Below are 138483 nucleotides of genomic sequence, written 5' to 3'. Positions count from 1 at the left end.
AAGCAAATTAAAATCACAATGAAATCTCTACACAATTGTGAAAATAAACAAAATTTTAAAAACTTGACAATACCAAATAGTAGGACATAAGGTAATTAGAACTCACATGTTGTTGGTTCAAAAAAATACCTGTACCCCTATGTTTATTGCAGCACTATTTATAATAGGTAAAACCTGGAAACAACCTAAATGTCACAGTGTAAAGGCAGGACTAGACACGGAGCAGGTTTTCCGATCCAGCAGACCGGGCAAAGGAGGAGTCAGAGTCCTAGGGCCCTCAGCGGGTTTTCAGGCTTTTATTGGGGTTCACCAGGCATATGGCAGTCAGGGGTGCTGGGGGGCCGGGAGACTGGCAGTCCTCCCAGCCCCCAGGAAGTCCTCACTCTGTCTGGGCTCTCTGGCTTCTTTTCTTCTCTCGGCTTCTTGGCTTCTCTTTCAGCTTCTCTTGGCTTCTCTCCTTCTCTTTCTGCTTCTGCTGGCGTCCCCGTGATGCCCTTAAAAGCCCAGTCTTAGCCCAGTTGAATCCTATCTACCTATGCTCACACCCTACTGCAGGTGCCCGCCATCAGGCATGCATTCAGGACAAGGATCCATCATCTATCCTGATGGCGGGAGGGCAGAAAAGCCTGACATTTTTCCTTACCCTACACACAGAATAGATGATTGTAACAAGAAAATGTGGTACATAAACACAATAGAATACTATTCAGCAATCAAAAAAGATAAACTCATACCATTCACAGCAACATGGATGGAGCTAGAAGGAATTATGCTCAATGAAATAAGTCAGAATGAAAAAGCAGCTATTTCTATAAAAGGCTATAGAACTGACACGTGAAGTATGGAGCCTTGAAATACTATTTAGGAAATATTCAGTTTGAAGAACTTAATTCTGAGAACTCTAGAAGACCAAATAAAGGCAGTTCAACTAGTTTCTACAAAATAGGCATTTGTTCAATTAATACTGATGTGTTAAATATCCCGTAAGAGCTCTCTATATAGAGGCTGCTTTTGGCACATAACATTTATATGCACATAAAATTTATATGTCCATGTGTATATGTCCATAGAAGAAAGTGAAGATAACTTCTCCAGGATAATGAATAATATAGCATGTCACTGTGAAATAATAAAACATTATTTGACTTCTAAAACTGCCTAAAAAACTACTAAGAACTCAGGTCAAAATCTTTCTCTTGATTTGTGGAGGTAAAATGAGATAATCTCTTACATCTGGCATTGGTGACATAGCCTGTTCCTGCCCTTTGTGACTGCTCATCAGCTCCAAAGTGTGAACTCTTGGGTGTGGTCTGCAGTGCCCTGAAGGAGTAGTCGTGCCAACCTCTCCAGCTTTATCTGGATTTGCCCTCCCCTTGCCCTCTGCTTACGCACAATGCCCTCCTCACTGTTCCTGGAACATTCTAAACTCATAGTCCACAAGCCATTCCCTCTTGGGGCCTTTGTAATAAGTTTTTCCTTTGTCTTAAAAGCTCTTTCTGTTAATCACTTCAGCGAAGTGGGTAAGAGATGGAAAAGGAGAACAAAATTAACTTGGGAAGAATGTTAGATTGTGTATCATCTTTTCAGTCACACCCATCCATTGAGATGGCAATCACAATCCTTGTCAGATGCAGAAACAACAAAAAGCCATTTGTAATGAGGATTTAACAAAACAACTAGAAATAGAAACTAGGTGGTTGTTTTTTGAAGTAAGGAGGTTTTTTTTTCCTCCTGCATATTTCAATTCTGAAACTGGCAATCCAGCCTCCTGTCAGGTTAATGTTAACTGATGATAATTATATGTATTTTAATCTGTTTTAAAGGATAGAAAATCCATAAGGAGGATCAGCTTATTAAATCATGTACATGTGTTTAATTTAAAATGTAAAACATATCTACAGATCCATGAAAAATTTCTGTAGACATTTTTTCAAAAATACAGATAAAATACAAAATATCTAAAGACCCATGAACAGTGTAGAAACAGACAGACACTCAATTTATACTCTGGCAGATTTGACCAACCTGGATTGTCTATAAATTGATCAAGTGAGAGTCTCCCCCAGTATAATACAGCATATTGTTGAGAAAACAGGCCTCAGATCAAAAAAGCAAATATAAGGGTCTAAGCCCACCAGTTCCTAGCATGTTACATTAAGCCTCAGCTTCCTTACCTATAATAGCTGTTTAAAAGTACTTCCCTAAGGAGGTTTTTGTAAAGATTATATGAAAGCAAGTATGCACCATGCTTAGCATATTTCCTGGGATAGAATACGTACAAAGTAATTTTTTAGCATGGGTGAAACAGGTAAAGGGAGTGAATTGTATGGTGGTGGATGAAATTTAGACTTGCTAATGGTGAAGTTTACACACATGTTAAATTGTAAGGCTGTACACTTAAAACATGTCATAAAACATTATCTCAGTAAGTATCTACATAAAGTCATCCCTTGAAATATTATATCTCAGTAATTAACTTGAAAGTTGAAAACAACTGTTCATAGTGAGACAGAAGCAAGCTCCATCCAGGAACTACTATATGCATCCAAGAGGAAGGAGGACCAACAACAGCAAATATCAAGGGCCTTATCACCTTGCTGAGGTTCAAGCAGAGGAACCCCAGAACTTCAGGAAGAGACAAAGCCAAAATGAGAAAAGCCACAGCATTAGCTCAGGCTTGTGCACTGGAGCCCAGAGGACAAGAAAAATCTGGGAGCTGAGGAGTAAGCCAGAGATCCACTGAGCATAGCAGGAGAATTCCATTTCCTCCACATCTTGGCCAACACTTGTGCTCCTAGTTCTCAGACCTTCAGATCCAGGCTGCAATCCATTCATTGACTTTGCTGGGACCCCAGCTTATTGACAACAGACCTTGGGACTTCTCAACCTCCATAAATCATCAGCACACTTAAAGACTCCAAAGATGAGGGGAAATGTATTTAAAGCAATTGATACACTTTCCTATACAAAAACATAAAAACCCAAGACAATACTAATCACATAAAAGGAATCTAACTTCACATGTCTAATATTCAACTAAAGGATGAAGAAAAGCCATATTAGACACTGAAAGGCTAAATAAATAAGTAGTGATATGAAAAATAATAAAAATACCAAACAAGAAATGTTTATGTAACTTTCAAGTAAACACAATAGAAAAGAATCATCATAAATATTCAAGCACGTTTGTGTTATCACTTATTCCCTAAAGTAATGTGCCTTATGCCTTGACTGCCCTTTTTAAAAACAGAAAACATTTCTTAAACTTCATTATTTGCCTTTTACAAATGTCAACATGGAAATAGAACTGAAAATGAACTTCTAGTTTAGAGATGGTAAATTAATCAGATGCATTAGCTACTCCTCCCTTTCAAAATCCATTAAAATAAATGAATTGTTTAACGATTAAAAATCAACAAGATAGGGCCTCCCCTGGTGGCACAGCAGTTGAGCGCTGGGCTGCAAAGCTGCCGGCAGCCTCTGCAGCACCGGTTCAATCTCCGGCCGCTGGCAAGGGTCCCACCTGGTGCTCAGACATCTCCTGCAGTGCCCGCTTCTCCCCTCAGCAGTGTATTTCGTCAGTCTGCCTGTTCTGTTCCCCGCTCTGGCTCTGGTGAGTTCTCTCACCCTCCTGCGCTTCTGACTGTACCCAGTGCTTGTATAAATAAACTTAAAATAAATGAATGAATAAATAAAATAAACAAGATAAAGAAAGTGGGAGAAAAGACAGAAACCAAAAAAATTTAGAAGCTGGAAAATGGTTGGGCCAGAGTTACCTGATAAAGTAGGCACAGAAATAGCACCACTAATCAACTGGTGGGACAGGGAGGGGTGGAATACACATTGCAGAATCTCTAAAACATTGTAAATTAGTGACTCCTTGTACCTCTGGAAGAGGAGATAAGATGGAATTAAAATTAAGCAGAGTAGTTGAAAGTACATTTAAAAACATGTTAGACAAAATGAGATGCCATTTACACACACACAAGAACATCTATAATGAGAAAAATCGGATGATAACAAGAATTGTCTAGGATGTAGAGAACTGGAGCACTGGTACACTGCTGGTAGCAATGTAAATAAATGATACAATCACTTTGGAGAACAGACCCACAGTTCTGCAAAAGGTTAAATAGAGTTACTATACGACCTAGGAATTCTATATATACACAAGAAAAATGAAAACATGTTCACACAAAATCTAGTACATGTGTGTACTAGCCAGAAATAGCTACAGCAAAGGTAGACTTTGAAAACACATGCTAAGTGACAGAATCCAGTCATATTGTATGGATCCATTTAGTGGTTGTCTAGGTCTAGGGTAGGGAGTGGTGGAAGATGAAGGAGATGGTTGGGTGGGTGACTGCTAAGGACTAGGGGCTTTCTTGAAGGGATGAAAATTTCTAAAATTGATAAGGTAATTGTTGCGCAACTCTGTGAATTTACTAAAAACCACTGACTTATACACCGAGGTGATAGTATCAGACGACACCTACTACCAAAGCACAAATCAACCCCCTCCCTGCCAGAATCCATGGGTCCCTTGATTGGATGAATTCTATGGTATGTGGATTATGTCTTGATATAGCTACTCTCAAAAAACAACAGTTAGATCCTTGAGTCATTGCTTATACCACAGACAGTGGAGCAACCATAACTTTTATACCACATGGAAGACTAGGGGTGGGGGTTTCAGGGGTGACTTTGCTCTGGAGGAGTTGTGGTATGAACAAACATCTCTGGTACCCAAGTTCTATATTATTTCTATCCACATGGCTTGGTTCATTTACAAATGAGGACCTGAAGTCAGGAGAGGGTCTATTACACAGTATTTATGAAAGAGTTAATTCTTTCCTGTTCTGAATTCTCTAAAAACACAGAATAACAGAATCCAAAATGTAAACAGAACACAAGTTAACAGGCTCTGTCAAACAGAAACAGGAGTTGAAAGCAGAGAAACAGTTTAGTGAAGAAGAGGTTTCTATTTGCTTTGTGTTGAATTTGAATTGCTGCTAGATTAGTTTTGTAATTCCAAGGTATAATTTTCAAAATTTTCTCCAAATTGTGGGAACAATTATTTGGAGTTTGGGAAGATCTCAGCAACTACATGTAAGTTTTTTTTAATATCAAAGATTGTTTTTTTCCTCCATTTATGCAACCAAGTTGTGAATCACTCCTATTGACAGTTAGGTATTAGGTTTGTGCATTTCCTCGGTTCTATAGTTTGAATTATCCTCTAATCATTACCCTCTTTGAAGATTTAGACTTAAAAGAAGAGACACAGCACTTCTTAGTCACATTCCCACGCTGGGAGATATGCCTGGTCTGTACCTTCACCCTTTCTCTTCAGTTCAGTGGAAACCTGATAAAGAACAGACCCAGAGTTTGTCCAAACCTAGAACTGATGAAGAAAGACAAAGCCAATGCTGCTGCAAGAGAGCATTAAATCTCCTGCCCCAACTATTCCCAGGAATTGAGGAATTGAGGAAGAATCTTTCTCTTTTCACAAACACTACCCACTTAATTTGAGTTATATTTTTAAAAATAATAAAAGTCTGTGTAGTTCTTTAAAAAGATAACTAATTTTTCAGTAAAATACTTGTAAATATTTTCCAGAACACTCTCATATTAAGCACAATTGTGATTCAAGAAGCAAGAAAACAAAATTGTTAAGAAATTAAGGTGGTATTGTCATTACCTACTTTGTCAATACACTGAGAAAATGAGCTCTGTAAGAATTCTAGACAAACATACTGAAAAATACATATTTTCATGATAAATGGGACATATTTGTAGGAAAGTTTGATTTATTCTTGAGCTAACTTTGAAATTTTATATCCACTCTTTTCACATTTCATTTCCATGTTGTCTTTTTCAGTTTACTTGATTGAATTAATTTGACCCTTCCGGTGATATTCAGGGGAGAGGTCTTATAGTTGTGAATTTGCCAGTTTGAAGTCTCTTTATAGCCAACTTTCATCTTTTCTCATATTTTCAAAGTAAACGTGCAAATACGTCATTCTCTCCTATTATATATTTATTATGCAATGGATTTCCTTATGGAAATCACTAATGGAGAAACTTTTTAAAATGCTGACTAGTCGCTGTTATTATTCTTCCTATTATCAAACTGGTCTGATAATTTTTCTTTCTTGAGATAATGTTGGTTTACGCTACTATATATGTTGAGGGGAATAGGTTTATGCCTCTTCCACACCACACACCCCACCAAAGCACCCACAGTCCTTTACCATAAACTATTGGGCCCCTTTCCCCTCTGCTCCCACTCCTATCCTCTCTCGCCTGATAAATTTGTTTTATGAACATTTTTTTCATTCCAAATTGTAAATCATGACATTTTACTCTGCTCCCTATAAAGGTGCACTGTAAACTTAGTGAACTGCACAAAATAACTATAAGACTTCTTTAAGCACTTGTTGAAGTACATGAAAGCATTATCTCTCCTTTTACAGGACAGTCCTTGCTCTTAGGACTCTTTCTTTCTTCTTCTACTACTCATTAGCACCGAAAATTAATGAAAAACATTTCAGTGGTACGTACTAGCATGCTGTACATCACAAAATATTTAGCCAGAAGAATGAGTCAATGAACTTGCAAGAAAAAGTGTGTAACAGCTACATGGCTGTGTATTACCAGGATGTTCAGACATCCTGTTTTAAGACAGCACACTTAAGGAGGGGAAAGTCACCTATTGATGAAAGTAAACTTGGAAAGAGTTCTATTTACGTATCCTTTCTTCTTCAAGTCCCCAGCTCCCTGCCTCCATCCCCTACCCAGTTCCACTTCCCAATTACAGTAATTAGAAAGAAGGACATATCCCAATGGAATGCATCTTTATTTGGAACTTCCTTACCAGAAACTTATTGTTCTTTTATCTTTTGAAGGTGTCACACTTATTGCTACATAACTGTTATGTATAAGTGGCATTTTTCTGTAAAAGTGACAAAACATGAGAATTTTATTTCATCAATATCTATTAAAATTGAGAATATACGTATTTCTCAACCTAGCAATCCAAGGAAACAAACACATCAGTAGATAAAAACATATAGGATGTTTGTTGCAGCATTATTTTTAGTGCCAAAAAAAGGAAACAAAATGAATGTTCAACAATTGGGGTACTACTGAATAGGTAATGCTACATCTAAATCATAGAGTATTGTGCTGCCATTAAAATACAAATTCATGCTATACTCAAATGAATTGGAGGTACTTCCTCTAGGTATTGTTGGGTGAGAAAACCAACATATTTTAGAATGCAGCCCCATTGTTTAAATTAATGATCAAAAAACCTGCATGTTCATAGCTATATAAATATGTGTGAATAAGTTCTGCTCTGAATTATATAAATTGAGAAAAAAATTGATGAGTACATATTAGGCTATTAACCCGGGTTCCCAAGGGAATGGGATATTAAGGAGGCTAAAGTGGGAGGGGAGAGAGAGGAAACTAAAAATCTTTCCTCTGAAAACATGTATACAATCACACTCATGCATTATCTAAAATTATACATTTAAATATGTAAATGTATCAATGAAGAACATTTTAAAAATAAAAGGCTTATACAAGAATACTTGAAAATTGTACATATCTATTAGAATTCATCAACGGAGAGTCAAGATATGAAATAGATCACCTGAGGCAATTTGTTCTTAACATGAAAAAAAAAAATCCTTAGTACAATACAGCCAGATTGCAAAATTAAAATCCCATTAAAGTTTTAAATCTTTATATTTCCATTACATAATATCTGGGAATATAGAGTAACTTCCATTTAATAGTATTAATTGCTATTACTTATTGAGCACTCCGGTGGTAGGTGCTGTGCAGGTACATTACTGCATTAGTTAATTTCATCTAATTAAATTAATGAGGGAGACATTACTTCCTTACTTTGTAGTTACTAAATTGAAAATTAGAGAAGGTAGACGAGAGAGGTTGCCTAACTAACAAGTAGCAGACCTAGAATTAAAACCCAGATCTCTCTGACTCCAGAACCCATGTTCTCAGCCACTATTTTATCTGTTCGCCACTTTTATGAAACCAGATATCCTCTTTATTGTAACTCTTTCTTCTCCTGGAAAGGTAGTGATATCACAATCTTGTTAGCCAATGTAGGACTAACTACCGGGCTTTTGTGATATCTCTAGGAAGAAGGAAACCCATGAAGAAAGTTCTATATAGAATGAATGATAGTGGAAGACTATGGGTGCATTTGTGGCAGGTGTGATAACTTGCATCTAATGAGGTGTGATACTATGCCGCTGAATCATGTTGTAAAGCAGTATTACTTCAACAACAAAAAAAAGAAAAACTGTATGTGTGATGCTTGTCTAGTTTTAGTTATTATCCCACAATTTCCTTTGATTATCCAACACTGAGCATGCTTCTTAATTCAGAACTTTATGACAATAACAAAATTAATCACTTGCTTATTAAACTGTAGTTGTCGTTATCATATACAAAGCACTATTCCAGGAATCATTGATAAACATTGGTCCACTTTCAGTTACATATTAAAATATACTATAAGCTATACCAGATTTATGGTATGGTTATTGATTTCATTTTTATTAACAAAATCTTAGATTCCTATTATAATTGTTCAAGATAGAACATCTCTCTTGTGTTATAAGCTCAAATTCTAGTGCGGTCAAGGATGAGAGCAGACATTAATAAAAAATTTAAGAAGTAGAAAGAGATTAAGAAAATACGTAAGTACTATGAATAGGATAAAATAGATTGATGTCAACAGTATGTTGGCGATGGGGGTTAGATTAGGTGGTCAGGAAAGGTTTCTAGACTTGTGGGTCAAGGCAATTTTGGATTTTCAAAGGGATACTTGTCTTAATTTTCCGGAATCAGTCACTACTTCCATTTACCAAGAAAAGTATCATCACAAGAAACTGCATTATTTGTTTATTGTCTGTCTCCTCCATTACAATGTAACCTTCATCTGGACAGGAATTTTGGTTTTGGTACTTCTTTATTCAATATGTATAAGTGTAATTAATTTGGTAAATGGAAATAGGTAGCTTTACTTGCTGGTATAGTTGCCCTTATATGTATAGATATGTTTTGCTTCACAATGGTGAACTTCATACCATTAATTTCCATTATTGACAATGAAATTAGGATGAGTAAGTATATGGATGGAAACTATAGTTGGTAAAAAATTAACTACTGAGAGTTGAGGTATATGTTGCATATATCATTACTATAAATAAATTTCCACAAATTTTGTAGTTTACAGCAACTCAAATTTATTATCTAAGAGGTCTTAGGCTAAAATTCTTCTGGAGGTTCTAGGGGATAGTCCTTTCCCAACTTCTAGAAGCCGCCTGCATTTCTTGGCTGAGGGTCCCTTCCTCTAAGTATAAAGTATAACATTTCAACATTTGCTTCTAATCCTCACATTTTAAGTGTCTAACTTGAACCCGCTCCCCCCACCCCCGCCCAGTCTCTTTTTAAATGAATCTTTATGATTACATTGGGTCCACCCAGATAATCCAGAATAATCTTCCCATCTCAACATCCTTAACTTAATAATAAATTTACAATGTCTCTTTTGTCATGTAAGGTTCTGAAGATGAGTATGTAAACATCTTTGGGAGCCATTAATCTGTATACCACAGCTATTTAAAAATCTCATTGCCTTGAAGTTCTCATCTTTGCTCCTTCACTATGCTGTTGTTCTGGTGTAAAAAAAAATAAATAAATTTAAAAGGTACACATCAGAGTCCCACTTCAAGTCATTAAAATGTAAAATTTCTTTCTTTTTTTTTAAAAAAAAGATTTATTTATTTATGCATACAAGAACGGGGTATGGGCCAGATGCGTGGAGGGTGAGAGGATTCACCAGAGACAGAGCAGGGAGCAGAACAGGCAGACTGACTGAAATACACTGCTGAGGGGAGCATTGGGCGAGACAGGAGAGGTCTGCTTTGCTGTGTGGGTTGCTCCCTGACTGGCCGGGGATTGAACTCCTGCTGCAGAGGCTGCAGATTGCTTCATAGTGTGGTGCTTAACCTGTTGCGCTACTGGGGAGGCCCTGGAAAATTTATTTTTATCTCAACTAAGAGATCCTAACTATCTTTTCATAAAAGATGGGAGCATTAAAAGAAGTAGGATGCTAAATTGACTGTTTCAAGATCATGAAATTATAAACAATGACTTTGAAGGAGTAAGACTGATCCTCACGTCACCCTCCTTCCTCAACTTCCAAACATTGAAATCAGCTTTTCAGTTACATTCAAAGGTGGGGTGGGTATCAAGGTAGCAAAATTGGTAGGGCAGGCTCTTAGCTCAAGGTTATGGCCTCTGTTCTAAATATTTTTATAGCTTCTTTTTTGGAATTGTCTTTAGAGACAGTTCACCAGACACACAGGAAAACACGGCTCGTTATTTTAAGGTCACAGGGTACTTTGCCTACTCTGTCTTCTTCCCTTCCCCATTGTTTAATCCAGTTGCCTTCATCCCCACTCCTTCCTCTGCTGATATTAGTGCCAGAGATCTGTGAGGCTGAGAGGAAGGCCTGGGGAGCAGAGTGTGTCTGGAGGGGGCAGGGAGAGCTTCATGCAGAGCTGCAGAGGTAGCAGACTGCAATGTAAGTTTATTTGTGTGATCCAGCTCACATTAAATACTGTTAAACAATATTGGATAATTTGCAAAGTCTCAAAAAAATCATGTTAAAATAAATCCTTATTGAAAATTGTAACTTCACCTAAACTTCTATTAGTTACCCCATGTAAATATTAATTTTATTCTTTAATAATTTAATTTTATTTAAATATTATTTTAAATAAAAAAAGTGATCTTAGTGAAACAGATTTTTTTCAGTGTATTATTTTTTTGACAGGGGAAGTGGGGGCATTGGAGGGAAGACTAGAAACTGTGCCCTGTACTGATTCTTCCAAGGTGGGTATCAGTTTAAAGGTTATCTTAGAAAAGTTTCATAATTCAAAGTTTTTCAATTTCAACTCTGGCAATTAAGGTTTACTCTTTAGGTACATGGATAAAATGAAGAAATATTATTGATAATGGCATCATACAAAATACACCATATAACATGGATTGCAAAACATTTTTGAACGCTAGAGTTAATAGCATAAGCAAAATGCACCAACCCTCTGATATTTTTAGAGAGTGAAGTTACAGAAGATTTGGCCAGATTCTTTCAGAGAGCTCACTAAGAAGAAAGCACCTAAAATAATCCTAACAAATACACATATTATTTTTTCTTCATCAGACAAATTAACATTGCTCTTCAATGAAATGTGTCTATAACTTAAGAGTAATCAGAGGAAATGCATAATGTCCTACTTTAGATTATAATCTCACACAGGAAAGTTTCTTTACTCCTTATGAAACAGTCTTCCTCCTTTTAACAAAACTGCCATTTGGCTTCCTCTGGCAGTTCAGCCCTTCCTATATCAGAATAAAAGTTTGTAAAATCTAAATCTATACTGTTCAACTTGTAGCTGCTATGGGTTGCAATTCACTACTTGAAACATGGCTAATCTAAATTAAGACCAACTATAATGGTAAAATACACAGGATCTCTAAGATACACAGAATGAAAGAAAGGAAAGAATATATCTTAACAATTTCTCTATTAATGAAATTTGAAATATTTGGCTATCTTAGGTCAAAATATTATTAAACTAATTTTGTTTACTTTTACTTTTTAATATAAGTACTATAAATTAAAAATTCACACATTTGACTCACATTATATACTTCTACTAGACAACACTGACCCTAAATCATCAGAGAAGTACTTCCTCCTGTAGGATCAGATAGCTTCATTCCTGATTAGACATGTTTGAGTTATAATATACTCACACGTTAAAATATATCTTTAATTCAACATTTTGAAGCATCTATTTACTACCACTGTCTAAAAAACGAGTTAGTCATATGCCCCATTTTTTAAATAGTTACAAAGAGGTTTAAATGACTGACAATTGTACAAGGTATATAGGTACTCAAGTTTGTAACCAGACTAAGTTAGAAGGCTTTCACGTCTACTTTTTGTTGTATACATTCCTACAGAAGGAACGCTCATTTTATTAAGAAAAAATGTTGCCTAGAAATAATCAAATGATTGACCATATGCAAAGGCTAGCAAATGGGAGCTTAGATGACAAATCTCAACAGGCGTACTTCAACCACAGTAAAAAATAGGATTGAATCAACCATAGCAGCTGTCAAAAATATAATAGACGGCTGCCCTGGTGGCACAGGGGTTAAGTCTCAGCTCTAGCACCACTGAGGCTAGAGTTCCATCACTGACCAGGTTGCTAACCCACATATATTATTTAATATATGTCTGGAGTAGCAGACCTCTCTTGTCTGGCCCACTGCTCCCCTCAGCAGTGTATTTCAGTAGATCTGCCAGTTCTGCTCCCCACTCTCTCTGGTGAATTCTCTCACCCCCACACCTCTGGCCTTCACCCCAATTCTATGCATAAATAAATAAAAAAATAAATCTTCAAAAAATCGTAATAGAAAAACTATAAAAGTTCTTACCAATTCTAATATTCCATCTCAAAGAACTCTCTGAATTATATTTATAAAAACACAAGTTTGTATATATTTGCTTTTCCCCCCAACAAGTGTAATCATCCATCCATCGTTCTTCCATCCATCCATCCATCCATCCACCCATCCATCCATCCACCCATCCTCCCACAAACCCACCCACCTGCCTGCCTACTTACTGACCTACCTAAACATCCCCAGAGGAACAGAAACTTTGCCTATCTTTGCATAAGTTTCAAAATGGCCCCCTTGAATTACCGTCGTGGTGCTAAACTCTTCTGCTAGTGATGCTAGACATTTCTGTTCTTAGCAGAATTGGAGAGAATGATCAAAGGGTTCTTGCACAACTTCCTCACCCTCTTCTTTATCTAAAAAATAATTAGTAATTTTATTCTCTTCCACATTAATCAGAATTTTAATCTAGAATTACATTTCCTTTAACTGTTAGAGTTTTTTTTAAATAATATATTTTAAGTGAGATATAATTCATTCATCAAAATATACATTCACGGCCTCCCCAGTGGCGCAGCAGTTAAGTGCTGGGCTGCAAAGCTGCCCTCAGCCTCTGCAGCGCTCCCCGGCTGCCGGCGGGGGTCCCACATGGCGCGCAGACCTCTCCTGCCGCCCGCTGCTCCCCTCAGCAGTGTACTTCATCAGTCTGCCTGTTCTGCTCCCCCACTCTGGCTCTGGTGAATTCTCTCCCCCTCCCGTGCTTCTGACTGTACCCAGTGCTTGTATAAATAAATAAATCTTTAAAATATATATATATATATATACATTCAAGTGTATAATTCATTTTTTCTAGTATTCAGAGTTGTGCAAATATCACTTCAATTAATTTTAGAACCTTTTCATTACTCCAAAATAAACATGTACCCTTCAACTTTCTCCCTTCTCATCACTGAGCTACCACTAATATACTTTCTGTCTCTGAATTCGTCTGACCTGGGCATTCCTATGAAGAGAATCATACAGTATGGAGCCTCCTTTATTGACTGGTTTCTTTTATCATGCTTTCACGATTTACTCATGTTATAGCATATATTAGTATTTCACTCATTTTTATGGCCGAATAATGTTCCTTTGTGTACATATATTTATAAAATACCGTGTTTTATTTATCCATTCATCAGCTGATGGATATTTGGGTTGTTTCCACTTTTAGACCATTGTGAATATTGCTGTTATGAACATTTGTGGTACAAGCTTTTGTGTGAATGTTTTCAACTTTTTCATGTACATACCTATATGAATGGAATTATATCTTAACTCAATTTTTACCTTTTTAAAGAACTTTGAAGCTGCTTTCCAAAGTGGTTCCCCTGCCTTTTTAGTTTATGTCACCCAAACAAATTCGATTCAATAAACATTCACTGTGAGATCGGAGGAGAAGACACATCACTGACCTTAGGGAGCTCACAGACTGGTGGAAGACCTCATACTTTAATGGAAATGAGTGGAGTTCTTTTAACCACTTGACACCTGCCTCAATGAGGGAGAAAGAAAATGTTTGTAGTACTTGATGGAAATAAAATGCTCAAATGACCCTGGTACTTTACCGTTTAGTAAATGGCATCCAGGGCATATTTATTAATGATTTTTGTGGGTTTTTTATTGTTACCACTGAGGCTTTCATAGCTTTAGAAAAGACTTAAACTGAACTCATGTTAACTGTTGTTAGACATTATAACCACTTATGCTTTTGAAATCTCTGGAAAATAAGTAGTCATGATCCATTTTTTCATTATATAGTTATACAAATCACAAAATCACTATCATAGAATGAAGTTAGCCTCATGCATAGGGATCTCTGGAATCATTCCAATAGCCAAAAGAAAAGAATTTACTTAATTTGGCAAGCTAAAATCCACTAATCTCTTGTAGAAGCAGAACAATGAGATGTCTAGGGGAAAATAATGAAGAGTGGACAAAAAGTTAAGAGAATTAAGAGAATTAATTTCTTTGCATATCATAAATGCAAAAGAAAAAGTTATCTCAAAGAGGAAGTAGTTAACAATGTTAAGCCTTACAAAGAAATTATATTGAAATAAAAGTTTAAAGTTTAATAATTTTAACATTTAAGATATCTCTGGTCATGTTCACAAAAGCAATTTCGGGGGAGAAGAGGGAGCAGTGTTTGGAAAGAAAATTGGGATGTGAAATAGACTAATCTTTTAAAATGAAAGTAATGGAAGAACTTTTAATCTGAAAGTAATGGAAGAAAGATTAATGCGTTTCTATATAAAGAGGAAAAAAATCAATGAAAAAAAGCTAAAACCATAGGAGAAACTGTCGGACAGTTAGAGGGTGTGGAAGATTCATGTCCAATATGGAATATATATAAGGACCAGTGGTAGAACTAGCCTTGGACAGAAGGGATTTCTTTTAGAGGGACACAGACACTATGCTTCTAAGACATACGCAACTGAGAAAGGAAGATTTGGGTACTGATCATAGATGTTGTGTGCAGGTAATGGTGATGAGAACAAGTTAAGGAAACAAGTTAAGGAACAAGTGAAGGAAACAAGTTAAGGAACAAGTTAAGGAAATACGGTAACTACAACTTTTTTTTTTTAAAGATTTATTTATTTATGCATACAAGAGCTGGGGTACAGTCAGAGGTGCGGGAGGGTGAGAATTCACCAGAGCCAGAGCGGGGAACAGAACACGCAGATGGACCAAAATACACTGCTGAGGGGAGCAGCGGGCGGCAGGGGAGGTCTGCGCGCCATGTGGGACCCTCGAACTGGCACTGCAGAGGCACTGCAGAGGCAGCTTCGCAGCCCAGCGCTCAACGGCTAGGCCACCAGGGGAGGCCCGGTAACTACAACTTTATATAGCACTGTATACATTAAAGCAATTTTGCACACATTGGATACATTCTTAATAGCTTGGGAAACAGGGTTTATAAAACAGAAATAATCTCTCAGGGAGAATAAGTCAGGACCCTGAAGACCTTCAAGTAGTAAGCCAGCTTCAGAGCTGGTTCTTCAAACTCAAAGCACTATTCCTTTCAGTTAAGTAACATTCCTCAATAATTATGTATAAGTCAAGAAGGTGGTGGTGAAGAAAAGAATGATGGGAAGTGTGTGGCTAGTTTAAGTAATATAAAAAGGCACATCCCTCCCAGCAAGTGAAGAAATCTTTGCAGAGATTAAAGAAATGTGTATTGTATCTGTGTGACTGATGCTTTTATCACAATGGTCCAATAGGGACAAAACCAGATTATTAGGAGACAGAACAAAGGGTCTGACCACATGGAAGTTTTCTTCCTGGGTGCAATGTGTTAAAAGTTAATTTTCCTATCCAGTCTTCATCTGGAAGTCTTCATTTTGTTTACATTACAATTTGTTTATTTTACAATTTCTTAAGCTACAACCATACAATGTCAAAACATTGACTTGGAATTTCAGATAATCTGATATACTTGAAAAAATCATTTTCAGGGCCTCCCTGGTGGCACAAAGGGTTGAGATGCGGCCTATGGGGCTGTCCGCAGACACTGCAGCACGAGTTCGATCCCCTGGGCCAGCCAGAGAGCAATGGACATGGCGTGGCAGACCTCTCCTGGCTCGCCCGCTGCTCCCCTCAGCAGTGTGTTTCAGTCAGTCTGCCTGTTCTGTTCCCCACTCTGTCTCTGGTGGGTCCTCTCCCCCACACTTCTGGCCTGTGCCCTGGCTCTTGTATGCATAAATAGATAAATCTTTAAAAAAATCATTTTCATTATTTCACATGCTAATTCTTACTGAGAACATAATTAAGAAAAATACCTACTCCTGTCATGCATGTTGAGGTTATTGTTGAGGGAGGGAGATAGCAGTGTATAGTGAGGTGATGAGGTATTGTAGGAATCAAAAATCTGATAAGTCAGATTATGATTTGAATATAGCCCAATTTGTATTATGAAGCCAATCGATGCTGAATGAAGATACTGACTACAGAAACTTTGGATGGATGATTACTTTGGGGGAGGGACCATTTTTTGGTTTAGGTGGGAATACCTTAGAGATAAAACAGTGGTGAGTAATTTTGAAAAAAAAAAAAAAGGCTTATTTCTTATTACCTGAAATTCCTTTTAATTAGCTGTCTCCTAGGTCTCTTAGGAATACCTCTTATGATCTAAACTGCTATCTCAAGTATGCCCTAGGAAAAGGAAACAAAGCAACTGGATTTTTATAGTTTATTCAGACTTTTCTCTACTTTTCTCTGACTTTGACATTTCTAGTGAGATACAGAGAACAGCTTCAAGGGTACAGACCCAAGGAGGAGAGGGCTATTTGGTAGTAATTGTCCATTTAGCCTTCTGAAAACCACTATAACCAAGGCACAGGGTTTACATGAAATTGTAAAGGGCAGAACTCCAATACACTGCAGGGACTCAGGCTTCATTCATCCATCTACTGATCTACTGTGGCATTTTTGTTATTTCCTCCCAAGGGATGCCTGCTTTTCTCTGTGGGTTACATGGGAAGTTACAGAAGCTGGAAAAGCAATTTTCTTTTCCTTTCCTTCTTAGCCATTTCCCCTAATCCTGAGACACAAGGTCCATGCTTTTTCCTTAGCAGGGGGGATGGGATTGGACCGGTCAACCTCTAAGGCATCCCTCCCTACTCCAGTAAACTAAGGCAAAGTTTATTTTAACAAAAGATAATTAAAGACTAAGCAAGGCTTTTAAAAATGAACTATAGTTTACTTTGATAAAGAAATATTCACATTGTGCTTTTGAACTGTATCAAATATTTTCACCTTCATGTCAATCTGGACTTCCTCTAATAAGAAGTTTATCTTTGCAAATGATAACAGAAAATGAGATAGTATTTTAGCTTGGTTTGTAGTAGGTCTTTCTTGAACATATGCCAAAGTTATTTCAACTAATTAAGTATGCCTTTCATCCATGGCATTACCAGGTTGTTAGTGAACATACTGTTTCGTGGTTTTGAAATAAAAATGAAGTTAAATTCAAAAATCTCATTTTAGTTTTTATACTTGTTTTGTGAATGGCTTATCTAATATGTCTAAGCCTCTTTCAGATAGATGACCAATCCACTTCTTCGACTCAGCTTCTTCCGAACTCTCTTATATATTATACTCTCCCAAGGGTGTATTTTCTCTCCTGTGAAACAATTTCTCCTTATATGCAATCACTTTGATTTGTAGGAGAAGAGAAAAAATGAGCAAGTACAACAGCCCTCATAATCCAGTGGGTTATTCCTATACAGGTATTCCCCTTAAGGTTATGCAGTCAGGGTTTCTGAGCAGCAATTCATTATGATATATTATGAGAAAAGACATGAAAGCAGCAAAGAACAATCTAAAATCTTCTAAAAGTTAGCAGTAAGTGTTAAGCTTTTATTACAAAGATATAATAAATATTTAAAAATAGAATTTGTAAAATCATATTTTCTTTTTAAGTATGAAAATATAACTGCAAATTCTTATTTAAAATGTAGTTTCTAACTATAATAAAAAAAAAGACAAACATAAATGACATAGTGAATTGTTAACCTGGTTAGCACTAGTGTTAATGAGTATGCAAGGAAACAAGCAAATTTCCATTGTTGTGTCTGAGAGTCATTTGTGTCCAAAGTCTTAGATTCTGCATTCCTTCCAGCACAATCCTATGAGTTAAGCACTACCATCTCGTTTTATAGGTGAAGAAACTGATATTCAGAGAGACTAAGTAGCTTCCTTAAATCATATAACAAGTTAATAGTGGCGCTGCAATTCAAACCTGGTTACCTAACCCAAACCTTAAACTTAACCCTTATACTATAAACCTCATTCAATAACAAGGGGTTTGGCTTTAAAAACTATTATTATAATAAAATAAAATATAGCAATGAAACATGTTATTCTCTAAAAATACCTAATTATATGGATAAATATTGGAGATGTATTAACAGCAAAAATAGGTTTAAGAAACAGATAATCTTAATAAATTATGTGACAGATATATAGATGCACATCTACAGACACTGGCGATATCACAAGTAATTTATTCATTTTGCCTCCCTAAATTTTCTACCTTTATATTAAAAATTATCTTTTTAAATATGTCCAATCTCAGTTTTCAAACTGTGAGTCTGCAATTTTAAGATATAACCTATATTTATTTAAGGAGGCACATGGTAAAATGAAGGATGGAGTATTAATTTTAAAACAATAATCATTCTCTAATAGTTTCTCTTGATTTCATCTTACTTTTGAGTCTAAACATTCTAATTTACTAAGGTTGTGGAGGCTGGAATCATCACAGAGCTGCAGAGAGACTGGGCAGGGGGACAGTAAGAACTGCTGCGGCTCCTGGTAACTTTCATCTCTAGTGAATGACACTACTCCATGACTCACCCTCTAACCCTGCCCTGAATTTTGTACCCTAATCTGAGTCCAGAATATGGTCCAAATGAGGGACACCCCAGTTAATGAAAAAGTATCAAGAACTTATGCTTATTAATAAAGTATAATGATGGGGGGAAAAAAGCCTTGCTAACTTTCCTGTGTTGATCTTCATTAGTAAACTACTCAGCATGTTTGTTCAGTCTGTGCTTCTTTCCATATAACTTACAAGGTGTTATTTTAACATGAATGGAACTCACTGAGCAATGTGACTGAGGAAGAGCCGGTTCATGTAGATAGTAGCTTCCAGTCCTATCCTAGCAGAGAGAATACTCTTGCTTTATTCGCTGAAAAGCTTCGAGAGGAAGGAAGAGACATTAGGGAAAATTTCCCTCAGATAACATGTTTTAAAGAGATCCTGCTTGATTATGTTCCCTAAGTATATATGAGAAATTTAGAACAAAAGTTGGAACTGCTTTTTCAAAGAAATTTTGAATTTTTTTCTTGCCAATCTTCCCATTGTTATAGTACCAACACATTGTTGGCAAGGCCAACATTCTTATTTTCTTAATGGGTGAAAAGTGATTCGGTTCCAATTATAACAAAGACTACAGAATTATTTTACTACTATATCTCCTTTCTACAACATAAAGCACTCACTGTATACAGGACCTTATTTTAATTTTTATTGCATTTCTAAGTAGCAAAAAGTTAGAAAAAGATTAAAACATCTATAATCCCACCATTTAAGGAAAAAACCCAGTATTACTGTATTCTTTTTTTTTAAATCTTTTTCTTTTTTAAAAAATTTTATTTTTATATTCCCCATACAATTGCAACCCCCTTATTTTGACCCCAATCCCTCCCCTCCCTGCACCCCACCCCCCATAGAGTGTCTCTGGTTCATAGTTGTTTGTTGATTTTGATTTTCACTTTCTTACAGTTATTCTTTTTCCTGGTCCCTTATTTAAGTTTTCTAGATTACTGCTATGAGTGAGACCATCCAGTATTTTTCTTTTTCTTTCTGGCTTATTTCGCTGAGCATGATCCCTTCCAGCGCCATCCATGTTGCTGCAAATTGCACGTGTTTATCTTTTTTGAATGCTGAGTAATATTCCATGGTGTATATGTACCACATCTTCTTAATCCAGTCATCTATTTTTGGGCATTTGGGCTGTTTCCAAAGCTTAGCTATTGTAAATAGTGCTGCTATAAACATAGGGGTGCAGGTGCACTTTGGATTTGATGTTTCTGTGTCCTTTGGGTAAATACCTAGGAGTGGAATTGCTGGTTCATATGGAAGCTCTATGTTTAGTAGGTCCAGAAATCTCCACACAGCTCTCCATAGTGGTTGGACCAGTTTGCACTCCCACCAACAGTGCAGGAGAGTTCCTTTTTCTCCACACCCTCGCCAACATTTGTTGTTGTTAGTTTTTTTAATATGTACCATTCTCACTGGTGTAAGATGGTATCTCATGGTAGTTTTGATTTGCATTTCCCTGATGACAAGTGATGTTGAACATTTTTTCATATGTCTGTTGGCCATTTGCATTTCCTCTTCAGAGAAGTTTCTTTTTAGCTCTTCTGCCCATTTTTTGACTGGATTAATTTTGTTTTTGTTGAGTCTCTATTACTGTATTCTTGAACTTAATGTATACTAAGGGTTCTGAGAAATCCAGAAGAAAACAATTTACCTTTCTTTCAAATGATATTTCCCAATCTTCTCTGATGACAAATCCTTTGGTGATATAACACATGTAAATTGACTAAGGAACTCAGGATCTAGGGAATACATTTTAGGAATGCACCTTAAAGAATGTATCACTGTCCAGGATCTTCAGACACATTAGTAATCCAGAGTTAACTAAACTGTACAATGCTTATCCCTCTACTTACAATCACACACACTAAAGTTGAATAATTTACAACGATAAACATACACTTCAAGAAAATACACACAGCTCATTTTAGGGTGTGTAAATTATATTGGAAGTTTTTTCCCCCAAAGAAACAAATATATTTGTGTTTCAGGAACATTGAGATATAGGGTAACTTGGTCAATATGTGATCAGAGAAAAGGAAGATAGTTTTAAGGGCTATTTTTTGCTGAATGACTTGCTTCTGCCCCACCAGAAAGGGTACATCTTTAGTTACTACAAGATTTTCCAGATTTATATTACACAATTCTACCTCTTCATTTGGAAACATTTGTTTCCAAGTGTTCTTGCTAATGCTTATAAATTAATTTGCTTCCATCCTCTTACAATACAAAAAAGCAAATGCATACAGCAGGGCAGAATGACCAGGAGCAGTCACAGTTCAAAATGGCCCATCGTAAGAACAGCACTTTTAAACAACATGTTTTTTCCTGGCATATACATGAAAGAAAATAAGAATGCAAAGGTTAAAAGTTTTTTAATTCCAGGGGCCATCCTAGTGGCGCAGGGGTTAAGCATCAGCACTATGCAGCTATCCCCAGCCACTGCAGCACGAGTTCGATCCCTGGCCAGGGAGGTGACCCACATGGCACAGCAGACTTCTGCCTCGCCCGCTTCTCCCCTCAGCAGTGTATTTCAGTCAATGCACCTGTTCTGTTCCCCACTCTGTCTCTGGTGAATCCTCTCACCCTCCACACCTCTGGCCTGTACCCTAGTTCTTGTATGCGTATATGAATAAACCTTTAAAAAAAGTTTTTTAATTCCACATCTTTATTAGTAACTGATACATGACTCATATTTACTGTAACTTTATGTGCCTTACAATGTATCAAATATGCCCTATTTGAGAAGTAAAGCTCAAAGCAAAACATTTTCCTTCTATTTTTACTTTTTCTAGAAGCAAAAATTGATAAGGTTGACTGAAGTGCTAAATCAGAATCACTCTCCTGCGTGCAGTTCTCCTTGAGTTGACATGTGAAAAGATGACTTCATTTGTTAAGTTAGATGGATTATGCAGACTACAGGATTCTCAATGGTCACTTTTAGTTTTTCTCTGGATTCTTTGAGGCATTTTTATTACCAACACAAATACAAATATCACAAAAGAAGAAACTTTTGCACGTGCGAACTTCTTTGACTACTGACTGCTATGCTATATCACTCTTCAAAGAGTTCACAAAAATGACACCATAATAAATTTTACATAAAATTCTTGAAGGGTGAATTTTCTTTTTTCTCTCAACTTGAATAAAACTTAGCAAAAAGATGATACTTTTATAGACTCCCACTTGGTTCAGACTCAGTTTCTGCTTGTGCTATGTAGAGCATCCACGATAGTTTTATTGTACTCTGCAATCTGCTTGGTCACATTCTTCATAATTGGTCGGTAATCACTCTCTTGACTCTTGGTTGCTATGACTAATAATATGAATTAAGGGGAAACACTTAATAAAAATAGTAGTTTAAATGTGGCTCAGAAAAAAACCAAATTATATTGCTACTTTTTTTTTAACTGAAAATTGAAGATTGCATAGAAAAAGCACAACTGGAATATTTTAAGTAAGAGGATTTTAACAAATTACATATCAATTATAACCTAAAAGGTCAAACAAAACTTGTTTTTAAAATAGTTGTCCTGGGGCCTCCCTGGTGGTGCAGGGGTTAAAATCTCAGTGCTATCAAGCTCTTGACCTAGAATAGGTCAAAGAGAGCTACAAAACACTTTTGGTGAAATATTCCTTGCAACTCCATGATACCTGTTCTCAGCATCTGCTTTCTTCTATGATCACACAAGAAGGAAAACAAAGGAATATAAATGCCATCTTGTCAGAAATCAGATGAAATTGAATTCGCTGCAACACAGATGAAGGTCAAATTTCTCATGACCTTAGTTTATCTGCATGTGCCATCTAGATATCCAAGGTCATGCATTATAAACAACAACAAACAACTATATATATACTTACATGTATACATATGGTTACATGTAATTCCCCCAACAACTCTATGGAAGAAAACATTAACTGTTTTTGAGATGATAAAACTGAGGCTTAAATAAATTACATATATTGTACAAAGTCCACAACCTATATGTAATAGAGTCAACATTTAAAATTAGAAAGATCTCCCGATTGCAAAACCTGTACACTTACTATGCCACACTACAATTTCATGGATTCTGCTTTCTATTAGTTACTTGGGTACACACACATGTACACACAGTGCACATGTTTGGCTCAGTGTTTTGCAGATATTAGGTATTTGGGAGTGTGCATTGAATTAAATTTTATTTTAATCATTAAATTTTGAAAAAAATTCCTAGAAAAAAAAATCACTTGGTCAAGTTCACTTGCAGCTTTTTAAAGGATACATTCTTTCATCACAAAATTATTTTGCTCATGGTGTTGCCACTTCCTCTCCAAATTTGTAAGCTAAAAACACAAAAGAAAAATGTCAACCAGTGCCCATATTAAAAACAATTATGCACCCTTTTAAGAGGATAAGGGAAAAAAACACTCAATTTTAAATCTTATCAACTCCTTGCATTTTACTGATACAAAGCCATGTAGACAAAAAAAAAATTAGGAAAGATTAAACAATAGTAAATACATTAATAAATACAATGCTGACTTCAACAATAGGTTTTATTTTATATGTCTACTTTATCTGGAAAATATTTTAAATGTTATGCCCACGAACATGCCAACTGAAAGAGAATATATGATTTTTCCCTTTCCTAAAAAAATTTAGAAAAGAAGCTTGGGACATGATGGGAATCTCTCCTTGAAATCTGGGTATGTAACACCACAAATATAATATATAGACTAACACTGTCAAAGGTTCAGCTATAGAGGAGAAACTTCCTTATTTCCAGGGCTAAATTTCCTGTCTAATTCCACAAGCTGTGATAAGAACAGAGCTGCAGTGTGAAGATTATAAGCAGGCTGGTAAAAAGCTGGCACTGTTACAATAATTTCTGCATCAACAGGAAGCTAATGTGGATATTATATTGATGGTTGCTTCCTCAGAAGACAATTTTACTGTTATAGAATTAAACTGTTTTTCTGATTTAATTAACCTTGTAACTCTGGGTTACGGTCTTTCTTTTTTAAGATGCACATAGTTTTTTCCCTAAACATAGGACTGTCTGATGAACGAAACATTAAAGTAATGTTTTGCTGTACATTTCTTAAAAATAACAATTGTTTTTACAATCTAACAATTGAATCAGCATTAACACTTCTTTTTACTTTCACGTTAAACTTCTTTTCAGGGCATAGGTTCAGTCTTAATGTTGCATCTATCCCATTGTTTCCTTCAAAGAGATAAATCTAGATATTAAGATGAATTGTAATGAATTAATTATGTGAACTGTATGTGCTATGAGTTAACACTACTAAATCAGATCTAGCTCTCCCAGATAGGACCTTGAAGTAATGATGAACTCAAGGAAACAGTCAGCATTTTTTGACAATAAATCTCTAATAACCTTTTACAAAGTCAAGTACCAAACTTTTCCCCCTTTGTTTCATACAAAGAAGCAGCCTTCTTATAATGCAATAGACCTCTCAAGTGCTACATGAATAATGCTATAAAGGCAACACCAGATCAGATGGTCAAATTCTCTCCATAATATGTCTATATTAGTGACTTGCTGAGGATATCATGAAGCGTAATTTCATTTTTGAAAACCTGTTTCTTCCTACAGATTACTTAAAAAGTGAGTTCTTTATATATTTTGGATATTAACCCCTTATCAGATATATGATTTATAAATATTGTCTCCCATTCTGTAGGTTGTCTTTCCATATTATTGATTGCTTCTTCTACAGAAGTCTTTTATTTTAACCTAGGTCTGCTTATCTCCCTTTGCCCTTTGTTGTTTATGCTTTTTGTGCCATATCCAAAAATTGCTGCCAAGCCCAAAGTCAAGAAGCTTTATCCTTATATTTTCTTCTAGGAATTTTACAGTTTGTTCCAATGTCAATATGTTTAAATGATTTCAGATAATTAACAGCTATTCATTTAGAAAAATCTGTCATGGAAAATGATTTACAGATATCAAAAACCAGTTTTCAAGAAAAAGGATGAAAAACAGAAAAATCAGGATTTGATTTATCATTTGGAAAAAATAAAAGGCAACAAATACTACAGAGAAAAACAGTACATTGTGGCTTATGCTACAAATTCAGCATATATTTATATATATGGTTCAGAAAATGATTAGCACTTCCTATGGCAATAAATTAAGAAAACCACCAGCCGACTCTAAGAAACTGTTAAATGTTTTCTTTAGGGGCCTTCCTGGTGGCACAAGGGGTTAAGGACGCAGCACTGTGAAGCTATCCACAGCCATTGCAGCACTAGTTCGATCCCTGGCCAGGGAGGTGAGCCACATGGCGCAGAAGACCTCTCCTGTCTCACCTGCAGCTTCACTCAGCAGAGTATTTCAGTCAATCTGCCTGTTCTATTCCCTACTCTGTCTCTGGTACATCCTTTCACCACCCCACCCACACCTCTGGCCTGTACCCCAGTACTTACATGCATAAATAAATAAATCTTTTAAAAAATGTTTTCTTCGAGTTTTCTATTCGGTAGGAGAGTCAGTATTACATTAAAAAATCAGTTTTTCCCTAAGAATCATTTAAGAAGTATCTTCATAAACTTTTTCTTAGGTTTCTTCTCCAGCACCTATTTCATCTCTAAACATCTAAAGATAATTTTGCCACTTATTTAGATTTGTATGTTATGAAGTAGCAACAGAATGACTGATAATTTTGAATTATGTAAATTAGTGATTTCTTTTTTTTTTTCTTTTTTAAAGATTTATTTATTTATTTATACAAGCACTGGATACAGTCAGAAGCGCGGGAGGGTGAGAGAATTCACCAGAGCCAGAGCAGGGAGCAGAACAGGCAGAGTGACGAAGTACACTGCTAAGGGGAGCAGCGGGCAGCAGGAGAGGTCTGCGTGCCATGTGGGACCCCTTCCCGGCGGCCAGGGATTGAACCAGCGCTGCAGAGGCTGCGGGCAGCTTTGCAACCCGGCGCTCAACCGCTGCGCCACCAGGGAGGCCCTAAATTAGTGATTTCTAAGCTATTAGTAGTTGTGGCAAACTGGTAAGACTCTACCACTTTTAAGAAAAAGATAACCAATCTTTATCTTGTACATCTTTATTTTGTACATGACACATATGTTGCTTCATTTAATCCTCCAACAAATATTTATTGAACACCTATTGACAATTACTAGCTCACAATTACTAGCTAGGGAAAAAGTGAACAAGAAATAGACTTCATCTCTACTGTCTGGGACAGAACTGTCAATCTAGAACACCTCAGACATTATCAGTAGGATCAGTGAGATGCTTGGCTTTGCACCCTGTGTAAATAATCAGAGAAATGAATTAAGAAATTCAGACAGGGCCTCCCCGGTAGCATGGCGGGTTGAGCACAGAGCTATGAAGCTGTCTGCAGCCTCTACAGTGCCGGTTCGATGCCCGGCCAATGAGGGAGATTCCCACATGGCGTGCAGACCTCTCCTGTCTCCCCCGCTGTTCCCCTCAGCAGTATACTTCGGTCTTTCTGCCTGTTCTGCTCCAATCCCTGCTCCGACTCTGATGAATTCTCTCACCCTCCAGCGGCTCTGGCCTATACCCCAGTGCTTGTATAACTAAATAAATCTTTAAAAAAAAAAATTCAGACAGAACTATTCTTTATAGCATTACTTGAACAATTTTAAAACTAGAAATACCTAAATGTCTAACAATAGGGAAATAGTTCAGTAAATTATGCTATATCCATGTAGTCAAATATTATTAGAATTAATTAAAAATATTTGACATTTTATCAAATATTTGTCAATATTTATTGATAAGTATGATTTATAGTCAATAATGAAAAACAAGCTTCTAACATAATATGCCATTTCTATAAATATATAATAATAAATGTGTACTTATGTATTTGTATAAAGTATATATAGATATATATATAAAAAATATGTAGATGGACTGGAAGAACCCTCACCAAAATGGTAAGAATAATCTCTTCTGGGTGGGATATTGGTCATTAGTGTTTATTCTCTTTCTTTCTGGCTTTCCTGGTTTAGCAAACTCTATATTAAAAATGCTTTACTTTGGAAAAAAGTTAAGGTTATCATCATGATGGCTGTGCCCAGAACAGTGCCCAGTACAGTGTAGGCAACAGGCTTGTAAGAGGTAATAAACAGGAGTAAAATTCATTCTTGGTGAAGAGTGTACAGAATGTGGCTATCTTCACAGCCAGAGAATCTGGAAGGTAAATAAATAAAGCAGGTTAAAAAAAAAAAAAGGAAAGGATTGTTTTGGGGTAAAAATAATAGATTAAGAATACAGAATAGAAAGACTAAAAATAGGAATGAATTTCAGAGTCTTTTTTTTTTTTTTACCTGAGAATGTGTCTCATTTTCTTGCAATTGTGTTTTTAGTGTCTCATAGTCTACGTTTAGCTTCTCCATTATTTTCTTAAAAGCATTTCTGTGGGTTGATAATACTGCTCTCTCCTGATGTAATTTCTAGATAGATCCAAACAAAAGTAAATAACAGGGCATAGCAAATATCTGGTAAGCCAAATAAATTATAATTGATGTAAATAATTTCAGAGATATTTTGATCAAATTCTACCAAGGTTATATATACTCTAATATCTGTGAAGCAATCCTTTGGACTATAATAAGCTGTTAGTTTTAGCTGCATTAAAAACACTATTAATGCTGCCATATCTGTTATTATCCCACCAGATTTATTTTAAATTAATGACAATGAAAAACCTCTCACAAGTCATAAATAGGTCCTAATCAAATCTGCACTTAGGAAATGTCATATTTGTTGCAATGCGCTATTCCTTGTTTTTCAATGTTTGCCTTTTGAAATTCAAGCCTAAATTCCTACTAAATTGTAGGAATGTTACTAAAATGTAAACATCTTAACTTTTTTCTTAACTTAAATATCAAATAACCAAATAAAAATAATAAACTCAATAAACTATATATTAAATTTGATCAAGAAAAAGCAAATTCAATTGTAATTTTTTAAGATATTGTTAGTACTTACTTTTTTCTTTTCTTCACCTGATAATTTTAAACCTGGCAAATCACTGTATGTCTCCAAATCAGTCGTCATTTGCTTAATTTTGCTTTTTAAAGACTGTTGTTCCTCAGTCATTTTACTTTCCAAAAGCTCCATTTTCTGTAGATCCAATTGCAGACGTTGACTATCTAAACACAGGAATAGCCAAGGCATTAGTCAAAACTTCATTCCTTTCACATAGGGAAATGCAAAATAGTCATTAAAAGTCATGTCTTAAAAGTCTTTTGTAGAGTATCTGCAAAAGAAATATATGTTCCTTGTAACCAGTGAAAGACTACAAAGATATATTAAAAAAAAAATACTCATTCCCCCAGGGAATCAATATATAACTGATGTATATTAGCCACACCTGTCTCCATGCTCATGCAATATATAAGTACATACATAATTTTTTCTTAATTACATAACATCTGATACTGTTATTATTAAACACCTATTATTTGTATATATGTATGGTACATATACAGTTATATGGGGGGAAGCAAGTTAATGACATGTATTATATATTTGTATTTGACAAAATTATATTTATATTTATATATATTTACAAATACAGTCAGTTCTCATAATTTTTATAAAGTTACTGTGAACACTAAGTTAGCAAATACTGAACTATTGCTCCTAGGGGAATCTCAAGGGTTGGGGATCCTGTGAACCTCTGGTAAGAATATTTTCATCTACTAACACACAGTCCTGCTTATGTGTTTCTATTTAAAGACACTTTATTAAAAAAAATAAATAAAGACACTTTATTTAATAGGTACTGCTGATTTGTTAACACTGAACTAATGGCCAACAGCAATGTAAGTTATGCCTGATTGAAACTCATCTAGCAAATTTTTACTCCCTAAGGCACATCACAGCCTTCTTGAGATTAGGGCTTCAGCACACTCTTTGGGGACCATATTAAAATACCAAAATCATCAACATAAAATGCAAAAATTCAGAAAAAAATGGCACCAAAGTAAGCATTTACAATGAATTACGTAACTGCTATAAAAAGAGTAATGCAGGATGCCACAGAAGATGTAGTATTAGTCAAGAGAACTCTATATAAAAACATGTATTCTGAGGCTTAGAATTAGGAATTAGCCAAACAAAGGAGAAAGTAAAAGTGTTTTAGGAAAACAGCAACATGTGTAAAGTCTAGAGGTGAGAAAGCCTGGCATCTTTGAGCAAATAATAGACACTTATATGACTACAACCCAAAGTTCAAGAGATAAAATATTGGAAGGATTTCAATTCAGGAAGACTCTTCTAAGTCAAGATATGGAGTTCGGATTTTATTCTAGGGGCTACAGCAAGTTACCAGTGAATTTTATTTATTTATTTGTTTGTAAATTTATTTTTAAAGAGATTTATTTATTTATGCATACAAGAACTGGGGTACAGGCCAGAGATGTAGGGGTTGAGAGGATTCACCAGAGACAGAGAGGGGAACCGAACAGGCAGACTGACTGAAATACACTGTGGAGGGGAGCAGCAGGTGAGTCAGGAGAGGTCTGTTGCACCATGTGGGTAGTTCCCTGGCCTGGGATCGAACTTGTGCTGCAGTGGCTGTGAATAGCTTCATAGGTTGCATCTTAACCCCTTGCACCACCAGTGAGGCCCAGGCAATCTCTTTTCTGGAGGGACTAGAAAGATACTAGGGATTTGGTAGTGCAACTGGGTACAGTGACTGAGTGAAAAGGAGTTAATGCAGAATCCCATTTCCATCTTGAGTAAATGAGAAAATAGTAGAATACTCAGAGACAAACTTTTGTTTGTGGGAGGGAATGAGATAATGGGCTGAAGTTAGTTTAGAGTATATTGAGTTTGAGACACCTCAGACTAATCCAGATAAATTTAATAAAGATGTTCAAATATAGATACATGGCTGTGAAGTACAGAGAGAAAATGTGAGGTCTGAAGTTACAGCATACTCATGGCAAGTGAAACTATAGGATGATTGAAATGGATTTGTGACAGAACTCAAGTTTTAAAAATAAAAATGACATTAAGTATCCTATAAAGGATGTATCCAAAAGAGACCAGGAAATAAGGGAAAAGTCAGTCCTTTATTTCAAGAATAAAGGAATGGTTTATACTGCAAAATACACTTGGGGAGTAATAAAAAAAAAAAAGACAGCAAAATATTGGATTTACTGACCAGGAGGCTCTGAATGTATCTGTTAAGAGTACATTTTTTTTCTGTGAATGTAGAATGCATGATTTAAAAGCATGTTTTTAAGAATTTGGCTATGAAAGCTTTGAAAGGGAGGAATGATAGCTGGCAGCGAAAACTCAGTAAAAGTGTTTTTTGTTTTCAAAATGGGATAAAATATAGAAAAAAAGACTAGAATGATAAATACCAAATTTTAATAGTAGTAAGCTCTTGTTAGTAGGATTTTCTTATTTACACATTTTTTAAAATATCCCCCAAATCCTCTACAACAACTCAGATTACATTTATAATTAGAAAACAATTTTTAGGGCCTCCCTGGTGGCGCAAGAGGTTAATAAGACACAACCTATGAAGCTATCCTCAGTCACTGCAGCAAGAGTTCAATCCCTGGCCAGGGAGCTACCCACATGGTGCAGCAGACCTCTCCTGACTTGCCCTCTGCTCCCTTCAGCAGTGTATTTCAGACAGTCTGCCTGTTCTGCTCCCCGCTCTGTCTCTGGTGAATCCTCTCACCACCCCCACCTCTGGCCTGTACCCCAGTTCTTGTACACATAAATAAATCTTAAAAAAAAACTTTAAAAAAAACCCAATTTTTAAAAATTCCTTTCACACACACCTCCCCACAATACTACCTATCTTTTCTATTTTAGAGACTTTGTGATTCTGATTTTGAAATGTGTCTTTTTTTAAGGGAGAGAAAGATAAAAGAGGGAACCAATCTTATTGAGTATGTATAATTTATGTTATTTGATTTACTTTTCATAACCACCCTAGGAGGTAAATGCTGTATGAGGAAACTAAACATTAGAAAGGAAATTTACCCAAGGTTATATACTGTGAGAGGATTTCCAAGGCTCCTGGTTTGGTGGTGCAGCGTCGCAGCCCCCCTTTAGCAACCGGGTGCAGCAGAGTATGCCTGGCTCAACTGTACCCACTGTGCCCGCTGCCACACAAGATGTGAGGTAGCTGATTCCAGCACAGGTAGGGTTTCACACAACAGTGGGGTTTGGATTTTGAGACCCCAGTCAGTTTTGACAAAAATGAGGTTTGAAAGCCACACCTGTTGCTATCAACAAGAAGAACTAAGGAACCCTGAAAGCCATAATGGCTGGGGCAGCAGACAGATCTGGGGACTCTCTCCTGGGAAGCCCAGGTGCTCCTGTGTTCAGATCTCCAACTCATTTAACACTCTTGTCTTGAACAACCTTCACTTTTGATCTCCAACTCTTTGCTTCAGATTGTCAACTGTCACTGCTCCTGCCTCTAGCATGACTGGCACCACCTCCTGATGGCCACTCCTGTCTCAGGCACCCTTGGCGCAGTCTTTAAGAGCTGATTGCTTCTGTCTGATCCTCTGGCATCACCTACTGATCCTTGCCATAGGCTTGTTCCGTCTTTAAGAGGCGTCTGCAGCTGCCTGATCCATGTTGCTGGCCTGTGCCCATGCCACCAAAGAGCTGTCTCCTGTTGCTGATGCCTCCAGTGCTGCCTGGCCTGGTCCAGCCTCCAGGATTGCTGGTGCTGGCTGCTGTGATTACTTCCAGCTGCCACCATGAGTTGGGTCCTGGCCCACAGCTTCTCGGTATGCCACTAGCTCCAGGTTCTCAATAGAGTGACAACGCCGTCATTCATAGGTAGGTTTTGGTTTAGGCTACTTGACACAGGACACTACCTGGAGTAGGATGGATGGCCATTTGTGATCTTAGAAACTCTTTCCTTTTTTTAATCTCCCCCTTGTAAATTAACACTGTTGTTATTCTCTGTGTTTGAGTCAAACTGTAATATTCCCCAGGTTTACATGGTTTCAAAACGAGTCAGGCTTTGGTGCTAAGTGGCATTAACATCAGCATTATAAAAAATTCATTTTTAAGATAGCAAATATTACTTTATGTCCAAAATAATGCCTCTATAAGCAACAGTGGGCTGGGGGAAAAGGAACAGTAACAATTGCCCGATTTTGCTACTTCAGGTTCTTTTCCCAGGAATCATCCATGGGTTTGCTTTCCTTAAAGTAAAATTTTGTAAGTAAAATGCAGTTAGAGAAAACTAAAACAGGCAGTAAAGTGGAAATGAAATACATATCCTACATATCCAGATGAAGGAATCTGAACTCAAATTGCCTTGGCCAATTTCTCCTCTGTGGCCCAAGGGTTGGGCATGGCAATAATCTCACACATTCTATAGCGACTTATATGTGGATAAGAGACATAGAGAACAAAAGATTTCCATTTCACAACATTGTTGCCTTCACTTTCCCTCCGTTTTAAGGCAGAGAAACAAGCATTTCTGTAATCAAAAGCCAAACATGAACATTTTCCTTTTATAACTTAAGGGATTCAGGTGTAAATGGGTTTTTTTAAATATTAAAATAACATTTTGTGTGAAATACAAAATTCAAATTAATTTTTATGACGAAAGTTCACCTTATAGTGGGATTGTGTTCCCTATATATATATATATTATTTTATTCTGGTTCCTTTCATTATTTTCTCTCCATTATTGTATTTTGGCATTTTGACTATGATGTGCTGAGGTGTGGGATTTTTATATTAACCCTGTTGGGATTCAGTGGACTTCTTGGATCTGTAAAACTAAGTTTTTAATCAAAATTTGGAATTTCTAGTCATTATTCCTTAAACTATCACTCCCACCCCCCCTCATTCTTTGTTCCTTTCTCTTTCTAACATGAACATTAGACTGCATGAAATTATCTATTGGGTGATTCAGGCTCTGTTCTTTTTTAGTTATTGTATATTTTTCTATGACCTGAGCATAAGAATAAGTTATTTTATTTTTCCATTCTTTTGAAAAATTGAGGTAACACAGGTTTAGAACATTGTGTTCTACAGATATAAGATCTCTCCCTAGGTGCTGTTACCGTATCAAACCAACCACCAAAGCACCTAATGTCCACTCCCATGGTCCACTGTGCTCTCTCCCCACTCTGCTCTCATTTCTCATCTCGCAGCCTCAGTCCCATAGTCAGATTTCTAGGGTTTATCAATTTGGCTTTATCCGACCCTTTGTTTTTTCTTTTCCATATGTTACACACGTGACACCACCCAGTATTTTTTCTTCTGATTTATTTTGCTTAACATAATCCCCTCCAGCTCTATCCATGTTGTCACTCCCTTATGCCAAGAATTTATCTTTAAAACCTGAGTAATATTCCAAAGTGTATATAGACCACAGCTTCCTGATCCACTCATTTGTTTCTGTGTATTTTTATTTCTTATTCTGATTGGATAATTTCTATTGCTCAATCTTTAGGTTCACTGTTTTTTTTCTCCCCTTTTTTCTGTTTCAACCTACTAATAAGGTCACTCAGTGAATCTTTCTTTTTTTTGTTTTAAGGATTTATTTATTTATGCATACAAGAGCTAGGGTACAGGCTAGGGGTGTGGGGGTGAGAGGATTCAACAGAGACGGAGTGGGGAGCAGAACAGGCAGATCTACTGAAATACACTGCTGAGGGGAGCAGAGGGTAGGACAGGAGAGGTCTGCTGTACCATGTGGGTTCGCTCCCTAGCTGGGGAATAGAACTCAGGCCACAGCAGTGATAGAACTAAGATTTTAACCCCTTTGCCACCAGGGAGGCTCAAATTTTTCATTTTCGTGACACTTTTCAACACTAAAAATTATACTTGGTTCTTTTTTGTAATTTCCATTTCTCTATGGGATTTTATATATGTTTATATATGACTTTTTTTTCCTTTAAGCCTTGAAATGTTTGTAAACATTTAAGTCCATTTAATTTCAACATCTGGATATTCTCAGGTTGACTATAGCGAATGCTTTTCCCCTTGAGTCACTTTTTCCTATTCATATCTTATAAATTATTATAGTATAATGGATTTTTAATGATATTTTATAGAGATTTTAGATTCTGCTGTGTTCCTTTGAAGAGTGTTGCTATATGTTACTAATGAGCGATAAACTTTGCTGAACTAAAGCTATAAACTTTTCTCCTCTAGAGTGGCAACTGACATAAACTCTATACACAGTTCTTTTAACTTCTAACTGCTGTTTTTTTCTGGGTCCCCTGAACTCTACCTAATTTATATACAGTTCAGCAGTCAAATTAGGATTTGAGTAGAATTTATACATAGATATTGGCACTCTGTCTCCCTCACACCTGGATGTCTCCCTAATACGTACACATGCAATGAGTAAATAAGTTGGTTTCTTCATATATCATTTAGCAAAATTAACTGGGAATTAAGTTTTATTATCTGTACAAATTATCTAATAGAAAATTACATACAAAGATACTATTAAACTTTCTCTTCTACCTATAAAGATTTCTGGACAGGTTACACCTGGATGGTGACATCATAATAAAAATTTCATGTTCAAGAAATGAATAGATCTCTACTCATAAATAAAACAATTATATGGAGTATAAAATATTAAATAGTAAAAACAACAGTGCTTCAAAATTGATTGATTTAAAAGTTTATCAATCAGAATTTTTAGATGTTGGTATATAAACTAGTATTCCTTGAATATTCCCTTTGTATCCCTTTAAAAGTCATAAGACTCACTCATATTGGCATATTATTTTAAAACATACTTAAATGTTATTGAGGCAATTTTGTTTTGTTAGATCCGTATCTCCAGTAGAATTGAAAACAGTTAAGAATCAAAGTGCTAAACAAGTCACTGAGATTTTATGTGTTCCAACTGTCTAAGAGGGAAATGTATATTTTGACTGGTAAAAACAGTTACATAAGTCTAACTATAACTTTAGTTGCAAGATATATTAGGGAAACATATTAGGAGCTATACAAATGCTTCTCCTAGAGAGAAGGAGAAAATTGTTGGTGGGTATAGGGTAAAGTTTATCTTTCTTTAACAGCAGGTCCATATGAAAAGGTACAAGTTTCTCCAAGGGAAGAGACAGGAAGAGGATGCAGACTAGTTCCTTCTGATATGCTATGAAGTTGCAAAGTTTACCAAGCAGTGTGTACATAGTAGCAAAATCTCAGAAGGAACCACTTTGACCTAGGGAAATGCTTTTGAAATATTCTGCCATCAGCGCATTTGTTTATTCCCTAGAGTTTCCTTTCCAAAAATATAAATAAAAACTATTGCTGACAGATTCCTTGCTGTTTTACTAAGCAGTACACCAGTTTCTCAAACTCTTTTATTTTCTTATTGTCTCCCTTAGGAGGCTTTTGTAGACCATTTTTTTTTTTCCCCAATTGCCTCCCTCCCATGAAGTTTTTATATTACAGCTTTAATGTGTGTCTATGTACATTGACCCTTTGGAAGATCATGAATCATAATATCTAAGAATTTTACCCTCCCCAAGAAGTAATTTTACCACCTTAAGAAACAGAGCACACTAAGAAAATCTGATAGCTTCTAATATATAGCCCCAAGGACAATAAAGGGAGGCATTTCACAAAAGGTAAATGTAAAATTCACTCTCTGAATGTTTAAATAAGAATATTATATAAACCTCTTATCATGATTTCTAGATACAAAAAATTTCTTGTGGGGATGTTGTTAGGAAAGAGGAAAAATAATTTATATGCTTGGTTTAAATTAATTCTTAGAAATAATTGAGTAAATGAAATTAATTGTAGGGATCAGACAATTTAAACCTTAATAAGGAAATTTTTCAGTAAGATATAGATCATAGTAATAAACTGAAATTTCAGCTCCACTAAAGCCAGTTTTCATTCTTTATCAACTCTACAACTCTGCGGAAAACATAGTGTTTAAAAGGAAACGTAAACCCAAAGTATAAAAGTCTGAAAGGAATATAAAGTCCTGATTATTGAATTCACTTGCCTTTAAAGAATATGTTTTTTGACATTTATGAAAAGATGCCCTAAAAGAGGCAAAACTTGTTGAATTAATACTGATCTTAGACAAATTAAAAACTTAAACAGGGGGCTCCCTGATGGCACAAGGGGTTAAGATACAGCCTATGAAGCTATACACAGTCACTGCAGCAAGAGTTCGAGCCCCCACCAGGGGGCTACCCACATGGCTCAGCAGACCTCTCCTGACTTGCCCGCTGTTCCCCTCAGCAGTGTCTTTCAGTCAATCTGCCTGTTCTGTTCCCCACTCTGTCTCTGGTGAATCCTCTCACCATCACCCCCACTTCTGGCCTTTACCCTAGTTCTTTTATGCATAAATAAATCAATCTGTAAAAAAAAAAATAAAAAGTTAAACACAAAACAGAAGTTTCCTAGATGGGCTAATTAAAGTTTTTTCGCGCATATATATATATTTTTAAAAAATGTAAAAGTCCCCAGTCTTATATATCTACAAGAATTGAAAATAGGATCTTAAAAAAAGATAATTGTATACTCATATGTACTGCAGCATTATTCACAATAGCTGAAAAGGAAAAACAACCTAAATGTCCACCAACAAATAAATTATCATATGTAAATAAAATGGAATATTATTCAGTATTAACAAAGGAAACCTGGTCCTTTTATGACACAGATGAACTCTGAAAACAATATAAGTGAAATAAACCATTCACAAAAAGACAAATATTACATGATTCCATTTATAAGACATATCTGAAGTACTCAGACTCACAAAAACAGAAAGTAGGATGCAGTTACCAAAGACTTAGTGACATGACATAGGGAGCTGTTGTTCAGTGGGGTATACATTTTAGTTTTGTAAGATGAAAGTTACAGAGATCTGTTGCACAACAACGTGCATTTAATGAACATTACTATACTATACACTAAAAAATAAGATGGTAAATTTTATGTTGTTTTTTAATCACAATTTAAAAATACTCATAATCAGGGTCTCCCTGGTGGTGCAAGGGGTTAAGCACAGCACTACGAAGCTATCCATAGCCACTGCAACGAGTTCGACCCTGGCCAGGAAGGTGACCCACGTGGTACAGCAGACCTCTCCTGTCTCATCTGCTGCTCCCCTCAATAGTGTATTTCAGTGGCCGCCTGTTCTGCTCCCCTGTCTGTCTCTGGTGAATCTTCTCACTCCCCGCACCTCTGGCCTATACCCCAGTTCTTAGATGCATAAATAAAATATAAATCTTAAAAAAAATAAAAATACTCATCATCAAACCAATAATAGGTTTATAAATCAAATTAACAATATATCTCCCTTAGTTGCTTGGCATATAATTCAGGTAGACAGGTAAAACTATGAAAACAAACTTAAAAAATCTGGGCAGACAAATATGCTTAAATACATAGAATGAAAATTATCCACCTATATCATAATTTAAATCCAATTGTATATTAATAGCATACTCTATGAATTTATGAGGTTATAACGCTTACCAAAAACTTCCAGGCAGTTGTTCTAGAATGCAGAGATTCTCTGGATTTTAGCAAATTATATATAATATATAGTGCATATATTGTTTATTACAAATCCCTAGAGCAATGTCTGAAGCAGCACTTCTCATCAGTACATTAATATTTCTACAGAAATCATATGAACAGTCGTACTAAGTGGGATTATTAAAAACTTTAAATAACCTCCTGTCATTTCAGGTCAGACTAGGTTTTACTGCCAAGGGCTTGTTTACATTTCAGGATTCCAGATAAAGTATTGTAGATTCATTATATTATTTCAAGAATCCCGCACCATTTTAAGGTTAGCAAACATTAAATCTTCATTCTCCATGATTTTCTAACTCCCAGAGTAATTCCAAGTAGATAGCTAATTCCTTTTTTATATACTTTCTTTTTTTTTTTTAAGATTTATTTTTTTATTTATACAAGAACTGGGGTACAGGCCAGATGTGCAGGAGGGTGCGAGGATTCACCAGAGACAGAGCGGGGAACAGAACAGGCAGACTGACGAAATACACTGCTGAGGGGCGCGACAGGAGAGGTCTGCCGCGCCACGTGGGATTCTCACCTGTCGGCCGGGACCAAACCATCACTGCAGAGGCTGCAGACAGCTTCACAGCACAGCACTCAACTGCCTGTGCCACCAGGGGAGGCCCTAGATAGCTAATTCTTAACAGCTAATTCAAAGTCACCACACATCAGCATAAAGAACACCCATAATTAGAATCCATCAGCACAAAAATCAAAGGTTCCATAGAAAATTTTACATGACTTTATCCTAGGTTGCTGAAGTTTGATTTTGTATGTTTGCTTCTAATCTTTATGTGCACTACCAAATGGCAACCATTAGTGACCTACGACTTTAGAACACTTGAATGTGTCTAGTCCAAATTGAGAATGGTTGTAAGCGTAAAATATGTCACTAATTATTTTATTTTAATTATATCTTGAGATATTATTTTCGATATTATTATTTCGGGCCAAACAATATATTGAATTTCAACTGTTTTTTTTTTTTTTGTCTTTTTTTAAAACATGTCTCTTAGAAAATTATGTGGCTGGCATTATCTTTCCATTGGGCAGTTCTGCTCTAATAACATACTAGTCATCATGCCTGAGACTAATTATGAATAGCGCTACCTTCTCTGAGGCATCTCTCCTAATTTCCCAAGATTAGGGTAGATATGAGCCCTCCATAATTTCAATTACCCTTTATGCTTTTATTACAGCACTTCCATTGTATTTTACTTGTTTATCATTCCACCAGGCTGAAAGTTCCTTGAGAAAAAAAGCTGAATGTAGTTTTTAAGTCTCTGTTTACTGAAGCTATAGCACAGGCATGGAACAAGCAATAGAAAAAGCACACAGAATTATTTCAATCAATCTTAAAAATTCTAATTTAGAATAGGAAAAAAAAAGGCTATTGAAACCTCAGTTGTTTCCTCACCAGATGTCAAATTCCTAGCTGTACTTTGTGATTTCTGCATTTCAGTAGATTTAAAGTTGAGGTCATCCTGCATCATTTTCAGCTCCTGATTGGTGATAGAGGATATCTGTTTCATGCGATTTAAATTCTGTATTTGTATAAAATAAAAATGGAAAAAAATTCCATGAATTTGACTCTCCAATAAAACTTTTGTAATACACTGTTAAAGGATGGGAAGCTTTGAATAGGTATTCTTATTTTGAAATATGTCATTCATTGTAGGATACAGTGAGATTCAAAGTTAGGTTTTCTCAAAAGGAGAGGTTAAATTAAAATTCAGAACTTTTTTTTTAATTTGCTTTTATTTCACCATAGAAAAAAATCAACTACATTATTTTTAGTAATGACTGGAGTCTTAAAACTCGTTGAGTATTGAAAGGATATCTAGTTTTTTTGTTTTTTTTTTTTACATACAGTACACCAAATATTAGTAGCTCAAAAAATAATATTTGGTGAATCAAGACACTTATTAGTTATTTATCCTCTACTCTTACAGATTCTTACAAGAATCTCCTTCATGTACAAATTACAGGGTGAAAGTATGTTAACATTTTTCTAATATAACATATGTATTTTGAAGTTATCTGTGCAGATGTTACTACTATCAGTTTAGTTTAATAATGGAATAAAATTTTAATTGAAAAAACTGTGAAAAAATTCCTCATTTAGTGCTGAATATTGTTATTCTATTGCTCATCCTTTTCCTAATTGTCCTAATTAGCTGAATTTTGCTGAAAGATAAAAATAAATAGCTTAAACAAAATAAGGAAAGGAATTTAAAGGAAAAACATTAAATGAGCAGACACAATAGGGAATCATATTTTCAAAGTTTTGTTTATAAAGGTAATCACAGTAAAAATAATAAGAAACCCACCCCCTTCCCAGGACAGACACATGGTTCTTACTCGACTACAATGCTCCAAAAGTGAAACAATGCTGGCTTCTATCTGTGCCTTCCTTTCCAGTTCCTGATTCTTAGTTTCCTCAAAAGTCTCAATAAAAGCTGCAAATTGAAAAATATAATGAGAGACTATTGTTGATAAAGTTAATACCACACAAACTCTGATTCTTAGGGTTTAAAGATACTTTTTAGAAAATTAAAGTGAAATTTAAACTACCACTGCTTTTTATTAATATGAGAGAATTATTCAATAAATACATTTCCATTCTTTGAAATTTTGCAGCCTATAATGACCTAAACATAAGTAAACTTAAATTTTGTAAGTATGGGCTCAGAAGTAACAGTTGTTAAAATGGAAATTAAAAAAATAAGAATGTATTTTACACAGTACCTCCTTGATATATCTATAAATATTAGTATCTATAATTAGCCAAGCTTCTGTAAATATTACTAAGTAGCTATTTTATCTAAAAATGAGTATTTTACTTATAATACTTCTTCAGTCTCAACTAAATTAGTTTATTTATTCATATTATAAAAAGATATTCGAAGAAGTCATTCTTTTTCTTGTTCAATATAGAACTCAGCACATACATTGCTCTTATTTACATTCTTAAAAGTATTTCCATGGATTTTCCAAAAATAAAAACTCACAGTTAAGTATAATTAAACCATTAGCGTGGAACAATTAACTGATAACCTTTAGTACTTGTTTCTATGGAGGATAACAATTAACACCAGACCTAAGAAACTTCAGATTCTAATGAAATGACATTTAAGAAGGAAACCAGTAGTAGATAATATTTGTCAATTTTGAAAGATTTCTAAATGTACAACATATGAAGTAAAGATCTATCTACAAAATCAAGTTAAGATTTTTTTAAAAAGTGATTGTGAAGCTGCAACCTTCGGAAGCTACTAAAGTACAGTTAGTGATAGAACCAAGTAACAGGATGGGATATAGTAGTAAGTACTATGAAAAGCTAAAAAGGGGGGGAAGATACTTAAGGTGAACACAGTGAAGCATCTCAATGAGAACATTCAATCAATAACTGTTGTACAGACATTCTACTCAGACTATGAACATAAATACAAACATACAAACACTAATATGCACATACACATATACAAGACATTTTTACAGTTCTCTACACATCCCTAAACTATGATGGCTACTCAGTAATTCTTCAAGGCAAATGCTTTGAATGTCCACACTTAGCATTTATTGTTAGCCATACACCTTCCCTACATGAGATCTCTGATTTGGTATAAATGAACAGTTTATATCTATGATTACTTACTGTCCATGTTTTCCTCCCTTTTTTTCAGCTCCTTATACTTTTGATTCATTTCACCTGTAAGAGACACAAAGCATAACATTAATTTTAATAACACCAGAAATAATGCTCTAAATTAGAAATATCTCTTTGCAACTATGTATAGTGATGGACATTATAACCAGACTTATTGTGGTGATCATTTTACTTGTATACAAATATTGAGTCATTGTGTTGTATACCTGAAACTATAACAATGTCAACTTATAGCTAAATAAAAGAAAATAATAAATTAGGAATATTTCTTAGGTTCTTACATGCCATTAATCATTGAATATTCAATTATTTTAAATTAGGTAAAATTCTTGTAGTTATTGAGTCTTTTGAAAGTTCTATATATAGATATATGTACATATAGGTATATATGTGTGTATATATGTGTGCATATATATACATATATGTGTGTGTATATGTGTGTGTGTATGTGTATTTATATTTGACTATTTGGGGGGAAATTTCCTTATTGGAAAGAGGACTTAACACTTTCCAATGATTCCCTATTCAGTTCCACATAGTTAAGCTACATATGAATACTACTGGCAACGACCAACATAAGTTTCCATCAATGTTCATTCTATTCTTGAAAAGCTCAAAACAGCAATCAAGATAGTAGGGTTACTTCCTTCACAGAGTTTAAAACCTAAGGATTTAAAAAATACTTAAAATTAATGTACTAAGTGTAGTGCACGTGAGCTTTCAGGGGAAAAGGTGAGCCGATCTGACAAAAATAGTGGCTATTGTCCCTCACAGTCCCCACCCTAAAATTTTCTTTCGAGGCTGAGGGCTGCCCACTTCCAGTCAGTTCTATATGCTATGCCATACAGCCAGATAACTTTGATTCTACTCTCTTCAGTCCCTGTCTGCCCTGGTGTTGTTGCTGCTATTACAGTTGAGTCCATCTTCCAGAGCCACCAGTCAGGCATGACAAGTAATCAGAAATTGTAAAATGGATTGGCGACCAAGAGGGTGAGAGAGGAGGTTCCATACTTTACTCCTGAGACCATCATCTAACAGGTTACCACAGGGACAGTACACCCCGCGGGGCCTGTGGCTCGGGTGAAAGAGGAATATCCCATGGATTTCAGAGACCAACAGACTGCGAAATAAAAGAGTCACATTTCATTGTACATGAGGTTGCAGTCTGAGGAGGGGATGGGTATATAGACAGTAAGGCTCTTGGCTCAGGCAGGGGCCCCAGGGAGGGGAGAGCTGAATGGTGCAGAGGCACAGACCAGACTAAGTGAAACACCTGCTAAAAACTAGTGAAACTACTAAAAACAACAAAGACAGTACAGAGAACTGCCCTTCTCCCTTTCCTCACCCCTCAGGACTCAAATTGATCTCTGATGGGCATACAGTGTACAAATTGTACACTCACAGGTACATCTGGAACTTCAGAGAGAAAAGACATTCACAGAGAAAGAAACCTCTACCCCAGCACATTTGCATTCAGAGTTGAATCCCTGGAGGTTCCTCCCTACATGCTGGCTCAGCAACTGCAAAATTAGGTCTCAGTATCTACAGAAGTCAGCAAAGGTCAAAACACTAAAAGCAAATAAAATGACAGCACCATCTGCTGGAAAAGCAAAAGTAGCTCAACTCTAATTTATTGCTATAGATGTTTTTAAAAAAAAACAAACATAAATGTTAAAATACCTTTCCAGCAAAATGGGAAGACAAAAAATAAGATAAAACATGGAAACCTGAGTCCTCAAAGTAATATAATATCATAAGAGAATAATTCCCTAGAATCCAACTATAAAAACAAGGAATATTAACTTCAAAATTGCTCTAGGGGCCTCCCTGGTGGCGCAGGGGTTAAAGACAGCACTATCAAGCTATCGCCAGCCACTGCAGCATGAGTTCGATCCCTGGCCAGCCAAGGAGCAACACACATGGCTCAGCAGACCTCTCCTGACTCGCCTGGTGCTCCCCTCAGCAGTGTATTTCAGCAGATCTACCTGTTCTGCTCCACACTCTCTTTGGTGGATCCTCTCACCCCTCACACCTCTGGCTTACATCCCAGTTCTTGCATGCATAAATAAATAAATCTTTAAAAAAACAAAACCAAAATTGCTCTAAAAAAGAAAATAAAAATGATAGAAGAAAAAACAGAAAGGCAAATTACAGTGATAAAAGAAAACCTAACCAAAGAGATACAATAAAATTCAGAAAAGCAAATGAATGACCTAAAGAATAAAATTAATGAACAGAAATAGAAACTGAGCCTTTAATAATAACAGATTCTGAATGTAAAAGAAAAAACTCAATAGATGAAATAAAAATAATTCTAGAGAAAGCTATGGAAACAGAATAGATCAAATGGAGGATCGAATTAGTGTCCATGGTAATGCACAAAACAACCAGGTAGAAGAGACAAAGTAAAAAGAAAAAAAAGGATAAAATAAGAAATATTTCAAGAACTATCAGAACTACATAGAAGGGGAAGATACCGTGTATCTGGCCAGTACCCCGTTTCTTGTATAAATAAATAAATCTTTAAAAAAAAAAAAGAAAGAAGGGGAAGATAGAAAACAGAAAGCTTATTCAAAAAAATAGAGGAAAATGTACCAAACCTAGGGAAGGAACTATATATTCAAGTCCATGAAGCTAACATCTAAATGCAATGAGACCTACCCCAAGATATATTATTTTAAAGAAGGAATATTTAAGCTTAATTATAGGGAAAAAATGAAAAGCAAGTCCAGGTCAAAATTCAGAAAAAACATGTTCAAAATCAAAGCATTACAAACACAAATATTTGAAGTGAGAATGACTATCTCACAAGGAAATGAACAAGTGGTATTGTTGAGGTCGGGAATATGAGGTGAAAAAGAGGCATAAAGATAAAACAGGTTATAAAGGACCTTATAAGACACGTTACAAAAAATTTGGAGTTTTTCCTAAGGGTAATGGTAAAAATACTAAAGAATTTTAAAAAGGGGAATAAAACAATCCATTTGCAACTTTTGAAAGACATTTCTAATCCAGAGAAGAAAAACAAAAGACTAGAAACTGTCACAGAAATCTGGGTGAAAGATGAAGGAAGGATGCCTGCAGCACAGTGGTGGCAATTAGGAAGAAAGACAGTTTTTGTTTGAGACATTTGAGGATCAGAGTGAATGAACAGGAGCAGGTTGAAGAAGTTTTTTACAGGACTCCTAGACATGTTACACTTAATAATATGTGAAAAATTGGGGCCTCCCTGGTGGTGCAAGGGGTTAAGCATCAGCACTATGAAGCTATGCGCAGCTACTGCAACACAAGTTTGATCCCCGGCCAGGGAGGTGACCCACATGGCACAAGACCTCTCCTGTCTTGCCTCCTGCTCCCCTCAGCAGTGCATTTCAGTCAATCTGCCTGTTCTGCTCCCCACTCTGTCTCTGGTGAATCCTCTCACCCTCCCATGCCTCTGACCTGTACCCTCGCTCGTGTATGCATAAATAAATAAATCTTAAAAAAAAAATAAAAAGGGGCCTCCCCGGTGGCGCAGCGGTTGAGCGCTGGGTTGCGAAGCTGCCGGCGACCTCTGCAGCGCAGCGGTTCGATCCCCAGCTGCTCCCCGGCCACCGGAGGAGGGTCCCACATGGCGCGCAGACCTCTCCTGCCGCCCGCTGCTCCCCTCAGCAGTGTACTTCGGTCCTTCTGCCTGCTCTGCTCCCCGCTCTGGCTCTGGTGAATTCTCTCGCCCTCCCGCGCTTCTGACTGTACCCAGTGCACGTATAAACAAAACAAACAAACAAATAAATAAATAAATAAATAAATAAATAAATAAATAAATAAAAAAATAAAAAAAAATAAAAAGAAGAGGCATGAATAGCTACTACACCTGCATACTGGGAACCTCCTCCCTTCAGGATGTTTCTCTGGCTTATCTTGTTCTCAGATTACTCCTCTTTTGTCTTCTCGTCATAGCTTTCTCTCCTTTTAAATTCTGGGTTTTGTTCTTAGTTGACTTCTAATGCTACATTATGTCCAAGGAAATCCCATCCATACCTGTGGTTTAGGAACAATCCAATTTGACCTATCCCCTAATTTTCAGATTGTTTTATTCGGTTGTTCACTAGATCTATTTCTGTGACTATCTTTCAGGATATCTTAATACTCAGTATATCCATAATTAAATTCATCAGTCTTCCCCCTCAAAGTCTGCATTCCATTATGTTTCCTACTATGTTTCGTAGTCCTTCACACACACCATTTAAGTTAGAAACCTGTGAGACTCCTCCCTTCTGCTCCCCTTAAGTCCATATTCCTCGCTGCCAAATATGGAGGACATATTTCGTCAATGGCTCCAGCTGCACAGCTGAATTAGATAGAAAAGAGCTCCCACTATTTCAGCAAATTCCCAAGTTTCATAAAAACTCCTCCCGTATCACTCATGTTAAGGAGAGAGGTCAGAGCATAAGAGAACTCCTCTATTTTATGACTTCTCAGTTAGAGGATTATATCTGAGCTCCCCATGAAAGGCACTGTACACATGGAGGTCATTCTAAATAGGGTAAAATACAGGGGTTACCAAATCTATCCTTAGATTTATTGTCATAGGAGAGGACAAGCTCATAGACAGGAGGAGTTAACAAGTCTGTCACATTCAGGATGCAAAGCAGGCAAGCAAAAGGGTTTAATGTAGGAAGATCAAGAAGGGAAAGACCAAAGAAGAGGCGGAGGGCATGCTGATAAGAGGGTGATGTGGAGCTAGCCTCAAATTGTGAGAATTTAATGTGGTAAGTTCTTTATAATTTTTGAATTCCAAATTTACTGAGTGTCTGTCATATCCTAGATATTATAATAGGCACTAGTGATGTCAAAATGAACAAGACAGTTACCCTCTATCCTAGAAGGGTTTACAATCTATTAAATGTACACAAAAATTATAACAGAACAGAAATGATGTAACTGAGGTGTATATATAGATAGGTGGGTATATATACATTTTATTTAATATATACTTAATAAATATATTAAGTATGCTGATAACTAGATGGGTAAAAAGGATTCAGGAGATTTTTACACAGAAAGTACATATTGGCAAGCTACTTCAGCAAGTGGTGTAGGTCATATAGAGAAGGTATTTTCCCTCAAGAAATTTACAGTCTACTAAGTACTCAAAAATATGCACTATAAATTCAAGTCTTTTTTTTTAAACTCACAGAAGGGAAAGAAGAAATGGATATAAACTCTTAGAAAAGACCTGGGACATTTTAAAAGGGATACTGCAGCTTTTTGATGCTCTCTGCGATGGCCAGTCATTGGAGTAAGGCAGATATGCTCGTCTTGTGTTACTAAGGACTAAGTACCACCTTAACCACCTCTTCCTCATGCCAGGAAGTTTGTCTCTTTTACTTCACTGGTGTCAAATGATGTTCTCTGACTCAGAGGTTTCCTTGTGATTACCTTGCCATTTATACTCTGAGAAATTGTTCCTGAAATCATGGTCAGAAAACTGTTTTGCAAAGATAAAAACCTGTTTCACAAGGAATGGTCTAAGTCTACTCATTGTCCCCCTCTTTGTATTTATCTCCCACCCCTCCTTTTTTCACAACCTTTTACCTAACTTGTTTTTGCAAAGTCAGTAGAGCCTGGTCAGCAGAAAATGGTAAAAACAGGTTCTAGAACGTTACCCAGCAGCTCTGTTCCGGGGCATACATGTGACCCCCTAGAAGAAAGAATGCCAAATCTGCTGTGAAGCATAAGCTAAGAGCCTTCCTCCTGGATTAACATGTTGCTCAAGAAGAGCCATGAGGGGCCTCCCTGGTGGCGCAAGGGTTAAGACGCAACCTATGAAACTATCTGCACCCACTGCAGCATGAGTTCGATTCCCGACCAGGGAGCTACCCACATGGCGCAACAGACCTCTCCTGACTCGCCCGTTGCTCCCTTCAGCAGTGCGTTTCTGTCGATCTGCCTGTTCTGTTCCCTACTCTGTCTCTGGTGAATCTTCGCACCCTCCCATGCCTCTGGCCTGTACCCCAGCTCTTGTATGCATAAACAAATAAATCTTTTTTTTTTTTTTAAGTAGAGGCATGAATAGCCACTACACCTGCATACTGGAACCCCCTCCCTTCTTCCTAACCTATCCAGGTGTCTGTGCCCTCCACTCACCTTTTAAAGGTGAGAGTGAAAATCCTATAAGGGGCAGGGACACAGATTTGAATCAGTTCCCACTTCCATATGTGACTGGTCAAGTAATAATATAAAGCTTTTCCCTGCTGTAAAAACCATTGTCACAGGTTCAGCTGTCTCGGCACAACAGGCCAAGGACCCATGTTGATTCCAGTTACATTTTGACTCTGGAGAAGGTCTGATTATCACTTTCCAGAACAGGTAACTACCCCACTCTTTTCTCCTTATCAATATACAAGGCATATGTGTCAATGATTTCCCTGGCCTAATGGCCTCCAGCTCAGCAGGTCTACTGACTTATATTGGATGTTTCAGACAGCAGAAAGCAAATCGGTTGGAGGTGGGGCAAGAATAAATCTCAAAAGACTTCTGCACAGACAGACTCTGCTTTCTGCACTAGAAGCCCTTCTGAGGCAAGCTAAGTCTCCTTTGTACCTCTGAGTATTTCTTAGGTGATAAGGTTTCTGTTTCGTCACCTTTCTCTTCATTACACTTTTTGTGAGTGCCGGTTCTTGTCTCTTCTAATGTATGATGCCTACAAACTCAGGGTTCCATTTTCCAGAACAGGCTTCCATAGACTATACATCATCTCTTTGTTAATGTAATCTAGGATTACAGCTGTTGGGGGGAGGTTATTTTTCATTTAACTAATTCAAACTAGATTATCTACATCCCTGCTATTATTTTCACGTATTTCACTAAGCCAGGACACTTTCTTCTCCCCTTTTCAATTTTAATTAGTTTTGTACAGCTATTAAATTCCATTTTTTACAGTCAGTCTCTTATTTTTCACGTATCATTACAGCAGTAAATAAAATCGAGAATATTAAATATATACTACTAAACTGGTATATTGAAATGAGTACAGATAAGTTTAATGTTTTAAACTACATTTTGACTTTAGGCTTCACCCAACTTACTAATCATATATTCTCTGAAAATGTTTTAAATTTTGGCAGGAAAGTTTCTTTGTAGACATGCAGACAAGATTAGATAACTCTCTTTTTTTTTTTTTTTGTGGGACCCTCGCCAGTGGCTGGGGATCGAACTGGCGCTGCAGCACTGGGCAGCTGCACAACCCAGTGCTCAACCGCTGAGCCACCAGGGGAGGCCCAAGATTTGATAACTCTTATCTCCAGCCATTGGTGGTACTTAAAAATATACATCAATATGTATATATATGTGTATATATATATATATACACACACATACATGTATACTCACATATATATGTACACATACACACACAACAAAAAACCTCTAAATTGGTAAAAGTTAAATTATTGCTAAAAGCTCCATCATTTCTAAAGATGAGGATGACTATGTAGAAGTTTATTTCAACAGAACAATGTTGATAAATTCTGATGGTATAATTAGTAGTCTTTGGCATGTAGTAAAAAACAACAGAAGTTCTTCATTATTTCCCAAAGTGGTGATGATCAGACTTTAGCATGCATCAAAATCATCAAGAAGGTTTGCTTAAACACAAAATGCTGAGCTCTATCCCCAGGGTTTTATATTCAGTAAGTCTGGAGTGAAGTCCAAGAATTCTTGTTCCTAACAAGCTGCAGATGTTTCTGATGAGCCTGATCTAAAGATGATACCACCATTCTAATGAAAGACACAAAGTGTAACTTAACCAATCTTCCAACTGAACAATAAGCTATGACTCATTCTTCATTGCGTGTATACTGAGAAACTAGAATGCAATATACAGATATCATTTGAAATCTCAGATACCAATTTGAAATTGAATAGATTATTTTGTATATCCTGGGGAAAATATTTTCAAAAAGGTGTTTCAGGGAATCTCCAGAAAAGTTAAGTTTCAGTTTATAAATGAATAGCATCAATAAAAATTGCCAACAACTTACACTTATGAGCACCTTGACACTGTGTGCAACTCTTGGTCACATACATACACATTACATTCATCTAACTCTCAGAATAACCCTAACAAGTAGGTAGATACTGTTATTATTTCCATTTTAAAGGTGAGAAAACTGGTACATAAAGGTCAAGTAAGCCATATCCATGATCATCCAGTAAAATGTCACGTTTCAGATGTGAATCTAGGTATTCTGCTTTCAGAAACTGCTCTAAAACAAAACTCTTCTTTTTTTTAAATTCTGTTTTACCTTACACAGCCAGAATAAAAATGCCTAACTTAGGCATTGGAACCCTGAATATGAAGTATCTTACAAACCAATTAAGGTAAAATGTTGTTTCATATTTTTAATCTTTTGGAAAAAGCAAATGGATTATAAAATAAACTGTGGGGAGTTAATTCACAGTTTAAAAGTTATCAAATAATCCTACAGAATTTTATGTATGCTGCTATTATGATACATACTTATAACACTAGGAGTTAAATATTAAATTTGTGATATGATGTTTTACAATCTATTAAACCTTTGGGAAAAAACCATATTCTAAAAATAAAGGAATAATTTTTAGTGCATTATAACACTCAAAAATGTCTCTTGGAGAGGTAACAGTACTTTGTCAAGTGTAGTTTATGAGGATGACTAGAAAATTAGCGCCATCTTGTGGATCATGCTAGTAGTACAAATTCAGGCCTTAGAGGCTAGAAAACTGTCAGAAAAGTATATTCTGACTGGAAAAACTAAGAAATTTATATTAATTAGCATTAGTGAGGAATAACTTTCACATATCTCTTCTCTTGTATAAATTTTAAAAAATTTAAAAAAATACTGTGGTATTTCCAGACAAAGGACTATTTCTCAGTGAGAAAGAAAAGTATCATCAAGCCATGAAAAGACATGGAAGAAGCTTGAATGTATGCTACTCAGTGAAAGAAATCAATCTGAAAAGGATAAATACTATATGATTTCAACTATATGACAATATGGTAAGGGCAAAAACTATAGAGAACAGTAAAAAGTTCAGTGATTGCCAGGGGTTAGAGGCAAGGAAGGAATGAATAGGCAGAGCACAGAGGAATTTTAGGTCAGAGAATCTGCCGTGTATGTTAGTGTAATGACAAATACATGCCATCACACATGTGTCCAAATCCACAGAATGCACAGCATCAACAGTGAACCCTACTGTAAACTCTGGACTTAAATGATGATGTGTCCAGTGCAGGTTTATCACTAGTGTAACACATGCACCACGCTGGTGGGAGATGCTGATAATGGGGGAGGCTGTGAATGTGCAGAGGCAGAAGGCATATGGGAAATTGTTGGACTTTTCCCTCAATTTTGCTATAAAACCTAAAGCTACTCTTAAAAAATAAAGTCTTAAAAAAGTTATTTCAAGCTTATACTGCTATTATAAAATATATATCATCATAAAGAATTCATAAATCCCTGGTAAATAGTCCCCAAGGCTCTAGTTAGTACTGTACCAATAATGATATAGATCTATTAATCTACATTATAAAAATACAAAAAAATTACCTTGGTGTTCTTCTAAATCCATGTCAAGTTGTCTAATTTCTTCATTAAACTGATTAATTTTTTCCTTTATATCTGTCAATCTGTTGAAATATTATTTAATGAATTCATGACTGATAATTTAGACATTCAGTAAAAATATTTAGATAATTTTAGGAAATATTAAATCTTTTCTAAGTTGCATAAAAATATCTAGAAGTAATATGATCTATTCTGAGGCTAGTAATACAAATTTATATGAAAAAGTTTTCTAAATACTTTTTATGATTCATATTATGCATACAGTAAATTCTAAGAATGTTAAGTTGTCTACTTTTTCAGCAGGCCATTCCCCAGACATTAAGCCGGACTTGTGATGTTAAGTGAAAATTTTTAGCAGCCGATTTTTTGTAGGTTTATATAAACTGAACTAAACTGGCAAATTAGTCTCAAAAATCAGAAAATTTACCATAAAGAAGATTATATCAGTTAAAACTGTAACAAAAGTAGTTATAACAAAGCAATCATAATCAAGACATTGTGATATTGCAATAAGGACAGGCTTATATAGCCATGGAATAGAACTATGAGTCCAGAAATAAGACCATGTCTCTGTATACAACTGATTTTTCACAAAGTTGACAAACAATTAAATGAGGAAAGAATATTAAATAATGTTTGTTGAAAGACTATTTCAATAAATGGTGCTGGGCCTCCCCTGGTGGCACAACAGTTGAGCGCTGGGCTGTGAAGCTGCCCGCAGCCTCTGCAGTGCTGGTTTGATCCCCGGCAGCCAGCGAGGGTCCCACATGGCGCTCAGACCTCTCCTGCCATCCCCGCTGCTCCCCTCAGCAGTGTATTTCGCCGGTCTGCCTGTTTTGTTCCCTGCTCTGGCTCTGGTGAATTCTCTCACCCTCCGTGCTTCTGACTGTACCCAATGCTTGTATAAATAAATAAATCTTTTATAAAAAAAAAAAACAACAAAACAACAAATGGTGCTAGGATAACTGGATATACACAAGCAAAAGAAAAAAAAAAACTGGATACCTACCTCACAACATATACAAAAGAATGATTTAAATATAATAACTGAACTATAAAACTCACAGAATGAAATACAGGCATAAATCTTTGTGACCCTAGATTAGGCAGTATTTTCTTAGCTAGGACACCAAAGACACAAGTAACAAAAAAAAAAAAAAAGAATAAGCTGAGTCTTATCAAAAATTTAAATTTCTGTGCCTCAAAGGACAACATCAAAAAGTGAAAATACAACTCACAGAATGGGAGGAAATTTTGGTAAAGCTTTTATCTAAGAGACTTGCATCTAGGGCATATATAAAACTCTTATAATTCAATAATAAAATGATGAACAATCCAATTAAAAAACTGGCAAAGGATCTGACCAGAAATTTCTCCAATGAACATAGCTGAAGAGGTGTGAACATATACTTTTGAATCATATACAGTGTTATAAGCCAATGCTACTTCAATTAAAAAAAAACTCACAATATTAAAAGACAACAACAACAAAAGAAGATATACCTGTGGCCACAAGCACAGGAAAAGAAACTCAATATCATTAGTCTTCAGGGAAATCCAAATCACAACCATAATGAGACACTACTTCACACCCACTTGGATGGGTATAATAAAGAAAAGACAGATAATAAAAGAGTTGGTGAAGATCTGGAGAAAATTAAAACTCTCACATAATTTTGGTGAAAATAAAACATGGTGCAGTTGTTTTAGAAAAGAGTCTGGTAGTTTCAGCAAATATAGAGTTACTATATGAGCCATCGATTTTCCTTCTAGGTATCTACCCAAGAGAAGTGAAAGCATATATTTACATAAAAGCTTGTATATGGCATCGGGATCCATCAGAGCAAAAAAAAAAAAAAAGCAAACAATTCAAATGTCTATCAACTGATGAATTACCCACACAATGGACCACTGCTTGGCAACAAAAATAAATGAAATACCGATTCATGCTACAACACAGATGAAAGTTAAAAGATTATATTAAGTGAATAAGTGAATGAACCCTTACATGAATACATGGGACCATATATTGTATGATTCCATTTTTATGAAGCATTCAGAATAGACAAATCTACAGAGACATAAAGTAGATAAGTGGTTGCATAGGCTTGGGGGGAGTAGGAGGAAATGAGAGGGGTGATGGTTAAATAGTGTAGGGTCTTTTTTTAAAGATTTATTTATTTATGCATACAAGAGGTCAGAGGTGCAAGGGGTGAGAGAATTCACCAGAGACAGAGTGGGGAGTAGAACAGGCAGATTGACTGAAATACACTTGAGGGGAGCAGTGGGCAAGTCAGGAGAGGCCTACTGTGTCATATGTGGGTCAGCTCCCTGGCTGGAGATCAAACTCATGCTGCAGTAGTTGGCTTGATAGTGCTGAGACTTCAACCCCCTACACTACCAGGGAGGCCTGGTAGTAGCATCAACATTATAAATGTGAACTACTTGAAAAAAATTCAACAATGTGCAACTCTTATACATTTAGAAAGTAATTTAAAAGATGAGAAATGGATTTAAAAAAATCTTAGCATAATTGAGTGTAACTGTACTTACTGTCGTTCCATACTGGCTATTTCCTGATTATCTTCTTTAACCTACAAAGTCATAAAAAGACAACAGTATTTAAAAAAAAAAAAACAACTCACTGTCAAACTATTTTTTTTAAGATTTTATTTTTCATATTTTTTAACTTTCTAAACCATTTTTATTAATTTATTTTTTATTTATATCGTTTACATCATTGTGTACTCCCCATAAAATTCCCATCACCAACTCACCTGTGAACTATCACCATAGTCCCTTGTACTTTAGCTATCCATACAAGAGTTGGGGTGTAGGCCAGAGGTATGTAGGGGACAGTGAGAGGATTCTCCAGAGACAGAGTAGGGAGCAGAACAGATGGATTGACTGAAATACACTGCTGAGGGGAGTAGTGGGGAGATAGAAGAGGTCTGCTGCACCATGTGGGTTAGCTCCCTGGCTGGGGATTGAACTCGTGACAACTTCATAGTGTTGAGACTTAACCTCTTGTACCAGCAGGGAGGCCCCTGCCAAACTTTCTTAAAGAGAATTTACTTCCTTCTAAAGTATGTTATACTAAAATGTCAAATATAGTCTCTTCTTTCTTCAAACTTAAGTTCTCCAACTTATTTAGTAAAATACAATCTCAAAAGTTAAAAAGATCATCAAGGAGCTATTCATAGATTTTTTTCCTTTCTCTACATAGCAGCAGGAAATTAACAAATCTTCAGGCCTGAATCAGTTTATATAAACATCTAGGATTTCTGAGACTGTCTCCTTTATTCCCTCTAAGCTAGGTTCACAAATTTAGCAATCCCTATTACATCTGAATGTCAGATAAACAATAAAAAAATTTAGGGTACAGGCCCTACCTAGTGGCGCAAGGGGTTAAGACGTAACCTATGAAGCTATCCACAGCCACGGCAGCTCGAGTTAGATCCCCAGCCGGGGAGCTACCCACATGGCACAGCAGACCTCTCCTGACTCGCCAGCTGCTCCCCTCAGCAGTGTACTTCAGTCTATCTGCCTGTTCTGTTCCCCACTCTGTCTCTGGTGAATCCTCTCAACCCCCACACCTGTGGCCTGTACCCCTGTTCTTATATGCATAAATAAAATAAATCTTTAAAAAACAAATAAATAAATAAATTTAGGGTACATACAGATAATGTAATACTTGGGATATACTCACCATTCTTACATCACACACACACACACACGCATATACACACACATACTTATTTTATTTTTTTAAAAAGATTGTTCACTGTTTATTTGAAATTCAAATTTAAGTAGTTGTTATGTATTTTATTTGGCAATCTTATCCTGAAATCTCTCTCCTCCCCTGCTTTTAATGATTTCTTTACAAGAAACTCCAGAGTTTCTGCATTTTATACCTCTCTGGAATGATACTAATAAATAGTTTGTGAGTTGATACCCAAAGTTCTTCTAAACCCAATAGGTTTAATCTAAGACTACAGCAGGCATTCCATTTTTAAGTCTCTAACTGGAGTCATCCCCAAATATGTATGCAGTTCTTCTAAGGGCTTATACAAGTGCCTCAGGATAAATAACAGGCTAATTATAACTTAGTGTGAGATTAAAACTAGCCTTTGGAGCCTCGCTGGTGGTGCCGGGGTTAAAGTCTCAGCACTATCAAGCAATCGCCAACCACTGAAGCATGAGTTCGATCCCTGGCCAGGGAACTAACCCACATGGCGCAGCAGACCTCTCCTGTCTCACTTGCTGCTCTCCTCAGCAGTGTATTTCAGTGGATCCGCCTGTTTTGTTCCCTACTCTGTTTCTGGTAAATACTCTCACCTCACAGCACCTCTTGCCTACACCCTAGCTCTTGTATGCATAAATAAATAAATAAATCTTTAATATAAATAAATAAATGAAATCAGCCTTGGGGTATTAACAAAGTATTGAGCTCAAGGGACATGACCTTGTGACATAGTATGATTTCATAGGTCACTTTAATTCCTTTCACTTTATGGAGGCACTGATTGTAATAATCACAAAAAGTTACTAGCCTTGGGGCCCTTTATTTTCTAAATATGAAACCCAAAGCAAATAATGAAATATATCTCAATAAGATTATATAATTATTTACTGACCAATAAAGAAGTTTCAACTTTTTCCTTTTTTTCAAAAGGTTTATTTATTTATGCATACAAGAACTGGGGTATAGGCCAGAGGCATGGGTGGGGGGGAGATGAATAGATTCACCAGAGACAGAGTGGGGAACAGAACAGGCAGACTGACTGAAATACACTGCTGAGGGGAGCAGCGGGTGAGTTAGAAGGGGTTTGCTCCGCCCTGTGGGTTGCTCCCTGCTGGCCGGGGATCGAACTCGTGCTGCAGTGGCTGCGGATAACTTCATAGGTTATGTCTTAACCCCTTGAGCCATCAGGGAGGCCCTCAACTTTTTCTTAACAGGGCACAAAACATGAAAAATAAATGGCCAAACCATTCATGAAGACCTAATACAGAATTAGGATGTAATTAAAAAAAAAAGTTTATGCAAAAAATAACTTTTTCCTATATTGTCTTGGTGAAGTGGTCCCTGTTAGTTTAGGTGAAGCTTACTTTTCACTTATTAACAAACTTACTGACATTTAATTCATATATTTTAAATAAATCAATGCATTTTCCAAATCCTGATATGTTAAAATAAAAGTTTTTTTGTGTCAATTTCTTTTTTTTGTTTTTTTAGTTATTCATTTTTTAAATTTTCTCTTTATTTATATAATTTTTACATCATTGTTCATTTTTAAACAATGTTTGCTTCCCCCCCACCAGCTGTAGACCCCAAAGGATTTCCTTTACCTGCTTAAGTAATCTCTCTCTTTCTTCCATTGGAGATCCCATGCTTTTGTCTTCTGCAATCATTTGATCTCGATGGGACTCTAACTCGTAAAGTTTTTCGTGCAGTAATACGGCCTCCTGTTTTACCTGGGAGTGTGCTATTTCCTGAAAGGAACCAAAAATTAGTATTTTATCAAAACTATTTGCAAATAGGTTTTAGTTTATAAGAATATGGGCAAATTTAAACTAGCAGCATCTTTACACAGATATCAGATATCTATCATACTCAATAATGCTAAAAATCATATTTCTAAGATGAAATAAAAATATGTATATTTTCATAAGTTATTGTCAGTCTAAGAGTCACAAGAGGATGGTAGGCTTACTTTATTTTCTAAATATAATATTTAAACAGCGATAGAACATCTCTACCAATGGTAAGATAGTAAAAAAAAGTCACACTGTATGTGCAAATTTAACCACAATATCCAATTCAAAGTCCAAAGAGCCTATTTCTAGAGGAGAGATATTTTTCCTTGAAACAGATTATATATAATATATATATATAATTATATATATAATATATATATAATTATATATATATAATTTCCCACAATATTAGGGTTGAATTGTGTCTTCTCCAAAGATATACAGGATCCTAATATCTAGTACCTGTGATTGTGACTTAATTTAGAAATGGCGTTTTTGCAGATTTAGACAAATAAAGATGAGTCATTACAGTGGAACCTAAATCAGCACTACTGCTGTCCATTTGAGAGAAGAGCTATAGAGACAAACAAGGAGAAAGTCACAATGACATAGGGATTATAATGATTGCAAGGAAAGCCAAGAATTGACAGCCACTAACAGAAGTTTGGAAGAAGCAAGGAAGGTTTCTACCCAGCATCTCATAAGTATGGTTCTGCTGAAATCTTGATTTTTAACTTTCAGATTCTAAAATTGTGAGAAAATGTATGTTCTTTTAAGTCCTCCAATTTATAGCACTTTATTATAGTAGCAATAGAAACTAATACACCAAGTAGAATAGTTTTGTGTATTTGAGCTGCTCTGCTCACCAAGAGAAAATAAGGGCTATTAAATAATTGAAAGAACTTCTATTAAATAATGGAAAGAACTAGAGATGTTGATGACGGTGATGATAATGATTATGATGACAATGAAAATAACATCTGAAGCTGTTGTTTATCAAGTTCTTGTTTTGGTGGTAGGTTGGTAAAAATACTTACAATTGTGGAAATGTAAACCTATACCCCTAAGAAATATGTTGTGATGTAAATCAACATTACTGCAATAAATTTCAAATAGTTAAAAACAAATAAAAAATTTATGTTAATTTCATATGTACACAATAGGTACTCAATAGTTGAATCTAATTTCTTACCAAACAAGGATATGTATAGTCATGAATGGGGAAAAAATATTATACTCTTGTTAGTAAAATGTTAAATTAATATGTACTTGAATGAATCCTAATAACATAATTAATTGAATTATTGTCTATGACTGAGTAATGTAAGAACCCTATTTAATTTTGTACTTACTGCTTCCAGGCTCTCTTTTTTCATGTTCAATGAATCTAGCTGTTGCTGGAGTGTATCTAGTTCCTAAGAACAAGGGAAAAAAGCAAATATAAATTCAAGTTACATTAAGAATATTTCTGTTTCTCAAAACTTCAAATATGGATGTAACAAAGTAAATATTGTAAATAATTTCAACAGCATTTTACAAGATGACTAGAATTTATTAACATTCACTAATTCCCCTTTACCCAATTTCTTCTGTATTCCTAAAACCCTTACCATGATCTACCTTTATTTTTTTTCCATCTTTTTTTTTAAAGATTTATTTATTTATACAAGAACTGGGGTACAGGCCAGATGTGTGGGAGGGTGAGAGGATTCACCAGAGACAGAGTGGGGAACGGAACAGGCAGACTGATGAAATACACTGCTGAAGGGAGCAGCGGGCAAGAGAGGAGAGGTCTGCTCCGCCATGTGGGATTCTTGCCAGCCGGCTAGGATCGAACCCGTGCTGCAGAGGCTATGGACAGCTTCACAGAGTGGCACTCAACCACCTGTACTACCAGGGAGGCCCATGATCTACCTTTAAAAATAGTTTATGAACTTGTCAAAGGTTGCCAGACCTATTCACAGTCAAATCTGATTCTGTTCGAAAAATATCACAAGTCTTCCAATTAATGATGGCATTGTTTAAAGTGGTGATTTTTACTTCTGATCTTTTTAACCATATTTTCATATCTTTTGCCAAATTTCTTTTAGAGCCAAGAGTTATACCAATTTACAAGGCTAAGGGATAAGACCATGAACTGACTACTCATTCAAAATTTCTGTAAAGAATAACTATATATTTTATATTTGACATTTCTATAATGCACTTTCTTCTATATTTCACTGTGGCTTATAAATCTTGTCTACAATTAAAAGTTACATTGAAATACCAATCAAAGAAAATAAAGAAACTAAAACCATTCATAATTGGCATTTGTGGGAACTAATGGCTTAACCATTTGGTTAAGGAATATCTGGGCATGAAAGGATACTTCCATGTGAATCTGAGTCAACACCATAACTTAATGTTGGGAGGATTCTTAATACTCCACCAATAGGAACCCAAATTACTTATGTAAATATCATGGTTAGGGGATATTAGTTGTTCAAACCAAGGACATAGCAGGTAAAAAATTTAAACTGCTTAGTAGGCAGTACAGAAAAGAAGGTAAATATCTATGAGGACTTTTGATGCTTCCATTAAAACATCATTGTAGGGGCCTCCCCGGTGGCGCAGCGGTTGAGCGCTGGGTTGCGAAGCTGCCCGCAGCCTCTGCAGCGCCGGTTCAATCCCTGGCTGCTCCCCGGCTGCTCCCCGGCCACCGGAGGAGGGTCCCACATGGCGCACAGACCTCTCCTGCAGCCCGCTGCTCCCCTCAGCAGTGTACTTTGGACCTTCTGCCTGCTCTGCTCCCCGCTCTGGCTCTGGTGAATTCTCTCACCCTCCCACGCTTCTGACTGTAGACTGTATCCAGTGCTTGTATAAATAAATAAATAAATCTATCTTTTAAAAAAAAATCATTGTAAAAACAATTATCTTTATGATATGCAAAAATTAAGGATGCATAGAACTGAAGAAATAATATAGCAAAAGCTAGGTTATTTATGCAGCATAAGAAAATTAGATCTGGCTTCTCAAATTTAAATGTCCAGACAAATCTGTAGACCTTGTAAAAATGAAGATTCTGATCAAATTGTTGCTTAGGTTTCCCATGTTCAGATTTTTGTAGCAAGACTGCAGAGTATTAATATTACCTGCAACAATTTTTCATTTGTGGTTTTCATTTCTATATACTTGACTTGTTTTTCAGGAGACATATTTTTGATAATGCCATCTGCTGCTTGTTTTTCCTGTTCAATTTCTTCTTCCACACTTCTGATTTGTTTTTCTTTCCTGAAATCAAAAGTCAGGGGGAACAAAATTAATTTTACTAAGGTCAGTCCCAACTTAGTAGGACACTTAACAATAGTTCGTGTTTGAAAATCCTTATAGTTGTATAAAAATGTTCTATGTGACCTTCACAAAATTTGGACATAGCAGTTCAAATTTATGTCTCTCTCTTCTCAATCTCCAAATCATTTTATTTCCTTACTATCCATTTTACTTATTAGAAAAAACAGATTATTGTTAAAAAACAATATTAACAAAAAATTAACAAAGAAAATTGTGAAAACCTTGTACTTAAGAATGTATTTATACTTTTTATTATCACACTCTCAAGACAAAAGTTATATTTCAGAATAGTGGTTTTCAAACATCAAGGTACAGATTTCTTTGTTATGGAAATGTATCATGTAAGTCATATAAAGCAAACAGCTCTGAGTGAACTGGAGAGTAGGGAAAATTATAGTACAATTTTATTTCAAAAAATAAAATACTTTTGGATTAATAATGTACTTAAATTTCCTATTAGCTATTGCTTTAGTTGAAAATGGTATTCCAGAAATTATCAGTTACATTTTAACAGTTTAAAATAGTAAGTTAATTTTCCTAAAAACAAGAACATTACAAATATAATCCTGTAAAAATAATAGCAAAATTAATTAAAGGCCCTAACTATCTTTATCATATAATTGCAAGAAATACAATGATGTGCCACTTACTATTTAGGCAACATCAGTTAGTAACAGGGTAAAGAAAAATTGTGAAAAGAAACTTCTGGAACTAACTCATTCTGAATTCCATGATTATTCACTATCAACAATGCATCTTAATGATGCTTTTGCCTAATGTCTACTGTAGTTAGATGGGAACAAATGTTGGACAATACTCCCTTCCACAGAGGGAAAATTATAGCACAAAAAAGGTAACTGAATTTTAAGACAACAAAATGGCCAAGTGTAAGATCTTTTGATGCTTTCAGCACTTTGTACCTTCTGTAACAGCAGTAAAACCACCAATGAGGGTATCATAAAAATGAGTAAACAACAAAGTTGAAACTCAGTGGAATGTAAAACTTGGTGGAATCTTTTCACTCGAATCTTTCCAAAAACAAAATACCTTTGCGATTAACTCAAATCACCTATGTATCTTGCAAAGCATGCATTATCAATTATTTTTTATGTACTTTAATTCACAACATAAGTTACTTATATTTAAATTTTTCAAGAGTAATTATGAAAAACGCTATGCAAACCACCTTATTACATGCAAAAGTCAAAGATGACTTGAAGAAATGCTAGTCAATCTTTTGCTAAGGAACTCTAGCACTTTTTTTTTTTAATCACCTGTTCACTGGGTACAAAGGTTAACACAAAGTGAAATGTAATCATATGACATACTTTTTTTTTTTTTTAAATTGGTTTAGAAGAAACAGAATAGATTCCTTAGTACACCATTTTCTGAGACAAAAGCAAAAAAAAAATAAAGGTAAGATCCTATGTAATTACAGGTTTGGGGTGGTTGTTGATATTCTAAAAAATGATAATTAAGTTGTTAAGTCTGTACTATAATCTTTGCTTTTAAAAGGTGAAGTAAGAGCAGAAAATGTGATTATATTTTTATGTAACCAACCTTACAATTATAAACCTAGAACATGGACAAAAAAAATCTTTCTCAAATAAAGTTATGCTGTAATGCAAAGTAATTGTTTTTCTTTCAAAATCAAAAAGTTTTCATCTAGCCAATCATATTTATAAGATCTTTTTATTTTGAAGTATAGTCACCACAGGTCATTTTGAAGTGACAATAACTTAAAAACAACTTTGTAAGATGAAAAAAGATTGGCCACCATTTGATTATTGTTGATACTAGGTAGTGACTATTTTCTCAAGATTTTTGTCCTAAAATTTTCCATTATAAAAATTTTTAGCAAACAAATGAGACAAACAAAAAAAAAAACTTTTGGATTACACAAACAATTAGTGTTTACCACATGGGAAGGGGAAGGGAAGTGGGTAAATCAGATAAAAGAGGTCAATTGTATGGTGAAGGATAGAATTTTAGTAGCTAATTTAATGTAAATATTAACCTGTTGATTTTTAACGCTGTACATCTGATACATATATTTTATTCAACAGACCAAAATAATTACAGCACTTTTCTTGTATATATTGCTTGTAATTTTAAGATTTGTCAATTAGGAAAAAGACTCCTCTAATCCTTATAGTTTTATTTCCAGTAGCACAATGGATAAAATAATTTCTGGTATTAAATAGATGATATAAGTAATGCAGGGCCATCTTCTGTCTTCATAGGCTCACAGTGCTGCCTGACTTCCATTACTTTCTTCAGCTGTTCCTATTTCACATCAAATCTTAAGTCCAGTTCATTACCTTTTTATAGTCCTACCCTATTTAATGATCTCTACCCAATTATTTCTGGGGCGGAAAAAAAGGCATGTCTCTTTTATTTGCCAATATCTCACCCTGCCATAGACATCGATATAAACTTTATTACACCACTGAAAGTACAGAAACAAGCCACGGAAGAGGCTGTATACTTACTCCTAAAGATCATTAAATATGGGTAAACAACCTTTTACATATTTGGCACCCCCCTTTTGTAAGAAATGGTATAGAGTAAGTGACAGTTTGAACTAATTTCTTAGTCTAAAAGAGATTCTATTATGAGCTACATCTAAGTTGTAAAAATCTGGAAGAAAGTGTGGCTTTTCTAACAAGTTTGATTTAACTATGGATAGGGAAAAAGTGGAAGGAGAATATACATAAACAGATGAATGAACTGAAAGCAATGAGGAAGTCAACTAAAATATATCAGTATTGAAATAACAATAAATTTCTCATTGCTAATGAGGTAATTAATAACTTGAAGTGAGTCTCATTCTGAGTAACTGTCCTACTTCCTGCTCTCATGGAATTAATTTTTCATAAAAATCATAAGTAACCAATTGTAACAAATGCCATAAGAAGGTTCAAAAGACAAAATGTTAGAAAAACACCACAGATGTCTTTATAACCATTCAAATAGATATTTACAGCATAGTTTCTATGACTTTAAAAAAAGATAAAGAACAAGAAACATCACAGCAATAAATGATTAAATAGAAAATATTCAAGTATTCACGTAAATTCAAGAAGAATTTACTCTAATAAATAGCAATTTCCAGTTAGATGGCACACTGACTGTAGCTATTAACTTTTCTGCCCAGAACCCAATGAGAATGAAAATAAAAAGTAATAAGGGATAGAAAATCCAAGGACAAAGAGAATGGAAAAGAGAGGAATAGCAATAAAACCAAGAAACTAGGGCCTCCCTGGTGGTGCAAAGGATTAAGACACAACCTATGAGGCTATCCGCAGCCACTGCTGCATGAGTTTGATCCCCAGCCAGGGAGCTACCCACATGGTGCAGCAGACCTCTCCTGACTCACCTGCTGCTCCCCTCAGCAGTGTATTTCCATCAATCTGCCTGTTCTGTTCCCTGCTCTGCCTCTGGTGAATCCTCTCACCCACCATACCTCTGGCCTGTACCCCAGTTCTTGTATGCATAAATAAATAAATCTTAAAACAAACAAACAAACAAACAAGAAACTGGAACGCTAATAGTTAAGATGGAACTGACTGCTAAAGCAAAAATTTTCCCAAGCCAGAAATGTGGAAAAGTTGAGAAGCCACTTGAACCTCTAAATGGTCCAGAATTTATACTGCAGAACCTCTAAATGGTCTAGAAATTGGCAGCACGAGGTATTGTGTAACCAGAGGAGGAGGGGCTATTATATATTTGACAGTGAGAATATGTTTACATACGAAGATAAGCCCACTTTCACCATCCAGCTCTCAGAATCCTGACCACATGGCTTTACCTGTTGAGGCAGTAGATAAGAAGAATCATTTGGGGGAATCCAGCCAGCAAGAGAAAAGAGCTAAACAACAAAATTTAGGAATTCCTAAGCAAATAGCTTGGCAACTTCTAGTCTACAGCAAGGTCTACAGTCAATAAGACCCATAAATACAGTTTCCAATTAGCTTTTTAGTCATCTATTTTTATATGTAAGCTCCAAACCCAGTGTTAACAGATATATGAATAAGGCCTCTAATATAAAGGACATTAACCAAATTAAGCCAGAAAAGCACAACCTGTGGCCACAGAGGCTATTCAAGGAAAAATTAATTGAGAAATAACAAGAAAATGTACAGGACAATGTCAAAGAAAACATTCAGAGGAGAAAAAGAGCTTATAGAATTAAAAAGATGACAGTGAAAAAAAAACTAATAGAGAAGTTTAAAGATAAAACTGAGGATATCTCTCAGAAAGCAGAGCAAAAACACACAGAAGTGAAAGGTAGAAGAGCAAAGATAAAATATTGGAAAATCATTCTAGGAGATCAAACATACAATTAAGGGAGTTCTAGAAAGAGAAGACTGAAAAGAAGGGAAAAAAAAAAAAAACTACCCAAGAAATAATTTATAAAATCTGCTAGAACTGACTGACGTAGCTTCCAGATTGAAAGCACCCACCAAATACCCATTTTCATCAATGAAAACTAACTTTCACACAGGATTATGAAATTTCAGAACACTGACTTTAAAAGCTACTGGGGCTAAGAAGAAGCAAGTGACATAAAAGAACAAAGAATTAGTACGGCAAGACATCAGAGTTCTTAAGAGTGATACTAAAACCCAAAGACAACAGGGCAATGCTGTCTACATTTCGAGAGAAAATTATTTTCTACTTTGAATTTTGTTACTTCCCAATATCTTTCGAGAGCTAAAAAATTTCCCTCCTCCAGAAACTACTATAGGATTTTCCATTAAAAAAAATAAGGTAATAATTCAAGGGATATTTTAGAAAAACAGGAATCCAGTAACAAAAGCAAAAGGGACTGTCTCTGAGGACAGAGGGAAAGCAGACATCAACTGCTGTGTAGAGGGCCTAGAGATCAGCTGCTCTAGATTAGAGACTAGTTACAAGTACTTGGAGAAACTTTTCTAAATAAATGAAACAGATAAAGTTCCTAGTATATATGTAAACTATGAAGAGATTTGCACTAACAATGGAGAGAGATGGAAGGAATTATGCATAAGTCAGAATGACAAAGACAAATATTGGACATTTACATAGATTATTCAACAAAGCAAAATACTTATATAAACTTGTGGACACCAATAAGCAAAATGAAAGTTCTGAGGTTAAGAGAAAAGGGGGAGGGAGACAGTATGAGGGGAGATAAGGAATGGTGGGAGGAAAAAAGAATTTAAAAAAAGTTATTGAGAGATTTGCTAGGGGAGAGTTTGTGTGTACATTCATTAAAAAAAAAAAAACAAAAAAACCCCCCAGAAAATAAAGCACATTAATAAAAAGAACAGTTAATTTAGAAGAGAAAAGTGCAGGAACAGAAAAGTAATCCTGTTACATGATTCAGTCACTGATAGTGTTTCTATATTTATGGTATAATATAAAGAATAAATATTATATATAATAAATATTATATTATGGTATAATATAAAGAATAAATATTAATCTAACCAAAATTATAATGTACTATCTAGAGAAATGAGGGAAGAAAGACTCCGATGTGCTAGAAATGAAGGAAGAAAGACTCTTATCTCCTACAAAGTCAACAGATTATAGGAATAGTTAACATCTAAAATTGAAAAGCAAAAAGGTAACAACACAAGGATATATTTAAACATGTACATATTAATGAATACATATTCTTCTGAGTATTTTTGTCTACATATGTTACAAAATTTTAAATGCACAACCACATCAATCATTTTAAAGTTCCTTTCAATAGCTCTAGAAACTAATGAGACACCTTAAAATGTACTTTCATTCTCTATACAAGGTTTTCAGTTTAAAATTAGAATGTAAAGAAAGTGAAGGACAAGTACTTGTTTCACATTTTATGTATTCTAAGGAAAAAAATTGAAATGAAAAGGGTTATCAAGATGTCTTAAATAATCTTTCAAGTGCTAGTCCCCTATCCAGATGAAAATGTGCTCTTTCCTATCAGGTCTGCAACATGAAAATTAAATGCATCACAATCTTGTTTTGGACCTTCTCCATGCTATTATTATCAGATGAAAGTCAGACTTCTGAAACAGTAAGTTTTTACAATAAAGTAGTGATTTTCAAGGGCACACTGTGGGTATATTAAGCAAAATATCCCAAGACATGAAAAGAAAACAAAATTTAAAAAAATTCCAAGTTATCAAACTAGTTCTTTATTTAGCTGTGTATATTCAACTGTTATCTCTGAGCTAGATTCTAACTTGACAAAAGCAGTCTTCATTTCAAAAACTGAGTTCTCTAAAAAAAAACAAAACAAAACTGAGTTCTTTGAAATTGGTTAAAGGAGGTATGTATAAATTCTTACTACAAAATAAAAGATTGCTTTCAACTCCAAAAACAATAAAAACAAGAACTATTTCTCTGTATCCCCTCCACATAAGGAGAGCACTACTTCCTGTCACCTAAAATTCAATACAGAGTACAATTTCTGTTTTAAAGATAAAAACTTTAGTTTAAAGCACCAAACTCTGAGCTGTTAACCCTACAGAGCTACATATTGGGTATCATTTCTTAATTATTTAATAGTCTAGGTTTAATGTTGGTAGCTCTACTTATTTTTTTAAATTACATGTTTAAAATAATTTCCTCATTAAAACTGTCAGTCTTGCACAGGGGAATACTAAATATTTTAACAGAATTACTATCACGTATTTCCACAAAAATAAATTGAAATATTCTTTCTGTAATGGTTGAATAAATTGAAAGAGACCTACATGCAAAGCTAAAATCACCATGATCAATTGTATGGATCAGAATTTCTTAATCTTCAGTATTTCATCCCAGTTAAGATTTTTACTGAAGATTTTTATAATGATTTTCAGTCCATTAGAAAAGCATCTGCTTTATTTTTTTCACACTATATAATACCATCAGATCAGATAATAGATATTTTTCTAAACCTTTTCCTTCCAATGTCTAAAGTCTAGATCTAAAAATTTGGGAAATTATGTTAATATTATTTCTGATTAATACATTTTTAATATTTTTCTTTTTTAGGAAATCAAATGTAATTTCACTGAAAAGAACTATTCTTTGATTCCAGTGAATATTAATAAAGAAGTTAACATACTTGATCTTAGTTATAACCAAATTTCTCTGAATGCTACAGACATTAGGGTTCTACAGCAGTATTTTTTACTCACTGAACTCTATTTGATTGAGAACAATATCTCTGCTTTATATAGTAATAGTTTTACTAATCTCTCCAAGCTAAAAATTTTAAATATCTGTAAAAACTCCATCCACTTAATTCAACAGCATGCATTTGCAGGTTTAAATAAACTAAAACAGTTATATCTCTGCCAAAACAAAATATTACATTTGAATCCCGACATGTTTGTGTCTCTAAAAAATCTGAGACTTCTAAATCTGCAAGGCAATTTGATAAGTTATTTGGATGTACCACCACGGTTTCATCTGGAATTAATAATTTTACATGAAAATCCATGGAACTGCTCTTGTCTACTGAATTTGCAGAACTGGTTGAACACATCAAATGTGACACTAGGTAAGCTATCATAATTTAATACAAATCAAAATTTGAGTTTTGTGTGTTGTTCCACCCCAGAATAGCCCCTTATTTTATGTTTTAAAGTAAAGGAAACCATTCCTGCTTAAGGGAACAGGAGAAACACTGAGAGTGGATGAAAACAGGCTCTCTACTTTGTTAACTACTAACCATGCTCGGCCTAAGATTCAGATTTTCACTATAATTTTAATCACATCAGATGTATTAATGCAAACTAAATAATAAACAGATACTGCACTTAAACCTTATCATAAAATAACTTAATAAACAAGAATGTGTTGCCAGGCAAATCTAAGAGTCTTATACATGTAATAAATTCTAGATAATAATTGTAAAATTCTGAATAAAAATAATTATAAAATCTTGTTAGCCATTCTTATTTTCTATAATATATTTTAATTTATTCTTTCTTATTTACTAGAAAATGAGAACATCACCATGTGCAACTCCCCAGATATCCTGAAGAACTACAGTATCAAAACAGTACCTTATAAGGCTAAATGCTATTCTAAGTTTTCTTCACCTCTAACTGAAGATTTTTACAATGATTTTCAGTCCATTAGCAATTCAACATTTAATAGCTCTTTGAACAACTTAACAAGAAATTCAGGTAATGTACCGTTTTTGAATATTACTATCGCTGAAAGTAGTACACTAGTATACTGAACTGAGGTTGTTCTCATTATTTTTCTGTATTTTTAATTTCTGTAAACAACAAGAAAGAACAATTCCTCATCTCAACAAAAACTTTCCAAAATACTGGATTTCCAAACCAGGCTCTGAAAGTTAGCAGCCAAATGCCACTATGCAAATTATTTAACTTCACTGAGCCTCAGTTTTAAATCTTAATAGGCATAATCAATAATGTTCCTAAATGAATGGATAAGCAATATTTGCAAAGATAACTAGTTATTTTAAAAAAGGTATTCTTTTACCGCACTGTGATATATCTTTATTTTTTGTAGCTTTAGCAACTATTGCCTAAAGAAAATTATAAAATATGTTTATTTCTCCAATATAGAGGAGTTACAGGACACACAATTATAATTACTTTACTTTTTGTCAATTTAACAAAATCTCTCTCTCTCTTTCATTTAAGAACATGAACCAATCGGAAAAAGCTGGTTTTTTCTTGTCAGTGTTGTAGTCACTGTACTGCTCACTTCATTCCTCATTTTTATTGCCATCAAATGTCCAGTGTGGTATAATTTTCTGCTTAGTTACAATCATCATCGCCTGGAAGAGCATGAAGTAGAAACCTATGAAGATGGGCTTACTAGAAATTCAAGTTATCTTTCACAGATATCAAATACAAACTCTGAAGACACTACAGTAATATTTGAACAATTGCATTCATTTGTGGTAGATGATGATGGATTTATTGAAGATAAATATATAGATACTCAAGTATTACATGAAGATTAATTTCTTTCAATGTTTGATTTTCTAAAAAATGTTATCAACTCATAGTTTAGACATGAGATTTTGATATGAGGCATATCAAACTATAGCTAATAGACTTTCATGTTATTAAACACAACTACCATATAATTATATTCTTCTCATTGGTATTAAGCAAGTAGGTCCAAATAGAGCAACTGACACTTACCAAAAGCTAACAGTTACTGGCCTCCCCGGTGGCGCAGCGGTTGAGCGCTGGATTGCGAAGCTGCCCACAGCCTCTGCAGCGCCGGTTCGATCACTGGCTGTCAGGCGAGGGTCCCACATGGTGTGCAGACCTCTCCTGCCACCCACATGCTCCCCTCAGCAGTGTACTTCGTCACTTTGCCTATTCTACTCTCCGCTCTGGCTCTGGTGAATTCTCTCACCCTCCCGCGCCTCTGACTGTACCCAGTACTTGTATAAAAAAAAAAAAATAAATCTTAAAAAAAAAAAAAAGTAGCAGTTACAAATAGTAGCAGTGCTATTTTCAGCAGTATTCAGGAGACAATACATAATAGTAAGGAAAACAGACTACAGTAAATGATTCATTAATGTATCTACCTGATTTTCATTCTAGCCCAGAAGTTTAATGTCATATACATTAAAGTTTTAGTAATTGGAATCAATAAAGAAATAAAGGTTTGGATTTGTATAAGGGTCAAAGAAACAGAATTAGTTTAAATTGACAACACAGTAAGATTAATTTTATGTTCACAGAATGAATTCATGGATATGTATAATATTTTTAAAATGTTCACTGAATTAGCATGATAAATTTCCTGAAAATTTAGTAGCAATTTAAACCACAGGCACAAAGTCCAAGCACAATCCCTAATAAAGGTGTAGGATGACCTTTCCATTCAGTTGACTATATTTTTTCATCTCCAGAATTTCAATTCATTTCTTTTTAATAATTTCTGTCTCCTTATTGATATTCTGTTATTTGGTGACAACAAATTCTGTTCTCATAATTTGTTTTAGTTATGTAGACATGGTTTTCTTTAAGGCCTTTGATCATATTTAAAATGGTGGATTTAAAATTTTTGTCTAGTAAGTCTAGTGTCCAGAGTTTGTCAATGATGGTACTTATTGTTTGTCCATCTGTATTGGCCACACTTTCTTGCTTCTTTGCATATCTCCTAATTTATTTTATTAAAATCAGGAAAATTTTAAATAATATAATGCAGAAACTCTGGACATCAGATTCTCACCTCTCCCAGAATTTGCTGTTATTACATTTTGTTATTGTTTGTTTAGTGACTTGTAAAGCAATTCTGTGAAGTCTGTATTTTTTGTTGTATTTGGTTATTGAAGTCTCTGCTTTGTTAATAGTTGGACAAAGATTTTCTTAGACACATAAAATCAATAACTCTCTAATTTGTTCAGAGGATGTGTATGTGTGTGTGTGTGTATTCTGAGATACTACTTCAATACTCAGGCATGCACTTTACAATTCTGACTTAGCCTTCACTGCCTGTGCAGAGCTTCACGATCAATCAGAAGTGGTAGTTTTGGCCTTTTCAGATCTTTCCTGAGAAGTCACATTGCCTTGGACATACATGAGACCTTCTACATTTCCAGAAACATGCAATATTTTCAATGTTTCTATGGACATTTCATTCCTCAGGTTTTCCTGTAAAATAGAAGAACTGACTCATTTATTTATGATGCATATTTGCTTGTGTTTAGGGGAACATGCTTTCAATAAGAAAGCATGTTTCATAATTTCTAAAAGATAATATCAATCATACTTTATTATTAAATTTCAACTGTCAGAGTGAAATAATTGTGGAAATGAGACATCTTTTTCTAAATCATCTATCATTCTGCTAAAACATATTTTAATTTAAAATGCAAATATTAATATTTAAGAAATGTGGTAAAATGAAATGTAACTATTAATATAAAAAGACAAAGACTACATCTACTCTCATATTCAAAAATGTTTTAATTGAATATTGGTTTTTAACAAATATGTGACTAAACAAAAATAAATAGAATATGAAATTATAATTACATGTTTTTAAAGGATAACTGATCCTAATTAATATCAAATTAGAGAGTGTGGACTTCAGAATTGGAAGAGAATCATTGATTCAAGCAGACATATGAAATTTAATTAAAATCAGGTATCTAAGTGCCATTGTAGTAATATATCAAGGTTATATATTGTAATCAATTTATTGTAAATAGGTGTTCCGTAATAAAGTCAGACAGTCATACCACTCTGAGTGGTGGTATAAAAGAGAGTGAAAAAATAACTTTTTCACACCTGCCTTTTCAAGTATGGTATTTTATACTTCCTTTGAATGTATAGAGGCAAGATAGATCCTAGTGTTATTCAGATGTTGGCCATCTGGTTAACACATGAAACAAATCTATCCTTTCTGTTGCATATGAAAATAAACTTCACAAAAATAACTTTTTTTCTTAATTTAAAATTCTGCTTCAAAGGATCAAGAGACCTTATTCACTCAGCCTCAACTACAAACTACTAATATTAAGTTTTGAAAATATTGACATTTCTAGGACAAACTACCATATTATAAGAATTCCAAAAAGACATAAAAACCTACAGCATTTTAAAACTATAGTCTAGGAGTTATCTTTTTAGATGATATATCTATAAAACATGTACATACAATGTTTATAAATCTGACCTGGGTATTAAATAATTTTGTAGATAAATGAAATGTGCTAAGCTCTGTAAAGTCTTCCATAAACAATAGTTTATTATTTCTTATTTAGGTACAAAGGAGAGTATAGTAAATACTCCATGGTAAATAATAAATATTTGCTAAATGGTTTAAATCTGGAACAACTGCAACACAGGAAAAATGTTCAAGTAAGAGCTTGGTCACTACGAATATGGAATTTTCTTTGTAAAAGGGAAAAGACTCCATTTTTTGTAGTTTTTAAGAGAGTAGTTTACAGTACTATCAATTGATAAGGAGAGATGATATGGGGGAAAAAGAGACTTTTATTTTTAAACAACAGAAGAATAATATTTCTCTTTCAAATGTATAACAATATTTCAGTATACTATTCTTCAGCAAAATTTTTTTTGTCTATGCAAAGGTAATATATTATATTTGGTGTTAAAAAATTTTGGTAATTTTGGTTATTATCCCTGCTATCAATAAATTTCTGGGACAAAATGTGTGTACAAAATATATCATCTTCTATATTTGCACTGTTTTAGACAATATTCAATTAGGGTCAAAAAGCCAATGAAGAATAATTATGTTAACCATTCTAGGTCTCAATGTTTATGTTCTTCCCAATTCAAATTCATGTTTAAATCCTAATCCCCATAGGTGGTAGTATTAATAGGTGGGGCCTTTGGGAAGTGATTAGGTACACAGATGGCATCCTCATGAGATCCCACACAGTTCTCAAACCCTTCCATCTTGTAAAGACACAGCCAGAAGGCACAAAATTTGAATCGGGAAAACAGCCTTCACCACGATGATACCAAGCTGGTGCTTTGGTATTGTACTTCCCAGCTTCCTGAAATGTTAACAGTAAACTCCTGTTGTTTATAAGATACCCAGTCTATGGTATTTTATTATAACAGACCAAACGGACTAAGACAAATATATCATCCCTACTTATCTTTATAGGCATTATTGTAACTGCCACTTATTCCCGAGGTCAAAGTTACTTGGCATTTGGTCTTTAACTGGGTTATATATAAAGCTGCAACTACATCTATGATATAGACTATTATAATAACTATTAATTATCAATACTAATGAAAAAATGTAAATGCCTCTCATTAGACTGGGGTTTAAATCTCATAATCAAATTAGTTTAAAAGCCCAGGTTAAAATTACAAATGACACAGGTGAAAATATTCTTAATCAACTTAAAGTTTAAACTCCTATAAGTAGAAATCTTATTTAGCTAATCTACACAGTAATTTTCTTTGTGAATAATCTCAGTACAGGTACTTAATGGTAAATGAGGATAACAGATGTGTAAACAATAAAATTTGTATTGCAAATATTCAACATTTAAAAAAATGCAACAGGGACAGTTAAGAAAATGTGAAAGGAAATAAACGACTCTGAGGTTAAACTACCTGGTACCTGGTAACAGCTCACTAATAAATCTATTATTTCTAAGTGGATTGTACTTACGCTTGTCTTTCAGTAAATATGATATCCATACTTTGTGCTTCTCGGTCATTTTGAGCTTTAAGCTGAAAAAAGGGTTAACAAAGTTAATAACCAAAAATAGCCATTAAGCCAAACTGTTTCTTTCTGATAAAAAACTGAGAGATTATTATAATGATACTAATGTAACTGTGAGGTAGAAAATTTACATCAAGTTTTCCTTTTATAAGCCTGAGATTGGAGATAGGTATTAGACTCAACTGGTTATTCCCAAGATGGTGAGTGAGTGTCTTAGGGGAAGGAGACATGTGCCAAGAGTTCCTGGTGCATGAGGAGACCTTCTGTGCATGACACTTCAAGACTCTACCCTGATTTTGTGATTTACCAGTCCCCAAATAAAAGGGAAACCCTTCCTAAAGCTCAGGGAGAAGGTTTTTGAGCACAATTTTTCCATTCTCCATTGCTTGTTAGGCAATAAAGTTCTTTGTTAAACGGAACCTGGCTTCTGAATTTTTGCTTTTAATCATTAGACAAATGACAAAAAAGGATCCACACCTTTAGGGTAGCTGGATAATACTAGTGCTATATGCAAAATTAAAAAAAAAAATGTGTGTTTCATTTAGCAAATATCACAATACCAGTCTCTTTCCTGGTATTGTTACCTCACACCAAAATTATTGTTTAGTGACCTGTCAAATAATTTGAAGTAAACTTCATTTATATAGAGCATTTCAAATATGTATTGGATGTTTAATGTTAGGAATATGTTGAATTTAGACCCAACACAAGTTTTATTCTTTTTTTATTTTAAAGATTTATTTATTTATGCATATAAGAACTGTGGTGTAAGCCAGAGGTGCGGGGGTTGAGGGGTGAGAGGATTCACCAGAGAGAGTGGGGAGTAGAAAAGGCAGATCTACTGAAATACACAGCTGAGGGGAGCAGCAGGCAAGGGATGAGAGGTCCCTATGCCATGTGGGTTGCTCCCTGGCCAGGGATTGAACTCCTGCTGCAGTGGCTGGCAATAGCTTAACAGAGCTGTTTTTAACCCCTGTGTCACCAGGGAGGCCCACAAGTTTTATTCTTAAATCACTCAGTTTCACATGAGTAGATATAGTTGACTCCACTCATGAATACTGGGCCTATAATACTGGACCGAATCCTTATAACTAACAAAACATATAGAAAATATAACTTTTGTATATACCATATTTAAATTTGGAATTATTCTGTGTTCTAAAGCTAAGAATAATTTCACTTAATTATCATGCTTTTAGAACTCCAATTTAAGGATTTATCTTATAAATTCTATGTTGTCATAAGATAGTCTTTGATCATGCAAGTAAATAACAAGCTATATAAGTTAAAAGTTGCATGTCATTTTCTTCCAAATGTTTATAATCAAAATAAGCTAGTTATCATTTTATTATTTTCTACGAAATAATCTAAGAACATTGAACATAAATTCTCATTTACCAATCAAAAGTAGTAGTATGTCTAGCATCATACTAACTATACATTTTTCACCCTTTCTTACAAAATTATGTAAAGGTATCACAATATCTCAGTAAGAACTCAGCTCCACTTGTGCAAATATTAAAATAGAAGTATTAAAAACTAGTTTGTATATAAGAACATGTACATGGTATTCCCTAACTGAAGCTGAGTGTGAGAACAGTTTAAACTCTAGCCTCATAGACACTAAAGCATCTACCTGAGAGTGTCAACCATTACGAAGGGACTCAACTGTATTACTAGTATTTAAAATCAGAGTAACACCTATTGCTAAAGTCCATAAGTTCTATCAAACTACTTTGAGATATAAATACTTTGTTTTGGAGGATATGATATACATAGATGAATTGCTTATACATATAAATTTTCTTACCATGTTGTAATCATTCATTACTTCTTCCATTTCAGTATTGGTATTAAGTTTATCCACCAACTGAAAACAGAAATATAAAAAAGAAAACACATTCTATTACTCTCAATAAACTTTCTTCAAAATTCAATAATATAGTCATCAATCTTATGAATAATGAGTAGTAATTTCAGTTTTAATACTTTCAACTATTTTATCTTCTAAAATAAAGGTAAAATTAAGGTACCCAAGTAAACATATACTATACATTTGACCAATTAATAATTTTAGAGAAGAAAAAATGAGCAAAATGAACTACTTTTTCTGTAGAGGAGTTCTACCTGTTCTGAAAAGATAACTGATATTATAAAAAGAGTTCCTGAGAAGAAACGTTTTGAAATCACTCTTTTTTCTTTTAATCCAGTAGAGAGGTATTAAAAGATTAACAAATCTATACCGATGAAAATGTGAAAAAGGGCCTCCCTGGTGGCACAAGGGGTTAAGCACCGCAGTATGAAGCAATCCACATCCTCTGTGGCTTGAGTTCGATCCCTGGCAAGGCAGAACTCTCCTGTCTCCCCACTGTTCCCCACAGCATTGTATTTCAGTTAGTCTGCCTGTTCTTTTCCCCACTCTGTCTCTGGTGGATCCTCTCATCCCCTGCATCTCTGGCCTGTACCCAAGCTCTTGTATGCATAAATAAATCTTAAAAAAAAAAAAAAAGAAAGAAAATGTAAAACAATTTTCTTGGTCTTTTAATTTTTTTTTTTTAAATCAACAGGGTAAGGCATAGCATGAACAGAACACCAGTAAGCTTACTTTAAAAAGTTAGGCAATGATAGCAATAGCTAACATTTACCTTCTACCAAACACTATTCTGAACCTATTATGTGTGTTAATTCACTTAAATTTCACAAATACTCTGTAGAAATTATCATTCATACTTAGCAAATAAATAAATTTAGCAAGTTGTGGAACCAGAATTTGAATAGGAGGGCTAATAAAAGTAAACTATTTGGGTATAATTGATTCTAAAAGACTAAGCTTTATTAATGTAATACATATTTTGTATCACATTTTCACTTGTAACATAATCAGTGCTAATAAGACCTAAAATCAGGTGCTTACTATTAACATATGTTAGATATCTAGCTAAGTGGTTTCTTCATTAAACCTACAAATGACATACTTTTTTACACTATATTTAATGCTAAATAATTTGCTTACGGTATTCCAGGAAAACTCAAATCCTCTTCATCTTATGTCATTTCATATTTTATAAAAAACTAATTTTGAATAGAATATCATCTACTAAAAATTTTGCACTATTAAGTCCTAAAAAAATGTTAGTTATGTCCATAGACCAACACACTTTGTCTAAGTTTGTTGGTAAAATTCCAAGTACACTATCATAATATCAAATATCAATACCAAATTTACCTAACCATTAAGGTAGAAAGTTTCTTACTTTTTTAACATTATTTTTATTATTTTTTAAAGATTTATTTATTTATGCATACAAGAACTGGGGTACAGGCCAGACGTGTAAGGGTAAGAGGATTCACCAGAGACAGAGTGGGGAGTAGAACAGGCAGACTGACTGAAATACACTGCTGAGGGGAGCAGCAGGCAAGACAGGAGAGGTCTGCCACTCCATGTGGGCAGCTCCCCAGCCAGGGATTGAACTCGTGCTGCAGAGGCTGTGAATTGCTTCATAGTGCCAAAACTTAACCCCTTTGCACCACCAGGGAGGCCCCATATGTTTAAGTATTATTTAATATGTTTTTTTTTCAAAGATTTATTTATTTATTTCTACAAGCACTGGATACAGTCAGAAGCACGGGAGGGTGAGAGAATTCACCAGAGCCAGAACGGGGAACAGGACAGACAGACTGGCGAAATACACTGCTGAGGGGAGCAGTGGGCGTGGCAGGAGAGGTCTGTCGTGCCATGTGGGACCCTGGCCAGGGATTGAATCGGTGCTGCAGAGGCTGCGGGCAGCTTTGCAGCCCAGCGCTCAACCGCTGCGCCACCAGGGGAGGCCCTATTTAATATGTTTTTAAAGGTGTAAAAAGCAGTCAAAATATTCAATGGAAATTATCTCAGAAAAAAACAAATACCATGTTGTAGTCTGCAAGTTGTCCTTGAAACTCTTTGATTTCAACAGCTAAAGTCTCAGCTCTGCAAGCATAAAAAAATACATTCATAAAGAAATGAGGATGAGTATTACAAATATTATGTAGAACTAAAAATTCAGCATTAAACTTCTGAAATATGTTACATTAAGTGTTATGGTACTCATATAAAAAAAATCTTGCACATTTTAACTAAATATTACTTACCTCTTTTCATATGACAAATATACTGAATTCTCTTGATTGTACATTTCTATTTCTTTCTGGAGTTTATTAATTTCTATAGTAAGTTCACTTATTTTACTCCTAAATGAAAAGAAATAAGAAATTCAGCAATATTTCCAAATCCAGAAAAGACTCTTTCTAGTCAAACAGAAAACTTTTAATAAATGTACAATAATACAAATGTATTTTTAAAATTTTCACTAAAGAAAGAAAATAATTTAAGTGGCTTATTTTATTAATAATGAAACAAACTCAAATGAATATCCTTTAGTCATTAAAACCTTAAGTCACAATTGATGGCCTCACTATCTTTTTTATTAATGTTAGTTTTGAGGACAGATGGGAAATTTACAGATTTATTACCTTCTAGAGTTTGAGAATCAAAAAGTTTAAGATCAATGAGAAATTAAAAAAGGAGGACTAAGGAATAAAGTAGGACACTTAGGAAATGATAGAAATATGGATTAAAATGGAATGGAAATATGAAAGAAGATCTCGATAATGAGACCAGAAGAAAATAGAGTAAAATGGACAGTAGGATATATAAGCAGAAGAAAAGGTAGATAGAAAATGAAGGAAAAAGAAAGGTTCTTAAGTTAGAGTGGCATACATAGAGAAATATAACATAATTTGTGAATGAGTTAAAATTAGGCCACAACTGTAATAACTGACCAATATACTAAATAAGTATATTTCCATTTCTTATTAAAAGGTAACTGATGACATTCCAATGTCATGAATAATACACTTCAGAATAGTGAATGAAACAAAAAAGATTATTCTTATCATTAAATAAAAAATGTGAACTTGAAAAATAAAGGTCACTTAGATACAAATTCACAAGATTTTGGGGCCTCCCTGATGGCACAGGGGTTTAAAGTCTCAGTGCTATCAAGCTATTGCTAGCCACTGCAGCACGAGTTCAATCCCCTGCCAGGGAGCTAACCCACATGGCGCAGCAGACCTCTCCTGTCTTATCTGCTGCTTCCCTCAGCAGTGTATTTCAGTAGATCGGTCTGATCTACTCCGCAATCTGTCTCTGGTGAATCCTCTCACCCCATTCCCCTCCCTGCACCTTTGCCTATAAATCCCCCAGTTCTTGTACGCATAAATAAAAATAAATCTTTAAAAAAACTCACAAAATTTTAAAATCCTAATTGCATTTTCATCTCCAGTTTGCTGCACAGCCAGAAACTCTGCTACAATACAAAAGAGTTCTTAGAAATCAACATATGCCTAATTACATTAATAAGCACCATAGTTAAAACCTCATGATCAGGCATAGAAAAAATAAGTGTTTATTTAACATACCTAAGAAGGCCAAGATAATAGGATTTGTCTAAAATTTGCCTCTGGGGACCTAAAAAAAAATTTAAATTATTAGTGTTTACTTTGGAAATGCTGCCAAAATAGCAAATTCAAAGCATAACCAGAATTACACTTCTTTGATCAACCTCATGAATGCCCCTATAAATCTGTTAATCAAGAAGAATCATGGAAATGGAAATGAGTACTAGTATTATATCATGATGACATAGTGGAAGCTTAAGCTACAAAGATGGGACTAGAGGAGGGGTAGGATCTACAGGACAGGGTGACTGAATGGAATTTGGTTTAAGGTGTCAAAGATAGAAGAACTTCCATAACAACAGAAATATTCTATATCAGCACCACCCAATAAAGCAGCTACATAGAATCTCTGAGTATGAAATTTGGCTGATGCCATTATGGATCTGAATTTTTATTTTACTTAATTTTAATAAATAAAAATTTAAATAGTTACATGTAGCTATTGGCTATCATAATGGATATGCAGGTTTAGACTGTAAGTTTCTCAATGTGTGGATGAGACTATCACTTTTCATAATTTGTTTCAGACCCTCTTTACAGCCATGATCATACATTTCAGTAAGACTAAGAAAGTATTCCTAGGCTAAACATCCCAAACCTTGCAAAGGCTAGGGAATATTGACCGTGAAATCTATGATGAGACAATAATTTTTTTTAGAATGGGGGAACGAGCACTAGATGAGCAAAAACAAAGGTCACAGTAGATAGTGATGCATATGGTAACGATCAGAACTCTTTCCTATAAGGCTTTGACATACATTGGCAGAAACTGACCATCTTAAATGATACTGATTCTGTTTTGAAGGTGAAAATAATACAGTAATATATTGAATGAATTTTCTATAGAATTTCAATATGTTTCTACCTTTAATATTTTAAAATAATATAAATATATGTGTTTCTATGAGTACATTTTTAAAAGCCTCAATGATATAATTTTGACATTTTTTATAAAATTGGTAATTATTAAGCAAACACTTCAAAATAATAAATTAGTTTATAATATTTAGTGAGCTAAGTAGTATTATAATGCAAATAGGAAGATTTAAGTCTCCTCAAATGTATAACACACTATATTATGAAAGACAGTATATTTTATAATTATTTTTTTACCAGAAGGATACCTTCATCCCTGATAAGTCATTTGTCACAAATACAAAAGACAAAAACTCAATATAAAATATTTAACCATGCTTTGATTTATATTTATAGCACATACCAATTTTTAAATTCATAATATAGTATATTGTGAGGTTTCTCTTAACACATTCAGAAAGGCACAATGAGAGATGCAGATTAAATAAATCTGTATGTTAGACTCATTCCCTTACTTATGTACTATAATAAAGTATTACTAGAATAGATATCATTTCTATATACTTCTCATAAGTACACAAGTATTTTAATAGTGCCATTTTAATATGGAAACAATCAAAAGGCACTTTAGAATATTTCTACAATACTAGAATACTAACTTTCAATCCTGAGCTTTTTACAAATTATTTTAAATTTCCTCAAGTTACATCAAAGATCCATTTCAGAAAAATGAAGACAAAATAGTGTATGTATATATGTAACTCTCTAGTTCATGACATAATTTCACAATCATTCTCTTGTTTAACCCTCACAACATTTTGTAAATCAAGGAATAAGAATTGAAACATTCTCTTTCACACTATCATGCTAATTCAGTACTATGTGACTATAATACTTTTTATACTTTTTATACCCAATATACTCATTTTCTTAAAATGAATACCTTTCATGCCAGTTTTCATTCCACTCAAACCTTGCTGTGTTACAGGACGATCAGCAACTTTGATTTGAGAAGACAGAACTCCTCCTGTCCCTAAGGGACCTCCACGAGAGCCTGGTCTTGCTGTTCCAGGTGGCATCTAAATGACAAAAAATATTTTAGTTTAGTAAACTAGAAAAATACTGTTCCTTTACTACTGTTGAAAAGGCAAAGAGAATATTTTATTATTATAATTCTATATAATTTGTAAAATATTCTTTATATTTTGGAATGTCTGAAAATGAAAATTATTAAACACACCCAACATTTATAATTCTATGACTATTAAACAATATTTCTTTAAATGAATTCTGAATTCAGGCAAGTTGGCAACAGAGTGAAGATGCAGGCTCACATCCTCTTTGTACTCCCATCTCCAGTGTAGCAAAAGAAAGCAGTTAACTCCTAAAGGTAAGACAGAGGGCTGCAGCATGTACTTGGAGCACATCCATGAGAGGGGTACCTAGCCCAGCCCTTAGTCATCTGGGAAGCCCTGCTGCCAGAGTGCCTACCAGTCATGGGAGGTAGTACTAGGTACCCACCATCTGACAGTGGACAGCTGCAAAAGCAAGAGTCAAACATCTACCAGCATCCAATCACCAGCCATAGGACATTCCCCTCCCCAGCCACGGCAGCAAGGGCCAGATTTCCCTGGCATCCATTACCAGCAGGGGAGCCAAAACTCAGGCCCAAACTCCAGCTGTGTCAGCAAGAACTGGGCTGCTGGTCCTTAGCTTCCATTCACCAGCATGGTGACTAGAGTCAGGCCAAGTAAAATAAGACAGAAGGAGAAAGATAAATACTGGATGGTGTATACTGCTGGTGGGAATGCTGATTCACCTAGCCCCGATGGGAAAATGGTATGGGGGTTTCTCAAAACATTAAAAATAGATACATGATATGATCCAGTAATTCCACTCCTTGGCATTTACCAAAGATGGCAAAAACACTAATTAGAAGGGATATACGTACCCCTATGTTCACTGCAGCACTACATACAATAGCCAAATTATAGGAATCACCTATGTGCTCTACCACAGTTAAGTGGATTAAGATTTGATACGTAAATATGATGGAATGCTATTGCGCTATATTAAAAAAAAAAAAAGCTGCCATTTGTGACAATGTGGATGAAACTGGAGGGAACTATGTTAAGTGAAATAAGCCTGGGGGAGAAAGACAAATATTGGATGATTTCACACATATGTGGAATATAGAGAAACAAAACAAAGAAACTGATAGAACTAAAGCAAAACACATTCTAGAAATGACTGCAGAACTGAGGCCATGAGAGGGGGAGAAGAGGTGGGAATTAAGTGAGTAGGGGGCCCTACGGTGCATGAAAAAGGGAAGTAGTTGCTCAGGGGTGGGTGTGGTAGACACTGCACATCTGAGAAGTTATGAACCTATTCCTCTGAACCATACAGAGTGATATAAAGCACTGTTACCTCAAATAAATAAATACATTTAAAAAATAATTCTATGTACAGAAATTATTTAAATTCTTCAAACCAGAAAGGAGCTAAATGTCCAGTTATTTGTCTTTATTTATAGAAAATGGTAAAAGTAAGGTTTAGTGTATATAAACACACACCTGTATATATAAATAGTTTATAAAACAGTATATATAATACCATTTTTGTAAAAAAAAAGGTGCAGAGTATTATTTAAAAATAATTATATAATAAAAATAGTAATAATGGTTATGTCTATATATTGAATAGTTATTTTTACTTTGTCCATTAAATTCATTCAGTATTTTCAGCATTATTACATTAAGTATATGTTACTTATAAAATAAATTTCATTTTGAATTAAAAAAATTAGTTATAATCCCACCACAGGATATTCATGTAACTGCTAAAAGGCTCACATCATTAAACAAGAATTCAGATTACTAGACATGATTCTCTAGTTTAGGTCTGCAAAATCCAGCCTGAGTTTCTATACCATGAGGAAAGGACAGAAAAATTCTTGTCAGTTCAGAGTATGGACTGGCATGAGAAAGTATAAAAGACAAAGCGAAAATGTTCCAAGATGTCCTTGCTTTGTTTTTCTTTCCTTTCTTTCCCCCTATTCTTTCTGCCAAAGCAGAAGTTTTAGATAAGGATTGGAATACCCATCATCTTATATTCTGATTATTTGAAATTCTAATCCTATCAATTAATTTAGGCCTTAAGTTAACAAAGATTCTGAGAACTACTTGGTAAATATTTTGAGTATAGGTGCCAGCAACAATAACGCATTCTAGAGAACACTGTCACTACACAGGAATACCGTCAACTACAGATTTAAATGAAATGAGTTCAGTTATCCTGAATGATCTTTGGAAGCGAATGCTAAATCTTTCCCTGGGTAAACCTTCTGAATAATTTCCTCATTTGCTCTATGCAGTCATAACAGTTACTCAAATAACTGTGTTTAAAAAAAAAATTATCAGATTATAGTATAGAGAAGAAACTAAATTAAAATTGCACACATGAAGAGCAAATACATATGAATATATCACATGAATATTATATGTATAATAATATATTATGAATATATGTGTGAATATATATATATGTGTGAATATATATTTTCAACATATTAATGAAAATAAAGGAGAAGATAAGAATGTACCATATAGTATTATCCTGATTTTGGAAAAGACTACACTAATACCAATTGTATACGAAAGGGTATTTGTAAATAGACAGAAAAGCATCCTAAAAGATGTAAGTCACAATGTTGACAATGGTTACACCTGGGGCAGAGAGAAAAAGATGTGAGACTTGCCCTCTTTTTTTTTTTTTAAACTTTTCTTTTTTAAAGATTTATTTATTCATACATACAAGAACTGGGGTACAGGCCAGAGGTGAGAGGGGAGAGGATTCATCAGAAACAGAGTGGGGAACAGAACAGGCATACTGACTGAAATACACTGCAGAGGGGTGCAGCGGGCAAGACAGGAGAGGTCTGCTGCGCCATGTGGGTTGCTCCCTGGTGAGGGATCGAACTGGTGCCACAGTGGCTGTGGCGAGCTTCATAGGTTGCATCTTAACCCCTTGTGCCACCAGGGAAGGCCCTAAACTTTTTTTTTAAAACTGTAAATTTTAAGTAGGTAAAGCACCTGGTAAATAATAGTTGGCCAATAAGTGACATATTCCCTTTATAAATATTTCACTAACAAGCATAAATTCTTATTAGAATAATAGGCAAAGATATTCTAGCTTAGTACCATATATTTATCTAGATCTACCTACTTATATAGATAAATATATATGTAGACTTCTGAACAATAATTTCAGTATAAGTTGAATATGATTGTAACATTACTTGAACTTCTAGAAAAATGAAAACTTTAAGAAAAGCCAACTTTTCACTCCAAAAAATGCTGCTTTTTTTACTAATTAAGCATAGGATCCAGTATTATCTACAGTATGCAGTTAGGCTGCTGTCTGAGTTTGTGTACCTCATATATTAATATATCTTATGAGGTAGTTAAAATCAACTCTTGTGAGCATTGAAAAATTACTATGAATATTTTAGCATATTCATTGCTTTGTATATACGCAAAAATGCTTTTTATATAAATGTTTTAAATGTTAAACTGATAGCACTCTGCCCTTTTTAGGCTTACTATTGCATTATAAAGGTATATAATTGCCGCAAATATTCTTTGGAAATAAATTTTAATGGTTACCTAATACCCTGTTATAAGCATATTATAATGTAAAACTTAACCTGTTGTAAGATCATTTACACTGCTCCCAAATTTTCAGTATGTCATAATTATTAAAAAATGAAGTAAATTGCTTTATACTATATTACTTTGCTTGGAGTTATCAGTTTGTAAACTATCCAATTTTTTTCTAATGTGGTATACATTTCCCTGAGTGATCCATTGATTTACGATACTATCTAACATTATGCTCTCAATATTTACTAGAGTTGGTTTGTAGGTTGCTGTGGTTACCTGTACATTGTTTTATTTATTATCTGTAATATATTTTTAAATTAGAGTATCGTGTTTTTTCTGATTTTTGCTTTTTTATTGTCCTTGATAAATTGGAGAATAGTTGTATAATGTTATCTCCCCTTCCACACCCAAAAGAAATGTGATGGACTTTTGATTGGACATAGGGTTCATAGTTATAATATAGAAAGAGCATTTAAAAATTAGTAGTTTGCCTTCTATTTTAAACATTTATTTTATTTATTTATGCATACAAGAGCTGGGGTGTAGGCCGAGGTGAAGGGAGTGAGAGGAGTCACCAGAGAGTGGGAAGCAAAACAGGCAGACTGACTGAACTACACTGCTGAAGGGAGCAGCAGGAGACGGGAAGTCTGCTTTGCCTTGTGGGTTAGTTCCCCTGACAAGAATCAAACTGATGCTACTATGGTGGCTGTCAATAGCTTGATAGCACTGAGATTTTAACCCCTACATCACCAGGGAGACCGCTTGCCTTTTATTGTTAAGATTTTTGAATTCTTGGGCCTCCCCGGTGGCGCAGCGGTTGAGCGCTGGGTTGCGAAGCTGCCCGCAGCCTCTGCAGCGCTGGTTCGATCCCCGGCTGCTCCCCGGCTACCGGAGGAGGGTCCCGCATGGCGCGCAGACCTCTCCTGCCGCCCGCTGCTCCCCTCAGCAGTGTACTTTGGTCCTTCTGCCTGCTCTGCTCCCCGCTCTGGCTCTGGTGAATTCTCTCACCCTCCCGCGCTTCCGACTGTACCCAGTGCTTGTATAAATAAATAAATAAATCTTTAAAAAAAAAAAAAAAGATTTTTGAATTCTATATGTGAAATACGTTATAGTATGTTTTTACTAATTAGTCATTTTTCTTTTAACTTTTTTGTAGTTTTAAATTTTCTTAAATTCGAATATACCGAAATACTCTCCCCTTCAGTGTTTAGTGTCTCTGTCATTTTTAGACAGTCCTAGAACATATTAAGTTTTATGTTACATACTTGCCAATATTTTCTTTTAGCACATTTATGATTTTATTTTCTAAATTTAAGTTTCTAAATATCTAGAATTTTATGTGAGGGAAGCATCAATTTAAAAAACAAACAAACAAACAAAAAAAATGGTTCACCAGTTTTTAAATGCCCTGTTAAATACTCCATGCTTTTCCAACTAATTTGAAATGCCACCTTATTAAATAAATTCTTACATATGGTCAGATCCTGTGTCTGGTTTATTTTATTTCATTTGATCCTAGTACCAACCCACTATATCACTGAATTATTGTAGCCTTAAAATAAATTTAAATTCATCATGAACAGGCATCTATTCTCAATAGGTCTTTCAGACAGTCTTCTAAATTTATGTTCTAGATATATTTCAAACACAAACACATACAATAGCATGCTGATAAAGAAATAACAAAGTAGAACTCTATATTATAGGCAGAATTTCCAATATTTACCAAGATATATACACAAGAATTCATAGATTTGTTTTAAACTTACTGCAGTTGCCACTCGAATATTTCCTGATGGGGGACGTATTCCAGAAGGAGGTCTTCCTGTCATCCCAACTCCACCACGTGAAACAGGACGAGTTACTGAAGCTTTATGATTGCTGGCCATGGCTCAGTCACTTTAAGGAATAGATTAATTCTCCTTTGATAGCCTTTATAGTAAGACACAATTAATTCACATTTCCCTCAAACATTTAATTAATGATAACATTTCTTACAAATTGGCATTGTAGGTACCACTAAAAAATTAGATCTGTTTTAATTCTATTTAAATTTTGACATTGATATTACATTTACATACACCTGAAGAGGTAGAAGCCTACTTTTCTGAACCATATTCACAAAGCTGTAAACCATTGCGCCTAATAAAAAAATTCTTTAAAAAATTCCATTTAGAACCATTTATTACAACATGCTCTCCTCATACTCCTTATTATTTTATCAAAATGCAATCCCTCTAGTTATAGCTCTCTGCTATGCTCTCACGGGACACTTCCAGTAAGTTTTCTCTCTCCTTGCATAGTCAGTCTTATTTTTGTCCCAACTCTTTCCTTTGCTTTCTGGTCAATGATTAACTGCTTTATATTCTTAATCTTGTTATCAAATACGTCCTTTTTCTCTTTGCCTTAACAGAATTCTGGTTTCCATGGAAAATACTTTGGGCGGTGAAGGCACTGTTAGCATCCTGTCCCATAATTCTAAACCAAAATAGATGTGTGCAGCACTCTACCTGCTCCTCAGTGTCTCCTAAACCATTATTCTCCCAAGTCTTAAAAAAACAAAACAAAACAAAACAAAACAAAATAAAACAAAAAAACAAGCAGGATTCTCTTTTCTTGAGGATCAAAGAATGCAACCATATTGCCTTAGATCTTTCCTGGTTGCTATTATGTAGGCATTTCCTAATCTCTCCCCCATCTTTATTAAAGTCCTTAACACCCAGTTGATAAACTGTCCATTCCATTCCCACCAACATATTGTATGACTTCCATTTGGAAAACAGATTCAAAACCTAACATTTTAGTTTCTTAGTTCCCTGACATAATCTGTCAGTCACCATCTCAACTTCAATCATTCAAGATCAGCAGCTTGTCAGCATCTAGAATTGCTTCATCACAAATCATCTACATAAAAACACCTTAACTCTGATCTTAAACTCCTCTCTTTCCATTCTTTTCTCCACTTTATTTTTACTACATCTCCCTTTAAACCATTTCCTCAATTCACTCAACCTCTCCTAGTTTATCAATTCCACTTGAACGTCCCATCGATATGTTAAAATACCTATAAATTTAAGCTTATTGTTATCACCACAAATTTGTTCTTTCTCTTGGTACCGCTGTCTAATCATACAAGCCAGGTTAGTGTTTATTTCTTCCTCTTCCTCATTTCCTATTCTTAATCACATAGTTTTATGGATTTTATCCCAAAATGCTTAATCTGTACCATCTTTTCTATACAGCATCACAGACTCAAGTGAATGATTACGCTGGCATCTTACCTGGTCCCCTTGCCAATACACATCTTGCCTGTTACCTTCTCTAGGAATCATTCCATGACCCTGCCATAAGCACTCCCAAGTTTTTCTATGCGTGTTCATGGACCTGTCCTATATGCCACTATATGTACCATACATACCTTATCCCAGAACCTATCACAATAATTTGCTTAGTATTTCTTCTTAAATATTTCTCTCCCTTGAGGGCAAGGTCTGTATCTTACTCATTTTCATATAACCAAAATCTCAGTGCCAGGCAAAAACCTTGTGTTTTTTGGGTAAGAAAACACATTCCTCTCATATGAAGGCACTGCCAATTGCAAAAATGTTCTAAATTGTTAAAAACAAATAATTTGTTGAACTGAAATGGTTTCTTAGTTTTTACATCCCATGTCTAGTACTTCTTTGGCTTTCCTTAGCATCACTTATGATCAGACCTTGGATTGCTTCTCTTCTCTCCATAATCTTTCATTCTTTTCTTATGACTTAATTATGCAAATGCTTTATAACTCACTATATGCAGTTCTTTCTTTTAAACTGGGTACCAATTTTGAATTTTCAATTGGTTATTGGAAATTTGTATTCAGATATGCCAGTAACACTTCATATTGAATCTATTGATGTCAAATTTACAATCTCCCCATTGCAACCAGCACTATGATTAAATTTCCCTTGTTTTGAACTCTTAAAGCAACAGGATTGTTACTGCTATTTCAAATGTAAAAGGGAGTTACATAAAAATGACTTTTTGAAAGGAAGAAAAAGTTTATGATCAAAATGGTTTCTCCAAAAGAAAGTTAACATAGTAAGCTTTGTATCCAGCACAATTTGTCACTGTTATTCTAGATTTCCTAGTAATTTTTGAAACATGTAAAATATATACAATTTCCAACCAGTTTACTTTGTCACTGCTTTACCACAGTGAAAAAAAAAAGCTTAGCATTAGCTCAGGTCCAGGGTCTAGAAAGGGGGAAGCGGAGAGGAGACATAAGGAAGAAAATGTCACTAACTCCAGGCTTATTCACTTAAATAGTCATACAATCTCAGGGTTATTCAAACAATTCACACTGAGGTAGAGTGGCCTTTGGTTCCAGAAGTCCAGATACTAACTGTGGCAGTTACCATCTGTGCAACGCCCTCTGAATGCGTTTCCTCATCTGTAAAATATAAATGTGGCAACGAGCACACCTTGCTATGAAGACTATAGATACTATAATATATATATATATAAAAAAACCCCGAAAAACAATAACCATCGGGCTCCTAAGTATTATCACCATCACTATCCTCCCTAAATCAGGTTTTGTCACATATGTAAAAAAGTAGAAAATTCCTTCCACTACGACCGAGAGAATAATCTATTTACTTTGAGTAGCATTCCTCTGTCCAGAGTGACTTTCTCTAACACCCTTGGATTCGCTTCTGAGAACTGTCTGATGAAGTATCTGAACATGCATCGCCAGACCGGAGCTGGGAATGTCCCTGATCTGGCTAGGCACTGGGAAAGCACTGCTAAAAATCATAGTTGGGTTGGTTTTCTTTGGGAGGATGAGCATCTCCAAGGTCAAGTAACCCGCGAGAGGGAGGGAAGGAAGGAAAAATTAGACTCGGGATCTCTCACCACCACAGCCGGCGCGGAAGGGGGGAAGTCAAACAACTCCGAGGCTGCCGAATTCCTTCTCGGGGTGGCCACTGCAGCGAACCCCCGCTGGGCTTGCAGAGGGGCAGCTCTCGGGCGGTTCCTGGCTTTCGAGGCGCAACTTTCTTCGGCGCCGAGGCCTCGCTGGCGCCGCGTATCCCGGCAACCGAGGCGCTGGTTGGGGGGGCGGGGGGGGGGGGCTGATTGGCCAATCTCAGGCCCAGGGCATGTAGGTGCAGCGAGAAAAGAATGTTCTCGCGAGATAGGAAGCCTAAAATTTGATTTTTCTTTTCCGTGCTTTTCTGGAATAAGTAGTGGAAGATGCAAACTGACTAGAAAAACAGACATTTTATTTGAAACCTTTTATTTTAATAATCCGAGCAACCTGATTGTGTGCGACCTGAACTCACTTAAGCGAATTTTAGGATATCGATTTGTAACCTCACTTCTGCCTCCTACCATATGTTCGACTTTTAAATAAGACTTGTTTGAAGTTATTTCATGGTAGGCGGCATTGTAGTCTTTTTACTGCTAATTCGTGGTAGTTTTTCTTCCCGTTAGGAGTACACAGTGTACCCATTATTTAAAATATGGATGCGATTCTGCTACCATCTGTTCAGGTCTTCGTTTGATTGACAACTTCGTATCTTTAAGCTTCCTTGCAAAGTTTTTCTTTTTTTTCTTTGATCCAAGTTCTGGAAGAAGGCTAGTTAAATGACAAGTAATCTTAAAGGAATTATTTTAACATCTGTTAAGAAATAAAATGCAAGAACTACTTTAGTTCAAATTCCACCTCTAATAAAGTAACTTGCAGTTGGTTTTCTGCAATAGGTAGCTTAAATGGGACTGTTCAGCTTATTTCCAACTTGCACACACCATGCAGGTTTATTGTCTTATATGCCTATCTTCTGAAGTTTCAAGTCAGTGCAATACAAAGTGAACAAACATGTCATTGTGGCTGTGTTCTCAAAGTTTGTACAAACATTTTCATGTAGTTATTCCATTTGTGCCCAACATGTTTGCAGTGATCACTTGTTATCCTTTTGGTCACTTTGTAGAGGAGTTGCCAGCCCCAAATATGCCATTTGGTAGGAGGGTTATTGTGCACTGAGAAACAAAAGAAAAGCTCTCTATTAATCCCCTACTGGCTGAAAAAAAAGGATAAACGTTTTCGCAAATGTCCTCCCTGCCAAGCAGGAAGGATAAAAGTTAATAAAGACAACTTGACTTTCCTGGTGGCCTAGGGGTTAAGCAATGTTTTCAGTTATTTGTCCCTGAATTTCTCGCTTGGATATGTGAGAAACATGTCACTATTTTTCTCTTCCTAATCTGTATTTTTGCTAGAGAGCCCTAGAAGCTGGAAAGAAAGTTTTTCTTCCTTTATACTATTGCATATTGATCGAGAGAGCTGCTGACATGGAATTCTTCCTCCTTGCTTCATACATATGGGACACCCACAGTTTGTATGCAGATAAGACAGTTGGAGCAAACCCCTTGTTTTAAATCTTTGAATTGCTTTCACACACGCAAAAAATGTGTTTAATGGGCCTCCCTGTTAGCATAAGGGGTTAAGCACCGCACTATGAAGCAATCCACAGCCTCTGCAGCACGAATTCGATCCCCGTCCAGGGAGCTACCCACACGACACAGCAGACCTCTCCTGTCTCGCCCACTGCTCCCCTCAGCAGTGTATTTCGGTCAGTCTGCCTGTCCTGCTCCCCACTCGGTCTCTGGTGAATCCTCTCACCCCCTGCACCACTGGCCTGTACCCCAACCCTCGTATGCATAAATAAATAAATCTTTAAAAAAAAAAAATCTTTTTAAGTACTCAGAACACTGTTTCTGCACAGAATTTGAGGCAAGCAATTGCTTCCAATTTGCCCCAAGCGTTCTTTCTAATTTAAAAACCACCTTAAGCTTGTAAAAAGTTCAGAAAACTGCGCAGAAAAGGAATGAAAAATAAGGGTCACGATGCTCTAAAACTCACTCGTGGGCAGAGGCCGAGAAGCGCCCCAATACACACAGCCCACGATTCAAAATATCCGGTTTCGGCGCCTCCGCTGCACACGCCCCACCAGCGCGTGGCATTGTGGGATTTGTAGTCCCGACCAGTATCCCTTGCTCCTGCAAACGGGGCCCGGAAGGACTCGAGCTAGGAAAGGCCCCGACTGGGCTGCCTGGGCAGAAGGGTCGCGCGTCGTCATAGCCTTGGCGACCGGAGGCCCAGCGCTCGGTAGCGAAGCGAGCCCGGCCTCCGCGCCGGCCTCCGCGGTCGGGACGCACACGCTCTGCGTCATGGCGGGCGGAGGCCGATGATGAATTCCGGTGTGCCCGTCGGGGTTGCTGTGTCACTCGGCCCGCCCGGCGCGCCCCTTCCCCGCCGCCCTTCCGCACCGGCTCGCGGGCTCTTCCGGTCTCCGACGCCCCTCACCTGCAGGCCCCTTTCCCGCCGCCCCCCGGCGCACGGCGGGTCTCCTGGGCGTACGGATCTCGCGCGGGGCCGCGGCCGGGGGCGCCACGCGCGGTAGGGCCATGGCGAGCGGCGCCTCCAGGTACCGGCTGAGCTGCTCGCTCTCGGGCCACGAGTTGGACGTGCGGGGCCTGGTTTGCTGCCTCTACCCCCCGGGGGCCTTTGTGTCTGTGTCCCGAGACCGCACCACCCGCCTCTGGGCCCCGGACAGGTGAGTGCGGCGGGGCGGGCCGCCTCCCGGTCCCTCGGGGTGCGGAGCCTCCCGGCGGGGTGTGGGAAGCGAGGGGCCCTCCCCGGCTCCAGCCTGCGCTCTTGCTCTCTCCCTTGGCCCTCCCGCCGCCGGGGGGCCCCTCCGAATTCTGAGAGTGTTAGCACCTTGGGCGCGCTGTGTGGGGAACCGGTGAGATGTGCCTGGAAAGAGCACCGTGTTTGGAGAACTTTTTTTGGTCTAACTTGGCCACCAACGAGTGGGTGACCTTGGACGAACCACTTGTCTTTTGGGGCTTTGGGATTTAGGCGATGATCTCTGTGTTTCTTTTAGATTTAACAAATTATGGGTGCTAGGTGTACTCTCCTAGATGAGTTAATGAAAACATCTGGCATGTAATTGAAGTTAAGTTCTTGTTTTCCGAATTTGCTCTTTAACAATCTTCCCTCGAATTTAACTTTTGAGGGCGCCAGAAACTGCATTGCAAAAAGTTGCGTTGGCTCCTCTTCTGGTCTTGGTTAGAGTTTCCAAGTCTGGGACTTGTGATGGACTTGGGTGGAGAGGAGGAAACGCTGCAGATGTCTTAGGGATATGTGGTAAAGCATTGTTTTCTTGGGGAGAGAAAGCCCGCCCAAAAGATTGTCTGAGAGATTACCCAAAAAATGAGAACGCCCCAGTTCATATTAGGTTTGAGGTTTCAACTCTGATTTGGCTGGTTGTAACAGAAAATTTATGACCTGGAATACATTTAATTTTAGAAACAGCAACATTAGGGTTAGTTCCTTTTTTCTGTAGTTAAGCCTCCAAAGGTTTAACTTACAGTTTGGGTGACCATCCTTCAGTTCAGTTGATGACTATTCTGTGCCTTCTACTTGTTTGGGATCCTAAAGAATAAGACTATGGACTCGTGCCCTGTGTTTATAGAACTTTCTGATACTCGTGGAGGGAAGATGGATCAGAAAGCAAGCAAATAAATAGACATTGGTGCATGGTACTTTGAAGAAATCAAGTAAAGGTACAGAATTGAATGGGGAGAGATGTTAAGGAGGAAAGGCTCTCTGAGAAGGGTTTTGTATTTGGTTTGTGTTAGGCTGACAAGAGATGGACAGCTTATTCTTGGGAGCCTGAAATGTGGAGGGTTTGAATTGGGAGAGCACTGTAGGTTGTAGGGAAAGGAAGCATAGAGACCATTGACTAGGAAAGAGTAAAGCCTTGTATGCTGGAGCAAATGAGCTGTGAAGTGATCTGTGAAGTGAGGGTAGGTTTTAGATGTTGGCAGGAGCCAGATTATGCCTTGATAAGGGGGCTAAGGAGAGAAGTCAGTATGTGGACTCCTTCAAAGTCAGTATGTGGACTCCTTGGAGCAGAGTGCTGCATCTCGTATACCTGTTGAAAAGTTTCTGCTAGCTGCTGGTTGGAAGGAGTTGCAAAGTGGTAACTGTGGAGGTAGATCTGCTTGGAGGCGTTTGCAGTATGCAGCCAAGAAATGGTAATAGACTAGACTAGGGATATTGTAGAGCAAACTCTGTGTTGGATGAGATGACCTCAGAAGTCTCCCAAGATTCTGTGATACCCAAAACCGCTTAGTAACATTAAAATAGAACCTTGTGTTTTATTTGGGCACAGTTAATTAAGTTTATATTTAAAAATTAAGTTCAGCAGAAGCATGTGCAATTTAAGATATAAACATTGCACTACAGAGGATTTAAAGGATGCTTGGTGTAAACTTTTATGTTTTGTGGGACTGTCCTGCATTTACCAGGAGCTTGAGGGTTTTTGTTGTGCAGAAATGATTGCATGTTTGAAATCGAGGGGTTTTTTTTCCATTTAACTCATGTTTTTTTGTTTTATGTTTCCAAATTTTATTTTTTATTTATGTATGTATTCAACTCATGCTGATTGAGAGCCTGCATTGTGCCAGGCACAGAGCTAGATAGTAGTTAGTGAGGTTAGATTGTTTTACCTCCCATTTCCAATTGCTCAGGTTAGAACATCTCATCATCACTGGTGAGAAAGCTCTTATGCATCCCAACTAGAGCATCTCATCTATAGCGTTAGTGATATAATAAAGTGTCCTCCAAGTTAATGATGTGCTATTAAATATTTGGAGACATGATAAATGAAATGTGTCTTCCCATGTACATTGTTTATCAGGGCAGTAAGTGTAGGGATGGACTTGAAAGGTTAGGGGAATTTAATTTGATTCCAGGGAGGCAAAATGGTTCTATTCTAGGGAGAACTAAACCAGATACCTTATCTTTTACAAAAGCCCATTGAAAACCCAGGAAGTCTGGGCCTTTTGAATGCCCTTCCAAATGAGAGATACACTATTTTTTGGTTGTGCATGGAACTGGATCTCTCAACATGCCATTGTTTTAGACTGCTTCAGGCTTCTCAGTCCACTTCATGTTAAACTGGATTTCGCAAGTCTATCAGCTGTTGCTTTGCCTTTTGAATGCTATCCATATATGAAAGATACAACTTCAGATTGTCTATTTAATATGCATTAAATCCTTCCTGATCATTCCAAGACTGAAGTGACTTGTTCTTCATGTGAACACTCAGCATTTTTGGTTCTTAATCAGATATTTCTGTGGTATTCAAAAACTCAGAACCATTCCCTCCCTCCTCTCATTTTCCTTTCTTTGAAGATAAAATTTTCATCTCTTTGCTTATTTTTGTATCTTATTTATCCTTATATAAAGTGCTGTATTGCTGTCTATTTTTTAATTTCAGGCATTTTTATTAGTTTCAGTTATGGTACATGAGAATTTAACTGTATCATCTGCCAACCCCCATCATATTACATCCCTTCTATGTCCTGATCCTTATTATACAGGTAATTATATTATAGCTTAGCTTAATTTTATTAACTATAATAGAGCTTTATTTAGATTAAATCAGTATTTTGTGTTAGCATGTGTAATCTCTCAACACCTGATCTGTGAAATAAGGTGTGATAACTTATCCTCAACAATTTTATGCTTTCTCTGTAGTTAATGTCTCTTTTGGTTTTCACTTGCGTAGTTTTAGTGATAGATCACTAATTCAGCTTTAAGTTCTTTGCTGGCTGTCTAAATATTGTCTCAAGACCTTTAGACATATTGGAAAATTTCCAGTTTCATCTTCTTGACAATGAAGACTTTTTGAACTGGTCTATCAGCTCATGACAGTTAATTCTGAGACCTCCCTTTACTGTCATCTCTGTCATCCCCTTTATGGACAACATGTGTTGGATTTCTATTATTAATATCCATTAACTTTCTCTTTCTTAGTTTTCTTCCTTGATGCCTTATTGGAACACATTCTCCTGGGGTTTTGCCTGAAATGTAATGCAGTGAAAATAAATGTATTAAAATCTTGCAAGACTGAAAGTGATATTATTCTGCCTTGCTAACTTTCTAATTTCCAAATAAATATTCTTAAGAATTTGAAGCTATTGCTTCATTATCTTTTAGCTTCTAGTGTTACTGTTGAGAACTCTGAAGCCATTTTGATTGATATCTATATATCTCTCTCTCTATATATAGAGAGAGATATATATATATATATTTTTTTTTTTTTCTTCTCTGGAAGGCAGTCTATATTCATCCAGTTTTCAGAGCCTTCTTGTTTATAAAAAGTCATTTCCTAAGTTCTGGGACATTTTCTTATTAATTCTTTGGTATTTTTCCTATTTTCTTTTCTGGATCTGTTTTTATTGAGACACTGCAATTGTTTCTAAATCTCTGTCTTCTCATTGTGCTATAACCTCCTCAGAGACTGACTTGACTTTCTGTAAAGTTATGTTCTTGTTTCATGGCTGCATGAAAGGATAGTAATGATGATTGTTTTTATTTTTACTGTCCTTTGTGGCTTGTATCTTCCAAATTGTTTGTTTTCTCTTTCCTATTTGTTTTGGCCACCATACTGTGTGCTGGAGGACATTTCCCCAAAATGTTTGGTAGTTCTTATTCTGTGCTCAGTGTTAGGGGTAGGGAGCTTAAACAGCTGCTGGGAATCTTTGCTCTTGGTGGGACTTGCTGGCTGAGAGCTTCACGGTAGCTTCCCTGACTGGACCGTTTCACTGGACTGATCTCCGGCCTCAGAGATGGCTGCCTGATTGCCACGGTTTTGTCTTTGGTAGCCTTGGGCACCATTATAAGTACATGTTCTTCATGCCGCAAAGCTCAACAAGGCCTTGTGTCACCCCATTTAAAGATTTTCACCTTTTCTAGAGAAAAATGTTTCATATTTGCTCGATGCAAATAGGACTACTGTCTGTCTGAGGTGTCTATATTTTTTTTTAGTCTATATTTTTTCAATGATTCAAGAAATACTGTTTACTATGTAGAACATTGTGCTAGGAATTTGAGAATGTAAGAAGAAGAACCAGATATGGATTCAGCCTTTAAGAATTTCACAGACCACCGTGGGAGATGCACATAAACACCTAAGCTGGGAACTGCTGTGTGTCACAAATAGGTAGATTTAGTAGTTTACATAATAGTTTTTTTTTTAAAACATGTCCTACCTTTTAAGTTCCTTTGGGCTAATTGATAAATGTTATTTAAAAGCACAGTTTAAAAAAAAAAAAACTCACCAAAATAAAATAAAAGTTAAAAATACCTACTACCAGATCTTATGAAGACTTTTTTTTCATATGATTCAGTTTCTGACTTACTCTGAAGACTTTCAACTTAGTCTGCCTTATTCTAGTCCTACCCTTTTTTCTCTTCCTTTTTCTAGAGTTACATGGCGCTGGCAGTTCATGAATCTGTAGGGGATTCATTGGTAAATTGGTTCTTTACTTACTTATACAAGAACGGGGGTATAGGCAAGAGGTGCAGGAAGGTAAGAGAATTCACCAGAGACAGAGTGGGGAGCAGAACAGGCAGACAGAAGCAGTGAGCAAGACAGGAGAGATCTGCCGTGCCATTTGGGTATCTCCCTGGCCAGCTGGGAATCAAACCTGTACTGTAGAGGCTGTGGACAGCTTCACAGTGCTGCACTCAACCCACTGCGCCACTGGGAAGGCCCTCTTTTTTTTTCCCTTTTCTCTCTGGCCTTGTTGGTTTATGTCTTTCCTAATTTATATATTATATACACATATACATGAAGGTGTATACCTATATGCATATGTGTATATACCCATATTCATGCATATATGAAAAAAATAGATATTCTAAGATAGACAACTCCACAAAATAACCAAAAAAAAGGAAAAGAGAAAAGGATTATAACTTTGAACCCTGAGGTGAACAGAAAAGTAGTAAAGACCTTAGTACAGGTGAGAAAAATGAATTCTAAGCAGGCAATTAGGGAAAGTAGAGAAGCAGTTTACCATTGAATTCCCCAAAGGCTCAAGAATTAGTAGTGGGTCTCCCTGGTGGCGCAGCGGGTTGGGCGCAGCTGATTGAACGCAGCGCTGTGAAGCTTTCTGCAGCCTCTGCAGCATGGTTTGATCCCGGGCCGGCCAGGGAGATACCCACATGGCATGACAGACCTTTCCTATCTCACGCTGCTCCCCTCAGCAGTATATTTTGGTCCTTCTGCCTGTTCTGCTTCCTGCTCCATCTCTGGTGAATTCTCTCACCCACCCGTGCCTCTGGCCTGTACCCCAGTTAAAAAAAAAAGAATTAGTAGTGCTATGTACTTCCAAGTATTTTGGGGAGAGAGTTAAAAATAGAGGAGTATGTTTGATCTGTGTGGGAGTCTTATCTCTTTGTGTGCACTTGTTTTATCTCCTTCAGCTGGACTGTATACTCTGATTCAACTTGAGCCAGGGTTATCATATCCCTCTCAGCAGCTAACTTCCTACCACATAGTTTATCACAACCAGCTATTTAGTTCGGTATATAAGCAATGATGCTAAGTGACTGATTCACATAACAAATTATTCCCAAAGCAATTATTAAGGGGCAGTATCCCTAGAGCAGCCATTTATATGTCCCTCTATTTGTTCCTTTAGTTTGCATATTGAGAACGATCCATATTCTAGCTACTTAGATACACACACTATGCTAATGGGTACTAAAATGCTTCATAGTGTGAAAATGTTCTCTCTATGTAAAGCCTTATTGGTAGTGGATTCCATTTTCCTAATTGCATGAATGTTTCACTTCAACAGGGATTTCTTAGAGTAACAGTCACTAATGTGTAGAAATGAAAGAGGATGAAAAAATACCATGTAGGATATTTGTTTCCTCTCTTTCCTCACTTGTTCTTTCTGCTGATGAACAAATTCTTACCAATGAAACAGTGACCTTTTATTCTGATGTGAACCTCTGTTGTAGCTAATATAAATTAGCTATTTAATATTTAATTTCAAATTATATGCTCTCTACAGTTCACCCAAGAACTAAATGAGTACCTGATAAGCCTATGTTCAGCTAAGTGAGGGGACAAACGTATATTACACTAATTATCATGCTTTTCCAGTCCTAACAGGGGCTTTACAGAAATGCATTGTATGAGTGGCCACTCCAATTTTGTATCTTGTGTATGCATCATACCTTCAAGTGACATGTACCCTCATGGACTAATCGCCACAGGAGGAAATGACCACAATATTTGCATTTTCTCACTGGACAGTCCAGCACCACTTTATATACTAAAAGGTCACAAAAATACTGGTGAGTATAATGCTTTGATATTTTTCTATTTTAGGACATTTCATCTTTTGAAATTGAACTTGATATCCATTTTCCTAAGTTTTTATTTTATGTTGTTTTTACTTATAGCTGTAGTTTGATAATGAAAATCTTTTTGGATCATCATAATCTTATAAATGTCTCTTAATTCTCTTATAATTTTATTGTCATTAAATATTGTCATGCTTATATATGTAAAAAGTAAAGTGTTCAGTTACAAAAGGCACTGTATAATTCTAACCTGCACTTTGTGATTTTGGTTTTTCAACTATGTAATGTAAGAAGTTCATTTTCAGACTTGTAAAAAACTATTGTAGAAATTCTCATTTATATAAAAGGAGAAGCAGTATTTTATAATGTGTTTTAGATAAATCTGTGCAGTCATGTAATGCTTAATGACACTTGTTCCTGTCAAAGATGGATCATGGTTGTCCCGGGTCTATACGACAGCCTCCAAGTGTAGTGGACAATACCATTTAGATTTGTGTAATTATACTTGACGAGGTTGGCATAATGACAGAATCGCCAAATGGCACAATGAAATGTATATATTCCCATTTAAGGGATATGTGACTGTATAAAAGAGGTAATAGTATGGTGGTCCATTCACCCATGTGTTTACATGGCTTCAAAGGTTGTTATCACATGGCCTATCTTGTTTTATCTTCCCCCCTTTCAAATAAGGTTTTATAAAAGAATTCCAATATACTCTTTCTTTCCCTCCCTCCCTTCCTTCCTTATGTGGCTCTAAAACAGGGATTGTCAACTTTCTGTAAAGGCCAGATGTAAACATTTTGAGATTTATAGGCCTGTGGTTACTATTACAACTACTCAACTATTCAGCTCTGTTATTGTGTACAGAAGCAGCCATCGGCAGTAAATAAATGAATGAGCTTATCTGTATTTCAATAAATTCTTATTTATGGACCTTGAGGATTGAGTGTCATAAATTTCGTGTTAGGAAATACCGTTTTTTTCCTTCTCTCAATCACTTAAAAATATAAAAGCCATTCTTATTGTGTGAGCTGTATAAGAATAGGTAGTCCACATGTCATAGTTGGTTGACCTCTCAAAGATAAGGATTCAGTCTTTAAAAAGTAAAAACTATTGTTATATTTCCTAAATGAATGTTCCGATTTGGCCTGCTTCATAAATTTTTTATTATTTGAATTGTGACCAGACAAGATCCATGTCTTTAAATCTGTTGGTTTCTTCCCTTACTATTTTTTTTTTTAAAGATTCATTTATTTATACAACAAGAACTGGGGTATAGGCCAGAGGTGCCGGAGGCAAGGAGGGGTGGGCACGAGAGGACTCACCAAAGACAGAGTAGGGAGCAGAGCAGGCAGATGTACTAAAATACAGTGCTAGGGGAACAACAGAACAGTGGGTGAGACAGGAGAGGTCTACTGCTCTGTATGTAGGTTAGCTCCCTGGCCAGGGATCCAACTCATGCAACAGTGACTGGCTGGATGTAGCTTGATAGTGCTGTGTCTTTAACCCCTGCGCCCCCAGGGAAGCCCGCTTTCCCTTACTATTTGAAAGCAGGTTATTTTACTTGTAGAATTTTCTGCATGTGAAATTTGCTGATTAAAACTTTGTTGTTTCCTTTAACATATTCCTCAATCCCCTATATTTCTTGTAAGCTGCTAGTTAGATCTAGATGGTTGATCAGATTCAGATACAAGTTTTTGGCAAGAATACTTTGTAGGAAGTATTGAGTACTTTCTGTTGTAGCACTTTGGGAAGCACACACTATCTCTTGTGCTGTTAAGATTGATCGGTGGGTTCAAATTATGTGAGTTTCATTAATTCATTATAAAGTTTCCATTATAAAGATCCAAAAACATTTATATTATGGTTTTTAGAATCTGTTGATGATCATTGCATAAGTCCATTATTTCATTAAGGTGTATAGGTGGTTATAGTTTGATTCTACCATTATTTCTGCATTTAATAGGTAGTCCCCAAAAAGGGAGAGCTACCCCAGTCTATTACTGGTTACTTACTTGACTTGCTCTCCTTTCTTCAGGTAAAATATATTCCTCTCTCCCTCTCAATGTCAGACAAACTGAAACTTTAAACATAACATCAAACTCAAGGCTAAGTGTCTCTGGATAATAGTAGTCTAAACATCAGGGTGGTGATGCTTGCATGGTTTTACATGATCACTTCTAGACATAGTCCCTTTTAAATTAAGACACCTGTGGAATAAAAACACTAGTTATTTGTCGCCGATTTACTCAATACAAATTGTGGAACAGGATAATCAGAGCCAATACTACGTTTTGGAAAAGCGAGCAATGCAAGATAGCCATTTTTAACCTGGAGCCATTATGAAATCCATATGCAAGACTGTTTCAGGACCTCGTGCTCTGAGAGAGGAGAGAGATTTGTGATTCTCCTCAAAAGGTGTTCCCCCAGTCCCATTTTTCTTTATGGCTCTGCTCTGACCTATAGGGACACTACACATTAGTAATTGCTTTGGGAATAATTTGTTACGCGTGTGTCACTTATGCATCACTGCTTATATAACTATATGGCCCTTATGATAAACTATGTGGCAGTGAGTTAGCTGCTAAGAGACTCAAGTTGAATCAGAGTTTGTAGTCTAGGTGAAGGAGATGAAACAAGTGCACTCTTCCTGTATTTTCCTGGGTTACATTGAAGTATATGCCCTTCTTGGGAACTAAGCAGCTATCTTACCTTGCTTTCTGCTTGTGGGAATTGGGAACACAGGAGTCTTTTAAGCCTTAAACAGTCACAGACTCTTTGATTCTTGGCAATATGACTTTCTTAAACTAGTTCCCTACAAGTCTAACTGTAGAATTGCCACCAGAGTGGGAGAGTGAACAGCTGGGTGTAAAGGGGCCCAGTGGACTATAATGGAGGATTATGGGTTCCTTGGTGGTGGGTGGTAGCATACATATGAAGAGACGTGATCCCATACCTCTGAATCAACACAGTAAGGTATCTTAATTGGTCTCTGTGTCACTAGCCCTATTTAGCTGTAGTCTGCATTTGCTGTATTTCTCTCCCCTCTCCCTTCTGTACTTGCCTCACCAGATTTAACTACTGATAACTTGAGCCGGTCAGACATCAGTGGGATGACTGCCGTTTGGTTGTTTTCCTTGAGCTCTTTGCCCAGTTGAAAACATTTATTATCATGGCAAGAGGTTTTGGCTTCAGAAATACTTTAAATCCATATGGAAGTTTTGACAACTGTTTGTGATGGCCATATTTATTTTTTTCTTTATTCTTGCTGCATGACTGAATTTCAGTTGCCCTTTGCTGCTGGAAGAGCGTTCAGATTTACTCTTTTCATTTACGATTGAAAGTTGACTCCTCCAGCCCTTCAAGTCCGTAAATTTCTGGACTCTCCATTTCTGCTTGAAAATTAGCTAATGCTTGATCTTTTTCCATTCTTTTCCTGCTTAGTAAAATGTAACCAGTAGTAACCATTCCTGTTAATAGAAGTCTCACTTTCCAAACTTTCTTTAGGTTATGTGTTTTTAATATCCTCAGTTATTGCAGGCAACTGTTTTACAAAACATTCCTGCACAGTGTTAAAAGGATCACTGACCTTGCTTTCTTTGGTCTCCTCATGACTCATCAAGTGAGTGCCATGTATTTTAGATTTTTGTTTCACAGTGCCTTCTGCCGATACCTGGATCATTCAGGTTTGCTAGATAACATTGTGCTAACAGACAACTCCAGATATCAGTGGCTTAATACAGTGTAAGATTGCTTAGCTCTTCATGGCACAGTACTGGGCTCTGCCCCTTAGATTCACGCAGAGGCTTTATCCCAACGTATTTTTACAGACTTTGGAGCGGGGAGGAGGGTGGGAGAGGGAGACATACTTGTATCCTGTCCTTAAAGCTTCCACATGGAAGTAACATTATTTCCTCTCATTCTTTAATGCTAGAACATGTCATGGAAATTGCCAAAAACCAAAGGAAATGGAGAAATTCAGTCTTAACATTTGGTTAGACAGCAAAGAGCAGAAAATGTTTAATGGATATCAGTGATGGCTGCCACACACATTAAATAATCATCTGTTTCATGTTTTCCCAGAAACTTCCCTCTTACATTCTGCTGTTGTATTCACACTCCCTGGATTCCACTTTGCATGTCTGTTTTCTAGATTCTACATTTTTTGTTATTCTTAACTCCTTTAGTGTAATATAGCTGTTGCTAAGAAAGATAAGACTGTAGTTAAATCATGTTTGCATATTGGAAAATGGCTGTACTTCACCTTTATGTTTGATTGTTAATTTGGCTAGCTATGGAATCCTGTGTTACAACCATTAACCTTAGAATTTTGAATTTACTCTTTTTACATCATTGTTCATTTTTCTGTAATATTTGATTTCTTCCCACAGATGTAATCCCTGTAAAATTCCCACCACCAAATCACCTGTGAACCGTCACCATAGTCTATTTTGCTCTTCTCTCCCCATTTTGACTCCTTTCCCTGATTCTCCCCTGCTGTATGTCTCAGATCGATAGTTTGCCTGCTAGTTGTTTTTTTTCCCCCAACTCCTTCTTCGCTTTCCCTGTATCCCTCCTATAAGTGAAATCATTTGATACTTTACTTTTCCTTCTGACTTACTTCACTGAGCATAATCCCTTCTAACTCCATCCATGTTGCTGGGAATGGCATGAGTTTATCTTTTTTGATGCTGAGTAATATTCCATTGTGTATATATAAATACCACATCTTCTTTATCCATTCATCTGTTTGTGGGCATTTGGGTTGTTTCCATATCTTAGCTATTATAAATAGTGGTACAGTAAACATAGGAAGTCGCATTTCCTTTCGAATTAATATTTTTGTGTTTTTGGGCTAGATTCTTAGGAGTGGAATTGCTGGTTCATACGGTAGTTCCATTTTTAATAATTTGAGGGTCCTCCACACAACCTTCCATAATAGTTGAACCAGTTTGCATTCCCACCAGCAGTGTAAGAGGGTTCCTATTTCTCCACATCCTTGACAGCATTCATTCTCAGTTTTTTTAATGTGGGCCATTCTTACTGGTATGAGGTGGTATCTCATTGTGGTTTTGATATGCATTTCCCTGATAATAAGTCATGTTCAACAATTTTTCGTATGTCTTTTGGCCATCTGCATTTCCTTTTTGAAGAAGGTCTCTTTAGCTCTTTTGCCCATTTTTTGACTGGGTTGTTTATTTTTTTGTTGAGTTGTGTAAGCCCTTTGTAGCTCTTTGATATAAGCCCTTTATCAGTTGTATGAATTGCAAATATTTTTTCTTAATCTGTAGGGTGTCTCTTCATATTGGTTTTGTCTCTTTCACTGCACAGAAGCTTTTTAGTTGATGCAGTCCCAGCTATCTTTTCCTTCATTTTCTTTGCTTTGGGGGATGCATCTCTAAGATGTATGTCATGGAGTGTTTTGCCTGTGTTTTCTTCTATATATTTTATGGTTTCAATCAGGTCTTTTATCCATTTTGTTTACTCTATTGTCTTTTAACTTATGTTACTAAGAAGTTTAATGCTACTCTGATACCCAACTTTTCTATGGGTTAGTTTTCTTGCCTCCCAAACTTTTAGGATCTATTTCTGATGTTATAAAAATTCACAATGCATCTCTTTGTTTCTGAAAATGCCTTTTATTGGGCATATTTGTGGGTTGATTCAATTTAGTTACTCATGTCCTTCACTTTGGGACTCTTACTATTTCCTCTGTGCCCCCCCACCCATTATCTTTTCATGGAGTCCCTATTTAGTTGGATGAGGAGCATGCTGAGTTGGTTTTCTAGCAAAACTTTTCTTTCCTATTTTTCATGTCATTGCCTTTTTGATCTCAATTTGGGTATTTTTCATTTTTTTTTTTTTTTTAAAGTATAGCTCTCCTTTTAGTTTTTTACTTATTTTCACACTGGAATTTTTCCACCTCTTGCCTGCATTTAGGGAGATATATGCCTGACTACTGTTATTGCAGGAGCAGAGGACTACAGGTGCCCCATTGCAGGATGTAGGCTTTACCCACTCCCCTTGTGTACAGGAAGACTCTTTTCACTAAGCCTGGCGTCTTTAATCTTGAAACTGCTTTAGTTTCCCTAGAGAATAAAACCTCTTGTCTCCTGTAGTGAATGAGGATGTATTTTCTGATTAAGTTGCAAGGGGTATCTATTGTTTCGTTTTGTTGTATGCAGACTTTGATTCGCTCTTTTCATTTTTCAAGTCCTAGTTTCCTCCGTGGAAACTAGTAGAGGGATATTGAATCTCATAGGAGCTTTGTGGGGCCAGTCATTCTGCTTCTAACCACTCTTCTGTGGGCATCTAAATTACAATTTGCTCTATTTTGCTAAGTTAGTTATGTTGTTTCCTGTTGTATATAAACTTCTTACAGATTCAATACCATTTATAATGTTACATGGAAAACCTGCCATTTTTAATTAGAATTGTCTCTGTTTCCATATTTTTAAGACAAGTTTTCATGTTCATTTATAGCCTGTATATTTTTTAATGCCTGTATAATTTTATGTCAAGATAGTAAGACAATTATTTCACTGTTTCATTACTATTACACACTTATCTTGGCTACAGTTTTCACATTTTAGTTAAAATAATCTGTATGTTTCAAAACCATTTGTATTGTTTTATCTTCCTACATAGTTCTTAGAACTGAAGGCTTTGTGTAAGCCACTTAATCCTCTTCTTTCATTTTACACATGAATAATCTGAGGGTTAAGAAATAGTCTGGGGCCTCCTCGGTGGCGCAGCGGTTGAGCGCTGGGTTGCTAGGCTGCCCGCGGCCTCTGCGGCGCCGGTTCGATCCCCGGCTGCTCCCCGGCCACCGGAGGAGGGTCCCGCATGGCGTGCAGACCTCTCCTGCCGCCCGCTGCTCCCCTCAGCAGTGTACTTCGGTCCTTCTGCCTGCTCTGCTCCCCGCTCTGGCTCTGGTGAATTCTCTCACCCTCCCGCACTTCTGACTGTACCCAGTGCTTGTATAAACAAAACAAACAAACAAACCAGCAAACAAATAAATAAAGCATGCCTCTTAAAAAAAAAAAAAAAGAAATAGTCTGTGGTCACATAGCTCCTAAGTGGCACAACTTGGACTTGCTCCCAGGCTGTCTGGTACCAGTCAGTCGGCTCTTTTTTTTTTTTTTTTTTTTTTAAAGATTTGTTTTATTTTATTTATTTATTTATACAAGCACTAGGTACAGTCAGAAGTGCGGGAGGGTGAGAGAATTCACCAGAGCCAGAGCGGGGAGCAGAGCAGGCAGAAGATCCAAAGTACACTGCAGAGGGGAGCAGCGGGCTGCAGGGGAGGTCTGCGCGCCATGCGGGACCCTCCTCCGGTGGCCGGGAAGCAGCCAGGGATCGAACCGGCGCTGCAGAGGCTGCGGGCAGCTTTGCAACCCAGCGCTCAACCGCTGCACCACTGGGGACACCCCAGTCAATCTGCTCTTTACTACAACACTCTTCTGCACATCTCAAGCCTTAATTGACTAAGATACTGTCACAAAGTGCTTCTAAAATTGCAGTGCTTTAACAATTAGCAAAGTGTTGAGCATTATTCTCAATGAATATGTGTTAACTGGTGCCTTTTTCCCTCTTTTTAGTTTGTAGTCTTTCATCTGGAAAATTTGGGACATTACTTAGTGGCTCATGGGATACTACTGCTAAAGTCTGGCTGAATGACAAATGCATGATGACCTTACAGGTACAGTACTTTTTTGTGACTATTCTAGATAATAATATATGATGATTCAGTAGAAACATAAATTACTACCCATTTTATTCACAGGGTCATACAGCTGCCGTGTGGGCAGTAAAGATCCTGCCTGAACAGGGCTTAATGTTAACTGGATCAGCAGACAAGACTATTAAGCTGTGGAAGGCTGGAAGATGTGAGAGGACTTTTTCAGGTAAGATTAGAGTAGACAACTTTTATAATCTAATCCTTTTTTATTTGTTCAGATGGTTTTTTCTCTAAAGTTTAGAAACTAGAAAATGGTAATTGAAAAGCATCCCTGTATTTGAGTCACTTAATATGGCATGTAATTTTTCTAAAAATTAATATTTAATATATTTTAATGATATAATGAGACCTTTCGTAAAACAATCAGATGTGCACTAATAATAGCTACCTGATGAGATGTGATATATGTATGTGCTTCTGTGTATTACAGATATGTAATTTCTGGCTAGCCATTATGTTTTTGGCTTTTATTTTCATTTTAGCAAGGTAAACTTCCAAGCATAAACCTTATTGGTGTGTCAGTAGTGTCATCTTCACTCATGAAGTAAAACATCAGTATCTTTATTAGTAATAAAGTACATTAATACTAACAAATATTAGATTTTTATTGTGATTTCAGGTGGGTAGTCTATTTAAATTTAAACATTTAAATAACTCTTAGACTGAAGCATTTGCTATCTAATATCAGTAGTGCTAATTTATTGGGAGTCACGTTTCTGATGGGTTTTTTCCTTACTTTTATTTATTTCTTTGAAGTTGAACACTACACTCTATAGTACTGTAAAAAGTTCGTTGTGGACATAAGGCTATCTGTAGGTAGAATATAGACAATGAGTTATAACTAAACATGCCTGTTTTTCTGCTTCCATACAGAAAACGCACGTGTGTGTGTGCGTGTGTGTGTAGCTGTTGGTAATCTGGATAGTTAATCTAAATCAGCAGATATTGTGCACAGTGACTTCTGATCTTATTTACTAGATCACAAGTTCATAGAATGCTTTGCCGTTAATTATATAGTAATACCTTCAACAATGCTTCAATAAATAGTGAAAGAAATAAAATTTTATCAAGTTTTTGAAAATATTTAATAGTTTCTGTTAAGTAGAATATATGTGTGAATGTGTGCTTATACACACATGTATGTGTGTATACACATACATACATATATTCACATGTATGCATATTGACACATACATTAATTCATACCTATATGTATATATGCATGCATATGTATGTATATACATACACATATATGAACCTAATGCAAGAAGTTTGTTCCATAAATTCTTACCTTTAAAAAAAAATCACTGATCATTAGTTTTTATTTCACCATTTTAATGCCTGAATTTATATAAATTGTGAAATACTTCCATTGATAATGCAGTGGGGTTTGGCTTTCTGTTTGCAATTTGGTTGTATCAAAGGGGCAGAATAGGTTATGATTTGATTCAAAAAAGGTAAGATTGGGCCTCCCCGGTGGTGCAGCAGTTGAGCGCTGGGTTGCGAAGCTGCCCTCAGCCTCTGCAGCGCCAGTTCGTTCCCCAGCCGCCAGGTGAGGGTCCCACATGGCGCGCAGACCTCTCCTGCCGCCTGCTGCTCCCCTCAGCAGTGTACTTTGTCACTCTGCCTGTTCTGCTCCCCGCTCTGGCTCTGGTGAATTCTCTCACCCTCCTGTGCTTCTGACTGTACTCAAAATAAATAAATAAATCTTAAAAAAAAAAAAAAGGTAAGCTTATGAAGTGGGAAACTTGATTCTTACTTTAGCATTGCTACTAGTTGTGGTTTTAGATAAATTAATCTCTTTCAGCCTATCTTATATTTTAATAAAATTTACTTTTAGTGATGAAATTTTTACTTTGACTCTTAAATAATTAAATTCCTTTTGTGATATCAATTTTTGTGAATTTCTTCCAGTGTATTTTGAATATAAATCTTAGCATTTTGTGCTGAGATTGAGGGAATCTTTGTTACATTCAATTATAGTGTATGCTCTTGATTACTCTTGTTATTGGGGAAAATTAGGTGTAATCAATTGTCAGGTAAAAATAGAAAATTGAGGGGATCAAAATTGTGTTTCTAGCAGGTTTTAAAAGAAAGATAAGATGAATGTAAAATAACTTTGCAAGACTGATGATAAAAAGTGGTACCAAACACAAAACACTGTTTACTTGGCTTTTCTACAAAAAAAAAGATTATCTCTAACTCAAAAATCATTTCTTAGTACTCACTGATCTTCTGTAATGGTGTAGTAAGTTACATAAAGCTATCAGCAAATGATCCATTTTATTGAAATATGTTCTTTTTTTAATATAGGGCATGAAGACTGTGTAAGAGGTTTGGCAATCCTGAGTGAAACAGAATTTCTTTCTTGTGCAAACGATGCTAGTATTAGAAGGTGGCAAATCACTGGCGAGTGTCTTGAAGTATATTATGGACATACCAATTATATTTATAGCATATCTGTCTTTCCAAATTGTAAAGGTAAGATTATATTTCACTATTAATTCAATTTTTTTTTTAAGATTTTATTTATTTTTGCGTAGACGAATGTAGAAGAACTGGGGTGCAAGCCAGAGGTGCAGGGGGTGGTAAGATGATTCACCAGAGAAAGAGCTGGGAGCAGAACAGGCAGATCTACTGAAATACACTGCTAAGGGAAGCAGCGAGTGAGAATTGAGAGGTCTGCTGTGCCATGTGGGTTAGCTCCCTGGCTAGGGATTGAGCTCAGGCCACAGCAGTCATATCATGATAGCACTGAGACTTAACCCCTAGGCCACCAGGGAGGCCCTGTATTAATTCAGGTTTGATGAATGTGTTGTAAAAAGTTCATACATATTTGAGGAAAGACTTTGTATAACTTGTTAGAATGAGGTATAGGATGTAAGATATAGAGTGTATAAAATTGTTATTTTTGATAATATGGTATAAGTGGCAAATAACATAAAATTTGAAACTTTAAAATACTTTGGAATCATCTAGAAAGATAATGTGTGTAGATATATATCTTTTTTTATTCAAACTTACTTTTCCTGTATTCATTTTAGATTTTGTGACAACAGCAGAAGACAGATCTCTGAGAATCTGGAAACATGGGGAATGTGCTCAAACCATTCGACTTCCAGCTCAGTCTATATGGTGCTGCTGTGTGCTAGACAATGGTGACATTGTGGTCGGTGCGAGGTATTTATATTATATTCAGTCAATAAAGTGTCTAGCTAAATCTTTGGTAGACTGTGGGAGTGCACAGTGATAAGCATAAGGAATTTCAGGTGCATGGGGGGCATATATATGCACTTTGGGTTACCAAACAGAACAGTAGTGAGTGTAACAGCTTTTACACAAATGACATATGTACTGCAAGTTATGCAGTTGAAACAATGAATGTAAGAGAATTGATGTTCAGGAAAGTAGAGTTTGTTGTGGGAAAACTTTCTGGAAGAGGATGTCATTTGAATTGAATTTTGAAAGATAATAATAAAGGAAATGAAGCTTATCAAAAGAAATGATTAATAAAGGTAGCTTGAGAATGAAAGTGATACATGTAAAGATGAAGGAAAATGAAGTACAAATGCTGGGGAATAGTGTATAATAAATAAGGTGGGGCTTAATTATGGAGAACCTTGAATGGCAGGCATTTTTTAGATTGTATGTTTGGGGTTAAAAGGTTTTTGCTCTAAAGCTAGAATTGATAAGATTAAAGCAGAATTTGTGAATTATTAAATATGTCAGTAGTATTTAACTAATGGTAACAGTGGGCAGGAAAACAAATTAGAAAGCAGTTGTAGTAAGGGGTATGACGTTATGAAGTATTGGCCCCACATGCTGGTGGATAAGAGAACAAAAAAAAAAAAACAAACACAACAGATAATGTTGAGGAAAAGTGATCAGAAAGGGGATGAAAGAAAAAGCTAAAGCTTTAAACTTTGGATGATTGGAAATCTGTGCTAATAAAAATGCAAAGTATAAGAATTGGTTTGGTGCAAGGATGATTACCTTGGTTATAGACCTGCTTGAGGTCCAAGTGGTGGAGAGCCAAACTCATGCCAGTGGGTGTGGGAAGATGTACTCCAGCCTAGGGTAACGACTCAAACCGAAGGCAAAGCTTGGCACAAAACTGCCAGAGACAAGCAATAGAACATCTTTCTCTGAGGGAAGTACATACATAGGAGGAGGTATAGAAAGCTATAGACTGAATCATCATATACTGTGGGTAGAAAAAGAGAAGCAAGTAGGTTAAAGAGAAGAAAGAATTCAGATACTGAAATTCAGAGATGGTAAAGGAAAGGTTTTGAAAGGAAATTATGATCAGTGTCAATAGGTGTATGAGGGCTTACAGAATGAAAAGTTAGAAGAGCTTTTGTTCTTAATTGAAAAAATGTTATTAGTGACTTTTTTGAAATCACATTTTAGTAGAAAACAATAGAATAAGTTAAATAAGAGGAGATATAAAGTTGTTTGGGGAAATGAATGAGGATGGAATCAGACTACTCTGGCAATGACAGCAGGAGGCAAAAAGGCTACAATGATAAGGGACACAGAGCATAATAAAAGTGGAAGTGTTTTGCCTGGGTGGGACATTGATTTGTTGGTTTGGTTTTTTTTCCCTCCTAAGCATATTTGACATTGTGAAAAAAAAAGTAAATCAACGAAATGGGTGAAATTATTTAGTGAAGGGTAACTATTTAACTTGGAATTAAAAACTATATTAAGTATATTTCTCTCTTAATCTTTTGCCAGTACCTTTTCCCTGAAATAACCTTTTCCCATTCTATACATTGCTCTGGAAAATGATAGAGTAGTGTGCACTAAAGCCCACATACCTACATAGTGCAATATTCAGCTGTATAGGCAGAGTCATGTTTCTCGTAGTCACAAATACACATTTTTACTTTGGATTGTGTGATAACCCTAATATACAATGGCAGTCACTTAAAATGAGTTTGTTTTTCCTTATAGTGATGGTATTATTAGAGTGTTTACAGAATCAGAGGATCGAACAGCCAGTGCTGAGGAAATCAAAGCTTTTGAAAAAGAACTCTCTCAGGCAACCATTGATTCCAAAACTGGTGATTTAGGAGATATTAATGCTGACCAGCTTCCAGGAAGGGAACATCTGAATGAACCTGGTAAATATTTCAGGATGTCTAGTAGTAAAAAATGTTACCATGTTTGCCTTTTGGAGAGGTAAGAAAAGAAAGATTGTTTTGCTAGTGTTATTCTCTGTTTTTCTCAGATCTGGATTTTTGAGAATGTCTATCACTATGAAATAACCATTGTGAGAATCCATGTTTTTCTTGCTTTTGTCTTAGTTTTAGACTTCTAGATAAGTTCCCTATAAATACTTTTTTGTTTATTTAAATAAAACTTCCATTACTTATATATTGTAAGTACTCAGAAGTTACCTATTTAATAATTTTTGGTTAGTTCAATCCCATAAAAGGTTGTACAGGCTAAAAATAAAAATTAGTTGCACAGGATGATGTCTACTGAATGAACTGTGAGTCTTGAGTTTAAAATCAGAGGCAATTGCCCTAATAGAATCTTCCATTCAGTATATTCCTGCTCCACTATATCAGTTGTTTTCAGAACTTGTTCATGGATCACTGGGAATTCTGAGATCCTTTCATAGTGTCCATACAATCAAAACTAATTTCATAACATTAAGAATCTTTTATACTGTTAACATTTGCACTTAAAGTATGAAAGCAATCTGGGGTGAAACTGCTGACGCCTTAGGCTGCACTCGAGGCAATGGCTTTAAATTCTTGTGGTAATCATTGTGTTCTTCACCGGGCACACAGTCGTAATTTAAAAGCAAATGCCGTCTGACTTTAATATTAGTCCTCGAGGACACATTGAAAGTTAATTTTACTACATTTTGACCCTTTAATATGATTTTTTTTTATATTCTGGATTACAAAATGTAAAATACACATAAAATACACGGAAGTATCATACTATCCACCAGGATAAGTCAGTTAAGTTGCAGGCTGAGTTATTCCTTTTTTGTTATAGAATGCCATTTTTTATTTCAAAGGACAAATAACTATGGCTCTTCAGGCTTGCATATTTGGCAGACATTTTCTGATAATCAACTAATTAAGCATGTTTACTTTCAAGAAAACAACTTGCAGTATTTGTTGCCAGATACAATTCAAACTTTTGAAATGAAAATTCAAATTTTGGGAAATTTATGTCTGCCACCAGGATTTGATTACTTCCTTATGCTTAAAAGATTATTCTAATACTATCAGTGGTACTATTAACAAATGCAATTTTTATATAAATAATAAAATGTTTAAATATGTGGATGATCTGCTTTAATTCACTGTCAATATGACCAATTAATGGTGTTTACAAAAGTAAAAATGGGTAAAAGTTCAGTTGAAAGTCAGAGGATAAAGCAGCAAGAAGTGGTGATCAAAGTTTAAAGTAGAAGGTGGATTTCAGTGCAGTAGACCATGGAAAAAAATCACTGATATGGTTTCAGATCCTACATTGCAATCTTTGAAGACCTACAACTTTAGTATCCATATTTTTATAAAAAGACTTTTGAACTTGTCCTTTTTGCTTTGATTATGTTAATCTGTGTAAGGCTTAATCTCCTTTTGTATACTTCAACCAAAACAGCAGATTGCAGTGGAGTGAATGCTGAGGCAGGTATGACAGATAATCTAGTTGTCTTCTAGAAGAGAAACATCAAAGAGGTTTACAAAATGTAAAACAGTGCCGGTCTTCTAAATTTCTGAAAACATACTTCATTTTCATTAATATGTATTCAATATGTAATGAATCTGTTATTATTTTTCATGAAATAAATATGTATTTTTACTCAGGTTCAATTTCAAATCCAGTAAATCAGTTGACAGATACCACAGGGGAAAAAAGCTCTTTCAGCTTCTGAATAAGTTCTATGACTATTAAGAGATCTTCAAACCAAACATCTGAGAACTGCTGCATTGTTTTTAATATTCCTAGAATTCTTTACAAAAATGTAGTCCTTTCATTACTATGTGTGTGTGTGTGTGTGTGTGTGTGTATAGATGTTCAATTGATATTTAAGTACCTAATGTTTGCCAAGCATTGTCTAAACTTTGGGGAATATAGTAGATAATGAAAGAGACACAAACCCTGTTCTTAAAATTTATGTTCTATAGGGGACAGATAAGTAAATCATAAATAAGTAAATATATAAGTACATCAGGGAATGAAAAGTACCATGGGATAAAAGAACCAGGGGTTGTGGATGTTTTATAATATTTTTTTGTTTAATCAGTAAAATATTTATTGTAGTATTTTCTATACAGCTAAGCAAACCTTAGTAAAAACCCTTAGGTCCAGCTATCTCTACAAATTGTAATGTTTTGGGATATTTATAACAATATCATGAGGTATTTGTTTTATAAACTTAATATAACCATCAGGGAATGTATAATACTTAACACAGCAGTAACTGTTGTAATAGGTAAACCAAAAATCTTAGTAACTTAACACAAGATAATTTTACTTGTATATTTAAAGCTTAGTGGATGGCAGGCCATGCTGGAGCCCTGCCTCTGTGAACTCTATGTTCAGAGTAATTTTGCTCCTCATAGTCAGTTAGGGGCCCAGGCTGATGGAACTCACAATCTTCCACATGTGACTTCCAAGGTTTCCTTGAGTATAGGTAGATATTCAGCTACCTAATAGGGTAAGAAGGGAGGATAGAGGATGACAGAGTAGTTCTAAAACTGGCACTTAATATTGCACCCATCCAAATTTCACTGCCCATTACTCAGTGTATGACATCTAGGATCTGAACAATGTGGTCATGGCTAGTAAGTCTTTGATTAGACAACACTGTCCTATGGAATAGGATGTGAATCTCTGGAGGACAGCCAGCTATCTCTGCCATTGAAACCTTCACTGAAAATGGGACATTTGGGTAAAGTCCTTATGGAAACAGGGGAGCAAATCTTGCCAACATCTTTGTGAAGGGTGTTGTTGGCAGAATAAGCGGCCACTGCAGAGACTCCATGACTGAAGTAGAGTAATGGGATGAAGGGGAGAATCAAGAAGACGAAACCAGAGAAGGTGGTGGGGGCAGATTATAGCTGGCCCTATACACCACACCTAGGACTTAGATTCTAATTCAAGACTAAAATGGAAAGTCAGTGAAGGTTTCTGGCAAAAGAGTGTCAGGAGTTCCTTAAACTTTTCAAATATTCTTCAGTTACCTGAGTCAAATATAGAGTGTAGGGTCCCCAGAATAGGAGTAGGAAGCCATTGAAGCAATCCAACGGAGAAATAGTGGAGACTTCTACTAGACTTGTAAATTTCTGAAAACATGCTTAGTTTTCATTAATATATATTCAATATGTAATGAATCTGTTGATTGCCATGAGATGGTGAGATGAGGAAGTTTTCCAGATATATTTTTGTAAGATAGAGGTGATAGAATTTGCCAAAGAATTGGGATTGGAAGAACAGGGAATCAGATTCCCCTATACATTTTGGCCTGAGCTGGTGAAAAAAATGGAGAGTTATTTACTGAAATAAAAGTGTTGTTAGAAGATACTCAGTAATAAAATTTGTGTTAGGTTTGATGGACCAGCTGCTGGCTAGTAGAATCTTATTTTTAACTTTCTTTTATGTAATAAAGTTCCTGTTACTTTCTTTTTGGTCACTTTTTAGTTAAGTTACATTCTAAAATTTCTCATTTAATAACAATTTATATTAAATCAAAAAAACTATAAAAAAGTTAATGATAAAAAAACTAGATGTTTTTTGAATTTCACTGTGTCATCCACCTTTGATTCTTAAAATTTTTATTTTAAGGTACTAGAGAAGGACAGACTCGTCTGATCAGAGATGGTGAGAAAGTCGAAGCCTATCAGTGGAGTGTTAGCGATAGGAGATGGATAAAAATTGGTGATGTTGTTGGCTCATCTGGTGCTAATCAGCAAACATCTGGAAAAGTTTTATATGAAGGGAAAGTATGTTAACGTCTACTTTCTAATTATCATTATGTTAAAGCATTAGAAAAATTAAAGATTGTCTTTTCTCTTTCCCCCATGCTGATAACATTTTCTTTGGTGTTATGACATTTAAAATTATACTTTGAGGCCTCCATGGTGATGCAGGGGTTAAAGTCTCAGTGCTGTCAAGCTATTGCCAGCCACTGTGGCCAGGGAGCTGATGCACTTATGGTGCAGCAGACCTCTCCTCAGTACATCCGCCTGTTCTGTTTCCCACTGTCTCTGGTGAATCCTCTTACCTCCCACACCTCTGGCCTACACCCCAGCTCTTGTATGCATAAATAAGTAAAATAAATCTTTAAAATTAAAATAAATGAAATTATACTTCAGTGGGGCAATTCTGTCTTTTCCCGGTCTTCAATAAAATTTGTAAGTCTTTTCAAATGGGGAGTATTGCATTTGGATAGACAGAGTAGCCATTAATTGCCCTAGTAGTGAGATACATAAGCTATTCCCAACACATTTTAAGGATTAGGTGCTTCTGTGCCACCTTTTATCTAATGTTTAGTGCTTTACTATATTTAATTTGAGAAGACATGAGAGACCCTGCTGGGCAGTACTTACAATACCAGCATGTTTTGGTAAGTGGGGCATGGTATCATCTGATATGTTTGGCTTTGAGATCAACCAATTGGAAACCTACCTTTGGCCTTAAAATTAATAAGTGTTGTAATCCATCCCTCACCTCCAACCCCAGGGAAACACTTATTTTGTAATACATGCAGATGGTTAATCATTGTATGTCAAGTGGAACATCTTAGCATTGTAGTTTGGACAAAGTTTAAGTAATGTAGCTATTAAAAAAAAATAACGTTTTATCTATGTCATTAAAATATTTGAGCAGATAAGTTAGTAATAATTTATCTCCTTTTTATATTCCTGTTAAAGGAATTTGATTATGTTTTCTCAATTGATGTCAATGAAGGTGGACCATCATATAAATTGCCATATAACATCAGTGATGATCCCTGGTTAACTGCGTATAACTTCTTGCAGAAGAATGATTTAAATCCTATGTTTTTGGATCAAGTGGCTAAATTTATTATTGATAACACAAAAGGTCAAATGTTGGGACTTGGGAACACCAATTTTTCAGATCCGTTTACAGGTAAGTTAAGGTTTATATTCTTATGTACTATAAATGTTGGTTTTTTTTCTTGATGCATTTAAATTCCTGTTATAATTAGCTATTTACATACAAACTGAGACCTACCACAGGTTTTTACTTCTCATTCATTTTTTTTTTCCTTAAAGATCTTGTAACATTTTTTTTCTTTTTTTTAATAATAAATTTTATTTTTGTATTCCCCATACAATTGCAGCCCCCCCATTCTGACCCCAATCCCTCCCCTCCCGCCCCTCACACCCCAAAAAGTGTCTCTGGTTCATAGTTTTTTGTTGATTTTGATTTTCACTTTCTTAGAGTTATTCACTTTCCTGGTCCCTTATTTAAGTTTTCTAGATTCCTGCTATGAGTGAGACTATCCGGTATTTTTTTTTTCTTTTTGGCTTATTTCGCTGAGCATGATCCCTTCCAGCGCCATCCATGTTGCTGCAAATTGCATGTGTTTATCTTTTTTGAATGCTGAGTAATATTCCATGGTATATATGTACCACATCTTCTTGATCCAGTCATCTATTTTTGGGCATTTGGGCTGTTTCCAAAGCTTAGCTATTGTAAATAGTGCTGCTATAAACATAGGGGTGCAGGTGCCCTTTGGAATTGATGTTTCTGTGTCCTTTGGGTAAATACCTAGGAATGGAATTGCTGAATCATATGGAAGCTCTATGTTTAGTAGGTCCAGAAATCTCCACACAGCTCTCCATAGTGGTTGGACCAGTTTGCACTCCCACCAACAGTGCAGAAGAGTTCCTTTTTCTCCACACCCTCGCCAACATTTGTTGTTGCTAGTTTTTTTAATATGTGCCATTCTCACTGGTGTGAGATGGTATCTCATGGTAGTTTTGATTTGCATTTCCCTGATGGCAAGTGATGTTGAACATTTTTTCATATGCCTGTTGGCCATTTGCATTTCCTCTTCAGAGAAGTTTCTTTTTAGCTCTTCTGCCCATTTTTCGACGGGATTATTTTCTTTGTTGTTGTTGAGTCTCATCAGCTCTTTGCAGATTTTTGTGATCAGTCCTTTATCATTAGTGTTGTGTGCAAAAATGTTCTCCCAGTTGGTGGGGTTTCTCTTTGTTTTTGTTATTGTCTCTTTTGCTGTGCAGAAGCTCTTTAATTTGATGTAGTCCCCGCTGTTGAAGATCTTGTAACATTTAATGAACCTCCCTCTATTGGCTTCAAGCTACGAGTACTCAGGCACACACACACTTACACACATACACACTCATCTCTTCTGCTAAAGAATTTGGCTCTTACAATCACAGGCTGCTTTGGGAACTTTCCTTTCCCTAGAACTTCGTTGTAGCCTGATCACACCACATCAACAATAGAGCAGCTCCGGCCTTGTGTTTTGGTAGCATTAACCTGAGTTTCCTCACTGACCAAGATCCACAGTTTATCAAGGTTGACAGGTATAAACTCTAATTTCTTTTTAAGTGGTAATCCCTTTACCACCTTTGCCAAAGCAATGTTGGTGGTGTTTGTCAAAGTTGCTCCTGTGTTGATGCATGCCTTTAGAATCACCATGGCTCTCCATGTGTGGATGGCGTGTTGGTGGCTGAGACAAGAGAGTCACACTTACATTTTTAAGCTCCATGTTATGTAGTAATTTTGTGTTTTACAGAAATAGTTATAAATTGTTATCTTTCAAAAAAGTTATCACACTAAAACTAAATAAAATTAAGAAACTTTAATTCGGTCTTTTGAAATGAAATGTATAAGGTCCTTTATATAGTTATTTCTTTTTAAAGTATCTAATTTGCTGCAGCCAGTTAAGCCTACCTTTCCCCTATGGGGCTTGGTATGCAATGGCTGCAAACATAAGCCTCCTCGGTTGTATATGCAGCCAGTTGCTTGCATGGGTTATCATAAGGGACCTACGAGACAGCCATTTCCAGTGAGCATTTGTGTCTGACCTTATGCTGTCCCCAATCTAAGCTCCAATCTAGGCTCCAGACAGATATGCAGGGTCCCTTTGAAAAGCCACAGGGCACAATAGCCAGCCAAGTAATCATGTCCATGCCCACCAACTTGTAGAACAAGGAGCATGTGATTGAGGCCCTACTCCTGGCCAAATTTAAGCTCTCTCGTTCCTTCAACTCCAGAAGATTCACATCTTTAGGAAAGGGGCTTTACCAAAATTTTAATGCGGATGAAGTTGAAGACATGGTGGCTGAATGCTTATCCCAGATGGCTGTGCGGTTAAATAGATCTCTGATTGTAGTCCCCTGTACAAATGGTGGGCCCTGAGCTCATGAGAGCCTCAGAGCCTCGCCTCCTTTGCTCATGCCCACAAATAAATCCTACCTCTGATCCAGAAATTTTTTTAATATAAAAAATGAAAAAAAATCTCGAGAAATTTTTAAAATAAAATGAAAATATTTTGTTGATTCTGTGTTCACTTGAGGCTAACCTGGTTTGCTATGCAACAAATCTAGGGCTGAATTGTAGGTAGTTTAGTTTATATGTGATTTGTATTTTACACATCCATTTTTTTTTTAAAGATTTATTTATTTATGCATATAAGAGCTGGGGTACAGGCCAGTGATGCAGGGGGTGAGAGGAGTCACCAGAGAGTGGGAAACAGAACAGGCAGACTGACTGAAATACACTGCTGAGGGGAGCAGCGGGTGAGACAGGTGAGGTCTGCTTTGCCATGCGGGTTTCTCTGTTGCCCGCTGGGGATAGAACTCTTGCTGCAGAGGCTGTGGATTGCTTCATAGTGTGGGGCTTAACCCCTCGTGCCATCAGGGAGTCCCCCTACACATCCATTTTTTTAAGTCAATAGTTTGTAACACTATTGAGTGTTTAAAATCCCATGAGTGATCTCATACCAGATCATAAATTATAATCCTAGTAGTAGTGTATTCCGAATCCTGGCTTCTAGGAAATGGATTATAATTTTAGGAGGATTAGCTTGAGTTCTGGGTCCTGAGAACTGATGCCATGATACAGGAGAAATGAATTGTTTATTCTTTTATTAGCTACAGGACCCGGTCTAAAAAAAATTTGAAATTGGCACTTTATTGTTAATGTTTTCCTCTTATCATTTCTGACTCCATCTTTCATGTTCTAGTTCTCTTGTTTTACAAGAATCCTGTGTACTCTTCCTGTCTTAAGTCCATATATACATTGGCCTTTTTCCTTTCACAGATACTTCATGTTCTTAAATTGTCCTGTCCCCTCGTAATCCAAAATACTATTGTTCAATCACATAATAAACCTAATTTCACCTGTTTGTTGACTTAGAATTATCAGTCTTGAGTTACTACTGAACTGTAACTGATGTAAGCCTGCCAATCATTGCACTTTTTTTCTCTGAAGAGGAAAAAAACAAGGTGTTTATTTCTTTTGGTGGAATTTCAGGCTAATGTGTAAGGGAGTGAATAATAATTGCAGAATTATGTGCGTTATTAAAGCAGTTAACTCTAGGTATTGAAAAACTTTGATTTTTTTTTGTTCTTTTGAAACTTGATCACTTTACATTCTTCAGTACATTATTTTGTAGTTGCCTCTGATTATTTCCCTAGAGGTACTAACAAAACATACACAAACCACACATTTGTAAACATATAAATGGAAATCTGTTTGCTTTGTAGCACTTTTTCCCTTTGTAATTCTTTTCTCCAGTAGGTTGTAAGCTTCAGTGGATACAAGCAATTTTGTTCCCTGCTGGATTCCCAGCACTGAATGCACTGTTTGACACATGAATTAATGAACCCAGGGGTTCACTAAAAGATTAACATTGATACCTGCGGTTTTGATTGCAACAGCAACAGCAGGAATTCTAGCGAATCTGTATAGGAACAGGAATTGATTTTGTGTGTGTGTATTATTTAGGTCAGGGGACACCTACAATTTCTCTTTTTATATTTGAATTCCCAGTCATTTTAATATTGGAGTACAGTGACTAAGGTATTATGAAATATTAAAGTTACGAAACAGAACTTGGAGAATCAGAGAAATGTGTTTCATACAAGTCTTTCCAACTATAAGACTTCCTGACTTTAGTTTCTGTTATTTCTGTCATGTGATGGCCTTGCTCTTCTGTTTTTCTCAAAATTTAGAATCTTATAATGTGAGCATTATGCTGTTTATTAAATTCAAAATCTGGCCTACTTCAGCTGTTCCTTTGTTTGCTTACACAGGTGGTGGCAGGTATGTTCCAGGCTCATCATCAGTATCATCTAACACAGTGCCTGCAGCAGATCCTTTTACAGGTAGGCTATAGTTCTTGTGAATATATCTTGCCTCACTAAATGTACAGCATTTTGTGTTTTGTGTTTTAGAGCTTTTTTCCAATAATTGGTAGTTCCCTTAATGTATTTCCAGTTTTGACGGGTTGCCTTTCACTCTAATTTTTGCTTTTTCCTGGAGGAATTTTGTATCTTTCCTCATGACTTTTAAAACATATTATTAGGACTGATCATTTTCTCCAATGATCCCTCCCGAAGAGCAGAATAGTTTTATAAGTGTAGGTTTCAGAGTCAGACAGATCTTGGTTCAAACTCTGGCTCTACCACTTACTTGCTATGAGAAGTTGGCAAGTTGCTTAACCTGTCTGAGCCTATTTTTTTTATCTGTGAAATTAGATATTAGGGGAACTCAGCACCCAAGATACAGCATGAATGCTCTCAGTGGCGAGATGCTATCCATCACAAGCAGAAGGAGCCATGAGACCCTGGTACTGGATGAAGCAATGCAGTCAAGAAGTCTGCCCAGGCATATTTTGCCATAGCGTGGAAGACATTTCACCCATCTACCCTGGATTAATCTTCCTAATCTAAGTTCTTGTCCTTCATGAAGTCCTGGAAGTGTTGGTGTGTCTTTTCAAAGTGACTTTTTTTGCCAAGGTATGCATGTCTCAGAGTCTGCTCTACTGGAAAAAAAAATTGCCAAGCTCGGACCTTAATGCAGCTGAAGAAGTGTTTTCAGAATAGCTTTTGACATATTTTTTATGATGCTGCTGTTGGATCTTCAACCTGAATTCCCAGATAATCTACCAGATTTGGAGAAAAATTCATAGCGTTTTTGGTGTTCATTGACTGGACATACATATACTGTGAGCTCTAAAAGCGACAACGTGCAATCATGTCTAAAGCATAGATTGGATCAGCATGCAACCTGGGTTGGTATCACGAAGTTATGATCATTCTCAGTGATCTTCCTTGCTCCCGTGAATGAATTGGTAACCCTGATGCCAAGAACTGTACCTTGTGCATTGATGACCAGTAAATTAACAGTAGCCAACTATCAAGCTAAATGTGGTAGCACATTGACTATGAAGGGATTCTTTGATGGCATAATACAGTTAGAAAGTATAGTAGGAATCTGAAGAGTGATGACTTTGATGGTGATGCCCTAAAACTTAAAACAACAGAGTTCTGAGTCTCACTGGTGACTTTTTTTGGAACAGAAAGAACACACCGAGCTTCAAACAATACCAGCAACATTAGAGAACTCTTGGAACTATCCTGATGGCCAGCACATCTTCCTATTGCCCGATGTCAGTAATTCAGAATATGTAATGACTTATGGAGATATGCAAGATAGCATACTAAATGCTATTTTAAATAACTGAGACAGACTATTATAAGCACCTCCATTTTAAGATATGAAAATTAAATGGTATAATACATGTAAAGTGTTTAGCAAATGCTTAGAATATATTTAAGCCCTCAATACATGTTATTACTGTTGATGTTATTCCCCCAACTTTACCTGCAGCACTGGGTCCAAAAAAGTTTCTCCACTTGGTTTACATCTTCAGGTCAACCTTAATCTTAATTCTTTCTGCTTTTCCTTACTTATGTGGTTCTCAAATGTCTAATGCCAGTTAGACTCTTTGGGGTGTGTGTTTAACTTACTCATCACACCATCTTACTCATAAAATTTTGATATACTATGTTAGTAAAGAAGTTAAAACACTCATGCCCTGATCCTCATTCATTCTGATGAAATGATCTTGGGTGTGGTTTGCTGTTAGGTAGCTTTTAAAATGTCCTACAGGTTTCTAAGGTGAAGCCAGTTTAGAGAACCATTGAGTTACTATAACCCAGGGAATCTACATGTTGAACAGGTAACTCTCATTGGGGTGATCAAAGATCCATTTAGAAAAGTGTTGGACTATACTCTGGACATGGCAAGTTATTCAACCTTCCTCTTGTAAAATATTATGTATAGTAATGGGTATCAAATATGTAAATGATTTTGTGCATTTGAGATGCTTAGTGTACTAGCTGGCAGATAGTAAAAGCTCAGAAAGTCTAAGTATTCTGTGTCCTACCTTATTTTAATTAATCCTGTTTACATTTGTGGCTTTTGTTTACTTTTTCTTCATCTGTTAATCCTGTTCTACCAACTCCTAGATTCTAAACTTGGGCTAGAATAATAGCTCATCTTTCTTCTGCCCACATAGGCTTATCCAGGGCTCTGAACATCTTCAAATCCTGGTGACTTTCTGCACTTGTTTTTCATGTTCCTTCCTTTTCATTGTCAATGAGATAGCCACAAAAATAATCTCAAGTATGAGACTAAGCTATTGTTGTAGCATCCCAAAACTCTATAGTCTCATTTCTGCTAGTTTTATGTGCCACTATTCCTGTTTATTTTAATAGAATGGTGTTCATATCTTAATATGAACACCTTTCAGCGTGTCACCAATCCCGATTTTTTTATCATTCATGAAACTTCTATAATTATGATGTATAAAGTCTCTAATGTTTATTTTGTAACTTGAGAATTCCTTTTCTATAATTCTGACATTAGGCACTGTAAGTTGTAGGCACTATTTTAAGCATTTTCATGTATTAAATGTACAGCCTACCACATATATAAAGATGCCATTCTGAAGTATGACTAATAATGAAAATAAGTTCCGTGTAAAGAATAAGCAGTTTGACCTTTGTATTGAACTTTATAATTTGTAGTTACCTTTCTTATTAGGATTATTATTGCATTTTAGGTGGTGGTCGTTATGTGCCAGGTTCTGCAAGTATGGGAACTGCCATGACTGGAGTTGATCCATTTACAGGTAAACATTTCTCCCCTCCCTCCCTCTTTGTGAAACTTTCATTTCATGAAAGACTAAGAAATAGGTGTCCTTATCATGCAGGAGAATGTTTTGTGTAGTAAATCAAGACCAAACTTCTTGGCTTGGCTTTTAGAGTAGTCTCAGAATTGTGTCATCACTGCACATTAAAGTTATCTGGGGAGTTTTAAAAAGTACTCAGGGCCTCTCTGGTGGTGCAAGGAGTTAAGTCTTAGCACAGTGAAGCTATCAGCAGCCACTGCAGCGTGAGTTCAAGTTCGGTCTCCGGCCAGGGAACTAACCCACATGGTGCAGCAGACCTCTCCTATCACACCCACTGCTCCCCTCAGCAGTGTATTTCAGTAGATCTGCCTGTTCTGCTCCCCACTCTGTCTCTGGTGCATCTTCTCTCTCTCTCTCTCTCTCTTTCTCTCTCTCTCTCTCTCTGGTGCATCTTCTCTCTCTCTCTCTCTCTCTCTCTCTCTCTCTCTCTCTCTCTCTCTCTCTCTCACACACACACACACACACACACAACACACACACACACACCCTCCTCTCTCAGCCTATACCCCAGTTCTTAGATGCATAAATAAAATCAATCTTTAAAAAATAAAAAAAGTACACAGTCTGATCCCCAGAGACGTTCACTTGGTCTAATACTGCTCTGGACTGATGCCGTGGCAAGGCTGCTTTTATAATCTAATGTGATTCTGCTATGTAGCCAGGATTAAAAACTGCTGTTCAGTCTACCTCAATAAGGCTGGTTTCCTCACTGCCCTTAAAAAATCTGAGTTTATTCAGTGTTTCCCATTTCATTCTTAGTTTGTTGAAAATATTATTCACTATGTTATACATTGTTCTTTTTAAGATTTAGAAAGGAATTTTCGTTAATCATTTAACCCTGGAATATTTAATATCCTTCTCCTAATTTTTTTTTATCCTTAGTATCTAACCTAGAGTCTGACATATCTTGTTCATCATTGTTAAATATATACAGTCATTTTTTTTCTTTGTATTGTCTGCCAGGAAAATGCAGAGATAAATTGGTTCACCTCTTGCAAGTTTCACAGAACCTCTCCGCAGATATTTTTCCTAACTTAATGGTATTTTCTATGGTATACACACACACAGACATAGAATATATATGTTATTGAACATAATAAAAGAAATAAAACTGCCACTCTATTTTGGTATGTGATTTTTATAAGCTAGTTTTTCATTGCAAAAGTAACATTGGCTGGGCCTCCCAGGTGGCGCAGCGGTTGAGCGCTGGGTTGCGAAGCTGCCCGCGGCCTCTGCGGCGCCGGTTCGATCCCCGGCTGCTCCCCGGCCACCGAAGGAGGGTCCCACATGGCGCGCAGACCTCTCCTGCCGCCCGCTGCTCCCCTCAGCAGTGTACTTCGGTCCTTCTGCCTGCTCTGCTCCCCGCTCTGGCTCTGGTGAATTCTCTCGCCCTCCCGGCTTCTGACTGTACCCAGTGCATGTATAAACCAAACAAACAAACAAATAGATAAATAAGACATGCCTCTAGAAAATAAAAAAAAAAAAAAAAAAAACAAAAGTAACATTGGCTGGCAGTATTGAAGTATAACATTGTAATTAAGATTAAGGACTCAGGCCGTGGGAATGTTTAAATGCAAATCTCAATTCCATTACTCTATCTGTTTGAACTTGAGCAATGATTTTGTTTCGGTGCCTGTGCTTTTTCTCATTTGTAAAATGAGATAATACCTACCTCCTGGAGTTAAGCACTTAAAACTATAATTAATATATGTATATGTATCACTTTATACAAAATAAGCTTGTAGTAATCATTAGCTGTACCATTTTCCAGAAGTTACAGTATTTAACAGTTGGGTATATATAATGGATCTTTGGATACTTTAGTCTAAGCTATTGTCATCTCTCACTTAGACTAATGGAAGAGCAGCCTCCAAGTTGGTCTCTCTATGGTCTGTACCTCAGCTAGCAAAATTTTTACAGGATAACATACCTTATACCCCTCCCTTGCTTAAAATCTTTAAAGATTTCCCACTGGACATTTTCTCTGCCTTGTATCACTTTCCCCTCTGCTTTTTCTCCCCATCCAGCTTTCTGGCCTGAATCAATTTCTTGAGAATACCATGTTATTTTATGAGTTTTGTACATGCTATTCTCTTTTGGAATACTCTTATCCTTTGCTTTGTTGTTTAGACCACAAATTACTGTTTGTTTTCCCCGTTCCTTTTTCTTTTTTCTTTGATTTTGCAATATAGTATTTATTAGATGAATTCAGTGAAACTGCTCTGGACACTCAGATCTGCTCTTGATTAGATCACTGACTCAAGCATATGTTCTCATTGCACCCTCTATTTTTCCTTTAAAGAACTTTTTGATGTACTTAGTCTTTTGAGTGATAACTGATTTGTATTCTCCTATTACTATAACTGTATCAGGTACTAGAATAACTTTATTCAGATTTGTTTGTGATCTTATAACATTGGTGAGGAAAAAAACAACCAGAATTGACTAAAACAATGTCATTCCAGTATGCAGTATTAAGGGAGGACATACTTACCTGTATACTCTAATGATTAAGAGTGCAAGCAGTGTCTATACAGCTTGTATTGCATGCTTTATAAAGCAGACAGAATTAATTTTATGCATTTATGTCATTCATCTTTTTCTGTGTTTTTTATCTGTTATACTTAGGAATTTAAAATATATTATTCAAATACCTGCAAAATAATTTTACATTGGGGCAAAAATTAAATATAAAGTTTTGAAATGTAAGTAAGGTATAAATTAGATTTAAATTAAACTTTAGCTTAAGTCTCTTAGTCCACTGAGTACTGTAGAATTTTCATCCTGTGCCAGTTTTTTTTGTTCATTATCAGATAGTAAGTTTCTATTACTGTAATAGGTACTTAAGAAGTAGAAATGTTATAAAAGACTTAGAACCATGATTCTTCAGGGACATGTAACTTGAGGGAATTTATTAGAATGATTCAGAGAATGTGACAGTGCTGTCTACATAGATGGAATAAGCAATAAGAGACATGAGAAGATCATAAGAGATCAATATGCCATAGAGAAGACTGGAATAGGAAGTTTTATAATTGTTTTGTATTCTTTCTTCTCTTAAAAATGTCTAATATAGATTTAGTCTTAAATTTATCAGAGAAGTAAAAAATGTCAAATGGGAAAAATGTTGGTTTACATTTAACCTCCCATTCCAAAAACTGTTTTCTACATCAACAAATACAAATAGTATACAAATTCTTATAAATATTTTTTCTTTTTTGTTGAGATTGCTTCATTATTTTATTGCATGAACTAAGTAGTCGTTATATACTTCAGTACTGAAAACCAAGTCATGAAATTTTTAAGATCTCATTTTTGACCACTTGTTATGATTTTCATTATTTTCTGTTCTATAAATAGGGAATAGTGCCTACCGATCAGCTGCATCTAAAACAGTGAATATTTATTTCCCTAAAAAAGAAGCTGTTACTTTTGACCAAGCAAACCCTACGCAAATATTAGGTAAGTGTATTTTAAATAATTAGTTTTCTCACATTTCCACAGACCCTTTGAGAAGCTTACAACTGTGCTGGGGACTGGGTGTTTATGATAGACTCTTCTATTGTGGTATTACATAGCTGTGTCAACTACAAAGACACGGCAACATACTTATAAAAACTAATGGACACTAATAAAGGATGTGAGACTTAGGAGGGGGGAGGCGAAAAGGGGGAAAAGGGTAGCAGTGGGGAAAAAATATAGCTATGTTTTGCATTTCAAATGTAAGTGAAAGAGGATTAAAAATTTTTTTTTTCACCCTGGAGAACTGTGTTCTTCCACCAGAAAATATACATTGTTGGTTTTCTCCCATGTTGTGATGTTGGCCATCTATGAAAGTCATTTGTGCTGGTATTACAGAGCAGGGTAAGTTCATTGAGGACATGAGTAGAACGAGGGCATACCTCACAGGATTCAGAAGTGCATGACCTGCCAGGGAGGATAAGAACCTTGTTGAACCAGACAATAGAGTCAAGGGCAAGAGCTCAGAGGACCTGGTTGAAGAGACTCCAGAACCTGGACATTAATCTTGAAGGGATGATGACTGTTATTCCTCCCCAGAAAGAGCAGAGATAGTTCTTAGGTCAATCAACTCTGACATTATAGACAGCATAAAGTCCAGCTATACTCACCTGGGTCAAGATTTTATGGCAAAATTAGGATCTCCTCACTAGTTCAGGGCTGTTTTCTTGTCTCGTAGGGGGCAAGGTGACCACATAAGGAGCTCGCAGAGCTGCTAGAATTTGGGCTGTGCCAGAACCCTGACCTGCTGTGGTCTGGTAGGACTCACTTAGGAAGGGAAAAGCCAGGGGTCTCCAGTTCAGATACTTGTGCTAATTTCCTTGTAGTCCATGACTTCTGCCTCTGGACCTTTTACTCTTTCCTGCCTAAAGCAGTCTTTCCCTTTTCTACCTACTTGAATCCTTAAACTCCTGTGCATCCCTCAGGTCTTTAAAAAAAAAAAAAAAAAGAAATGATCTAAGACTACTACTAGTTCTGTTGACCACAAAAATACATTGAGAATTAATTGAGATATGATAGCACTCATATTGGAATATAAGATGGGTTTTTTTGGTCATTGTTATCCTTCATACTATTCTATAATAATAACCCATAGGTGTGTACTTATTTGCTTTATTTTGAATAAATCGAGAAGTATATGTACACTTTTAGTAAACAACATTTTTCAACTCTTGTTACAAATCTGCAGTCTTTTGCTTTTTGCATTTTTTGAATACTCGTTGCTTTCAGTAATGATTGATAAAAATTTATAAATTTGGACAGTTAATTTTGTATGTTTTTTTTTAAAGTTTTATTTGGACAGTTTATTTTTTTTTAAGCCTTTTGTGATGGGAATTGAGCTTTTTTCCCTTTGAGATAAAGATTTTTGAGATAACAGTTGTTAGATGACTTAGAGTAGCACAATGATGATGGGGATGCTGATACTGAAGTGGGGTGTGAAGGGTTTGAAAGAAACTATTTCATAAAATGTGAATATGCTGGGAATTAATTTCCATTAAATCTTTCTTAAAGTGATATCAAATGTGCATATGGAACTAAGTTAATATAGACATTTAAGAGATTATTTCATTAACATAAGCAGAAGTTGACATAGTTTGCTAGAAGTTGTTACAAATTTTTTTTCTCCTTAGAAGATAGGGAATTGACTCATACTTGGGTATGTATGACATGATACTCTTTTGAAAACCATTCATGATTACAAATATGATATACTTTAAAAATTTATTCAAAGCAGGGGCCACTCCAGCCGGTGCTTTGCCTGGGTGCCTCCATGTGCTCGGCCAGTGGCCTCTGAGAGCGCTGACCCGAGCGCCCCGGGAGCCGGCGGGCGGTGGCCCTCGCCGGGGACCCTCCAGCGGTCCCCGGGGACAAAAGTGGCTCTAAATCCACCAAATACACATTGAAGCACGAAAGGATTTAATATGAGGAACAGAAGCATATAGTACCAAATTGTAAGCAATACTTGGAACACATTTAGTGAGTGGGGCAGCTTTTCCTTCTCCCACTGCTGCTGAGATGGTGGAAATTAGTCAAATTCAATATGAAATGGAATACTCTGAAGGTATTAGTCAGCGAATGAGGGTACCAGAAAAATTAAAGGTAGCACCACCAAATGCTGACCTGAAACAAGGATTCCAACAAGGGGTTCCAAATGCTAGTGTGATTATGCAGGTTCCAGAGAGGATTGTTATAGCAGGAAATAATGAAGACATTCCATTTTCACGACCAGCGGATCTTGACCTTATTCAGTCAACCCCCTTTACAACCCCAGCACTAAAAACACCACCTTATATACTTACGCTGAGTGAAAGACCACTAGATTTTCTGGATTTAGAAAGACCTCCTCCAGCCCCTCAAAATGAAGAAATCCATGCAGTTGGCAAGCTAAAAAGAGAGTGCTCTATGAGTGAAAATGCTGTTCGCCAAAATGGACAGCAGGTCAGATCTGATTCCATGGCTTACCAGCAGATCTTGGATGTGCTGGATGAAAATCGCAGTGTGAGAAGACAAAATGAAATACGTTTGGAAAGACCTGAGTTGCGGGGTGGGTCTGCTGCTGCCACTTCTAATCCTCATCATGACAATGCAGGTATGGCATTTCAAATATAGATGCAACAAGTGAAACAACTTCAGATGACATGACTGTTCTAGATGCAGCTTCGTTAAGACGACAGATAATCAAACTTAATAGACATCTACAACTTCTAGAAGAGGAGAACAAAGAACGTGCTAAAAGAGAAATGGTCATGTATTCAATTACTGTAGCATTCTGGCTGCTTAATAGCTAGCTCTGGTTTCACCGCTAGAGGTAACCTCAGCTCTCAAAAACATTGTCTCAACAGCTGGAAGTATAAAGAATTTGCAAACTTTAAAAAAAAAAAAAAAGAAGGACTTATGCTCAGTGAAATAAGCCAGAAGGAAAAAGAAAAATATCGGATGGTTTCACTTATAACAGGAATATAGGGGAACCAAATAAGACATCGGTATAAAAAATTAATAATAACAGTGCAGAACACAACGAAGCAAAAAAGGACAAGTATAAGCCAGAGTCATACTTTGGGGGAGGAGGAGGGAGAGGGATCAGAGGGATGGAGAGCGGAGCACAGGGGACTGTGGTGATGGTGCATCGGTGCCTTGGGGAAGGAAATTCTATGAGGACTCAATCTGAGGGGGTGAGGGGAAGCAAATATTGTCTTAAAAATTTTTTTAAAAATGATAAATGTTAAAATAAAAATTAATAAAATAAAAATTTATTCAAAGCAAAAGGCTTCAGAAGACCTTAGTAACAGGTTAAATAAAAATCTTTTTGCTTCCTACACTATGCTCAGCTTAAAAATACGAACAGAGCTGCTTATTTTATTGGCTTTGATTATTGCTATAAAAAGTCTTACTTCCAGGGGCCTCCCTGGTGGCGCAAGGGGTTTAGAGGCAGCCTACGAAGCTGTCTGCAGCCACTGCAGCATGTGTTCGATCCCTGGCCAGGGAGCAACCCACATGGCACAACAGACCTCTCCTGACTCACCCACTGCTCCCCTCAGCAGTGTATTTCGGGTAGTCTGCCTGTTCTGTTCCCCACTCTGTCCCTGGTGAATCCTTTCACCCCCCTCCCACACACACACACACACACACACTCACTTCTGGCCTATACCCCAGTTCTTGTATGCATAAATCTAAAGAAAAATAAATTTTTAAAAAGATCATTAAAAAAAGTCTTACTTCCCATGATATATAGGGAATACTTTTATAGAATATTTTGGTGTTCTATCTGGCTAATTGATAATTTTGAAGATTTGGTTTTTGGTTCTAGGTAAACTGAAGGAGCTCAATGGGACTGCACCAGAAGAAAAGAAGTTAACTGAGGATGATCTGATACTTCTGGAAAAGATATTATCTCTAATATGTAATAGTTCTTCAGAGAAACCCACAGCCCAGCAACTTCAGATTTTGTGGAAAGCTATTAAATGGCCTGAAGGTACAGATACACGTTTTAAAATGTAACTTGAAAGTGTCTTTTTGTATTTCTATCAGTATTTCTGGTGTTTTTTGTACTAAATGAAAGCAAAATGGGTACTGAAATTCATTGTAAAAACCCTCACAAAAAGCATTCACTCTGTATTTTGAAGTCTTGATTTGGTCACATGCTTTATGAGAATGTGAAAGTAATGTGTATTGATCCCCATACTTATGTCATTTTGTATACAGTTTCAGAGTATTTGTAGATCCTCATGCAAACCATGCAAGAAATTCTGGTCTTTTAAGCTGGGCTATAAATGTTTGCTATATGTTTTTTCATGTTGCTAATTCACTTAAATCTTGTAATTCCAAGTTTTCCTTTTCCCTATTAATTTTTCATGCTGTTGATTTGTTGGACAAAAGAAGCCATTTGTCCTATAAATGTTCCATACTGTGGACTTGGCTGAACACTTTAATATATTTCTCTATCTCTGTAGCTTCTGCTGTAGAGATAATTCAAGTCTATACATATAGAATACACATATTAGATTCTATATATAATTAGATTCTGGTACGAGTTTTGTTTTTTGAGTGACTTTCCTTTCTTGGTGATGGTGTCTACCCACTTACTTCCTTGAATATAAAGCTTTCCACCAACCTCTAAGTATCCTATTAGCATTTGTAAACTGAAATTCTATAGTTAACCTTCCTTTATTCAATTCTTTGGTCTTGCTATAGGATTTTTGAAAGCAAAGTCCCATTCCCATTTGTTCCACAAGGACTTGTTAAATATGTGTTGTGTGTCAGCCCAGTACAGTTTACCTTATTTTTAAGCATATATGATGGTTTAGCAATACATCAATCCTTATAAATAAGAAAAATTAGTACAACTATCAGGAAAAAAAATGCATTTCATAAGGCAAGCACATGATTTTTAACATTTTTATAAATGATTATGTTAATTTTGTGACAAGAACATGAAATTTTAAAAACTGAGTATTGCATTTGTCATTGGAATTTTTTGGTGTTACATAACATTAACGACTTTCTCTTTTTAATAGATATTGTCTTTCCTGCACTTGACATTCTTCGGTTGTCGATTAAACATCCCAGTGTAAATGAGAACTTCTGCAATGAAAAGGAAGGAGCTCAGTTCAGCAGTCATCTTATCAGTCTTCTGAATCCTAAAGGAAGGCCAGCAAACCAGCTGCTTGCTCTCAGGACTTTTTGCAATTGTTTTCTTGGCCAGGCAGGACAAAAGCTCATGATGTCTCAGAGAGAATCACTAATGTCCCATGCAATAGAACTGAAATCAGGGAGCAATAAGAACATTCACATTGCTCTGGCTACATTAACCCTGAACTATTCTGTTTGTTTTCATAAAGACCATAACATTGAAGGGAAAGCTCAGTGCTTGTCAGTAATTAGCACAATCTTAGAAGTTGTACAAGACCTAGAAGCCACTTTTAGACTTCTTGTGGCTCTTGGGACACTTATCAGTGACGATTCAAATGCTGTACAATTAGCCAAGTCTTTAGGCGTTGATTCTCAAATAAAAAAGTATGCTTCAGTATCAGAACCAGCTAAAGTAAGTGAATGCTGTAGACTTATCTTAAATTTACTGTAACAGTGGGGAATGGGGACTGAGATTTTAAATTGATTAGTGTTTTTTTCCTCACATTTTACATGACTGATTGCAGATGATAAAGAATGCTGTGGATTAAGTAAAATTTCAGATCTTGTAAAGTGGGGGAGGGAAGGGAAACTGAAGAAATAAAATTTTTGCACTGATTAACTGTGAGATTTCCCTGTGTAATGTGGGTGGGTAGTTTTCTCAAGAGTTAAGAAAAACTTAATCAACACTACAAAAACTAAAGTGGCATAATTCCTTTACTCTAGCCACATGAGAAGACAAGGGTTTTGTTTGCATCATCTACTTTTACTACTTACATACCTCAAATTGTTACCTAGTGATGGCTGTCTTTAATTTCTGCTCTACCCATTTTCATTGCTTAATTTTTAATAGAGCTAGTACATTTTATGGACTTTTTGGGAATTTTGTTATACATCATTCCATATGTTGACAAAATAATTTCTTCATTTAAGTCTTTTGTAAGTAGAAAGTGTATTTAATAGCTCACTTTTAGATGAAGTAAAAACAAATTACCAAAATGTTAGTTTGTGTATCATTGACATCAGGCTTATAATACTATTTCTCTTAACCTTCAGTACTGGAACTAACTTACTTATCCATTTCAGTTTTGACATTTGTTTGGTTTTGGTCAATCCCATTATCTCAAAGGGAATTTGGAATGTGTTGAATTTTATCAGGCACTTTTGTAATAAGTAAGAGTAAACCAAACAGTGCTATTTGCAAGTGCAAAACCAGTCATATGAAATTAGGATTTTTGAATCCTTAAGATAGCCCAGACATAGTGCTATGTACTTTGATATTTGATTCTCCAGACTCCTTAAATGAATGAAGTTCTCTGTTTTCCAAAGTAAAGAAGTGGAATAAATCATGATAGAAAAAAAGTGCAAGAATGCTGTACTTCCTTTAAATGTTCTGAACTTACAAAGAAGGTGCAATTACATTAATTACATAATTTATTGTGTCCAAGAGAACTTCAGTTTTTTAAGTACAACTATTTCCTATCTTAAAAGGGAAAAAGATCTTTTCATAAAAAAAGACGGGCTAAAATAGGGACTCCTCTGTGGCGCAGCGGGTTATGCGCAGCGCTGTGAAGCTGTCTGCAGCCTCTGCAGCATGAGTTCGATTCCCGGCTGGCCAGGGATATACCCACATGGCGTGGCAGACCTCTCCTGTCTCGCCCGCTGCTCCCTTCAGCAGTGCTTTCGGTCCATCTGCCTGTTCTGCTCCCTCCTCTGTCTCTGGTGAATCCTTTCACCCTCCTGCGCCTCTGGCCTGTACCCCAGTTCTTGTATAAATAAATCTTTAAAAAGGAAAAAGAAGACTGCCTAAAATAGTGAGCCACACTCTCAACATTTATGATACATAGAGCCATAAATTTCTAATAGGGGTAAAAAAGGTCCCATGGTCTAGACTATTGCAAAGGAAAAAATTTTGGAATGTAAAAAGAGAATGTATAAAGATGGGATATGCATATTTTACTATGAATTAAAATAGTAATTTTAATTTGGTGTGTACCCAGACTTTTAAATGTTCTGTTTGCTGATTTTATTAACAACCTGTGTCTTACATTTTTGTTGAATTGGGATTTAGGTGGTTAAGTAAAATGTTAAATGGTAAAGAGTTTAATCCAGATCAGCCTGGCTTTACACTGCTTTCTTGTTAACATGTCAAGTCCAGCGTGTAGTTGTAAGTACAAATAATTGATTTGCAATACTTTGAAATACTTGGTACCGTTGAATGATGATAGGACATAGAGTCTTGGTTAAGAATATGAGTTTATTCTTCAAAATGTAAGGGGTGGCAAATTATAAACACTTTGCTACCTATTGGTTTACAAAACTTTCTGTAACAATTTTTGATATACCACTATTTCATGTTTAAAGAAGACAAATTACAAAATATAACCTAGCAAAAGAGATAAAAGTCCCACTTGAAAGATAAATGTTAAATGTGGCTTAGTGTTATTTTAAATATTTGAAATTTTTTCCATGATTCCTGAATATGCTTTTTCTGAATATAAGAACACATTTATTTGATAAAATACATACATCAAATAAAAACTACCTATAATCCTACTACCCAGAGAGAACCATACTTAATCTGTGGCATATCAACAGATATGTAAATATGTTTTTAAGGGATTAAATGCATTTGCTCATTAGCCTGATTTTTAAACCTGACATAGACATACACATGCTTCTACCTTTATTATACAGATGTACTCATTTTCTATAATTAATTATTCCCATATTTACCTATCAAGCAATGCTGTAACAAGTCTCACAAGGGTCTTACTAGTTTCATATCTAAATTAGCACCCCTAATTTCATTTTTTTAAATAAGCAGGTTAGTGTGATTTTTTTTTTCTAACTAGCTGAATTTATAACTAGCTAGGCAATGGAATGTTTTATCTACCTCGTTCTTTTAAATGATAGAAGCATAACTAAAAGATAATTCTAGTGATATAATTTTTAAAAAATTTTTTAAAGATTTATTTATGCATACAAGAGCTGGGGTATAGGCCAGAGATGCAGGGGGTGAGAGGATTCACCAGAGACAGATTGGGAAACACAACAGGCAGATATACTGAAGCACACTGCTGAGGGGAACAGAGGGCGAGTCAGGAGAGGTCTGCTGTGCTATGTGGGTTGCTCCCTGGCATGCTGGGGATCAAACTCGTGCTGCAGAGGCTGTGGACTACTTCATAGTGTGGTGCTTAACCCCTAGCACCACCAGGGAGGCCCTCTAGTGATATAATTTTGAGGGAAACACATAAATTGCTCCAATGACTGTCATGGAGGAAAATAACGTGGGAAAAGGGATTTTTGAAGAGGAGTTGGCTAAGTTCTATAGGTTGATGTTGGTCCTGGGGCTAAGATAAGGTGCTGGAACTTCTCGGGGTTCCTCAACCCATTGTAATAGGAAAGTAAAATGTCCAAATGGCAACGATGTTTTCATCAGATTTTAAAGTATATGGTATAGAATTATTTAAACAGTGGTTTGCAACTTGAATTAAAATACACATTAAGTAGCATTGCAAAGAACAATTTTAAACTGGATAGCATGCATTCAGCAATTTTATGCTTGTTCTAACTCTGAAAGGTCAAATAAAACTTAGATGACAAGTCAATGGTAACAAAAACAATGAAGAGAAGATACTTAATGATAAAACAATTGACAAAACAATATCAATAAGAAGAAATAGAATTGGTAGCCATTTCACTTTATTGTAACTATGGTGATTGGAGGTAGCATGTTAACTTGACACCTAAGTTGAAATAAGGTGGCCTGAAAAGCCCTTAAGCAATGAATCTTTCATTTTTACATCATCAAAGGAAATAATAAATTCAAGAAATGTTTGCTTATTTCTATATGATTTAAATTTTTCAATTGTAAAAGGAATTAAAGGTACAGTATAATGCAGCAAAAGAGTACTGGCTTTGGAATTGAAAAGGCTTACACTTCAATTATATTTCTACCACTTGATAATGAATTAAAGTTTGTTGCTTAATCTCAGCCTGTTTAATCATCTGTATATTTGGGATGTCATAAAACAGAAGACTAAAATATTTACATTAAAGCTTAGCAAAATATTTGCCACATAATAAATACTTAATAAGCATTCCTTTCAAAGATAACCTAAGCCACCCATCTTTAATAAGAAAAGTGATTGCTGGGTGCAAAAAATATTCAAAAGGGGAGAAAGTATTAAATCTTACTACTATGTAGGTAAAAAAAATGCCCATGGTTGGTGGAGAACAGTGATTATGATTTTTTTAATAAAATTGGCTGTTTGTAACTCTAAACAAATATCCTTAAGCTTTGTTTAAATGTATTATAATGCCATAAAAACTTACTGTGAAATAGAAAGGTGATTCTGTTGGATTTAAGAATCACATCTACCTATCCTACAGCCTTTGCTTGAATATTGACTTATTTGACATTAATTTTAAAAACCCTTCTCATGGGAGCCTCCCTGGTGGTGCAAGAGGTTGGGTCTCAGCACTATGAAACGATTTGTGACAAGAGTTAGATCCCTGGCCAGGAAGCTAGCCACATGGCACAACAGACTTCTCTTGTCTTGACTGCTGCTCCCCTCAGCAGTGTATTTCAGTCAGTCTGCCTGTTCTGCTCCCCACTCTGCCTCTGGTGAATCTTCTCACCCCATGCTGCACCTCTGGCCTACACCCCAGCTCTTATATGCATAAATAAATAAAATAAATCTTAAAAAAAATTTATTATGGACAGCAGAGAAATATAGGGAAAGAGGCTCTAAAAGTGTGCATTTTGTTTAATTATAGTCACAATAATAGTGTGTAACAAACAACAAAAGCAATAGCATTCATTAAGCTCAGGAGTTACAAGATTGGGATTTGCTGATATTGGTTGGGTTCATTCATATCTCTAGAGTCTTAGAACTCAGGACTTTGCTCTAGACTGGTCTTGACTAGATAGCTTAATTGGGACAGCTCAGCTTTATTTTTCTCTCTTTCTCCTTGGTTTTAATGTTTATCTTTGACCCTTTGTTTGGTTTCTCTATATTCCACATATAAGTGAGACCATCAGTATTTATCTTTCTCCTTCTGACTTACTTTGTTTAGCATAACAGCCTATTTTATATAAAAGTATTGACTATCTAGTGTAATTTATTGACTACTGTACTGAAGGTGAAAAACAATGGGTATATGGGTTCTCACCATTAATGAACACAGCTGAAAGCACACAGCCTGAAGAATATTTGAAGCACTGAACTAAAATTAATTGCTTGATGATGGGGATGCTACAGCCACAGGGTGATCAATTTCTCACTCTTCTGATGAGGCTCCAGAATAACCAGTAGAAGTTTATTTACTGTTGTGATCCTGTGGCTCACTGGAAGACCTGCAGCTCAGTGCTGCTCTCCTGCATCACTGCAGAGTATTATACCATGTGACATTTGCCTGGAAAAAAATCAAAAGTCCAAATCTGAAATATGTGTATCTTTTTTGCACCATTGTAAAATATATACACATAATGAATTGTGAAGCTGTAATATTGAAAAAATGTTACAAAACAATGATAAATCAATAAATTTTATTTTTTTTAAATTTCTTACATACTTCTTAGTAAAAATTTGTTGAATGAATGAGTGAACAGCAGCACAGTTTCAGGAGAACTCAATACTCAATTATCTAGTAAAATAAATAGCTGGGAAATACAGACTGTCCAACATGGCTTAGTGAGCTGAAATTTAGGATGGCTTATGTTTAGCTCTGAAATCCTACATCGCAACCTTCAAAACCTAACACAAACCCATGATGCATTGTCAATTTTCAAAATTCTTGTCTATTATGCATTCTATCTTGGAAATACTAAATTACATAAGTACATACTTAATTACATAAGTACATAAGTACTCCCTAATTTTTTTTCTGTTTCTCTTTCATTGCTGCCCTCACATGTAGTTGCTTTTTCTTTTGCACTTCTTGACGCAAACTCTTTGTAAAAATGGCATGGGAATCCCCCGGTCAGTTCCCTGCATGAAACTCTTGTTTTCCTCTCCTTCAAAAAACCAAGATTATTCAGACTCCCGAAAAGGCAGTTTTTGAGGAGAGGAAGGAAAAGACAAGATATTTTATCCCTGCTCCCCTGTCCCATCTCACCAATACAAAAATGAATGTACATTTATAAGGTCAACACACTGATCTCAGAAGATAAATGGTTGAACTTGTTACCAGACCACTTAATGAGGAGGACATATAATGTTACACCATTGGAAAAGTATTCAACATGTAAATGAAGAATGCAAGTTAAAACTCTGAAATGATAATAAATGAGAACAAAAATTTCAAAAGATTTCAGTGTATGGGTGACATTTTCAGTTGGTTCAGTCTTTCCTCAAAGGAATTCAGAAAGTAAGAAGCTGACATCCTATCATCAATTTCCATTTGGGGTACAGAATAAGGAAAATAATGAAGTTTTTTCTTAAGGCTTTTATAGCTGCATTATTCTAAAACGACATAAACATCGACATTTGAATGTTAAATAAGAGAGGGGCCTTCCTGGTGGCGCAAGGAGTTAAGACGAAACCTATGAAGCTATCCGCAGCCACTGCAGCATGAGTTCAATCCCCGGCCAGGGAGGTACCCACATGGCGCATCAGACCTCTCCTGACTCGCCCACTGGGGAGCAATGTATTTCAGGCAATCTGCCTGTTCTGCTCCCCACTCTGTCTCTGGTGAATTCTCTCACCCCCCAACACCTCTGGCCTGTACTCCAGTATTGTATGCAAAAATAAATAAATCTTTTAAAAATAAATAAATAAACGGAGAAAGATTACTCAAATCAAGCGCCCTTAGAAATGAAAAAAGAATGTCATAGCAATTAGTTGGGAATAAAAAGGAAGCATAAAACACTCTTCCT

General features: G+C 35.9%; 3 protein-coding genes, 1 non-coding gene and 1 pseudogene across 7 annotated transcripts; 4 read left to right on the top strand and 1 right to left on the bottom strand.

Moving 5' to 3' along the window:
* Positions 1 to 22076: 22076 nt before the first annotated feature.
* IFT74 (intraflagellar transport 74) lies at positions 22077 to 88846 on the bottom strand. Of its 4 annotated transcripts, none has more exons than XM_037491812.2 (21): positions 88659 to 88846; positions 88148 to 88194; positions 85529 to 85691; positions 80042 to 80177; positions 78244 to 78292; positions 76915 to 77013; positions 76693 to 76753; positions 74597 to 74656; positions 72733 to 72794; positions 59397 to 59535; positions 57615 to 57677; positions 56074 to 56217; positions 53278 to 53318; positions 50707 to 50786; positions 41123 to 41176; positions 39826 to 39923; positions 38882 to 39008; positions 27931 to 28094; positions 27267 to 27392; positions 23209 to 23269; positions 22077 to 22256 (listed from the first exon to the last, which is right to left on the bottom strand). In XM_037491812.2, exons 3-21 carry the CDS (start codon positions 85646 to 85648, stop codon positions 22138 to 22140), a joined length of 1803 nt encoding a protein of 600 aa, XP_037347709.1. In that variant the 5' UTR covers positions 85649 to 85691; positions 88148 to 88194; positions 88659 to 88846; the 3' UTR covers positions 22077 to 22137. The 4 variants fall into 4 exon arrangements, with proteins under 4 accessions (XP_037347709.1, XP_037347710.1, XP_037347708.1 ...); XM_037491813.2 differs by having other exon boundaries at positions 85529 to 85658; XM_037491811.2 differs by lacking the exon at positions 88148 to 88194.
* Positions 60952 to 70405, top strand: LRRC19 (leucine rich repeat containing 19). The gene is made up of 5 exons (XM_037491815.2): positions 60952 to 61011; positions 65561 to 65650; positions 66616 to 67126; positions 67569 to 67757; positions 68247 to 70405. Exons 2-5 carry the CDS (start codon positions 65570 to 65572, stop codon positions 68570 to 68572), a joined length of 1107 nt encoding a protein of 368 aa, XP_037347712.1. The 5' UTR covers positions 60952 to 61011; positions 65561 to 65569; the 3' UTR covers positions 68573 to 70405.
* A 1962-nt stretch (positions 88847 to 90808) lies between the features above and the next one.
* On the top strand, positions 90809 to 132217 carry PLAA (phospholipase A2 activating protein). Its single transcript, XM_037491474.1, has 14 exons — positions 90809 to 91357; positions 97775 to 97968; positions 105582 to 105682; positions 105767 to 105887; positions 108035 to 108202; positions 108766 to 108901; positions 110678 to 110847; positions 114539 to 114696; positions 115627 to 115846; positions 120010 to 120081; positions 122826 to 122894; positions 126315 to 126416; positions 130282 to 130446; positions 131489 to 132217. Exons 1-14 carry the CDS (start codon positions 91209 to 91211, stop codon positions 132052 to 132054), a joined length of 2391 nt encoding a protein of 796 aa, XP_037347371.1. The 5' UTR covers positions 90809 to 91208; the 3' UTR covers positions 132055 to 132217.
* On the top strand, positions 117624 to 117751 carry LOC119233143 (small nucleolar RNA SNORA70). The gene has a single exon (XR_005122295.1). It is a non-coding gene; the product is annotated as a small nucleolar RNA SNORA70 (small nucleolar RNA).
* On the top strand, positions 128288 to 129692 carry LOC119230402 (mitochondrial fission factor-like; annotated as a pseudogene).
* Positions 132218 to 138483: the final 6266 nt, after the last annotated feature.

The sequence above is a fragment of the Talpa occidentalis genome, unplaced genomic scaffold (genome assembly GCF_014898055.3).
Source record: "Talpa occidentalis isolate TD23 unplaced genomic scaffold, MPIMG_talOcc4v2.1 talOcc4.7, whole genome shotgun sequence".
Classification (NCBI taxonomy): Eukaryota; Metazoa; Chordata; class Mammalia; order Eulipotyphla; family Talpidae; genus Talpa; species Talpa occidentalis.
The sequence above is the reverse complement of the archived record's forward strand: the minus strand, read 5'-3'. Positions and strand labels throughout refer to the sequence as shown.

Excerpts from the sequence above, each read along its gene's own strand:
- IFT74 (XM_037491812.2), bottom strand. The coding sequence starts at position 85,648 with ATGGCCAGCAATCATAAAGCTTCAGTAACTCGTCCTGTTTCACGTGGT. Across the intron at positions 56,218-57,614 it reads AAAAAGAGAGCCTGGAAGCA|GAAATAGCACACTCCCAGGT; the intron begins GTAAGTACAAAA and ends GGTTCCTTTCAG. Across the intron at positions 27,393-27,930 it reads CAGGTGAAGAAAAGAAAAAA|AAATTACATCAGGAGAGAGC; the intron begins GTAAGTACTAAC and ends GGATCTATCTAG.
- PLAA (XM_037491474.1), top strand. The coding sequence starts at position 91,209 with ATGGCGAGCGGCGCCTCCAGGTACCGGCTGAGCTGCTCGCTCTCGGGC. Across the intron at positions 97,969-105,581 it reads AAAAGGTCACAAAAATACTG|TTTGTAGTCTTTCATCTGGA; the intron begins GTGAGTATAATG and ends CCCTCTTTTTAG. Across the intron at positions 105,683-105,766 it reads AATGCATGATGACCTTACAG|GGTCATACAGCTGCCGTGTG; the intron begins GTACAGTACTTT and ends TTTTATTCACAG.
- LRRC19 (XM_037491815.2), top strand. The coding sequence starts at position 65,570 with ATGAAAATTAAATGCATCACAATCTTGTTTTGGACCTTCTCCATGCTA. Across the intron at positions 67,127-67,568 it reads CACATCAAATGTGACACTAG|AAAATGAGAACATCACCATG; the intron begins GTAAGCTATCAT and ends CTTATTTACTAG. Across the intron at positions 67,758-68,246 it reads CAACTTAACAAGAAATTCAG|AACATGAACCAATCGGAAAA; the intron begins GTAATGTACCGT and ends CTTTCATTTAAG.